This window comes from Limanda limanda, chromosome 10, assembly GCF_963576545.1.
Source record: "Limanda limanda chromosome 10, fLimLim1.1, whole genome shotgun sequence".
Taxonomy (NCBI): Eukaryota; Metazoa; Chordata; class Actinopteri; order Pleuronectiformes; family Pleuronectidae; genus Limanda; species Limanda limanda.
In genome coordinates, this window is record NC_083645.1 from 21158144 (window position 1) to 21302322 (window position 144179).

A 144179-nucleotide genomic window follows, 5' to 3' on the forward strand; every position below is an offset into this window, starting at 1 on the left:
TACTGGAGTTGAGCTTGCTGGGTTGCCATGGAGGAAATGCATGTATTATTTACTGCAGTGTGAGTGTGACTGTAAGGCAGCTTACAGACGCTCAGTCGTTTTTAGATCTGTTCCAGCAGCCAGGATTAAACCTGCTAGTAATCCATGGGAAACGAAATAGTGTGTCTGAGCTGCATGTTTACCTCTGCATGAGAGGCAGGGAGCTGCGGTGCTGTGCGGAGCATGTGATGTAGCAGAGGGCTCGCGATGGAGGGGACGATGCTGACGGAGGGGCAGGAGAAGCCCCAGAAGCGGGTGAGGTTCCGAGTGGCTTCTGGGAACAGCGGCCGGGTGCTGAAGGAGATGTTCAAGGATGAAGGGCCTTCGGATTCCCTAGAGTCAGACTGCACCAGCAGCTCTGACGCCGACAGAGCTAGCACCCCCTCCACAAGTGGAGAGCCGCACGGACACCTGTATGGATACATGGGCTCGGAGCTGGACGACAGCGGGAGCGAGCCCGATGACCTGCTCATGTATGCGGGGGGCACGAAGGACTGGTCGTTCACCACCAAGAGGGTCAACATACTCAGTAAAAATGGGACTGTGAGGGGGGTCAAGCACAAAGTCAGCGCAGGTCAGACGCTGTTTGAAAACCTTCCCAATTGCAACAGTGTGAGTAGACCTCATCCGACTGGAACTCGTCTGATTCAGAATAACCTGTTTCATAAACCACATCTTTTCTTTTTAGCTCCAGTTCCCATCAGTAGGAGTCCCTGTCCTCAAGTCTAGTTACAGGTATGAGCTCCACGTAGGTGTATGACCGGGATAAAAGCTCACAAAAGAGGACAAGGTCGCAGGGCAATTAAAGATTGATGATGCATTTCGTTAAGTGTTTCAAGAGAAACTAATCAGGTTAATGAATTCACTGCACTTCGCTTTCTAGTGTCCCGGCACAAAGAAGTGTTTGTTATTCTGATGTAAGTCTTGGCCGTCCCGTACGCTGATACAGAGGTCATGCAGAAGGTCGTGTGGAAGAAACTGCTGTGTAATGTTACGTGGAGACCGAGTACAGAGCAGATAAAGCTTCTCACCGTGATTAAGAGAGATAATCTTTCTTTAAGGGTGACGTTTAAATGCTTACCAAGGTGAAGCGGTGTGATCCGGGCCTGAAGGAAAATCTAAGTGATGCCGTTGTTTTGTTTAAAAAATCCCTTTGTTTTATTGTCAGCAGTTATATTATAAAACACGAAAACTCTGATTACATTGTGCAATGGTTTTTCTCACTTTTTGGAGGTAGTTATTGGATTTGACATATTGTCTTGATAATGTATCATTGGATGGTAATGCTGTGCAGAGCTTTTAACTCAATTCACATTTTCATCAGCAGTAACATTCAGTAGCTCTGTTGAACGGTCCACCGGCAGTATCTCTCTTTTTTAAAGATATTTTTGGGCATTATACATAAATTGAGAGAGCAGTTTTAAGTGTGGAAGTGGGAGAGAGAGTGAGGAAGACATGCAGCACAGTCGGAACAGAACCTGCGGCCGTTCCAGGAGAACTGAAGCCCAGTAGCTCACCTGGTTGAGTGGGCGCACCAACCTACAATATCTTCAATCATGTTCCAGCCTCTGCACAGTGAATTGATTTCTAAACTCCACCAAAGTAAATGCAGACCAAAGGAAGCTGCCTGCAGGGGAGGACGAACACATTTAAAGTCTTTAAGTCAGTGCTGTACTTTTCTGAAGTGGTTTTAATTCCTGAGAGCCATTCAGATAACGCATAATGTCTTGTAAAGTGTTTTTTTTTTTAAAGTGTGGCACTACTTTCTAATAAGGCAATAGGTCATAACCCAGTAATAACACGTAGTCCCACAAACACAGGCTTGAAAGTGGTATTAATGTATTTGTGATGTCAGTTGGTGGAATCATCGTTGCATTTTGTTTCGATCAGACTTCCGTCCTGAGTGATCTGATCTCAGGTTCAAGTCTGAGTGCAGCAGATGGGACTTGAATGCATCTCAGACCACATTCAGAGGTGGTCTGGGAATAACGTGACCACGTTCTTTTTGCTGTGTGAACTCAAATCCTTCCTGGGCCACAAATACAGAACGGCCGACTCAGCTGATGACCTCTGACCTGCTGCAGTGTCAAAATGACTCAAACATTGTTTCTTATGCTTCTGTGTCCATATGTTTATTTGTTTGAGGCCATAATATCAACACTGACCACCACATAATGATGTGTTTGATTTCTAACAGGACTTCATACTAAATGTGCTTTTGGTTCAGTATCGTCTGACTAATTGTGTCTTTGTTTGCACACTTCAAAGTTTTCTCTGTCCTACACATCCTAACTGTATTCAAACTGATTCCATAGCAGGAAATATTTAATTTTAACCTTGTCAAACATCAGAATCGATACAACTTCTATGTAACAAAGTGTTTTTGATCAGTTTTTGAATCTGCATCTTACTGCCGCCTAGAAAACCTGATGTTATCTTTCCATGTCTCTGAGGGTCAAGTTAAAGTTGCATGTATTAAAGTAAACCTTGTGTTTCCTCCCTTGTAGTTGGAGTTGTTGCTTGAGTTTGGGCGGATTGTCATCTACACGACCAGTTTCCGTGTGGTGAGGACGACCTTCGAGCGCTGCGAGCTGGTCAGAAAGATTTTCCAGAACCACAGGGTGAGGTTTGTGGAGAAGAACATCGCCCTGAACAGCGAGTATGGGAAGGATTTAGAGGAGCGCTGCAAACGTGTGGGAGAACCTCCTTCGTTACCTGTTGTGTTCATTGATGGACACTACCTAGGGGTCAGTACTTCTTCCTAATGATATCTGATATCAAAACGCTCTAAATCCCACACTGAGTTTATAAAATATTGAATCTTGACTTTCTTTTTCTGCAGGGTGCTGAGAAAATACTCGGTATGAATGAATCAGGAGAATTTCAAGATCTTATGATAAAAATCGAGGTTGGTTTGCTTTGAAAATCACACTTTGAATTATTGATGGTGGTTGAATGTACGATCAGCCACTTGGTTTGACACCTGCTGACATGTTGAATAGTTCCTACATTTAGATTTACTGTGCAGCACATGTAATATTAAAGGTGATTATAGAGTCGAGATAATAAGTCAACACTCTGTGTTTGTCCAAATCCACTTAGATGAACACATGCAAACAGGAGCGGTTGTTCCCCATCACTATTCGTGTCATCAATAAAACATGAGCAATGTTAAAGATGCATGGACATCAATAAGAGACCATCAGTAATGGAATGCTTGTTATTGATTGTGCCTCCAACACATTCGTTCAAACACACAAACAGACACGGAGCACATCGCTCCGAGCTGCGAACCCAGATTGTGCAAATCTATTTTTCACGGTGAGCTGCAGCAGCAACGTCGCTCACGCAGCCACTGGCCTTTTCAAAGGCTTTAGCTCTAATCTGGAGTTTAGACTTCATAAGTGAGAGCAGTGTGATGACATTTACGTCACAACTCCCCGCCATGGCAGGCTGTTACTGAAGAATGGCGCTCTGAAAGGTCATGAATTCACTAATTAGTCCTGAGCCAGCAACATGAGGTTATTGTGTGTTTACAGTAGATATCTGCAGCTGTACACCAAAACAACAGTTTGACATTTTGTAAAATACGATTATTGACAGGGGCCGGATGAGAAAGTTGATATCACTCTTCTCTCTGCTAAAATTTAAGCTACAGACAGGAGATGGTTAGCCTAGCTTAGCACAAAGACTGGAAATGGAGGGAAACACCTACCAGCTCACCGAATAGCATATGTTATATCTAATGACTTGTATTTTTAATTCAATGGTTGAAACAATATTTTGTATAAATGTAACTGGCAGCCATTGTAACACATATGTTGACATTTCAAGATGATGTTCCCAAGTAGGAGCTAAGGTTAAAAATATCAGTACCTCAGAGTTAGTAGCTGACCTTCTAAGAAGAAGCTACATTGTCTTTTTAAACTTTGGACAAAGCTTGGATTGTTGTCAGTCATTGTGCTATATTCTTATTTTATAGTAGCAGCATCGTACTTCTCATCTCATTGGTCATTCAGACTATGAAGCTGATTTAAAACCTTGCAAATCCAAGTGTTAAATGTATAATATTAAGTGTTAAATTTCATGTAATCTATCCACTTCCCTACAGCGGGTACAGCATCCCCAGACGTGCCAGTCCTGTGGGGGCTTTGCCTTCATCCCATGCCCAACGTGCCACGGCAGCAAGATGTCCATATTTCGCAACTGCTTCACGGATTCCTTCAAAGCCCTCAAGTGCACTTCCTGCAATGAGAACGGTCTGCAGCCCTGTGAGAGCTGCACCCGATGAGGACATAACGTGCCTGACCCTACGTCCTCACTCACTTCTCTGAGACCTGAGACCGGACCCGGAACTGGACTGAAACACAGGCAGTGACGTGAAACACAGCAGATCTTTTCTTCCATGGCCATTGTTAGTCTAACAAACAAGGAATTTGTAATAAAATCTGTGAATTTGGTATTGATGCTATGAGTGTATTGGATATCCTTGTAATTCCCTTATTTCTTTTTTTATATATATAAAGCAAATAACATCAGTTTTCTCCCATTGGACTTTAAATTCTCTCCCAAAATGTTTCAGTCTGTGTCGGTAGACAGAGATGAACTAGTGTCACCTCAGGCAAATTTAAGCGTGTTAGTTAATTAGAGAGGAGGCTCCTTCATTAAAGATGCTCTCATTACTAATCCCATATCAGACAGAGTTAGGGATAACGGACACTCAGGACAGAGAGGGAAAGTCCAGGGCTCAATTTGCAGCAGCACAAGGCCTGAAACTGGATCATTCAGACGGAACATAATATATAACACTGACACTCACTTACACATTGAATTGTACTTTATATATTTCTGGTTTTTCAACAAACGTACATACAATCATAGACAATTATTTATTTACAAACCCAGAGATGTTGCAGCTATAACACAACCTCACTAATAATAAACTAATATGACTCAATACAAATTACAGATGAAGGGAAACAATTACATTTGTGGTAACTATCTTTGTTTGATCAGGAAACTTCAATTTTGCAATTTGGGAAATGGATTGAAAATCTACTTTAACGTGGAGCAATAATGATATTTTTTATTTCATCTGGATGTTGAAAGAAGATTTATTGCTAAATGGGATGTGTCGCTCTGTGACTCACATGCAACGCTCATACATGCACACAGTGGGACTAATCCAGAAGCAGCACAGCGCACTGTAATTAATTGGTTCAATAATGTATTGGCTGCTAAAGGATGTAGGTTTGCGCTGAATAATTCAGCCCAGAACTTCATGTGCTCCAGTTTTTTTTAACTATATAAAATCACCACCCAAGTCACTCCACTGCTCACAATCCCTGCAGGTCACATGCAATCCTCGTCACTTCGTGGGATTTTAAACGGATGATGTCATTCAGTGTCTTTCCATCCGAGGGGGTCAGGGAGACGCGGCGCCCGAGCAGCTCAGCTCTCTACGCTGTCATAGCCCTGTACAATGCTGCTTGAACATGATAAGACAAGGCAGCACTGTAAAGAGGCTAAAAGCGAAGAGCAGGGAGGTGGTGATGATGGTGCTCATCCGACAAGGGGAGTTTTCCTGCCGTCACATTGTGCCTGGATCGCTCTCGAGGCTCCTGTGATATAACAACCACATCGATCATTTAGAGAAACTATATACAGAGACACACACACACACACACACACACAAACACACACACACACACAAACACACACAAACACACACACACACACACACAGAAACACACACACACATACACTTGCAATAATATCTTTGTGAAGACATTCATTGGCATGGTACATTTCCTAGCCCCTAACCTTAACCATCACAACTACATGCCTAACCACAACCATTCCCTTGGGGGTTAACATAATCCTAAAACAATTAAAAAGGTATTTAACCTGAACCTTGTTGCTTGGCTCGTCTCTGCACTCAAGGTGTCCTCTGTCCCTGACCTAAACCTAAACTCTAATCCTGCCCCTGAGGCCAAGTATTAACCCTCAAACAGCCGATTGAATAATGAGGACCGATCAAAATGTCCTCACTTTGTAAGGTCTGTGCTTGTAAACAGTCTATGGTCCTAACAAAGATGTGAAAATGCACACACTATGGTTTGTGGTGCTTCCTTGTGGGGACCTGGCATTGACTTCCACTCATTGTGGACAGGTGGACTGAATTGTTTTGCCCTACCTGACCTATGACCAATTCATACCAAACCAAAACAATAACATTAACTAGGATCTCAGAAAGGACGTTTTGTCTCTTTAGGACTTGGCTTTTCCCAAGAAGATCAGTGGTTATGCTGAAAAATGTCCTAAAGAGGCAACAGTAACACACACACAAACAAACACACACAGACCTAACCTAACCAATTAACCATTCACCATGACCAATTCATGTCTAATCCTAACCTTAACCAGGACCTTAGAAATTAGGTCTTGCCTCATTAGTTGGTCCCCATGAGGTCTTTATGCTGAATAATTTCCTTAAATGCCAACAACGAGTACACACACAGACACACAACACAGGGAAATGAGGTTATGTTTTTGTGCATGCAAAGGGATGTGATTGCTACACACTGCTACACACACACACACACAAACCGATTATCTTGCTTTGCGCACAGTAGAAGACTAAAGTAACGGGGCTGTGGGTTTTGTAACCACAGGCTGGTGATGGAGGGGGTGTGGGGGGGGGGGGGTGCATGAAAATCTCAGACCCCAACTGTGCAGGTTTACTGCGCCCCCATCTGTAAGATGCTGGAGAGTCCACATTATGAGTGGAAAAACAGGACCAATCGAAAAATCTATATTTAAATAAGACGAACGAGGATTATTATTATTATCATTCTTATTATAAAGCTGTTTCCAGATGCCCCAGATGGAAGGAGCTGGAGGCAGCGACGTGGAGGAGGCTGCAGGAGGACGGAGATGTTTTTCCTCCAGACGCGACTCGACGCACGTTTTCCTTTTCTCCATAATGAACCAAAATCATCTCGTTATTCTTTTGGTTTGCATTCACAATCAACGCGCGCCGCCGCTCGTTCCGTGCGGAGACATGAGGACGCAGGATGGAGATGACGAGACATGACACCGATAAGAAAACATTGAAGGGTGAAAAACCTGCAGTGTGTTGATCCGCGTCGCCTCCTGTCCCCGGGCTCCTCTTCCGTGCAGGGGTCGTAGCGGGGTCCGGCCGCGGTGCTGAGCCTAATGGTTTGAATGGTCGCTCGATGCGCAGACTGGTTGGAAAGGACTGTTTTTATTGACGTCAGCGCACAGGCTGCTGCTGCTGCTGCTGCTGCACCCCCACCCCTCCTCGTCTCTCTCTTCTCCTACAACTGCACCATCTAATGGACTCAGCTTTACATTCCAGTCGAGCAGCTGAGCCTCACACAGGAAAACAGAAACACTCGCATCCACAGAAAAACGGATCCAGATGTGGTCAATGATGTTGTGGGTTTAATCCCATAAAAACCAACCAGGGTCACTTAGTCCTGGGGATGGGCAGCGAGATAATATCAATAATTATTGCAATAGTCTTGTTTTTACTATCGTTAATTTTACACTCATTATTGCAGTGTTTTATTGATGTAATATATTTTGCCGTTATTTGATTGCGGATACATTCAGTATTAATATTAATAATGTACTATTCATTTAATTTACCTTTGTCTAATATTTGATAAAATTTTCTTGTTTTAGCCTCTTTTAAGATTTTCATAAGTTTAAATCGCTCAGTAAGGGTCCAAATTCAAGTAAAATCTGAAATAGCTCTTGCATTATAATAATTGATTGAATCTGTTGACATGACTTCCTCAGACAAATGGTTGAGATCAAAAATGAAATCAAAATTAGCTTCACCTTCATCCAGCTGCAACATTAAGAATGATGTCAACACATTAATATCTACTTTGGCATTTTGGTAAATTAAGTGTTCGAGGTAATGTCTTTAACGTTGGTGCGCTACTTTACTATATTCTAAAGCTTGTGATAGATCAGTTCTCTAAACATGGCTGATATTTAAACATCAAGATCCATGAATTATTCTTATATTAAAATCAATAACAATGTCAATGTCATAATGGTGAAAATTTGAAAAAGGGAATTGGTTCTTCACTGAACCAAGACATCCTTCCACCAAGTTTACATTTATGTGTAATGCTGCTAACAAAGAAAATATGTAAACCACAGCCTTCACTCAGGAGCAAACATAAACCTTTAAACTTAAGGTAATACTAATGACACATTTATCATAATTCATACATCAATAAACCCAAATTCCTCCATAGCAAACCACAGGAACCTCAGAGATCCTGCTCGACCCCAAACATCACAGGAAGTGGATGAGACCTTGTGATGATGTCATCCATGAAATTATCATCACACAGTACGAACAAGATGTTGTTGTGAAAAATAGAGACAAGGAAGAAATTGAAGACCACCACAGAGAAGCAAAGCAAAATATTTTTAATAAATTACTTCACATTTATTCCGTCTCCTTCAGCAGCTGCGATTTCATCGTAACCAAAAGTAAATATTAAATTATTAACACCTTCAAAAAATATATGTCCAATGACTGCGGCCCACCTCCTGAAGCAAAGTTAGATGTTTAGCGGGCAGATGTGACTGAAAACAAACAGTCAGTGTGTGTTGATTTTAAAAGTAGAAACTCAAAGTGGGAGATTATTTACTTTGGTATTTTGGTTTATGAAGTTTTCAGGGCGGGGTCCTAAATGATTAAAACACTGTATTATAATGTCGGGACTGGATTGAAACCCGGGGCCGTTCCATTTGTTTGGTGCTTTTTTTGTTGGGTCATCATCGGCTGCTTATTTACACGAGTGCATCTTCCTCTTCCTCATCTTCACTACAATCAATTATCTGCTGATCAGCTGCCACAACCTCACCAGTCAAAGTAGCCAGAGCTCAAATGAGAACCTGGGCTTTCAGAGTGTGGAGCTGGAGGAAGAAGAGAGATGATTCTGCCTCTAGTATCATGACATGGCGACGTGAAGATGTTCACTCTTAATATTTGACCTTCTGCAAAGATAAACATGTCCAGTAAATAGTTAATCAATATAACTTTCAATTTGTCTTTGTAATGTCACAGGAATATGACATTCTAGTTCTCTTATAGCCATTTTTATGCACAAGCTATTCTATTAATCCTCAGTTCGGTCCTCAGCTCTATCAAATAAATCAAATGAAAACAACTATTTTTACTTTGCAATGCAATTTTCTGTCATGTCAAAAAAATCTATTCATCACGATTTCTGTCGTCACTAGAGAAGCTTTTTGCCTTTGTTAGCTCCTCAGCTTTTAGATTAAAAGAAGAAAAAATATCTAATATTGTCTAGAAATTAAATAAATCTATAGCTTCAATATGTAGCTTTCAGGTTTCCTTGTACTAACGAAAGAAACACTATGACTGTGGTTCAAGCATAACATCAAACTTCAAGTCTATGTAGAGATACTGGTCCTGCTTCTGTTTGTGTGTTTGAAAAATCCAGATAAATTCATGGAGGAATACGAGTTCAAGTAAACAACCACAAGACTAAACTGTCTAATGTGTGTGAACACAACCCAGATTTTAATTTTCTCTGACAACAACACAGTTCAGTTTAGTCTTGAACCAGAAACAGCCACACCTGAATGGGAGTGGATCTGTGGCGGGTTGAACTCTGGGTCTCGCTAACTGAAGCCTGACTGTCGTCCTCGTGTACGTACGCTTCTGGACGACTCTACAGTAAGACTTGATGATTTGTGCAGAGACGGATGCTTGTTGGGAGGTGGTCAGGATGGGAGGCAGATTGAGGAGGTGGACTCAGCCGTCAGTTCACCTTCTCTTCTCCGTACAGCAGGATGTTCCCCCAGCAGACACCGGGAGGTGTTATAGGATCTCCAAGTCCACGTGACGAACCTCTGGGTTACGTTGCTGTGAAGAAACCAAACAGAGTAAGACACAAATCTGTCTGGAAACACTTATAAAACACGTCTGATGAATTCCAATAACCTGAAATGGTAAAATGAGGAGTTTCTAGTAACAATGATGACGACAGTTTGGCCAAAAGTCTCAGTACCTTGAGTTCCTTCTCCAAGCGGTCCACCTCAGCTCCCAGCGTGTCGATGATGTTCTCCCCGTGTTTCAGCATAAAGCTCTCTAGTTCCTCACAAGTCTTCACCTGCTGAATTTCCTGCAAAGACAAAAAGCTCTCTCTTAACTTTACCAGTAAAGATACATGCATAACACCAGGAGGCAAAACAGACAAACAAAACGCTTACATTAAGGATTTGGTCAATGTCTTGTTTTTCCAGATACGACCGCGTCACCACTCGGCCGTCAAAGTCGACTTCAGCCTTGAAGCGAACTTTACTCAGCCCCATGTCAGTGGCCTTCACGTCGTGGATGGCCCTGCTCAGAATGAAACACATCAAGGAAGCTGCAGGGGAGGTCACTTCAAAACAGCATAGTTCTCATGTAAGAAGAAAACCTTTTGAACATTTGAAATTAAAGCATTTAAAAACAGGAAATCTACAGGTCTTATAAAGCCATGATTACAAAAAAAGGCTTATAGAAATATTATTTTAACTTTAATTAACAAGGGTCTTAGATATACTTTTCTTGCATGCCTTGACCAGTAATGAAGTGTATTTGATTCATGTAAAACAAAAACATTATTACAGAGCTCTGGTGTGAAGCTAAATTCTTACTTAGACCTTAAATAAACCAGTGATGTTTTGAAATGGTTTATCCTCAAACCAATTCTTTAAAGTCTTTAAATGAACTAAAGCCTGTAAACAACCTGTACATGGTCCCAGTTTTAAATTCTTTGCCCAGGCTTTTAGCTCAGTCCTTCATGCCGAGGGATTAAAGTGAGTCACTCTGTTAACAGCTGTCTCTAAAGACGTTCACGTGTGAAGACCAGGAAATACCAGCTTGTCTATTTAAAGCCTCCCATTAACAGTGGGACACACACAAAGGCTCTGTTGGATCGAGTGGTCGGGCTCAACTGGTGGTCAGAGGATTTATTTGTATTGACATGAATGATTCCAGACCTGACATTAACACCTGCTTCAGGTTTTATAGCCGTTACCATGTGTGAGTGTGTGTGTGTGTGTTTGTGTGTGTGTTTGTGTGTGTGTTTGTGCACGTGTGTTTTCTGACCTTACAGCAGGGTCGTTCTCTAGGAACTCTGTGAGCTTCTGCACCCGATCAGGCTGAATGGAGCGGCCCAGCAGCGCCTCTGTGTTGGTGTAGATGAGGAAGGTGGAGACGGCGCCCAGCAGCGTGCCCACGCACAGAGAACCACAACTGTCGTATACCGGGTTCCCTGGGACCACACGGGCGGCGGAGAGAGGAATGTCAAGTCAAGTTTATTCATAAGCATATTTTGAAGTATAAAACAAATTAAATTAAATCAACCAAGGGTACCAGTCATACTTTGAGAGACCAAAGTACAAAAACACCAGTGGGAAGGATCATAAATAATAATAAATATACCAACTGAGGACTGATAAATCCAAGTTGAGATATGGAAGATCATATAACAAAGATGTAATAAACTTGGAGCATTTAGATAGACTGAACAAAGACTCTTAGTTTACCTGTGAGTGAGGTGAGTCCCATGCAGCTGGCAGCCATGATGACTCCTATCACAGCAGCAGCGTCCTCCAGCAGAACCACGTTGGTACTGGGGTCTCGACTCTGCATCACTGGACACATTAAACATTCAAGACCACATTTACATCTGGAGTTGTAAGTAATATGTGGCTGTATTAAACAAACATGGGATTCTGTTAAAAATGCATCAGCAGCTACTTGATAACAATCTGATTTCTTACTTATCTTTCAGTATATTGAAATTAACTTGACCTCTGAGCACTACAGGTGCAAGTGGCAACAAAGCACTGACAGATTATTTGTGCACATACCATATTCATAAAATGTCACTCCATGCTTTAGGGCACTCTTCTTTATCTCATTGATGGCGACAAGTAACGTGGCTGAGAAGAGAAACAAAAAGAGGTGTTAAAAAACTGTTCTGTCAAAACATCATCAAAACGTCGATTATAATTTATTTTTTTAATAACGCACCTCCTTCAGACACCAGAGAGCCGGCCAGGATACAGTAAGCCTGGAACACAGACACAAAACATGATGCATCACAGTCATCCTGTATTTTTCTTGTACTATGGACAGGAGCTGAGCCAGCACTCACCCATAACAAGGATTCGATGGGCCCTGGGTGCAGCAGCCCCATGATGCCGTGGTACCAGGAGAGGCCGGCTCCCATCATAAAGATGCCCACGCCGCTGATGAGGGAGGCGATGTAGCGCATGTTGGAGAAGCCATACCTGAAAAACACAAAGAGGCTCAGTAACAGCTGACTTCAAGGGGCTGTCATTATAACCTCTGCCAAAGATGATATATTTTCACCCCTCTGTCGGTTTTTAGGTATATTTGTTAGCAGGATTACATAAAAATGATGCCACTAATTTAAACCTGATGGAGGGGTGTGGCCTGAGAAGAAGCCCTTAAATGCTGCTGCAAATGATTAAAAGGCAGATCCAGGAATTTTAACTTAGCATTACGACAAAGACATTATTTTGGTTATCAGACCACTTATATTTTTGTTTTCATATTTCATATGGTGTTTTGATAAATCAATATCCTTTGGACACCAGCCATTGTCCTTGCAGTAGTTGAATAAGGGGCGGTGCTTACGGGTGCCCGGCGTCGGGGTTGCGGATGGACTGGCTGATTCCCAGGGCGAGCAGACCTTGGTTGCAGGTGTCGGCCAGAGAGTGGATGGCCTCGGAGAACATGCTGGCCGACCCCGTGTAGACCCAGGCCAGGAGCTTGAAGAAGAAATTCAGCCCATTGCTGAGGATAAAGAAAAAAAGTCAATGGTTGTAAAGGAAATAAAAAACACACAACTAGATTGTGGCTCCTAATAGTGTTGACAAACTTTACATATGGTCACATCACAGATGTTATTTTGTGGATTGATGGTTCACACTCATGCTTGTAACTTACATGTAGACAAGTGAATGCAGCCAATTTTGTGTGGAAGCCTTCTGAATTCACAAGAATTTATAAGAAAGTTTCTCTTATTTATAATAATTGTAATTTAATACTGTCATTTTAGTGAATAACAGCTTTTACACCAAAAGTTGGCATCTCCTGTAACGAACAACCAACTAAATGAGTCCCTGGGTGCATGAGTGCATCTTTGTTCAATGAAGGAGTTAATCTGCTGTTCATGTGACTGGCACATGTCCTCTAACACAATCATCCTAATCCAATAGGCAACAGGACCTCATGTGAGACCGGAGCAGTTCCCAAATACAATAAACGCCTTTATCTCTAAGATCTTTACTGGTGAAAAACGTTCAATCTTTTTGGTTAAGTTTCCCAAACACGACACTAATTTATCCGACATGCTTGTAGTAACCCTGCTGAGAACAGACACCCAGTTTCCCTCTTTAATCCAATATCTTCTGCTGTGTGTGTGTGTGTGTGTGTGTGTGTGTGTGTGTGTGTGTGTGTGTGTGTGTGTGTGTGTGTGTGTGTGTGTGTGTGTGTGTGTGTGTGTGTGTCTGTGTGTGTGTGTGCTACAGCATTCAGATAAACTGGTGAGTGTGAAAACGTACATGCAAATAGCGACCATGACCACCTTCCCTGGCCCTTGTAGAAAAGTCCCCCTCTTGCCTGATCGAGGCTTTGATGAAACAGAGAAACCAGAAGAGAAAAGTGAAATTCAGATATTAAGTTGAAAACAGAAATAGGTTTGACCAGTGCCTGAATGGTTCATACAGGTTATGTTCCCAGTGAAAGGGATTCCCTGTCCTGCAGTCAATGTAGTTTGTATAATTGACATTATCTAATGAGTAGAGTTCAGATTATAGACTATGATATAGCAGAGGAATGCAGAACAGTGCAGTATGGTCACTGTTGGAACATCAGCTTGTACAGTAAAGAGGGTCTCTCTCTCTGAATGAAAACAGATAGTGACATTGACATATAAAAGCATTGACATCTGTTAAAGGGACAAAGGTCACACAAACACCACCTGCTGTGATTAGAGAGACTTGGACGTGACTACAGGACGATCCAGCTCACTTTCTCTTACACATGAAGCCTGCCTTTATGTGATATCATCAGACAGAATGACAGGTAATAGTCAAAGAGCTCACCTTCGTGTTTCCCCAGAAGTCTTTGTATTCCTTCAACAACTGTTGGTTCCGAAATACATCTGGAGATCAAGATTAAAAATAAGTCAATGAAAGAAATGCACACAAACCCAAAAAACAAACAATTACAGCAGAGAAACAGTTTGGTAAAGTTATGTGCAGCAGTTCAACATTTTGAGAGTAAATCAAATATTGTCGGAGTTTAACAATACAATAATACACTTTTTTATTTTGTACTTTTCTTTAAGCTACAGTGCTTAACAGAAAGAAAATAGGGAATTCACAACATTTTTACTTGTACAATGAGATAATAAAAACATTGATTGGTGTGACCTTGTGGTTTAGGAAATTGTGATGGGTACTTTTCACAAACAATTAATTGATTAATCAAGAAAATAATTGGAGGATTACGAGATTTTAAAAGTTATCATTATTGGAAGGCCAACAAGTTTTAGCAGATTCAGATGAGAAGATTGATACCGTTATTCCTTCAACATCTGATTAGCTTAGTTTAATAGACTGGACTGACTTCTCCCACTCTCCGTCAGAAGGTAAATAACCGTATTTCTCAAAATGTTGAACTTTTGCTGAAGACAAAATCTTTGTTCTTACTGCATGATCAAAATGGAAACAAAACCTACTCTCTTGATTCTCTCTCTCCACTTCTTTCCTGATATTTTTCTCTCGGGCTAAAGCTTCCTGGCTTCCCCACACGTCCAGTGCTCTGACAGTCACAAAGAGAAATAGGTGAATTGACAGAAGTTGGAGAGCAAGGTGATGAAAACTGGAGATTCAAGCAATGATACTGTGAGCGGATGTAAAGATGGAGGTTGTTGAACTAACTTGGCTTCGACATCTGAGCGCAGGAACACAGTGAACGCCTCTGTGTCGTCGTGGGGGCTGCGTCTCCTGATCTTCCGAAGGTTCTCCACGTCACTGTGAACACATGAGGGGAGGGGGTGAGACAAACATGCAGGAAGTGAAGACCTCTGTTAAATGATGTGAAGCAGCCTTCAATTAGTTAACCACATGTTTAGTGATTAACTCTGAGGAATTGATGTCATGGTTTGGCAGCATCTCAGCCAACACTGAACAGAGGAGGAGAATTTTAATCCTTTCACTCACTTACCTTGGTTTGAGGCAGAACTCATTCATGGCTCTGACTGCCGTGATGAAGTTGTTCTGAGTGTACTTGGCTCCATATTCCCGTTTTTTCAGCACTGCCCGAACTGCACAGGACAATAAAAAGAAATAAAAGATTCAGAGTTTACATTTGAACACATTAGTCTTCAAACTTCTGCCAGACAGAAAATTCTACCCACAGAAACACACGGTTCAGGTTATGAGTACTCTACAAAATGATGTTTAGTTTCAAGGACGTAGAAATATTGTTCTTTACCTTTCACTTGAATGGTCTCAACCGTAGATAGGCTCGGAGGTGAGAAAGCTAAACAGACAGAAATAGACGAGTCAAGAAAATATATTCAGCAAACTGATGATGAAAGTTCGCTGATCAGAACTTTGGTCATAAAGAAGATGAAACTAAGGTTTCTCAGGGTTTGTGTTGACAAAGGATGTAATAAGAGGTTTTCACACCTTTAACAGAGTAAATAGTAAACACAACAGTACACAAAACAAAGACGCACAAACTGACAGACAGACACTGAATTTCTTGCGGTCCATAAAAACATTAGTTTGTTACCTAATAAAGGCGGGGGGACTTTTGCGGCACCTGGACCGGTCGTCTCGTTTGACGGAGCATCACCGGAGGACACTTTGGGAGGACCGTCTTTACTGTCACCGGATGAAGAGTAGTACTGCACCTTCCCCACTCCTAAAGTGGCAATCCGGCCGTCTGGCAGGCCGAACCACAGGCTGTGTGTGCTTCTGCTCTGCCAGCCTGTGCAACACAATGTGTGATGACTGTGAGCTTTGTCAACCCCTGCAATGAAACACAACAAGAGGGTTCAGGAGAAAGAAGACGAGAGCTGCAACTAACTTCTATTACCTCCACCTAGGAAGTTATGTTTTCACCCCTGTACTTCTGTATATCTGTCACACAAAAACACTAACATTAACATTGTGAGATTGGGATAAGGGCTTTTTTTTGGGGGTTAATTTCACAGATTTCCTTTAATCATTTATACAGATCTAGCAGATTTACTTAAAATGTGGTGTCATAAGAGGCCTTGGCAGAGTTAAGTTCTCTACTGAGTGTCTTTGATATTTATCAATCATTTTATCGGTCAAAGAAACAACTTGGTCAATAAAACAGGAAACACGTTCTCAAAACCTTATGTGACATAATTTCGTCAAGTGACGTTTGACGTTTGACAACAGGGAAGTTTGGAAATATATAAGATGCTACAGTGATTTGCTTAAAATGGCTTAAACGAGAAATCACAGTGTGCATCCTATCAAAAGTGACAACGTTGAATAGATCAACTAATAGTGAACTCATATCTTTAAAGCAGAATATAGATCTTCATAGTGTGTGGTAATACATGTGTGTGTGTGTGTGTGTAATGTGAGCGTCCTCACCGGAGCTCAGCAGCGGGAACCCGGGGCTCCGCGGGGCCAGGGACGCCCGGTGCTGCAGGGACACTCTGCAGAGGACAGGCCACGGTCTGTGGGCCAGGCTGGGGATCATCCTCCTGGCTGTGGAGCAGGAACTGGCGGCGGTGGGGTGTCACAGGCGGCCGGTCACTGTGTGGTCAGCTGTCCGCATGTCACTCGGACCCGGCTCGAGTCATCGCCTCCACACATCTGCCTCCGCACGGACACTTAACACCCGAGCAGTCACCTCGGCTGACTCGTCCCTGGATCAGATCCCTGGATCCCTCCGCAGCTCGGCTAGTTAGCAGTGCGGGCTAACTCCGCTAGCAGCGCAGGCTAACCTCGCTAGCAGCGCAGGCTAACTCCGCTAGCCTCTGTAAGTAACGAGCTGGTTCTCGTTCCACTGAGCGTAAAGAGCTTCGACAGTTCACCAGCGGGGAGAGTGAGTCAGTGCCGGTCGGAACCGTCAGTACTTTTCAATGGTTCCACTGGTTCCGCTGGTTCTGGATCCACTTTGAGAATCTATGAGTGACTGGAGAGAAGCGACTGATACAAACACACACAAGTCACCTGTGACGCAGCTGAGCTGTTCTCGCGAGAGCGCCACAGCTTCCGTCAGGTTTCAGCAACTATCGCGATATTATGTAAACCACCGTGGAAACAAGGTCATAACATGTCACAATATGTACTGGTCTTTATAGACAGATTATAAATAAAGTATAAAGTATATGATACAGGTAAGTGTCTTTATAGACCCTATATAAATATAAATACACATTTATGCTAATAGATGGTATTTAAAGATGTATAAATGTGAAGTTATATGAAGTGTCTGTTAAGGCTGCTTATAAAGATATATAAAGTATCTTTATGAAATAGGAATATATATCAAGTCTGTTTATAGACTTAAAGATTGTATATATTGTACACTGACTGTAAAAAAATATTCAAAATATATTGATTCTGTATTTAAACTGTTTATATAAATATGTCTAGTCTATATATGTATACACACTATTAATTTTTATTTCTTAATTGACTGTATATAAAGATGTATAATTTGTCTATATAAGCTATACACTGGTATTGTCTCTTTGATTTTATTTAAAGATGCATATATGAAATCTGTCAGTATATGTACTGGTCTTTATAGACAGATTATGAATAAAGTATAAAGTATATGATACAGGTAAGTGTCTTTATAGACCCTATATAAATATAAATACACATTTGTGCTAATAGATGGTATTTAAAGATGTATAAATGTGAAGTTATATGAAGTGTCTGTTAAGGCTGCTTATAAAGATATATAAAGTATCTTTATGAAATAGGAATATATATCAAGTCTGTTTATAGACTAAAAGATTTTATATATTGTACACTGACTGTAAAAAACACATACAAAATATATTGATTCTGTATTTAAACTGTTTATATAAATATGTCTAGTCTATATATGTATACACACTATTAATTTTTATTTCTTTATTGACTGTATATAAAGATGTATAATTTGTCTATATAAGCTATACAAGGGTATTATCTCTTTGATTTTATTTAAAGATGCAAATATGAAATCTTTTTTATATTAGAAATTAGATTAAAGTATGACATGTCTTTATTGTTTCTATACTAACAGTATATTAAGTCTCTTTGGTGTAGGCAGTATACAAAGATATATATTCTCTTTATATACAGTCTATACTTCTGAATAGTTCTGACTTCACTATTAATTTCCATCCCTTTTCACTCAAGTGTTTTAAGTGAAATGTTGTTCTCACAGTTTGAGCTGTCAGATTCTTTCTTAGGTTTAAGCAGGAACACAGCTCCCTCTGTCAAAATACTTCTTTCACAGCCCAACCCTTGATCAGTGCAAACAGGGACAGGGAAGGGCAGAGAGGTGTAACCACACACCTCCAAAATTTAAATGACAAAAGGCTGAGTCATGAAGAAATGAAAAGAATCACAACACCTAAGAAAAAAGGTTTATTGAATCTTTTAAACAGTACATTAGATAGGCTATGACCTTGCATTGGTAGTAAATATTTTCTTTAAGAAGCAGCAGTAAAATTATTCTGACAAAAGACTGACAAATCAAACACATACACAAGGAGAGAGGTCTTTCGACTTCCCGTGCCATCACTTGACAACAGCACCTGCAGATCCATCACTTCCATTTCACAATCATTCAAATAGAATTCAGAACAGTTGAAAAGGACCATAACTCCATCTTGGTTGATTTAGGATAATTCTAGAAGAGGAAAAACACTGCTCACAAATAAGGTCACTTAAATGAGAGAAAATGGAAGTTTGTAGGTAGTTTTGGAAAGCAAGTCGTCAAGCTGCTGCGAGAGTAGTGCAGAGTGGTGACTCTGTCCTGGTATGCTTGTTTGTATTAACGCATCGTGACAAATTCCTCAGACGAGGTGGGGTGAATGGCAATAGACTTGTCAAAGTCTGCTTTGGTAGCACCCATTTTGATGGCCACAGCGAAGCCCTGCAGCATCTCATCACAGCCCAGGCCCTGCATGTGCAGACCCACCACCTGAGGAAACAACACAATTCAGTACTGGAAGTCACTGCAGTTGTACACAAGAGTCCAAAACAAAGGACAAAGTACAACTCATAAAGGCTTAGTTCCATTTGGTTCCAGATATCAAAGCCTTGAAGAGACTTTCATTGCTGTTTTCTGTATTTGACTTATAGATATATCAAGAAATTAAGCTGCCATCTTGTCCCCATGATGTCATTAACAGCCAGAGTCTGCACAGTATAGCGTTCAGGAAAAAAATGATTTGACCGGTACTTTGACTTTTTACCTATAAACAGCTGATTTTATTTATGTCTTAACATCGATTAGAGAAAAATCTTCTCAATCTCTTTGTTTAATTTATGAAGCACATACAGGAACGTTTTACACAGCTTTCAGATCTTCATTACCAGTGTTACCAACCAGAAGCTTCAGAAATGGCCACAGTAACAGAAAGCAGCAATTTCGATAGATACAAAACTAGTTGTAGAAAGTTTAAGACAAAGGTAAAATGTACAGTTTTTGCTTTGTAAAGATTTAATAATTGAAATCAGACGTCTCCTACCTTCTCCTCTTTGCCCACACACACCAGCTTCATGACGCACTGACTCTTCCTGCTCGTGAGGGCGTGATACATCGGAGTGAAAGAAGTCTTGTAAATCTTCACATTCTCCTTCCCCCAAGATTTAATGGCCTCGTCTGTGACATGAACAAATGTGTTTCCATCAGCTGAAACTTTTATCCAGGCAGTAAATGTGGTGTAAATTTAAATTGCCGGCCTTGCAGGGTATTACACAGACATTGGTAAATGTCACTGTCCTGAAAAGTTAATTTGCTCCCCATCTTGTGCTCACCTTCTGTGAGGCCCACCGTGCCGATGGGTGGGTGGCTGAACACCACTGTGGGAATAGTGGAGTAGTCCAGCTTGGAGTCCTGCTTGCCCTCAAACAGTCTGTGTGCCAGCTTCCTGCCTGCAGCAATGGCAACTACCCCGACACACAACAGAACATCAGTCCAACTTTAAACAAGATTTAATTTGATTTTTTACTTCAAACTCCTCCTTGTTCTGACTGAAACACGACTTTCCCTGAACATCTCACATCACACTGCTATTATTTAATATTACATCTAGAACATGTAGTTTTTGCAGATGTGACTGAAGGAGTATGAGTTATGATCTATGACTGTCAAATGTATTAGAATAACAGTCCTGTGGTTGCATGCCTCTGCCGACCAGTGCAGTTTCAGTCCAAATACGTTTCTTTCCACAGTGACCCCTGTGATATTTGACCACTGAAAAATAATGAGTAAATATTTGAGTCCGATTGACAACTGGTCCAAATTTGGAGAATTTCCCAGAAGGCAGATTTGAATGTTAAGGTTTTATGAGTGCAAAAGTACATTTTGTGAGGCCACAATGACCTGTGACAAAAAAATCGAATCAGTTCATGTTTGTACCAAATATAATATAATAACAGGAAAATATTATTCACAATTTCATTCTCAGGAAACTGCCTCCGTACTCTCATAATGAGCGTCAATGTAGTATTTAACGTTTGTGAAATGATTTGTGAAGTTAATGCAGCCTCCTACCAGGTGTGAGCAGAGCTTTGCCACAAACGTCTCCGACAGCGTAGATCCCGGGTCGACTGGTGTTCTGAAAATCATCCACAATGATGTGGCCTCGCTCGTCTGTGTCCGCACCCTGAAAACACACACATGAACCATTATATCATCATTATTAATTAGCTAAAAACATCATAGTGTGACAGTAAGGTGCAGAAAGGCTTGGTGAGTCTCAAACCAAGCAGATAGTGGAGTTGGTCACAAAACACTCGACAACTGATGTTTAAAAAAGCCTAGTAGTTAACCTGCTGTTTCAGAACTCACTCACATTCTTCATTTTATAGAATATGTGGCATTAGATCGATGCATCTATCCATTCATTTCCCTTCCAATAGACAATCTGAACTTTCACTTCTCTCTGCTGTGACAAACAGAAGGAAGAAACTTCACCCGGACTTAACCTGCCTCCTTAATCCATTATCTGAAGGTTAACTCTGAGCTAACAAACATTTTACATGTGCCAACATCTCACTCATCACCTCTGGCAAACAAGAGACTCTTATGTCACGACTGTCTAATCTTTTCCCCAGATTTTCGCTAATGTTTGATTAATGGTCATCATGCTTGGTTTATTTCAAGGTCTTTTATATAACGTGTTACACATTGAAATAGTCAATCAGGTAATTACAGTGTCTTGTGTAGAGGTTCAGATAAGATGTGTGTTCAGGGAATAATACAAATCTGAGCAGAAGCAGCCAGGATGATGTTGACATAGTTAAATCTGCACAGAGCCAAAAGCTACTTGATTCACTGTGTAGACATGAAGTGTGATAAGCTGGAGTTATCCGGCTGTACCTGTTTTGTTAATGGACGTTACATGTGCTTATCATTTTGTCTGTCGAGGAACATTTGCCTATGTTACCGTCTCGCTGATGTTCAGTCCCAACGTGTTTGGCTGCCTGCCGATGGCCCAGAGAAGACAGTCCACCTCCTGGATGGTGCTGATCTTCTCCTCGTCGTTCTTCTTCTCTGGGTCTTTGGTCATGATCGTCACCTCCAGACCTTGATCCATTTTACGCACAGACTTCAGCTGCGAGTTCTTCCACAGATCTATGCCCGAGTTCTGCAGCTCTTTGGTGCAGTTTGAGCTTATGAGGCTGTCAAAGTTCCTCAAAACCTACAGAGGGAACACGAGAGTTGCACTTAGTTGCAGGCGACTGAGAATCAGAGCAGTGTTTTGGTTTGTGAGGTGGTTACTTACTCCTGTTTGTCGAATCACAAGGGATGTTTTGGAGCCCAGCGTTGATAGGATGCCCGCCATCTCCACTGCAATATAACCAGCGCCCACAATCACAGTGCGCCTGTAGGGGGAAAAACAACAATCTAATCACAGACAAAAAATTTCCAAATGGTTTCCAATAAACAGTTCAGAGATTATTTTATAAACTCACTTTGGCAGAGTTTCGAGGTCAAAAAAGCCATCACTGGTGATGCCAAGACTTGCCCCTGAAATTATCAATAAACATTTTTAACTATTTTGTAATTTATTCTTTGAATAGATGAAATAAAACAGGCACAGTAGTGTTAAACACAGAGATGGTTACTGTTTCCAAGTAAAACACAAGCACAGTCTGACCTGGAACTTCAGCATCACTCACAACAGTAGGCTGCCCTCCAGTGGCGATAAGGATGTGCGGTGCTGTGTACTTCTTCCCGTCGACCTCCACAGTCGGCTCAGGATCATTGGTGAACCTGGCATGACCTTGAATAGTTTGGATTTTAGCCTGGAAAGGAGCAGAGGTCGTTATTTTGGGAGAAAGGACGTTCACAGAGGAGACAGTGAAATAATAATGTGAATTTTAAATTACCTTGTCGAGGTTGTTGCGATAAATGCGATTTAGGTGAGTGACGTAAGCGTCTCGTTTGGCTTTAAGAGTTCTGCAAAGACAAACATAGCAAAGTTGCTGTTTACAACTGTGCATCTGTAGGTGGAAAAGTGATTCCTGCAGTAAAAGAATTTCTTATATTCGTGTAAAAAACAAACATCCAAACATCCAGCCTCAACATAAACAGGTATGATCGGCTGATATCACTGTAATGACACTACTACAGAGCTTTTTGATTAAAAATGATATTGAATATTCCTCTAACTACAGCTGGATGAGACAGTGTATCACTATGTCTGATTTTCAGTTGAAACATGACAACATTTTTATAGTTTAACATTATATTCTGATGGTACTGTATTTTTCACCACAAAGTCATATTTACGTCACAGTGCGGGTGCTGCTTCAATCAACAGGGGACGGACAAAATAACAGAAACTCCTGAGAATACAGTACAATCTTTAAAAGGTTTAACAATTAGATTTTAAAACATTAGTTGTATGCTTAAAGTCAAATTACATTAGGGTTCAGTGACACTGTTTAAGCCTACTGTGTGTTTTAATATAATTTATTTCTGTATTGAATAAACACAATCTTTAAGTGTGTACACAGTTGGACACACCTACATATAAAACCATAATTGTAACCCTGCACAGTACGTTAGTGTTTTGTTCAGTGTTTCCTAAGGTTGCAGACGGCCACTCCTTCCTGGGTCTTATCTTGAAGTGTCACCGTGACTGATTCACAAAGACAGAGCAACAGGCTGAAGTCAAGCAACAGACGCCACAAAGAAACTGAGAAGTTGAGCAGTGAAATAAACACTTCTTTGTTCCAGGAACAACCGAGCGACAGGTTTCAAAAGAGCTCATTGAGTTTGCCAAAAAAAACAAAAAAAAAACAGTCACAGATACTGTTACTTACTCCCAACTGAATCGAACATTTCCAACGTCAAAGCCGTAATCACTGTGGTCGTGGAGATACTCGGCGTGAACTGCTGCATTCCACATCACCTGTGAGGAGAGGTACAGGTACTATGTGATAATATATACAATAAGATACACTTTATCTTGGACTCATTGATGCACAGATACTGGGATTGATCTGGTGTGTTTTAAAGCTTAGTTATACATATTTATATCTCTTAGTTAAACTATGATAATTACAATGGAAGGGACAGTTTACCTTCTTGGGGACACAGCCAACATTTACCTGAAACACAATGAAACAGCAAATTAGTTCAGTGTACGTTTGATCCAAACCATCAACATGTTAAAGATATAAAGAAAAGAGAAGAAAGGGGGGGTCTTGATCATGTACAGTGGTGTTAAATGAAAAACTAAGACATTTGAGGAGGCTGTTGCTGTAGCCAAAGATCTGCTCAATGATTAACCAGCTCCGGTATCTGAGAGGACAGGGATGATAAATGAGAACCCGGTGGTATCACTTCCTTATCGCTCTCTTTAATCCTGACTTCATCCCTTTCCCTATGAAATAAAGTACAACCCAGCGTCCGTGCATCATTACACAAACAACCACAACTTCCTTCTTTGAGGATTAAATACCAAGTCTCAACTATCAAGATTTCAGAGTTTCCTCCTACTTATAATAAACATGTAGACTGAAGCTGGATAATGTGGCTTAAATCAGTATCACAATATTATAACTGTACACTCAATTAAATGCGAAATAATTAAAAAAGATTGCAATGATGAACTGTGCTCCACTGTGTCTGTCACAGCTGAAAACAAAACCTTCAATTCAATATTTTTTTTAATAGCTTTTGATTTTTACTGGCTTTGTTTAACTGCATATTCTCATATCTGACTTTTAACACAATATGACCATATTATGACCTGATACATGTGGAAGTCAAAGAACTATAATAATGACAATATTGAAGATAAGAACTTTATTTAAATGTTTTTAATGTCAGACGGAAGGTTTCATAAATCTATCATGAATTAAATTGTGCTGAATTAGTATTTGCATGGGCAGAAATATTTTACATATGCTAACTTCGGGAAAGTTAGCATATGTTCCTCGGGAAACAGTTACCATGTACATTCTGCTCCACCACCCATACAAATACACTTACTACACATATATTCATATTATTTAATTTAATATTCCCCACTCCTTCACCCGGTGAACACTTATTGCTGCTTCATTTTGCTATGTGCTGCTTCATTTTCCTATGTTGCTGCTTCATTTTGCTATGTTATAGGTTATATGTTATATGTTATATGTTATATGGTATGTCATTTTTTAAATTTTGTAAAAAGCCTGTCTACTGCGTAGATGTTGCCTGCCATGTCATAAGAATTTCACTGCTCCGATGAAGCTGTCATTGGTGCATGTGACAATAAACTTTGATTTGATTTGATTTGATTTAACTTCCCTATTGTGAACGACTGTGAAATCAAAGTGATGAAACATCTTGAACCTTGTGCAACAAATGTGGAGCAACATCTTCTGAAAAGGTCTGAAACTCTACTTATAACACCTACAATAAATAATGCAAACCATAACACTGTAATAGTTAAAACTGAAGCTGTCACTAAAACCTCCTTCAAACACTTCATCTGTCTAATGCAACTTTTTATCATGTAACTTTGTATTATTGTCTGTTCGGTTTTTAACACTGGCTGTAGTCACTGGTTTGCAGCAAACTTGTCACGACCCCACAGTGTGTTTGTTGTGGGCGACAGAACAAGATCCAGAACGGGAGTCTGGAGGCTTCGCTCTGAAGCGGGTATCGAACATGTGTGGTGGTGCAGAGGGCACAGCGGAGCTTACTGTGGTCCGGTCGTGTGTGTGTTTGCTTTTCAAGTTTGTACTCACGCAGGTACCTCCGAGTTTGTGACTCTCGATCACGGCGGTTTTCGCCCCGAGCTCCGACGCCCTCCGAGCCCCGGCCAGACCCCCGGAGCCGCCGCCGATCACCAGGAAGTCGAACCGGGCCGTGGTCGAGTCCGCTTCCGGCGGGTGGGAGGCCATGCTGCGGCTCAAAGACCGGGAGAGAGACTCGATCCAGCGGGGAGGCTGCGTCCTGGAGAGCCGGAGCAGAACTGCCATAACCAGGAAGCTCACAGGCTGTGTGAGGGCATGTGTGTGTGTGGGCGTGCGCGTGCTCGTGTGTGATTGTGTGTTTGTGTGTGTGTGTGTGTGTGTGTGTGTGTGTGTGTGTGTGTGTGTGTGTGTGTGTGTGTGTGTGTGTGTGTGTGTGAGAGAATGGGAGGGTCAAGTGAAAGCCAGTGCTGCGTCATTATGAATTGCAACAATAGTGTGTAAATCCCAGAAACAGTTTTCACAATAGTCATGGTGATGCGGACACGGGCTACAGTGGAGAGGCCACAATAACAGCAGGAAATCAATCCTTATCATATTCTATACTACATATTACAACTATATACATTTATATACATGTGTGTGTATATTTATAAACATAACATATACTACTGGAAAATTATAACGTTATATACATACATTTGTGTATATATTAAGATAAATCTACAGGCAAATTATAAATGGATACATATATTTTTATACACGTTTATACATATATAAACAAAAATCTCTATTTTCATATCATACTGTATACCACTGACAAATTATACCTATGTTCATGTATATACTGCATTACTGCCCTTGATTGTTTTTGCCTGTTTTGATTCTATTTGATCTTATCTTATGATCTTATGTTAAATCAGAGCAATATTTGAATACAGCCCCAGGCTATGAATAAGTGAATAGATGTAAACACCCTGCAGCCAGAGACATGCAGATCGCTTCTGTGTTAGTGATGAACCCAGAGTGTCCCTCACCTCCGGGACACAGGAGGACACAGTCTGCAGATCCTCATCCACACCATGTCTCTGTCTCCTTTAGGACATAGTTCGTCCAAACGTCCCCACAGAGTCCAGGTGTTTGTCCTCCTGTCTGCTCTCAGCTGCAGATCACTTCCTGTGTCACACCGTCAAGGACACGTGTGCAACAGCTGATCGGGTGGAACTCACTTCCTGTCTGCGACTACACAAACAACCGTAAATCTGCCTTTCAGTGAGAATCACGTGTTTAAAACGTGTTGTGCAAAAGGCGGAAGGAGTATGGCAAGCCGAATTGTCATTTATCAACTACGTTTGACTATCCGGAATTAACATTGTAGATATCAACAACTTCTTTCTGACTAGTCGTAATTACATTTTGAATAGTTGGAATTTTCATTCAAGATATCTGTAATGTAATTGTGACTAGTCGAAACGACAGATAAAGATATCTGTAATTCAGTTTTGACTAGGCGAAACTGAATTACAGATATCTGCAATGACGTCACAGAAAACGACATTCAACTCGTCACACATCTTAAATGACAATTGCAGATATCTGTAATTCAGTTTTGACTAGGCAGAATTAAAGTTAAAGATATCTCAAACGTCATTTGAGTGCGAATTATTGGGCATGACGTTTTAGATATCCAGAAATACGTAATTTCCGTTTGCCGCCATAATCAAAGAAGAAGTGGGAATAAGAAAGGAGCAGTCATGGCGTTGGCTGTAATCGAAAAAATCACCAGAAAATGCCATGAAATTGAACGAGCCCTCACACAGGGGATTTGTGGAGAGAGAGAACGTCGTTCGATTGAAAGCTGTGAAAGAAATCTCGGAAGAATTGAAGATTTGCTATCACCAGAGACCAACAACGAACTCAAAAGCAGTTTGGCTGAACTGAAAAATCTAGTAGGCACACATTTCCAGGCTGGGGAAGACCGAAGTTTCTCTGTCGGGCGCATTCGTTCAGGTGTGTCCGTTTATCACTGCATTCATATATTAGGCTATAATATGCATTAGTTCGCTACGTAAAATAGTTGTGGCGACATAGTGGCGATAGTGTTTCCTACGGACATGCAGGTCCACGGTTCAGACCACTTCTGATTGTTTGTGAAAATACAAAAACAAGTTGCATGGGTCAGATAGTCGGGGGCTGGGCACCCCCGACTATCCCCTATCCCATGAGACCCCCTGAAAGCCTCAAAAGCAAAATTTGAGAGGGGTCTCAAATTTCGTATATATGTATATATATATATATATATATATATATATATATATATATATATATATATGTATATATATATATATATATATATATATATATATATATATATATATATGTATATTATTGTCACTAATGGTAATTTCAATGTGTTTAAGCTCACCATGTCCAGTATTCAGAATTTTAAACATTTATTCACAAATATGTTCTATTTTTTGCCAAGCGGAGCCAGCCAATCCTGTGCGCGCGTATGCAAATTAGCCATGTGCGCCAAACAGAAGACGTAATGTTGAGAAGTCACACTAAAGAAATAAAAAACAATTGCTACTGGACAAAAATAACTATCAAAATGGAATTACAGATATCTTCAATTCAGTTGCAGATATCCGTAATTCACATAGTGGATATCCGCAATTGAATTGTAGATATCTGTAATGAGAAACCCCATAGACATGAATGGCAAAAATGACGTCATTTCTCCTAGGAGGAATGTCTTTGTGGATATCTGAAATGACAGTTGTGGATAGGAGGAATGTAGTTGCGGATATCCAAAATGTTCTCTTTGACTAGGCGAAACTGAATTGCAGATATCTGCAACACATATCCAGTCTAGCGAATTTATGTCAAATCGGCTTGCCATAGAAGGAGTCATGTTTGACTACGTGAGTGACGTAGGGACATGAAATTGGTTTCTGGTGTAAACAATTCCAAGAAAGATAATAAAACACGTTACGCCTGCGTTGTTTTCATTCAAGGATAGCAACTACGCTGCGTCCACTTCTTCGTCTACTTTCATTTAATGGTAGTTGCAAACAACTTTGAGACGCATTACCTCCATCTTCTAGATTTTTCTCAATCAATCAATCATTTAAATTCTATTTCTAAATTCTTCACAAATCCCAATGTGTCTAATAGGTCTCAACAAAGTGCGACATCCTCTGTTCTTTGACCCTCAACATGAATGTGGAGAAACTATCAAAAAAAAAACTTTAACAGGGGGGGGGACACATCAACAGAATAACAATATCTACAAGACTGATTAGAAGAAACACTCTCTCCCTCTCTCTCTCTCTCTCTCTCTCTCTCTCTCTCTCTCTCTCTCTCTCTCTGTCATTCTCTCTCTCTCTCTCTCTCTCTCTCTCTCTCTCTCTCTCTCTCTCTCTCAGCTCCCTCTAGTACTCAGTGGCTCAACGACACCATGTCTTTTGTAAAGCTGGAAAAGATCAGATATTCAGTGAAAGGTAGCTCTAACAAATTTTATAATAAGTGGCTTCCCTTTCTTACATTCTTACATTATTTCCAGTCCCTGCCCCTCTTATTGACAGACCCCCCCTCTCTCTTTTCTGTCTTTCTTCTTTCTTTTTATTTATTCATTTACTTATTTTTTTTTTTTTTTTTTTTAATTTTTTTAATTTTTAATTTTATTATTTTTTCTTTTAATTTATTTATATTGTGCAGCTTTAATACTTAATTATTACTTAATATAATTTTCAGTTATCTTTCTATCATTGTTTTTATTATTTTCATTGATTTGTGTAATGTATTGTTAGCATGACCACGTTCATGTGGTCCTTAAAATAAGAAAAACATCCTAGGAGGAAGACTGTATATCTTAATCTTAATCCATCGTGATGCACAGTGTTTTTATGGTGTCAATATCTCTATATATTGTTAATTGTCGTACTGAGATTTTGTGATACCCAATGTAAATTTGACATTGATTCCTGTTCTACTGTGCCATACCTCCTAATAAAAATATTAAAAAAAAAAAAAAAAAGATTGTCGGTTTGACTGTTAGCCAAAAGTGAATCCAACCATCTGGATCGCCACCTGCTGATTAGTAACCCGAACTCTAACACCACTAGTTGCAGTTATATGGTCAATTTATACTTGCATGTTAGATGAATAAATCAGACCTCGGAAGTCTCAACTTAACTTTCACTAAATCTTTGAACTGGGTTGTAATTCTATCAAATTGCCTGAAAGCAATTAGAAAGTATTAATATTTTTCTCACTTTGCTTCAGACTTTGAATGATTGTCAGTTATCCGCACAGAATGGAATGTGTGGCATCATCCCTATGTGATAACTCCATTAAGGTCCTGGGGACATCATTGCAAGTTGACCCATGACTCGTTCCATCTGACTAGTTCACAATGTCAGTCATTTATTTACTCTGTCCGCTTGAAAGCAGTCTGTTTGGGAGAACACCTGCCCTTGTTTTGTTTCACATATACAAAATGGGAGTTGTATTGTTTGAAGATTGGGGTTGAGGTCAACCTGAAGGTCATAAGTCTTCATCCTGGTCCAGTGATGACTGAGGCCAGGTTCAGGAATGTCCACTACAGCCCAGTAATGAAGTGAATGTACTTTTTGACATGTCAACCAGCGTTAAGATGCATTATCACCACCTAGGTGTCACACAATCACTCATAAGGGATGATTGTTTATTCAATGCAGTGTTTATGTAAGTCTGTTATGTCCTAGGCAAACTTACTCGCAAACTTGTTACCTCTGTCTGCGTTGGTTGGTTTGTCTGTTTGTTAAGGATTACACAAAAACAACTTGACAAACTATTCAAGGATAGGTGGAAGCATTTGTTATGGATCAAGGAAGAACCCATTCAATTAGGGTGTAGATCTGGATCAGAAGGGCGGATCCAGGAATTGTGTTATACTCTCTTTACCATTTATTAAAAACAACTTTATGAACATGCAGGAGTTCCTTTCAAAAACATCCTGTATGTGCTTCACAATGAGGAAAAACTAAATCAAGAATACAAAACATCAAAGAAGCAAACTAATACAAGGTCATTTAAAAATAAAAATAATGATCTAGAAGAGAAAATATAAAATCAATGACAGCAGATAAGACAAAAACAATAATTTAGAAGGTATGGCCATGGTCCCAACAGTGAATGTAAATGTCCTCACAGTGTTAAGTATCTTATCTCAACCAGGAGTGGATCTGCCCGGGGTGGGGAAGGGTGGGGACGGGACCCCACCCTTCCATAGATTTATCATACTCAAACATAAGCAATGATAGTGCAAACATAATTTAAATAGTAATAATGTATACTGAACAAATGTTTGCTAATTATAGACACAAACTAAAGGAATTTTAAAAGTTCAACAGATTTTACCCCCCCCCCCCCCCCCCCCCGTCTCCTTGGTTGGCTACATTGCATCAGACATTACAAATCGAGAAAAAAAAAAATCTCTTCCGTCTTCCGGAAAAAAACCTGCGACCACTTCCTGAGCTGTCAAGAACAATAAAACAAAAAATTCAACTTCCGGCCAATTTTTTCTTTCAAAACACTATCCTCTCTCATAATAGCAAAACGTCCAAACATTGTCTTAAAGCACACGACACCATTTGAAAAGTTAGACAGATACCTCAACCTCCCGTTGTTTGCAATATTAACAGAATAAAACCAAGTGGGGGCGTTTTGTTTTTAAATCGCACGCTTTTATTTTGAAGGCAGGAGCGGCTGGTTTCCGGAAATAGCTCGCTAGCTAGCACTGATTGCTAACGCCTAGCTAACATCAGAGCTGCTCGGCTAGCGGTGTGAACAAGCGGCAGCGTCACGTCCGAAAAACAGATTTCAAACCAACCTGTTGACTCTGGATCGTTTACTAAAGAGCCACAGGGACCCCCACGACCCCCAGCCTGGTACGTGTGTGTCTTTTGACTCCGTTATAAACATAAACAGCAGAGAAGCGGGGCCGTCGTCTGTGCGACCCCCCCCCCCCTCTCCTCTTCCTGCATCAGGTACGGCCTCTACCTGGTTTCCAAACAGACATGTATAGACAGGCGACTACACGGTGTTGTTAGCCGGCTGCTTTGTGTCTGTTTGTGTATGCAAAACACATTGTTGGCGTTAGAGGAAGTTGCTGCATGAGCTGTGTGTGTGCGTACGTGTGTGTGTGTGAGGGGGAGGGGTTGATGGGCCTCGTCTGTTGTTTTGTCGGCATGGTGCTCTCCTCTCCTCTCTGATCCTCATTCAGGTATGTGGTTTCTGTCTCCTTTGCTTCTTTCAGGCCACAGACGTCTTGGGTGTCACCTCACTGCCGGGTCGGCCTTCCCTCTGATGAGCCGGCTCCTGACGTCAGGTGGAAGATGGATGTTTCCTCCACCGTGTAGCTGCAGCCTGTGAACCAGGGGGTGGATCCATCGCTGCCACATGAACAGCTCGACCCCTCTGCTCAACATGAAACCCGTCAGCTACCAGAGCATGCCGTCATCCGTGGGCGCCGGACGCCAGGACCTGGCCCTGGACCGCGTGCTGAGCGCCCCCAAGGTGATGTACTGCGAGAAGTGCGGCTTCGCCTCCATGGACGTGGCGGTGTTCAAGAAGCACATGATCGAGCACATGGGCGCCAGGTTTTACTGCTTCTACTGCAACAACGTCTCGTCCAGTGAGGCCGAGTTGAAAGTGCACCTGAAGCAGCACACGTCCAAGTATCCGTTCACGTGTCCCCACTGCGGACAGGGCTACATGCGGAGGCTGTGTCTCGTGAAGCACATTGACCGTCTTCATAGTAAAAGCATCAGCCAAGGACCAGCAAAGCCCGGCACGACTTTAATTTCCCCCGCGCCTGTGTCCAGTGCCTTATCGAGCCTGTCCTCTGCTGATCCAACACCACCCTGGCCAACTGTCCGGGTGACCGTACCTGCTCTGAGTGCACCTGCAACCAGACTGGATAAAGACCAACAGAGAGGGAAAACCGTGGACACTATTATATCAAATGCCTCTAATGGAAACACAGAACTTTTTTCTCCTTTTAATGGACTCATACAGTACAACAGGTCTCTAACTGTTTCTCTCCCGGAGGAAATAACAATCCCTGCAGGCTGCTTGGTTGAACTTGTTGAGGTGAAAACTGTAAATGGGACAAAAGAGCTAAAACTGAGGCTCGTCTCTCAACAAGATAACAAGTCTGTGATCAAAGATGTAAGGCCGACAGTCTGTCAGAGCACCACACAGGGAAAGCCTTTAGCATCCACATTAAACCATCAGTCTTCTACAATGAAGTCTGCAAGCATGGGGATGTGCACAGTAAACAGGACGCAGTGTGAAACAAAGATGGTGAATGTGGAGCGTCCTGCTGCTGTCCCAGTCAGTATTTCCAATAACCTCCCGAATCAAGCGAGCAAAGAAAAGGTTGGATTCAAAAGAAAGTCGCCAGAAATAATCCACCGGGAGTGGAAACCAGTCATTCCAGATAAGATTCCCAAAACTATCCCCAGTCCTATTAGAGAAGGGAATAGTGGGATGAGAGTTGCACAACGAGAACCTCTAAATCTTAAAGCAGCCGCTCCCACTGTTATCTCCCCCAGGGTTGCCAACAGGTTGACTAGCACCCTGCATCCAGACTCCAAGGGGACAAGTGTTTCCCAGAGAGCGGTGGAAGAGAGGATGAATTTAATTCCAGAACCTTCCAATAGCATCCCAGCCCAGAGAGCAAGCGACACAAAAAGCCTTCCTCAAGAGGGGTCGGTGGCGGTGAAGCTGGAACCCGGAGAGATCCGCCTCAGGAACGACACTGTCTCGAAAATAAAGACGGAGACAGTGGGCGTGAACCAGCAACGTGTGACATCCCTGAGCATTGTCATTCCCTCACCTGCCAAAGTGAGACCTCCAGCAGTTTCACCGTGTAAAGATAACTTCGTCCCAAATCAGTCTTTTCCAGCGCACAGGACTCTAAATGGGCGCTCATCAGCCAAAACCTCTGTGCTTTCAAATAATACAACGTCTAAGAACTCAGCCTGGACCCAGGAAGTGAGATCCCGTGAGAGAGCAGGAGAAAGAGACGTGCCAGATCCTGAGAGCTTTCCAATAATTTCCTCTGTGTTTTCGTTAAGTCAACAACCAGGAGAGGTGCAGGGCTCCATCCAGCCGCTGGTGATGGCTCTGCGCGGCATCGTGATGGATAAAAGCAACAGCTCTGGCAGTTCACATCCTCAAGGTCAAGTCAAGATAATAAAAGGAGTCGAGCAGGTGAGAAAAGCGCCGACATCGGGGTTCCGTGCTCAGGTGGCTGCGAAGGAAGGACCCATCATCCTTGACCCTTTACCTACGGAGCGGTGCATTGACTCTGTGAAAGTAGAGGAGCAGAAGGACGTCCAGCATCACCCTGCACTGACCAACCTCCATGTCGAAGTCAAGGAGGAAAAGAATATTACGACCACTCCAACAGACACTCCTCTTGATTCAAAACCCCCGACGGATCCGGGATCTGTTTCTGAGAGTGCAGCATACGTGGACGCGTCCGTGGGTACAGAGACTCTGCAGTTTGTGGAAAAGACCGAGTACGACATCTCCAAGTTCCTCACTGTCTCTCTGAAGAGGGTCCAAGTAGGCGTGTGGAAGAAAAACAGGAAAGGACTGAAACTAAGAATTTCCAAATGTAAGACTCGTTTACCTGTGGTCAGTGTTGCTGATTGTGCAGTTATTTACCCGATGCCGCTGAGGGAGGACCAGCTGGTGAAGAGACCGGGCCCCAACCAGCCCGTGGTGGTACTGAACCACCCGCACCCCCGGGCCCCGGTAACGGGAGCGAGAGCGGACACTATCGCCCACACAGGAGCCTCTGAGGGGGGTCCGAAATGCCAAATCTTAAAAATGCGGCTCAGCAAAGTGATGGGGCAGAAATATGAGGTGATGGGGTGCACTGTCGGAGTCTTTCCATGAGTGTAGAGGACAAAGTATCACTGGAAAGAATTGTACATTTATAAGGAAAGGACAAGTATTACGATGGGAAAATACTGATTTACATTCATGATGTTATATGTTTGTCTGTATAGGCATGGGATATGGATTGTTGAAGTGCAATGCAGTTATGTCTGCTTTGGGGGGATGTTTTTAAATGGACCATCTGCTGTAGTAGATTCTGTCAGTAATACACAGATGTTAGGAGCTGTCTCAGAAGTTTGACAAACCAGTAGATCTGCCGGAGGCCTAAACGCATGCTGTTTATTTAAGATATCTTAATTTATTTTTGCGTAGGTTATATGTCCTGGTTCTTGCGGCCCCTACAGGACTTGGTACATGCAGCACACCTTGGATGAGTCTTTCAGAAAATCATGCCATATCCAGTACAAACAAAGCCACGAGTTGGGGCCATTTTTAATGATGAAAAAAAAAAATCAGTGGACGGCAAAAAGTAATGATCAATTGTTTGTAAGGATAATTAGTGAAATCTTTTGGGGAAAAGTAGCACATGCAGCTCACAAAACTCTGCAGTGATTTGAGGTTTTATTCAAGTATTAATTCCTCTTTTTCTGTTTTCACATTAACAGAGCAGTACAAAAGGAAAACAGAATCCCTTTACAGTCATCACATATCAGCCCTACATAGACAAACGGAGCCCTTCACAAGCCTGTAAAAAGCCCCCGTGTCTGGTCATCACCTGGATGACGACATTTCATTCAAAGTTGCCTGAGAAAGTGGGTTGTCCTTGAGTGTTCTGTGTTTTTTTATGTGAAGCTCTCTGCATATTTGTTTAAATGCCGGGATGGTTTTTTGTTTGATGGTGTGTTCAGGCAACTGTAACATGAGCAATTCATATTTTTTAAACGGTCATCAAGTCCATTTCATGCACAGTGCCCCGTTTTCCAACCAGAACTTTGATGGTCATTCATGATGACAAAGCTGAATGTTTTTGACTTTCCCACGTAGCCAGGAGTCCCTGAATGCAACAGTACCGTTAGTTTCTTTGAGGCCTGAGCCTTAAAGTCCCTTATACACGGGAAAAAGAAAGATGAGCTTCTTAAATGCTTCTTTCTGTTTAAACCATAACTTAAAGCTGGGATTGGTCATCCTGGAAAGAGCAGGCTACCCTCTGAAAAAAGGCAACCTATACCCATCTTCACCCATCAGCCCTCACCTCAAGGCTACGGCCCCAGAACATATGAACGTACACTGGCCATAGTCTCTGCTCCAGCTGTGTATGTTTGCCTGGCTGAAGACTCCAGTCACGTGCGAGCACAGTTTTGCCAAGGCCGCAGACACTAGCTCTCTTTTCTTGTCTTTTTTCCCTCGACTTTATGTATTGATTGCTATCAGGAACAATACGACAGAGTGTTTCAGAAACAACTTGCTAACCCCACCTTTCAAAGGGTAAAAGTCTTAAAGAGTCATTGTAAATGTTTATTTTATTATTCAGTCTCATTTTAACCTGCACTTACTGATACTTATATACTTTTTTTAAACGTTTGCTGTGTGTGTTTTAATGGATCAGAAAATGTAATTATGATAGATTTAAAAACTTGAGCAACAGCCTGAGAAACAAGTGTTAATTCCATGAAACCCTGTTGGTTCACCGTTTCTCACTCTGCAGTACAATTTGCTTTGTAGCCATCAGGCAGAAAAAAACCAGAGGAGCCTGAATCAATGCTTTAAAGGTTGAGTGTGTAGAATTTAATGACATCTAGGGTTGAAGTTGTGTTTTGCCGCTGAACGCCCTCACCTCACCCTCTTCTTCCAAACATGGAGAACCTGTGGAAACCTTCAGTTGTCATTAAAAACTCAAAAGTGTTTAGTTTGTCTAGTCTGGGCTACTGTAAAAAAAGCATGGCAGCCTCCGCAGAGAGGACCCGCTCTGATGTAAATATAAAGTCTTTAAATATAAAGAGCTCATTCGAGGATCAAGAAAACTTCAATTTATTCAATTCAGATGAACACACTCTAGTGAAAACATCACTAGGATTATTCTATAATCAATTTCTGCCAATAGATCCCTTTCACCTAAATCTTAAACACTGAACTGCCTTATGACTAAAGGTATATGTAATGACTTTGGTGATTCTCGGGCGCTCAATCGTTTAAAAACTCATTGCACAAAAACATGAAGAAGGCTGCTGGGGTTGTTCTGTCCTGATACTCTGCGGATCTGCTTCTCTTCTTCACGGCAGCATCACTACAGCCGTGTGTTCCTGTTCATACTGTAGTCATGATGATGTATGATGGGCTGGACCTATGACTGAGTCAATAGGTGTTGGTTGCCCAGAGATTTTATTGTGTATATACTTAATAATATAAACCGTGATGACATGTAAATTGCTCAGTAGGGAGCAGCTAACGTTCCACTGCTTCTTGTGCAACAGCAGTGATGCTGTGATCTACTTTTCTCACATGTCAGCATGTGAAGCTGCCTCTGTCTCTGTTATTATATGTAATTTTTTTCATTTTTCTTTGCTTGGCCTTTTATCCCGTCCTCATTTCTCTGGACATTTCCTCATGTTCCAGATAAAGCAATTTTTCGGTTTTACTACATTCACAGTGTTTATCATCATTGTGTTCTCGTGTTTTTATATATATAAAAAAAAACAATTGTGTAACTCCTCCTTTTTCTATTAAATATAAGTAAATATGATTTCAACTTTGAATGGCTTCCTCCATCTTGTTCAGCTCGAGTGTTTGATCATAATGAAACGTCATTGTTGTCAAACAGGTTTCAAGAGAAGCTCAAACCCACTAACATGACCAACCGCTCCTCTGCAAGTTTAAGCCAAATATCAACAAGTACAGGACACACCTTAGTTTATCGTATACCAGCTGTGCAATTATTACACTTTTATTGAGACAAGCAAATACTTTAGAAATTTGAATACACGGTCAGCATCTGTCCGAACAGACTCAGAATTAACTACAGGGGAAATGTGACTGGATGAGATTCAGCAGGTCATAGGCGTGATGTGTGTTGTCATTGTAGGAGCTGGTCCACATCCTCCCTCGTCACCGCACACGTCAGCACACAGTTCTCTGGGTATTTACTTCCTGGTGTGTTTCTGCCACTGATCAGTATTATTGGGAAGATGGTGTGAAACTTGACGATGTCAGCCACAGAGTCAAACATCTGAGGACAAAACAAAGATGTCAGCTCCAGCACAGATAAAGAATGTACATGTATACATGCTGGAGAGGTAAGTGCTTGTTGGAATTGGCCTCATGAGGTGTTTCCACCACTCACATCTTTTGAATGTTGTCCTGTTCCCAGAGCGAACTTGCTGCTGCTTTCAAAGAACCGGATCTTTACATTGTAAACCTTCTTCTCGTGATACACAGACAACACCAAAGGTTCGCTGCCGGTGTTGAGGGAACAGTCTCGTACCAGAAACGCACCGTTCTAAAGTCCGGAATTACAAAAAGAAGAGAGAGCTTGACTCTGACATTTTGGTTTCTGTACAGCAGTTCTTTCCCTGAAAGATAGTCTTTGCTTCTCAAACAAAAACCTTGACCTGACCTCAAACTTTTCTAAAGGTTAAACTAACAGGCTGTACAACAAGGATGTGCTAATCATTAAGCTTCACAGACTGGTCTGGTTGGCAGAAATGGATAATAAAAGTGATAATGACCTCACGGACGATGAGAGGAAAACAATATTACACTGTAATATCAGATGTATAATCTTTGAATTAATTTGAATTGCAAATATAATGGTATTCAAACTTTTTAAACCACAACAGACATCAAACGTGGCCTAAGGGTTGTTAAAGAAAACAGAAAATCTTTTTTGAGGCATCAAATCCACTTTTATCAACTCTGAAGATTTGATATTGTTACATATCACTTCATACTTTATCTACGTAATGTTCCACACTTCTGAGTCATAGCGGCTGCAAAGAGAAAATACACTGGAATCCATTCAAATCATATTTCACTCAATTGATTTTGATTATCAAAATAATAAAATTAAGAACATTACTCCTTCGCAGCTATTGTCATACTGTTAAAAGAGGCTGTAATAGCCTTATAGATTATAGGTTTGCATTTACATTGCCACTAGAGGTCGCTGCAGCCCCCTTAGTATTTCTACTCCCAGCGTCTCCTCATCAAACCCTCACCAAGGCAGAGAATACGTGTATTTACCAAAAATGTTTAAAGACATTCCCATTAATCTTTCGTTACCTTGTTCACCAGATGTAACGCATGCTCTGCATCTACCCGACTGCAGACCCCGATGTACCAGTCCTCCTCACAATATGTCTGCCAGTAGAATAGAGATCATAATACTTACATCCTCCTTTATTTCACTGAAGATTTATTTTAAAATCATTTCACAGCACTTTTTACCTGTTGAGGTTTTTCCTTTAGAACAAACTCGTGTTGGTCAAGGTCGTCTTTAGTTTGCGGCCACTCATGGTGATGACGTCCTGACATCCCCCTTTCTTTAAGTAGATGTTATGGTTGATTGATGTGAGTCAATAATAAAAGGAACCGAGCAGGTGAGAAAGTCAATATGTGCGTAATGACACTGATGAGCTGAAACATTACTCACCCAGATTCTGTTGTGACCTGAATAAAGGAAGAAAGCACATTTCAGTAAAACATGGTGTCACACAACAAGTAACAACAAGTAACCACATGAATAAATAAATGCATTTAAAAATACAGTGAGCTACAGAAAGAACTATTCCTGTATTTTTAGGTAACCCATATTAATTTATTTATACACAAAATGCCTGACTAAAAGGAAATTAAACTCTTACCTTATTTCTAAATCATTGGTTTCCAAATCCAAAGAATATTTGAGGTTGTTTTTGGGGCCTGAGACAGTTTCGGGACTCTGTCGACCTAAAATCCCAGAATTACAACTGACAATATGTTTTTCTACAAAATTATATTTTCTATTATATTACATTACCTCTTACCTATGGTTTGTGAACCCAATACTACCTGTTAAGAGTAATGAAAAGACAGTTAGATTAAAATAAAATGACAAGATGGTTAAGTGATGTGTAGCCAGATTACAAGTTTTATAATAAAGAATAAAAAGTTTAAGTGTTGATTAACTACATTATTTCATGGTTACAGCTCATAAAGGTCATGCTCCAGGACTTGATATATAAATTGAATAAACAGAAGGATAAAAAATAAGTAGCAGGAACAAAAGCAAGACACAGAATTAACAGCAAAATGACAAAGATCTACATTTCACGATAATTGTGTCGGAAAATAAAGCTGCATTTATGATTACTTACTTTTTTAGTCCCCTTCTGTTGCCTGCTGAAATTAAACACAATTACATAAAATCACATTATGCTTTTTATACAGAAATCCTCCGGGCTTTCCTGTGATTATGATTCTAACCAGCAGATGGTGCGACAGCTGCACAGTGTACGGGCCTCCTCTCGCCTTTCTACCATCCACATGTGGGACAGGGGCCCCATGGGGCTGTGGTGAGCCTCAGGGGAATAAAACAACCACAGTGGAGACGTTTCCCTGGTGAAACTAACGTATCTCTCGACTTGTTCTGCCACACATGAGTCTGAGTGTGAGAATCAAACAGGACTCACTCTCTCCTGCAGGCCTGAGTCCATCCAGGAGGCTGATTCACTAACTGCAGGGAGGAAGATGGAGGTGATGGAGAATACCTGGAAGAGCCAGACATCAGCTGTAAGTCTGTTTATATGCACAGTTGAATATATTGAATAGTATAGAACAGTAAATTACCTTTGGGAGAGCTGAGGAAGGAAAAGAGACAGAGAACAATGGATGCAGTTAATAAACAGTCGTTATGACCCTGGTGTAAATAACTCAGGTGTTTACCTGGTTTCCTGGAGGCACAGGTGTGAATCTCTTATCTGTAAACACAACATTTCAGATCAATATCTGGGATGTGACTGTGAACTGGGTTTCGTTATATATTTGTTCCTGTTACCTAAAACGGTTTTTCGTCTGCCAGGCTTCAGATCTCTATTAACTGCAGGTCCTGTTAATTTAAAAACACAATGCAGAAAACTGAATATCTATTTTCAGGGTTCAGGGTAGAAATTTAAAGATTTTAAAAAACGGACTAAGAATTATATGCATCAAAACCTACTGAATTTCTTTATTTGTGGCATTTATTATAGACACTCGTTTGTATTCACAGTTATTATAAAATGAGTATAAAGTTCTCGTAAAATATAATGAAAGCATCTTTCTGTTCACTTGACAAATATTAAGAAGAGAATTAATCAAAGCTACAGTGGCAAAGAAATATCTTACAGGCAATACTTAATAGTGACTAATGACATAGGAATAGAATATTTTAAAATACTGGAATATAACTCTGAAGATCCACTCTACCCAATGCTGCATTTGGAAAAACAAATATTCTCGCTGAGAGGCTCCGAAGACAAATTCTACCGGATCTGCCACAGGAAAACCCTTGTTATCAAACATTTCTGTTCAACACTGGAAACCCTCAATAAAAACAGTTAAAAAGATGATCGAGGGAGATTTGAGGCACATGATCTCAATTTCACTTTACCTGTCGTCGGTGGGATTTCTCTGTGTGGAAATCTGAGCTGGGAGCTGGAGTGACCCTGATAAGACCAATCATACAATTATTATAATAATGATATAAAAGTTAGAAATGAAATGACAAAACCGAAAGTATAATTCCCACAGAAATCGACTTGGATGCAAACACAGTACATTGTTTGATTAATGTTACATCAGAGATTTACAGGAAAATAATATTAGATTTAAAGGGAAAGTTGCTGATTTCTCTGAAGGTACAAGAGTGTACAAGTATAAGCAGGTATTTATTGTGGTTCAATGGTAATTATGTATATTCACTTGTGAAAGTCAAACAGAAACCTTACAGTGAGGCGTGAGGAGGGGCTCTGAGCTGAATGCAACCATGGAAGGTCCCTGTCTGGAAACCATAAAGAAACAGTGAAACGTTCATCAGGGTCGGTGACGATGTTAGAATCACTGCCAGTTCACAGTTTCACTTTCTTGGAGTTTGTATCGTTCTCGTAACTCAGCAGCACATTGTATTGATTACAGAGGGAGAGAACAACCACAAGTGTGAACACGTTTAAAGGCCACATTCAGTCCATGTAAAGCTACAGACGTGCAGCTGTGAGGCCCCTGGCTGGGGGCCACATCCAAGCAGCCGGGTAAAGGGAGACTGTTCACGCTACACAATTAACGATAATTGTGATCTCCCGCAGTCTGACTCAGCCGACAGATGGCTCTGGAGACCCACTCGCAGATCATGCTCACTCAGCAGGAGCTCCGTCTCTCAGAACCACACAGCTTTCATTGTCATCACAGTCTGTGTGTGTGTGTGTGAGTGTGTGTGTGTGCGCTTCATTGTGATCACATTCTCTAGAACATAGTAAAGAAAAAGTGAAACATACTCCACATCATTGTGTCAACTAGCAAACACAGCAGGTTTTAACAAGTTTGTGACTCACAGCTTATTCTTATGCGCAGGTTATTTTAGGCTATTTCAGAACTATTTAAAAATGATATGTGGTTTGTTTTTTTAAATGGATGGCAGATGGAAATATTAAGGGATCAGACTGCAATGAGATTTCTGTTTTGTACATCTTATATTTTTTTTTTTTGTATCTAAAATACATTTGTTTTATTGGCACTTATGTGTGCTGGACATTTAGTTTTAATTCAATATCATAATTTTTTCGTTATTGCTACAACTGAGTCTCCCAGAAGCACAGAAAGATTTAGATTTAAGAGTCGTATAAATCCTTTAACGTTGTTTTACAATTTAAAAGAAAGAAATAGATAAGAAGAAATGATGAGAGTTAAACAGGAGGAGTGATATACAACCAAAGTCAAAGGTCAGATTTACTTTTAAAAATGGACAGAATTACTTGTTCTTTGTGATTTAATGTTGTTCACTGCACTGCAATAGAAAAATATTGCACACTGATAAAAAACAACAACAAAGCAGCTCTTTCTCAAATGATACTGAAGGAATTTAAAAACTGAACCTCCACCGGTTTACTTTTATGTTTTTGAGTGAAGACAAACTAATGGACTTATCTAGGGTTTCTTTGAAAATTTTAAATTAAATAAAAATTGAAATAAAACTTTAATCAAACTAAACTCATATATATAAGAATAAAAGACTAAGTTGAAAAAACACATGCGTCTCTACCTGCGTACTCCATTTCATCATAAATGGGCCTGGCAGGAAGTATGCACACGCTCATGACTTCCTCCTGGTCATCCACCACGGCGTACTCGGGCTCAGTGATGTCGCTGTAGCTACCGCATATCTGATTTCTGGTGTGATCCTGTGGAGACAAAAGTGCAGCTTCCTCATACTGAAAACACAGAGTGTGCTACAGACAACCTTTAAAAAACCTGCTGCTTAATGAGCACTTGTGTCTGGAGGTCTGAGACTCAGATGTTACATCACTTTTATACAATGCAACACACAAACCTGCAACATTTCAAAAAGGCAAAGAGATTCTCAACACTGAACTCTTTGAACTCAATAAACGACTGCTTTTGATAAAAAATCCTTTTCTGCATTCACTCTCTTACTGGAAAATAAATACTTACTTAAATAATTAACCTTACAGAGGGAATTCAATATAGTCTGTAATGACCTCATATTCAGAGAGGACGTTTTATGTTTAGTTCCTCGACACTCACACAACACCGATAAGCACAGGAGGAGATAATGAGCTGTTGCAACATCCCCCCTCTGCTCGTCTCTCAGGTAATTCTTTATCTTCACAGTTACACAGTTACACCGACACAAAGACGCACACGGTGTTGAAGTGTTACACAACAAACACTGAATGTTTCTGTGGATTTAAGTGCCTGTGGGGAAGCTGCAGAAATAGGTGGGATTAGGATGAATACCTTATCGCTGGGTTCATCAGTCACGGCCAATCAAACCAGCTGCTCTGGGTTTTTAATTTGAAAGCTACATGGATATGAATGTGTTGGTCCTGCTGCTGCACAACAACCATGAAGCATTAGTGCAACGCCGAGGCACAATATTTCACCACAGGAAGGAAATGTTCGCCTCTGTATGCAGGTTTTGTTTTTATGTCGTCCAAATGTTATGAAAGCACAGTTTAAAAAAAAGACAATAATTCATAGAACAGCCACATGTTTAACATTGGTCTGACAAGTTGACAATGTAAATTAGGTTTTGTTAAATTATTCAGAGAGAAATGTGGGTGAAAAAATACACTTTTGCAAAATATGGAAAAATGTATCTACAGATGATGTTCATGATCATAAAACAAAAATGTAATATCTGATTTACAAGCCTGGTGGCTTGTTGCAGTACAGGTCATAAACCCTGCCTCCTCCATGTGAGCCTCTTGGACATGGACAAAACAAAAGGAGTAAAAGTAAACACCAAGTAAAATCTTCTCCACTATGTTTTCTGTCATATTACTTATGTCTTAGTTCTAAGTTTAGTTTTAATGACTTATTTGAAGCTATAAAACAACAACGCGGAGACGCGTGGTCCAATCTTTATCTACTTCTATGTTGTTAACACACATTCATCTGCCGGTTAATTATTCAGTCACGACGTATACTGGCACTGGATCAGATTCTAAATGTTTGTTAAAGTATATTTCATCACATTTCCGAAGACTCCGGATGAAACAGGCACATCCTCTATCTCAGCCTCAAATCAACTAAATATGAGGCTTTTCAAATACGTCCTGGAGGCACAAATATTTAACAACACAGTCAGGAAACCTTAGTCCAACACTTAAACTGTTTATTTCCAACGTCTGTGACTTTTATATTTGTTAAAGAAGTAGAGAATCACAAGGACATGGCACAAAAAGAGCTTCTCTTTGGTTCTGAAGAGGCAAAGTGAGGGTCACCTCAACACTTAGCATTACCTTTAATTGCTCGGTGCGGCTTTTCTGAAAAAGACCGAGAGCTTTTCAAAGAATTCAAAGGGACAAAAATCCCCCTGAATGTAAAAAAAGCAGCTTTTGTACGAACTAAACGAACGCTGATTCATCACAGTCAAATATTCATTATATTCATAAACACAACAAGATGTTAATGTGCACATTTCATCTCCAACAGAAAAAGCTCATACAAATAAAATGAGACTATAACTCTCCCTCACAACGTTGATACATCAACGTTATTTAGTGCGAATTTGAAAGATGATTATTGCATAAATTCATTAAAACAAAACAGAGAGAATAAATGAAGTAGGAATATGAATAAAAGGGATATTAATGCAACGCTGGGAAGAATCAGCGTCGGCACTGTGTTGTTCTCGCTGTGCACTAACAATGACAGATCAGAAACCGGCTCTTTACTCCTTTCTGTGCTGAAAGGTAATTATCATGTGGCTCCGAACTCCCCAAGTTCCCCCCCCGGGAACGTTCATGTGGAACCAGCAGGGAAACGCTGTCGACACGGCCGCTATAACTCACCATTATCACAGCTGACTCATGGCCGGTCCCTCTCACAGCAGCTAGAGACAAAAATGGAAACCATCATTAGTTTGGGCGATACGCTAAAGACTGCAGCCTCTCTGTCCTTTTCTTCCTCAATGAGGTTTTATATAAAGCTACACAGAGCTGTATGTTTTCACGTGTCTAACATGCAGGGGAAAGAAACTGTGTTTGAATTCACTGAGAAATTAAGATTTGAAACGTATTTATTTGTGACAGAATCACCTAAACTGTGAAATGATCCTTGTGCTGCAGACAGAGCAGCAGATGCTGTTTGAACAGCTTAAATAAATGATCCGATTAATGATCGGATTGATTTGGTTCATCTTGAATCAATAAACAACATCCCTCTGAGCTTCATCATTTTTATGTTTTTCTCTAAATTATCTTTTATTTCTTTGTAAAAGCTGTTTGGTGTTGGTTTAACACTACTGCTGCAAAGGCGCAAATTAATACTTTTAAATTATATTTTCTTTAAACAAATTAATTGAATGCCCATCGGTGCCACGTTTAAGGCAGAATAATCCAGACTTTGGGTTGATTTATATAAGTTCCCACTTGTGTTCACATTGATTTATGCCGAGCAAAGGTTGAACAGCTGTGCTTTAATATATAGATACAACCATAAACTTTTAATAACAAGTACAAAATATTGATAACAGAAAAATAGGTTTCAGAGGATTTTACTGAAGAAAGTTTGAGAAAGGTAAATTATCTTTCTATGGGAAAAACATCACAAATTCTTAGGATTTTGTATCAATTTTAGAAATCCTGTTTCCAGGAGTGAAGAGAAGCTCAGGGTCAGAGCTGATGAATCATTTTTTGATTGACAGTTTTTCTTTTCCTTGAAATCTCCTTGGACGTGGAGGGAAGCAAAACAGGAAGCAGGAAGGAAACCTGCCTGAAATAGAAGTTCAGAAAGGCCCAGGGAAAGTGAAAATGCCAGAAGACATTACAAGCTACCAACTCACATCCCAACAGGCAGAGTCAGACTCAGTATTGGATTTGGCAGCGTGGTCCGACACTTAGCGGGGGGGCCTGTCTACTTTGTGGAGCTTAGTTGGCCACGGGAAGTGGTGTTGGATGAAACGAAAAGGCGGAGATTAGATACATGGGAGCTAGTGTCTGAGGTTGAGCAGCTATAGTCCAACAAACTTCTGCCCCATGGAAATTGGGTGCAGAGGATTTGTGGCAACTCAAACCAACGAGCTGCTGAAGGATTTGTGACCCGGCTCCGCTGTGGCATCGAGAAAATATCGAGTGCAGAGCGAGAGAGAGCTCAGGCCGAGGAGAGACGTGATACCAACAGGGTTCATACAAGGAAATACCATTAACCCAGCATTGCTTTTGATTAAATATAATTTAATGTTGTCTAAAATGTTCTAGTTGGTGTTAATAAGAGTATTAAAGTTTATTTATACACTGATTTTAAATCAAGAACCAGGTCTTTGATTACATTTGCTGTATTTTCTTTTAAATCCTAATAAACACCCAGTTCACATCTGCAAATTCCATATGTGATACATATTTTTACATTCAAATATAAATCAAAGACTAAATCATGAATAATAGAGATAATAAACAATTGAACCGCAACTGGATTCCTGTTCTTGAATCTTACTCAAAGTGTTAATCCCCTCTTTGAGACAGAGTGTCCTAAACTTCAAAGACAATCTCTTCTTTAAATTTCTGAGACTTTTCATCTATTTTTAACGTCCGAGCCGCTTCTCTTTCTCTTTACTCCGTCCTCCTCGTTCACATCGACACAAATACCCCCAGTGAAAGCGACCTACCTTTTGGACTGGCATCGGTGAGTGACCGGCAATGTGTTCCAGGAATAGAGAGAACACGGTTTACATGAACTCCTGGTCTGCTTCAAGTCTCTGTGACGGAGGTACGCAGCCCACTGCAGTCACCCAGAATGACTTCCTGTGTGGTGAATAACTGTGTGAGGTCTTCACACTTGTTTTAAACACAAAAGAGGTTTGTTTCTTCCTCTGCATCCATCCTTTGATTTAACAGGTTTTCCAACATATCTCAACATATTTTGAGGCATCAGCTGTGATACATTGTTGTTTAAAAGGCCCGTGGAGCTAATTTCTGCATCGACCTCTTGACATTTAAAAAGGTTTTGATCTCGAGCTGCAGCCTCAAAGTTTCCTGTGCTACCTTTTCTCATACCCAATAAGTGTGTGTACGTGTTTGTGTGTGTGTGTCTGTCTATTCATGAAACCACTGTTCAAAAATCCAAAATATGATTTTGAAAGCCAGGCCCTGAGCGATTGTTCAGTAAATCTTGGCAAAAAGACCCGAATTTATCAGTGCTGCAGGTATTTCTCTACATTTGAGAAAGGGACACGCTGACATTTCAACTTCTGCTCTGTCAAGTGCAAGAGGAAGCAGGGTGACATTTTCTCCTTTAATTAGATCAATCCCCTGGCTTCGTTTATACATCAAACAAGCAGACGAACCCAATTCTAATTTGTGCCAATATTTTGCTCAAGCTTAACCTTTCAAAGTGATATTTTCCCTCAGCTTAATATTTTCATTTTATACCACAAACACTTAAAAAAAGGCACATTTACAGCACTCAGGTGTCACATGGTTTGTATCAGGGGTGGACCAAGGATTTTTTAGGGGCCATAATTTACACAATTACGTGTCCAACATTCAAGCACAATTACTGATACAGTAAGGTGCACATGTCCTTGTTTTATTTAAGCTCTATAGCTTTGATTCAGCACATTTTTCTACTTCAAAAAACATCGTAAAATAAAAATAGATAAATTGTTAGAAAGTGACAATCTGCCCCTGTCTGCATTAATCAGAATGACGGTTGTGTACTATGCTGGGTTACACTCACATAAAGCAAAACCCAGATAATTAGAGGCATTACACTCTGGCTATTAGTCGGCACACAAGAGCTGAAATGAGGCAGAAAATATGCTGAATCATGCTGAGAATATTTTCAGCGTCGGCCATGAAGCTAGGTTTTATTGGTCTGTGCAGCACCGGCAGCAGTTACAGATAAAGAGACGAGCATCACTCACTCTTATTGTAAACCTTGCAGCCAGTGCAGGATATTACAACGGTGATGTTCTGCTTTAAGGCCTTCCCTTTCAAACCTTCACAGATTGTGGCCTCAGACATAAAAGCTCTGCTCACCAGGCACTGCAGGTTATTCCTATGAATTCAAGTATATTGGAAAGTTTTGTTGCTAAACTTGACAAAGGTCAAGAACAACTTTGGTATTTTACATTTACGCTGTTGCCAAACTGATGATCTCAGTGAAGATTGAGACGACACACTCAGTGACTCTCCTCTGGTTTGAGTGGAGCAGTCCTCTGGTGTTACTGTCTGCAGTGCGTTGGAGGCCAGATGCAGCAGAGCACAGGCGCACAAGGTCAGCCTCCCTCCTGTGGTTTCTTCTGCAATGGTATAGCCTGACTTCCTGTGAGAGATTACCATCTAGCCTCTCATATTCTCACTGATGCTTATCTCTTGAGCCGCCAACGCCAGCTCCCCGGTCGTCTCTACACCTTGGCCCCCAGCGACAGCCCCATCAGCCTGTCAATCTGGCAGCTCATCCTGTGTCCTCCTCCCTGGACCTGTCACTGGGAAATAAGATCCAGAGCCACAGCCTGAGGGGTGAGGAACACTGGGGATGAATGTGGGGGGTTTGTGAGAGAAATGTCTGTAGTTTTATAGGTTGATAAAATCCAAGTTCTTCATGCATTCACGGGCGTCTCACTTTGACGTCATGTGATTGTAATCATAAACCACATCAATTAGCCTCTGAACAGCTGCTGCTCCCCCCCCCTATTACACAGAATAACCACAGAGTGAAGGTAAATGTGGCTACGCATTTCCTATGAATACACTTTTTTACTTTCACAAATTACTCTTGAAGATTTTTTTCATATCACAGCTTTGTTTCAGGCTGAAACTGCTGGAAGGGCACAAAAGTTTGTTCAGACAACCGTTTAGGTGTTCCTGTCTCATCCAGCGCCTTTATCTGCTCCAAGATTTGCTGTGTCCAAAACTGACTGACTATTTTAAAACAAATGAATTTCCCATTAACCTTAACCACATAGTGTAGAAGTACATTCTGCCCCGAAGAAGCTGCGCCAGTCACAGGACGTATTTTAAACTTCACTTTTAAACACAAAAACAGTACCCACTCCTGGAGAGACAGTTCATATACAGCACATTTAATATCAATTCAATAGTCAAGTTAACGTAAACTATTCTGCATGAAAAGATGATGCAGATTATTTAAGTCCAATTAAAGCTAGGAAATACGATTTCAGCATTTTCAATCCATAAAATTACAAGTCTTTTTCAAGTAAAGTACTCAAATATCAAACACAGGCTGACACAGGATCCTGATAATAATTATAATATGGGGATAATAATGAAGTTTCAATGAATCCATGAAGCTGCTGCTTTCTTGTAGAAATATTGGTGTCCAAAAGTTACAGAAATTCCTCTGGTAAGCACTTTAGTTGAAGTACATACAACTTATCTAATACCTTCGTATAAACCCTCATTATTGCCATAGAAACATGATAGAGATAATGAACTTAACAAATTTCAGTTTTTTACTGTGACTTTCAGGTGAAACTTAGTTAGAGTCTGCAGGTTTTATTCACTGTGCATTCAGCCTCGTCTACAGCTTATAAGAGAAGGATGAGATGATGCCATAGAGCCAGATACGATCTGGGAGAGGCAGAGGGCAGGTAGTCTTGCCGGTCTGGCTATCTATCTGATGAGAGTGTGATTCAGCAGCGTGAATAATTAAAGCCGGGAGCACTGATAGGAATCTGTAGACGCCAGGCTCAGATAATACTGGACGGATATCGGGGGCCTCCGGTGCAGGGAGGTGGCGGCCGGGACGACATCAGTCACCGTGCCCGTGCCCCAGGCAGCCGCCAGGCCACCGAGCTGAAGGTCAGCAGATGATGGATGGACAGAGACCGGCGGTGGCTCTCCGCTGAAGTTGACTAGAAAACGAATGTCCTGTACATGAAATATTATCCCCACGGAGGAAGATACCTGATCTGATACTGCAGCAGCGTGTCATGGCTTTGTGAACTTTGTGAAAAGCTGCGGTCCATCAGCTTGAAATGCCGTTTGTGACAAGGAGAGGAGGAAAGAAAGAGAATTTATTCCATTAGCAGAGGCAGCGTTTTGTTGATGCTACATCAGAACAATCCTCATCTCAAAATGATTCATCGTAATTACTCCTCGAAGGGTCAAAAGTATTTTTTGCATCGTCTGGATTTTCTTGTTGAAGAGTCAAAGGCATTTTTGTTTGTCTTGCATCGTCATTGATTTTCCCTTTTAGCAGATTTCTCAGACTTCTTTAGTAGCAGCTGAATAGAAATGAACTGAGCCCTGAGCGTTCGGAGGAGGATGTTATTTTTGAGAACCAGTCCTCTGCGATTCTGCTACATCTTCCCACTCAATGACAAAAAATTTAATTCATGTTTGTCTTGCAAAGGATGTCGCACCAAATATAGACAGGTAGTGCGTGCAGAAGTTGAAACAAGCCTCTGTAAGAAACCAACCACTAAAGAGCGTCCTCCTCCCAGCCGAGTATTAGTTTTTTTTTGCACCTCTCTCTTAGTCGCCTCCTTACACTGCTACATTCATTATAATGGTAGCAGTGTGTTTGCAGAGCCTCCGCAACGCCAAGGATCCCCGTATTCAGGTCAACTCACAGCCAGAACTATTCCTTGATTATTCCGTATTTATCAGTCGTTCCCCCACTGTGGTGCGGAGTCTCTGGAAGATGTGCCTGGGTGAGACGAGCCCAGGGCTAATGAGCTGCGTGCTAGCCTGCTGATTGTCGGGCGACGAGCTGCGCCTCGACCCGCTCAGAAGTCACATTCAAATAATCATCTCACTCAGGCCGAGGCAAGCCAGTGATGTGGGAGAGCAATGCTAATGTTGAGGCGTTGGCTGCCTCATCGATAAAACACCCAAAGTGCATCCGAAAAACCCTCACACGCTGCAGATGTGGTTCACGGCTCGAGTGGCAAACATGTGTTTCGCTTGCTGTGTAAGAAATGTGTTTTGAATGGCGGCCATTACACTGAGATTAGAGTTCTGAAGCCTGTGAGGTTGCTCTGTAGTTAAGTGCAAATGTCAACATGTGCTCAGCAGGTTTGTCCTGCTCAGATCGGTAATTTTTCAAATTAACACTGGTTTAATTTTGCAGGTATTTTGTTGTAAAGAAAAATATTTGGACACATTGAAGTGTTGCTCTCATGATGCTGTGAGACAAAAACCGGAGTAAAATTCATCTTAAATGAATATTACCTCAAATTTCATCACAATTCAATAGTTGTCTAGACACTCAAAATCACAAATGTCAACCCAAATCATCTTATACCCACAAATCTCTTAGATTTCACTGTAATTCATCCAGTACGTCAGCCTGGATCAAATTAGTCTTTTGAACTATAACCTTCTCCACACTTTGTAATTTTTCCTTTATGATTCATAAATGGACTCAAATTTAAACAGTGACTCTTAGCCTGTGAAAAACTGTCATGTGTAAGTTTCAGCTTTAAGTTATTAAATTTCGCCGTTTAAAAAGGTGCGCGACTCCCAGTGAAGACACTCAAATCTGAATATAAATATCTTTCTATTTTTCTAAATACAATTTGCTGTAGTGCTACATCAAAGTAGTGAGACAGTGAGAGCACTCTGTGTGTTTGAACAAATAGAAAACACCCCACACCACATATTTACATAGACCAAGATATAATTTCCTGAACATTACGTATTAAACATGCAGCGTTACTGAGAAATGAAAAGTCCGACTGATGAAGAATCTTTTTTTCTGCAGCTCACACGTTAATTTCCTGTTTAATGGTGCACCTGGTAAACACCCGTACAATCTCCTCAGGGCTCCAACTGCCTGTGGCGAGAGACACTGATAGCATCCGCATGTGTTCTCTGTTTAAATAAACAAGTAAACACTGTGATATGTTGAATTACAAAGCATCTGCTGCATCTGAAAGTGTAACGTTGTGTTATCTACACACAGAATAAAGAGAGCTGGAGATTTTTACTGATTTAAATGAGCAATTATCAAAGTTCATAGTTTCTTAATCAATTTTCTGTCACTTCTCAGGTTCAGCTCTGGAGCACTGGTTGGTTCCTGGTTGCCCGGGGCAGCGATGAATTTACCATATACTGTGGAGATCATAAATAGAGATGGCTGACGCATCTCCAAATCTTACTCCGATCCAGAAATGAAGCCAAAATATCACGAAAGCTGCCGTCTTGTGCTTCTAGAGTTAGAGCCTGTGTAGTCAGACTTAGGGACAAGATGAGTCAGAGATTCAGAAAACTTTGCAGAAAGTAGAACAATTATGTACCTTTACCCTGCGGTCAAATTACACCACTTAGAAAAAAGGTCAAAACTCCATGGACTGACTTTTAAAAGGAGCTACACACACACACACACACACACACACACACACACACACACACACACACACACACACACACACATGTGATCAGGAATAATGGATGAGCAGCGCCTTGGTCAAGTCTAATTAAAACAACCTCTTGACCACTGAATCCCGATCCTCACTCTCCTGGACACCTCTTGTCTGCTCACGTGTAGCAGCCTGTCGGGAGAGCAGGCATCAGACCAGCAGGTTCACAGTTCAGCTCCTCTCCCCGGCCTCGGCCTCCAGTAAACGTGGCTCTACATCACCTCGGACACAATCCATCCCCATTAACTGGGAGCTGCAGGAGCCTATTTCATCCTCATTGCCTCTGGTGCCTGAGTCCGACAGCCGCTTCCATTCATGTAATCCAGGAATCTGGATGAGCCGTGTCCCGCCGCCGAGGTTCAAGTGGCTGAGAGGACACGCCGGGGCAGAGAATGAAAGTTAATTGACTGTGCGATGACTGTAACGATTTGAACCAGACAAGAGTGTGAAAACCATCATTAGATCCTCGGCAATTAGCACCCCTGCTAACAGGAAATGTGCCACCCATGCAAATGATGGTTAATATACTGAGGATGCCCACATTACATTTGCCTGTGCAAAATTGATCTATCTGTCTTCCTGTCTTCCTGTCTATCTATCTATCTATCTATCTATCTATCTATCTATCTATCTATCTATCTATCTATCTATCTATCTATCTATCTATCTATCTATCTATCTATCTATCTATCTATCTATCTATCTATCTATCTATCTATCTATCTATCTATCTATCTATCTATCTATCTATCTATCTATCTATCTATCTATCTATCTATCTATCTATCTATCTATCTATCTATCTATCTATCTATCTATCTATCTATCTATCTATCTATCTATCTATCTATCTATCTATCCATCCATCCATCCATCTATCTATCTATCTATCTATCTATCTATCTATCTATCTATCTATCTATCTATCTATCTATCTATCTATCTATCTATCTATCTATCTATCTATCTATCTATCTATCTATCTATCTATCTATCTATCTATCTATCTATCTATCTATCTATCTATCTATCTATCTATCTATCTATCTGTAGCATTTCTGATGCTTTGTCATCTTTGAAGCATGAGGAAACAACCTGTCTTTAATCATCTGACTTTTAATTAGTTGTTGTCCTTGTTTTTGTTTTTTGGATTCATATCTTTGCACTTTGAGCTTCTCTCTGAGTGTGTGTTACTTCCTTCCTCTGATGATATCCTGTCCTGCCTTAATTCGTCTCACCTGAGTCTTGTTAACTTTGTGTATTTAGTCTGGTCATCTCGTCTGTGAATGTTCCAGCGGTTTCATGGTTTCTCTTTGTTTTTATTCCTCATGTATTTGACCAGGTCACATTTTTTTTGCATCTGTATTTGGGTCCTCATCTGTTTCCAGTCTTTCCACCAGTATATAGCACTGCAACAACAGTATGAACAGAGATGTATTTAACTATCTGAGTTGTGGTTTTCTTATATAACACGAGGTGGATGATGATGCTGTGCACAGTGCGTTTTCATGTCTACTCTGCTTATCTGAATTTGTGCATTTCATGGTGTAAACCCGTTCCTTAGACTGATTGAGGTTTGTCGTTCTTTACAGAGGAAATATGAAACCATGCAGACTGAAGTTTTCATGGCGCTGCTCAAAACTTACACAAACTCTCAAGGAAAAATGAAAGCTTGAATAAATGATATATGTCACTCGTGTAAATCTGAATCTCCAGGGTTATTTTTGTCACTTGAAGTGAACTTACAGTGTTACCATCAGTGTGATGACACAGGGAGGTGTTGCATCACTTCATTTGTTGGCAGTCACCACTTGGTGGTGCCAGTCATCCCACATCTCTCATCTCTCTGGTTTCCTCTGTAAATATACTCAGCAACACTTTATTAGAGATTTCATGCAGGATGTCTCGTAAAGAAGATGGTGTCAAGATAAGAAAATATAACAGTCGGATTGATGCGCTAACTGTTAAATCTACAGACGGTTGTAGAATATACTTGTTAAAAATAGTTGTGAAAGTAATACCTTGTGTTTTTACTGTTGTCTCAGTGCGATAAGAAAACAGTGATGGTTCAAAGTGATTCATTAGAAAAAACAATAAAACAAGCATTTAGATTTTTCTACAAAATTTTTCTTTTAATCAAGGGCTATTTCATATTGTGTCTGCATTACTGCTTTTGTAAATTTTAGGAAATTGTCGAGAGGGGATTTGCATCTCTTTAACATCTGTAAATATTGCTTTGATAAATACTCTATAATAACCGTGATGTGCTGCGGTCGATTAGCACCAGAGTGTGGCACAAATGTTTGGAGTAAAAGAAAGAAAGGAAAGGAGAGGATTTATTGAAAGGGTCGTGTGGACGGAGGTGGAATGAGTGAGGAGGTAATTGTCAGAGGCAGAGGGCAGGAGGTGCAGTGAGGAATGGCCGGGCACGGTGGATGTATGAGGGAGGCAGCAGGTGACGGCGGGTTGTGGAGCAAGTTGCCGGGCAGGCGGGTGAGATGTGACCCTGGAGCTCCGGAGGTAACAAATGGGTGAGGAGAGAGCTCATGAAGAACACTAGAGAGGCCGGGAGCGTTAATACCACTGAAATAAGAGTCTGGTGAAAGGGTGAGTGACGAGAGATACTGGAGGATGATGAGTGTAATGGAAGGCAGATGTGTCATCAGCATGAAACATGGAGCCAGGGAAGATACACACACACTCGCACACACGCACACACACACACACACACACACACAGTCTGCATTGTGAACTCAAGCAAAGATACATATAAAGAGGGATGGCACCCTCAGCTAAAAATAGTAGTTGCCACCATAGAACTATTTTAAAAGTCTTTTTAACATTCTAAAAAGTGTTTAGTTATTACTTCCTGTTGAAGTGAAACCTTTGCTGTTATTGGTTCTCCATTCCTGTGTGTGTGTGTGTGTTTGTGATTGTGTGTAATTGTACATATATCTTTGGACTTCTGATCCACTTTCAATGGGCTGCTTGAGACTTGCTTTTAGGCTTAGAACTAGGTTTAGTTTAGGACTGGGGTAACTCGTGGTGGGTAGAGTAAGGGGGCACTGTAGACTTCCAATATCTACTGTATCCTGTTAGATAGGCACGTCCTCATCAGGACTCTGGTTTGTGCTTATGATGGAAAAAGTCCAAAAGATGTAACAAAGAAGAGCACAAACACACACACACACACATACACACACACACACTCACACACACACACACACACACACCCACAGAGACAACGATGGCTGGCCTCGTAGACTCTGGAGCTGGTGCCATATTTCAGGTCTAGTGCCTCTAAATTGGGTACAAGCCCCTCGTGGAACAATTGAACCACTGTGAGCCGAGCATGAAAAAACCTGACTGACCTGACCTGTTTAATTTTAGTATCAGGTCACTGACCACAGCTCTTCATTCAGACTGCTGCTGTGAGAATTTTACTCAGTGCAGGATTTTCTTTTGTAATAAATGTGTCTACGAGGTAACAAATCAGTGAATCGCAGAGATGTTATTTTTTCTCAGATGGAATCAGTGTGCAGGGGCGATATTAATTTTAACCGTGACAGTTTTCAGCCTATCGAGTGTCAGAAGAACAGTGCATCAAGCTTTAGTTAACCGTAGTGACTGAGGCAGGATTGTTGGTGTGAAACCGGCTGGTCCGAGTGTCTCTGAAGCTGCTGATCTCCCCCAACAGTTTCAACAGTCTACTCAGAAGAAAAAACAGAAGCCTTTTTATCAGCAGGCAGAAACACAGACAGAGGTCAGAATAGAACTAACTGACAAGTTCAATGTGACAGAAGGTCTGCGGTGACTCAGCCACTACTCCTACTGCAGAAACAGCAACAACACAAGATTAACTAAGGGACTGAAGCTGCAGTTGCCACAGGCTGCATTTCTGATGTGACTTCAAGATGTTGGGATCTGAATTTGGCATCAACTGCAAAAAATCCATAGACCCAACCTCCCTTGTTTCAACAGTCCAGGCTGGTGCTGGTCCACGGCTGCAGGTCCTGATTTCTGACGCAATTTAAGCCCCTTAATAACCATCAGTCTTTATTTGAAGCCAAATAAACCACACACTGTATCTTTATATTGCTGCTGACAATGTGCCTCCCTTTACGGCCACAATATGTGGCAAGATAGAAGTAATGCACTTTAAGTTAGTCACACTTTAAATAACGTTAACTTAATTATGTGTAATGATGCTGAAATCTGAGGGTAAAAGCTGTGAAATGAAGCCGTAGAGCTATTCAAATATATAAAGTTGAAGTTAAGTACATTCGCTGATAGATTAACGGAGTGTGACGAAGATGTAATGTGAACGAGTTAAACAGTTAAATAGTAAACATCATTCATGTGGTTATAAGTAAGTTGAAATGTTCAAAAGATGTTTGTTTACATTCTCTGTACATAGTTACCAACGTAATCTAACACAACAAAGTAACAACTAATCTATAAATCACAACGTGCTCTAAAATATTGTTTTGTATCGGACTAATTCCTGAGGGAACTTGTTGTGTTTTTCCTCATTCGAGGTAAGCAACTGTTGTGGAAACAATAGCTAAACCCTGTGTGGTTATTTCCCCCCCGTCTTTCAGGTGCGTAACAAAGACCTCATCTTCTAATGGTCAAAGAAAAAGTTTTCTCGAGCTGTTTCATGAACACAAGCATCTCCAGTCACCAGATCTGAATCCAATCAAACACCTTTGTAGAATGTGAGATTGGCAGCGTGAAAGTGACGGATCTGAAGAACTGATGTGATGAAATCATGCCAACGTCTCAAAGGACTGTCTGACAGTTTGAGGACCAAAGAGAGTGTTTGAAAAGTATAAAATGAAACACAATCGAACTAATCGGTATTTTTATTTAACGGAATAATTCAGCTTTTACATTTATATGAGTTAGATCAGAAACCAACAGTCACAGGTTGCTGTGGTGCAATTTCAGGGACAGAAGCTGGACAGGAAACAACCTAGCCCTTTCCAAACTAAAGCAAAAAAATAAAAGTCTACTTCACCTCAAACACATTGTCTTTTTTAAATACAGAAATAAAACCCAAGAGGGAAAATGAGAAGCTGCAGTTGTTGTTTTATTTTCATGTCCGTACAAAGCCAGGCAAAGATATTTCACAAAGCACAGATAGAAACCACTTTATTTCACTGGGGGATTGGTATCGTCTTGAGGTAAATAATACTGGATCAGGAAATAGCTGAGAGAAATGCTTGAGTAAAAAGAGAAGAGGTAGGAGATGACTGTCCACCACAGTCTCTTAAAAAGGAATCAATGTCACATCCAGAGGCAGAAGCACTGTGGGCGCAGCACCTCTCAGAGATGTCTCGACTCGCCAGCTGCCACCTGGTGTTGGCACAATTCAAAAATTGATGGAAAGTTATGGCTGATCAAAATCTTGGGTTTGGGTTTCCAAATGTTAGTGAATGCACCCTGGAGTCTCCTAGGCCCCTCTAATGGGAGCTGTTTAAGACGATATGGTGAACGAATGAGGAAACTGACAAACAGCTCTGACACTCTGTGGAGCTGCGAGAGGACACATGACACAGATTTGTTCAGGGATGCAAATTAATTCAAAACTTGCTACCTGACTGTTTCACCAGATTTTCAAATTGAAGCTCAGAGAAAGTGACTTTTGTTCGTTTTAATCAGAATCACTGGATACACATTTTAGATATTTGGCAAAACCAAGCCACAAAAGTGGAAAATATCTATTTTCTCCCCATGAGCCAGTTATAAACCTTTAAAAAAATGTATTTGCATATTTACTGATAACTATTGTCTCAGGGATCTGGTGGAAACATTGTGGTTGTGCAGGAGGATGGTTTTGGCTATTCCTGGCACAATAATTTGATATTTTGATTGGCACTATCTTCTTTTGAAGGTTTTTTATAGATAGTATTGACGTGTGACATGTGCAATTAAATCAGCATATTTCTGCAACCCCTAAAGTCTTGTCACTTATGAATATTTTTCTTCATCCACCGTCAGTCACATCAGATAATAGAACAATTTTGCATGTCCCTATTTTTGTAAAAATGCTCAAATTAACCAATTGTGAAAACCGATGATTCATACATCTTAAAGTGCTTCCCTCCTGAATTATTACTCTATTGTGTTTCCTAAATGTTCCTCTTGGGACCAAAATGAAATTGCAGCAACCGCACAGTAATAATAAAAAAACAACAAAACCACTTATAATGCTATGATGACTTAATCTGCACACAACGAGCTGAAGAAAGTTTCAGGCCGTCTGCATTGTGAAGTTTCCAAACTCAAAACCTTGTCCCAGATATTTGAAACCGCTCTGAGCAAGGCGATGAAATTATTACATCAAACTGAGACATCATTGAACTGTTGTTCTTATTTCTGCTTGTACCACGATGGAGGGAACTGAAGGAACAACTCAGCATTTAAGGGAAAACATTGTTAGATTGGATGAGAAAACCACATTACTGTCATTTATAGACTATAGTTGAAGCTACAGCTAGCTTAGCATAAGGACACTTATCTTACAAGTGACCTCGAAGCTCACAAATTATTACAGGCCTCAGCTAAGCTAAGCTAATGCAGCAACATGTGTTAAATTATATAGAATCCCCCTTGAAGAGCTAATGTTAGCATCATCAAAAGTTCTTGTTATGCTTGTTTCTCACCTGTGAACCATCAGTAAACCATTTATTAACCAATAAAGCCATTAATTGGAGTTTAAAGCCTTTTGTCAACGGCACATCATCAGAAAACACTTTCTTTTTCTACTTGTTTATGTTTTTCAGCTTTTAGTAACATCTTCTTACTGTGTTAATTTCTGAACACTAGAGATATTGACTTCTTCCTTCGTTATGCTAAGCTAAGCTAGGGGCTGCTAGCGTCAAACTAACATTTTAGAGTATTGATTTTCTCATCAAACTTTCTGTAAACATTTCTCAAATGTTCATGTATTATCTCAGTGATCCTGATCCTGAACTTCAGCAGCCTGCAGCGGGTTGTACATGCCAAGCTGGAGCGTTGCCAGGTCTTAAACCAAAGCGGCCTTCACTCTCAATGAGGCCTCACACATTCTCAGGGTCAAAGGTGAACCCCCCCCCCCCAGCTATTTGCAAGCAAACAGGAATGCATCCAGACCCACAGCAGCTTCCGATGTTACATTTCTCCTCCAAACTGCAGAAGGTTGGAGCAGCAAGTGAAGAGGAAATTGTGTTGCACTACTGAGAGAGAACGAGACCACAAGACTCTGTCTCTGCCCTCCTAATCCCTCCACCCGTCTAATCCCTCCACCCTTCTCTTTTCATCTCTCTCCATCACCGGAATTCCAAATGGGCGCCAGTGTTTTTCCGCCCGCTTCTCCTCAAAGCTGCATATTAACAATTGCATCGCGGCCGCAAATGACATCGGCAAGGTGCAGCGAGCGACCTTCATTCCTCCGCAGAGGGCACGCCAGTAAATCCATTTCTCCAGAGATGCGGTTCACTGAATAACAAATCACGGGGGCAGACACGGCTCTCTCCCCCGTTAAAGAGGCCTATGCTAGAAGCTTCCCCCACAGGGCCTGTAACACCGGGGGTTTATTATGAGCAGAGGGGAGTGGACAAACAGGGGATGTGCTGCCATGGAGAACTTTACCTCCAAACGTGTGAAGCCTGCTCTCCTCTTTACAAATTTCTTTCCTGATAATAGCCTTGTGTGTAATAAATAAATTCTTGCCGTTCACACATCCGCGAACATTACCGACGAGGCCCTCGGTCTCATCAGGGAGAGATGCACGGACCCATTTCTGCACTGGTATCTCTCTGCTCCTGAACATATTCTCGTACCTCATTTCCCCTTCGAACCAAATCAGCCCCGGGGTACATCAGCCCCCCGTCAAAATCTATTAAGGTGGCTCACATTTCACGGAACCCCCTTATCTTGCTTCATGACCGGTGTAACGTTATTTACACGCCGCAAACAAAATGGTTCCGGCATCGTCGTGGCTGATAAGGGCCTTTAGTCATGGAGCGAGGTGACAGCCACCAGATTACAAGTTGGTGATTTACCTTATTCATTCCTGTGACCTAGAAAAAGACGGCCAATTTCACTCCACTCTGCTGTTCGCCTGCAGCTGGCTTCGTTTACTGTCTGAGGTGTTGTATCGAATCTTCCTCCCCAGGATTGTTCAAACAACTTTACTGTGATTTGAGAATAGATTGGTTTGCAGATTGAAGGAGGAGAGATTCTCAGGATTTGTGGGAAACATTATAGGTTTGCAGGGACTTGGATTGTATCTAGTTTCTGTTTTGTTGACATCCAGTTTACTTATGTATATCAACCGGAGTCTTATTCGAATGATGTCGCCGCTTTTGTCCCCCAGGAAAATTTAATTTGACAAAACAACTTACAAAACAACAGAAGTGCTTCAAGCCGCCCTAAAGTTTTCTACTTCAAAGTTCAGTTTTACAAAAACAATTTGTCAAAAGAAGATCTTAATATATTTCCAGTTGCGGAAATGTAATGACTCAGTATACTCTGAAATGAAATCATTGAATAACTATCATTTATTTTTGATGGATTTCTACATTAAACCCAAAATCTAATGTCATATATTAGGCAAATGGAGTTCTTTCCACAATGGCAGTAAAAATATGTTCAAAAAATTCTAACACTATAGACTGTAGATATAGATGGTCGTCATGACAGCTGGCCAAAAAATGAAGCCAAATCCTCTTGGTCGCCCCCTGTTGGCTGATCCTGCCTCCTCCATGATAGTGGATGGGACATGGACCAAACAAAGAAGTAAAATTACACATCAAATACATTTTTCAGTTATTTTCAGGAAGTGCTTGTTTTTCTGACAAGTATAGTTTTAATGAGTGATCGACAGCTGAGACTGACTCATTAACTGGTCGAGTGTATCTATTGTCGGACCTCGATACTGCGGCTCAACTGCATGAGACTCCAAATGGCTCCAACAGCGCAAGATGATGACTGCGGTATAAGCAAAGACAATGTCATACATCTTTCATTTACAGTCTATAGTTTCAACACTGTTTCAGAATTGTGTTGCAGTTGAATGTTGCTTTGCATCTCAAAATGTCTCGAAAGGGTTTCAGCTATCAGATCAAATGTGAGTTATTTTACTTTGAAGGGGAAAACGTATTGATTGCACCATAATTAAACATCTGCCTCTTACACTGATCTATTTGCATTTAGCTACAGTAGCTAATTTAAGTTTTTGTGAATTCTGGTCATTGGACAGTATTAGGAAACATCCACATTTCTTACCTCAGTAACTTTTCTATGGAGGTGATGCAAAGTCACCATGACCCACATCTGTTACATTATTAAAGCGAAACCCGGGTTAAATAAATATTATATTGGAATTTCTCAGTGCAGTCTTTCCTGAACCCATAATCCAACTACCTGAACTTAAATCTGTGACCTTGAAGCTTATCATCTTTGGATTATGAGACTTTCCAGAGAGTAGAAATAATGTTTGTTCTAGTTTCTGTGTTCAGGTGTGAAAACATTGTGTTTCTCTCCACTTGCACTGTCTGTGTGATAACTTAAATTCTTTCTTTTGGCAGCTTCAGGGAAGAGAAAGACAGCGAGGATGTCGATGTGCGGGCTGAGCACACATGGGACACCGAGGTGCTAAGAGCCTTCAGAGCACATGTAGCATCATTCTTACTTCACTTCTCCTCTCGACTCACACAAAGATGTAGCGTGCACACGGTCTTGCGGGGATGCCCACAGCTACAACCTGATAAGTGCATCAAACACACACACATACACCCGAGTAGGAGGCAGGTAGAACACACTCACACACACACAGACACACTAACACACACAGACGGGTGGGAATGGCCCTCGCAGCATCAGCTTATTAAATAAGTGGAAGTCCTACATGGTGAAATGGAGCAGCAAGGAAGAGTTATATGCGCTGCCTGGGCCGTGTGTTGGTGGACCGCCAGCATCACCATAAGCAGTCAGTCAATAGGCTGACTCAACAGTGTGTGAAATTAAGAGGGAAACAGAAGTAGACAGACATTACGCCTCTCTCTCCCACTCCCCCTCAGCCTCAGCGACACCAGGCAGCGGCTAATGCACCGCCCCAGCACACACACACACACACACACACACACACACACACACACACACACACACACACACACACACACACACACACACACACACACACACACACACACACACACACTGCTATCACATGCCAGCAGCTCCACTTCTTCTCAAAGAAAAAAGAACAAAGTGAAAAAAAAAAAGCTCAAGACACAGAAAAGCTTTGCAAACTTCAGTTGACAGCGTTAATGTTAATACAGTTTATATGAGCATCTGTTTATGTGAGTCACTGGTTGAATCCAACCTGCACTGACAGACGAGTAAACACACTCAGGTGGCAGCTTTTTTTGTTTTTGTCGAGTGTTTATCTTCACATATTAAAATTGTGAGGACAAACAATTACAGCTTGTGCCACGCAAATAAAAAGCGGAATGTTTAACACCTTAAAGAGACCAAAAAAGCAACAAAAAGCAGAGAAATAAACGCAATACAAAGTATCTCTATTAGATTAAAACTCACATGTCTGAAATACCACTCCAATAGGAGCAGACATCTGTTGTCAGATCTCCACAGGGAGGATGTTGAGAACATCTCCCCATCTTTCTCTTTCCAGCTCCTTGATATGTTAATTCAGGTCTTGTTTTTGAGTTCGACACAAAATCCTTTCTGCTGAGAGCCTCACTTTGTCAAAGCAGGGAGGAGCCACATTTCCATACCAAATGTCTGGTCTGAATGAAACTACTATTAAAGAAATTCTGAACAGTAGCCCAACGATGAAAAAGGCAGTTGCCAAGGTAATATGCAAATCAGCCTCATTGACTCCGAGACTGAACTATGAGAACCATGCACCTCCAAAATGGAGGCTGGAGAGTTGAACTGAACTCTGCTGTGAGGAAATAAACTACGACTTAAAAGCAAGGATTATTTAAAGAAGACAAACAACCGTCTGCAGTGGACCAGATTGTAAATTGACAGAAAGCTGAAGCCCGTAATGCGTTTAGTTTTCTCAAGTATTTAGAATTTAACCGACTTAACATTTGATTTTTGGTGTTTACACAGAAAATGTATACTTTCGATTTCTCTACATTTACATAACAGTTGTGAGTTATTTTACTATTTCCCAAAAAAAGTAATGATTTTCTTCCTACACATTTCTGCATCAGTATGTTGAATCTCAAAACTGCTCAAACTTTCGATCTTTGAACTTGGACTCAAAGATAAAGTGAATATGTTTCAGTGGTCGAAGGTCAAAGGTCACAGTGCCTTATAAATCTGGGGGGGGTGTAGAAATATGCAGAGGGAAACTGCACCGGTTGGTGAAGGCAAACAGCCGCAGTGCGGTAATTCTAGTTTCTGTTCAAATTGATTGTGATTCTAATTATTCGGTAAACTTTAAATCTTTAATTAAATCACTGTGAGAGACAAGAGGTTAGATAAATCTAAACGTCTCTTCTCTTAAATTAGTTGCTGATTTAATTTATCCTGTGCATGTAAAGCTCATCAAGTGTTGTTTCATTCCTCAACGTTTCCTGTTGCCTTGTCCTCACTGATGAAACAAGTGGCTGAGGACTGAAGAAAGACGACGTTAGTGGAGACTCTCCAGATGGATATTGACCAAAGAGGGAAAAAGCTGATGGAATTCCATTGACCTGTGGCAAACTGCAGCATGTAACACAACCAGATCAATGTCCTCTCTCCCTCCTTCCTCCATTCATCTCTCTCTGGGGCACCTTTAATGCTCAGATTTGTTCTTTTGGGGGAAAGGAGGCACGGAGGAGCCCCTGGAAACACTGACAGATGTGTGGAAGGCTCCTCAGGTCGGCTGGTATAAGTGTGTTTGATCTGCGGGATTGAAGGACGACAAGGTTTCAGCTGCAGTTGCATGTTTCTCCTCCCACTTCAGAGGGAATGTAAGAAATAGAGAGATTCCTGTGATGTGGGAGCTCCTGCACAGATGCCGCTCGATCTGAGAGACATTTTGTATTCATGCAGTTGAGAAGCTGCCTTTATGTTCTGTGACCAAGGTCAACCATAGAAAATATCTGATTAAATCCCTTTGGTTTGTGTGTGATTCAGACGTTTCTGAGGACAAACCTGCCAGGTCAACAGCCCTCACTTAGACCAGACACAACAGGTGGGAAGAAATACTGGCTTTTACTGAGCATTGAGCCATAAAGTAATACTATGTTAGTGAATGTTATGTATTATCATTGTCAGTTTTGTATCTGTGTTTACATGCTAATATGTACAGATTTGTTCTTAATACATAGGAAATTGAAACTTGATTCATTTTACAGCTTGTTCAAATTATAAAAATTCACTTTGGACCAAAAATCCAAAGTGATTTTTAAGCTGAAAATGAAAATCTCTGTTTCACCAATGTCTCGGATTCATCCCTATGGCAAAATCCATCCAGCTGTTGTTTGTATTTCTTTTTCAAATCAGGCGGCCATGAACACAATCAATATGAATATAAGCATATCAAAAAAAGAAGAAAAACATTTGATACAAAAACAAAAACTTTGCGTTTCTTTTCGTCAGTATTAACGTATTTCTTCTTGAAGTTTATGGTTACGAACGGAATAGAGGAAACCAAACTGTTATGCTGTGTAACCAATAGTACGAGCGAGACAACAATAGAACATGAGGAAGACATTTCAACAATTGTCGAACTTTTTGAAGCGAGTGCGTAAGAAACTGCATCTATGTAACTTCGTCGGTGCAAAGGAACAAAGGGTTCAGGGAATTAAATGTTAGTTGGACGATAGCGAAGGAAAAGTGGAAGAGACTGCTGCCCTCTAGTGGATATATTGCTCAAGAACCATGCCCATGGATGTTTATGGGCTGTGATGGTCACATTTTTTAACCGGACATATCCCTGCCCCCTAGTGTTCAGCACATGGATGACAATTCATTTCTTTTACGGATGGATAGATTCGTCATTACAGTCGTGGGAGAAAAGCCAAGTTTGTAAGTTTTGTTAGAATATGTACCAAGAGGAATATTTGGATGAGAAACTGCTGCTTTATGATGCTGGTTGAAGCAAATTGTTTATGTCAACTATATTATTCAACACACATGCTGGAATGTTCGGGATGAAAAATACCCGAGGGGAGGAGCTTGGCAACACATCATAGATCACGGAGGTTGCCATAGGAATGAATACACATCCAGTTGCATCACATGTAGACACAAAGCTCTGTGGAAATGAGGCGTTACCGAGTGTTTAGGTGATCACGATAAAAAAAGAGAAGATGACAAGGGATTCTCAATGGTTGTGTTTCAATTAGTGAAAAGATTACATCACCATTCTCCAGGTGAGAAGTAATACATCAGCCGTGCAGGTCATTGGATTTCCAGACTCACGGGTGAAGGGATTTGGTCAATCATGAAGCAGCCAATTGATTTTCCTTGCTTTATTTGCAGGAGCTGGCACGAGGCAGAGAGAAATCTCCCTCCCTGGGACGGCTGATTGAAAGTAATTTCGTCCTTAGGCAGGGAACACATTCACCACCTGTTTTCGATTATTCTTGGGTCGACATGAGGGGATATGAGTAATGTTTGTGAAATATTACAGAATTTCAAAGCAAACACCGGAAAGGTAGAAGAGAGAAAAGTGATCGGGGGGGGGGGGGAGGGGGGCTTGTAGTTTGTCTGGAGTGCTGTGAGGAGATTATAAGGAGCAAAAATATTTGAAGTATGCCAAGTGTCAAATCAAATCAAACCAAGCCTGTGTGTAAAGCAACGTTTTCTTTAATGCATTCGTGTGCTCATGTAGTTTCACATTCATTCAAACATGCCACTCATGTGTTGACTGGGAGGGTCAGACCGAGGGCCGGCCAATCAGATCCACCGCTGCGACCCTGTCTCCATCATCAACCCTCGTTAAGTTATTCATTATTATCATGAATAGAATCATGCGTTTTGTTTTTCCACTGGCCGATAACAGGAGTGTGAGCAGCAGCATTACAGACCTACAGGGACGGACATACACATGGTTTCAATGTAACCAAGACAACACACACGCACACTCTAAATACATTGTGTTGAAACACTGGGATTTTGTGGTAATGTGATACTTGTGTGTCATTTAGCTTTGATTTGAACCATCTGCAGTAATGTACGCACGGAGCATTTGCTACGTGCCTGGAGAACTAACAGCGTCGTTATGTCTTTTGGACCCGAGAGACAATGTTTTCTTAGAAGTGAGCTTACACTGTAAAATAACACAAGCGCCACAGGAATCCAAATAAGCTCAGCTGTGACGTAAAGGGTTTCTGGGACAGACTCTTGATAAAGATGGATGACTGTCTCCCAAAAGTGAAGCCCAATCATCCTGAACCTGGCTGCAGTACAGGTCGAAATCTGCACATCCTCCATGTTAGTAGAAGGGACATGGACCAAATAAAATAAAATAAAAGTGCAGTACAGCAAGTTAACATTATCCTCATCAACTTGGAATGATTTATATGTGCACCATACTGAGTCGGAAACTGTGGCCCCTTTATGTCCCCTGATTTATAAAAATCCCAGATCCGTCCCTTCTTATTACAAGTTCTCATGTTTCTGAGTTTGTTTTTTTGAATGATGCCATGAAAACGTGGTGAAGAGTCTTGATTGACAGCAGGGACTGACACACGATTGGTCCAGGTTGTGTATTGACAGAACCTCAATACCACAGTTCACCATTATCACCACTGACTCCAAAAGACATCCAGATGTTGGCCCCTGTATTGGGGATAGATTTGCCTCTTTATTGTTCAATGGGAGGAAGTGGAGACATGTCGTCCATCTTGATTTACAGGCTACGGTTTCTGTGTCCTGAGCCTGATGGTGTATTTGAAAATCCTGGCAAAACACATTCACATGTATCTACACACATAGGGAGACAAAATATGAACTGAGTTTAAATGTTGCACACACACACACACACACACACACACACACACGCACACACGCACAAACACACACACACACACACACACACACACACACACACACACACACACACACACACACACACACACACACACACACACACACACAGAGTGCTATCTTCTGGGCCCAGTCATGCCTCACCCATGAAGAGGTGTCCGTTAGCAGTCAGAGTTATCATTGGCCACGGAGGATTATTCCTCCACCATGCCAGGAAATGAGTGATAACAGAGCCTAGCTATGACCGGCTCTCTCAGCGGCAGCACCACGCGCTCACCACAACCCGGCCAAGATGAAAAGACTGATGGGAATATGCACACATGCATCATACAGGGCGGCACGAGCCCTTCCCCCCCTTTTTAGCCTTTCTACTAACAACATGTGTATTTATGTTCCATTAGCTCCGAAACAGGATTGATGAAGCATCTCATTCAGAGGTAAAAGCTCATTTCTCTGATCTAATATTATGAACGTTATTCGTAGTGATGTCGAGCTGCAACAGCAAAGTGCTCATGAGCACGCAGAGAAATTGATGATTTGTGTGATGGCCTGAGAGGGAATCATAACTTTGACTCAGACGCTGTGGTATTTAATTTGGCCGATTCAATTTATTCACCGTAATGTCATCATCTACCAACAAAATAGCTTTCTGTTTGTAGGGGGCTGGGGGGGGAATGGGAAGGGTCTCAAAATCATTCACATTTCTTGACAGCTGAAATTATTTTTTTGTTTTAGGGGAAATGAGTTTCTTTTTTTAATAGAAATGCTGTAAGAACCAATTTAAGTAAATACACAGTGTTAACAGTCCAACAACAACAGCTAATGTTACCAACAAATACTCAAGACTTGAACACACCAGTTTAAACTCCTGTTCTAGTCTTGCAAGTGAGCCTTTATTTAAATATATATATATATGCTGGCGACCTGTCCGAGGTGAACCCTGTCTCTGGTCCAATGTCAGCTGGTAAGGAACAGCCATTTGATTGGATGAGGCTCCTCAAACTCCAAAATCTCTAAATAAATATTTGAACACTTGTCATTTCAGCCGATAAAATCAACCGCTGCCGGCCGGAGGTTAGACGCTCTGTCTGAATTCAAGGTCCCAATACTTCAAAAACAACCAAGAAGGTCGTAATGCAGCGTCATACACCTGTCACCATTATAAACTGGACATGTGCCTTAGAGCAGTGAAACTTAGAGTTACAGCAACTAATAGCATTTGTTAAGGTTTGAAATGTATCCACAGAGGTTATGTTTTCACCCTTTTTTCATCTGAAAAATCCTAGTATTATAAAGTAGTATTATAATAAAAAGTTGTTTTGTGGACTATAACACTTCACCCATCCCTTCATCAGCCTAGTGGTGACGTAGATAATGAGGGAATTTTCCTTTTTGGGTGAATCCCGTTCGTTGGACCTTGGTGGAGGTTTGCAATCTACTGAGTGACCTTCTCCTCTCATTTGGTTTTAAATGGACGACTGTCCTCCATCAGATAAACACATTTCTGCTTGTAAATCTTGTCATGAAGGGAAAAAAAAGCGGTCAGTCAAATCATCTTGTTTATTCTGCCCTTTAATGCTGAATTACAAAAACCTAGATGCTGTTCAACTTTTTTAAAACCATCTCTGCGTGGTTAAAGCAACAACGTCTGTTCAGGCTGCAGATTAAATGTAAAGCTTTCTGAGAATGTTTTTATTCACCTTGTTTATCCTGCTTTCAAGGTTACCTGCATCATAAAGAAGCAACGTTACTGTAACACTGAATAAAAGCTTCCTGCGAACAATGCTGTGAAGTATTATTTTCAGCGTTTCATCTTTTATAGCTGTGGACGACAGCAGGATCGCCAGTCGGTGCACGAGGAGCCGTCCTGTACTAAAGAAAGCAAGAAGCAGTCGTTTATTTATTTGAAAACACAGGAGGAGAGAGGGAAGTATTTTCAGCCCCATGAAAACATGACGTACGATAAAGAATCCAAACAAAATTGAATTATGGATATGTTGTCTGTCTTTGTAGTGCCTACCAGTTTAGCTTCTCTCATGTATAAAGCTGGTGACTTCAGCTTAGGATCAACACAGAGTTTATTCTTGTGTCTGTGTCGCTCGACAATCCAGACTCCACGTCCTGCAGCTCTTTCCAGAAGACAGGTTGTCCAACCGTCCATTTGACACATGGTAAAGGAGGATTTCTCCAAATCTGGCAACCAGAATGTCTACATCACATTAACTAGTGCAGTGGCAGTTCTATACAGGCCCTGTTTGGAATAACAAGTGAAGAGTGGTTGCTGCAGTCCACGGAACCCTAAAGCTGCTGCTGCACAAAGAGCTGTTCACCTGTTTATTCAAAGACTCAGTCGGCAGAACCTCAAACTTGAGAATCAGTCACTTAGTCCCAGCCACTGCTGCTGCAGAGCGCTGGTGGCCTGTTTATTGAAAGTATATCAATGTGGAGAGTATAGCGTCCAAATTCAACACTGCATTTCTTCCTCTGGCCCTTAAGCAGAGATATAGATGCGTTAACGCTGTGACTCAAACTCATGCAAGGTACAAAATGTGGTTCCGCTAACGAGTAGAGGAAAAGAAGAAGAAAAGGAGAGGAAGGGTGGGTGCACGTGTTACTTCTGCTGGGTTTCACACGGCGAGTGGACAAACAATCTATTCCAATTAAAGCGAGCTGAGGCGACTGAGGAAGGGGCCGTGCTCCATCGGATCACATCGTCCTTTGAGACGGCCCCCGAATGGCTGATTGTGATTTGGAGGAAACAGGCCAACTTCAGGAACAACTGGTGTGGGCTGGCAGCAGGGAGGGGGGCGCGAGGGGGGTGGAGGTGTTTGTCGGAGTCCAGAAAGTTCCACGGTTGCAGCGGAGGAGGTGGCTGTGGGAAGGAAGGAGGAGGGCAGGGCCATTAATCCTCGTCTCGGCCCCGGTTTGCCGCCCTCACTGCGTGTGCGTGGAAGAGGAGGCGAATTAATTATGTGGCTGAGATTAATTAGGTGATGTTAAGGGAAATCTGTGACGTCCGAGGGCTGCTCAGCTGACTAGACTAATGGGGCGTTCATGAACTCTTAATAGATGCGACTCTGACGTGGAGCAGAGAAAGGGAGGGAAAGACAGAAATCTGTTAGAGAGAAGGAATCATGAAGCTCATTACTTATTACCCCCCCCCTCGCTTCTTAAAACCGCTGTAATCTATATCTTTATTTAGCTAATGGATCAAATGTTGGGCACTCACACAGAAATACCCACAGACATTCTGCTGCTCCCTCGGTTCTGTGGAGCTTTTCCAATGTCTCGCAGGTCATTGTTTTAGTTTCATGTCCTGCAGCCTCACTGTTGGTTCTCGTTCATTAGTGGTGTTTCCAGCTGCAGCAGGGAACTTTAATATTAAACACAAATATACAAACACTACTAGTGCAGAAAAGTTAGAGCCTGTATTCACATCAAATAAAGAGAATAAAGGCAGGATGTAAATGATGCAAATACTCACTACTGGTAAAATCCAAATCTGCAGAAGTATTATAATAATTAAGTATAATGTCTATTACTGATGCTGTGATCAACTTCTTATATCTACATGTGTAGTTTGATCATTTAACAAATCTGAGTGAAGGGCCCGGTCACACAGACGCAGGCTAATAGCACAGGTCAAAGGTCACTGACAGCTCGGCCGTAACTTCCCTCACCACAGGAAGGGAATGTTATATTCGTCCCCTCGCTCGCACTGACTGGAAATGAGTATGAATGAAATTCAAACTCAAACAGATTTCCACAGAACTTGGTGGGATGATGACACACGGGTCAATAAAGGACCTTTGTTGCACTGTTGCAGATCTGGACAAAGGTTCGCCATTAATAGATTTGCGTGTGTGTGTGGCCTGGCTCTGATTGTAAGAGATGTGAATTCAGGAGGAAGAAGAAGAAGAAGAAGAAGAAGAAGAAGAAGAAGAAGAAGAAGAAGAAGAAGAAGAAGATGATGAAGAAGAAGAAACATGACAAATGGACCCAGACAAGACAGTTTTTTTGTTTAAACAGTCAAGTAGCAGAAAAGGTAAATACTAAAGTCAAGAGCAAATACCTCAGAACTGTACTTAAGTGGAGTAAATATACTGAGTTACTTCAGGCCACAAGAGATACATTTCTGTCCTGGTCAAACTGGTTTGTATGGAAACGGCATCTGTCCTTCTTTGACACTCGGAGCAGAACATGCCACCTCTAGCCGCACCTGCACATCCTGGTCCCCCCCCCCCCCCCCCCCACGTGCAGCTAAACCTGTTCAACCGATAGCCGTTGATAGTCGACACTATCATTTAAAAAACTTCAGGTAGATGTGGGAATAATTCTGCTGCTCTCTGAGGGCATAATAACAATAAAAGAGCTGGATAAGGAGAAATACATTTCTGCTTTGGTTTGCATTTCAGGGGCATTGAGGTTGTGACATCTGCAGAGTCCCACTAAGCCCCTGAGTAAATCTAGGCCACATTCAAATATGAAACCGCTACCGTAGTTTTTTTTTTATTTGGTAGCTTAATATCTTTGAGACGGAGCTGCTGATGTTTTCAAAGCAGCAATAAGATTTGAATAAATAATCCCCTCTCCTCTCTGGGGAAAAAAAATGGAGTATGAAGATCGTACCCTTGGGCATAAACAACTTAACAACTTAGATTTTTTTTGGGGGGGGGAATCAGGCAGATAAGAGTTCCCCTTATCTGCCTGATTCTCTTACACTAATCCTAATTTATGACAGTAAAATTCAATGTGTAAGGACGTTAATGCAACTGATCAAGTTGTTGTTTTTTTGCGTTCACTTCCAAACAGGAAATTCACCACTGCTTAAGATCGATGACAGCCGTGCACTTTAGTCTGAAGTGCACGTGACACAGAGCATGTAATAAACTGTTCAACCCCCGAGTCCATAAATGTGAATCCGCTGAGGAGGATGATGAAATAATCCACAGCTGTAGGTGCAGCCTCGGCACAGACACAAGCTCGTACCTGTCACCGCCGCAGACAAAACCGAAACTTAGGAAAGACAACATCAGACCGGCTAAAAATAAAATACATCTTTATTATGATATTAATTCTGCACTTTAGAAAAAAAACATATTTACAGTACATCGTGGTGATCGGGCAAATCATATCAGTTTTATATGACTGAGTCTTACATGAAGAAACATTTTGAAAAGGACATTGTCAGTGATGTGCCTGAAGGTGACTGAGGAAATCATAGCAGCAGGTAAAAGGTCCTTTAGATCTTTAAATGCTAGTTAGACGTTAATAAAGTCATGTTATACGAAGGGAAACGAGATAAGACAATATTGAACTGCCAGGTACTTCTCCTTATGCAACACATTGACTGGCACTGTCTAAAGTCTGAGGGCCGCCGGCTTTGAAGAGACGAGCCGAGCAGTCGTGAGCGTCTCCGACAGAGAGACGGTAAGAAAACAAAACAGTAACAGAGTCATGAGCTGCAGTTTGCCCTGATATTTGGCTCCATCCTCCTCCTGTAACAAACGCACCTTTTACAAAAATAGATTTAGTTTGAATTCACACTAGCTTCGTCCCGTCGTCTACGCTGTTAGTGGGGAACAGGACAGGTTGAGGACGTTCTCCCCGAGCGACCCTACGCCAAACCAATCAAGTGCTCATTTCCAGTTGAATGTCCGACCCACCAGCTCAAAGAACCTCTTGTTGGGTTCGTGAAAGAACTGGTAGAGTTTCTGCAGGATGACAGGCGTCACGTGAGGGTGAGCTCTGCCTTTGGAGTCGTGTAAACACCTCTCTCGCCCGTGGTCCCTCAAACAGTAGAATCCCTTTGTTTTGTTGAAGTAAAAATTGGAAGCGTTTATCTGCGGCTCCAGCTTAAGGAATCGCTCGACCTTCTTCATCTCGGGAAAGGGATCCCTGATCAACTCGTCCCCGTCCACCACGTGAATGCTCTCCAGCGGGAAGTACTGCAGCCAGTTCTGCATGTGCACGTAGTACAGGCTGCGGTTCAGAGCCTTGTATCCCAGGTTGATCTCGCCATCCTTCACCAGCACCGACTCGATGGGCTGGTAGCGCTTGTGCTTCTGCAGGCGGTTGTAGAAGACCTGGGTGTAGTCCGAGAGCACGCGCTCCGTGGGGTCTCGGAGGATGAGCAGCAGCTTGATGTCAGGGTTCATCTGATGGATGCGCTTGGGCACCACGCTGGAGGTGAAGTAGGCCGGCGTCTTCTCCACCGTCAGCTGCTCGGGGAAGGCGTAGGGCATCTGGCTGAGATACCAGGGCAAGCCCTTCTGGAAGTGGCTCTCCCAGTCAAAGAAGTGCACCTCGTTCTGAGCCGCCGCCACCGCGCTGTGCAGGCTGAGCATCTCGATCAGCGCCCGCGTCCCCCCCTTCCTCACCCCGATGATGATGATCTGAGGAAGCTGCTGGGCGGTGCCGTTCGGGTGGCCGGCGGTCCCGTTGTCGGCGGGCATTGAGGTGGGAGGTGAGGGTGGGCCCTGGTCAGCCATCGGCCTCGAGGGGATGGGGGGAGACTGTATTGCAAAGAGCAGCAGCCCAAGGAGCATGGCTGCCATGACGGAGGTCCTGACCCTGGGGGATTTCAGCCTGGCGAGAGCAGCAAGACTGTATCCCACATTGAAAGAGCAGCTGCCGGAGGACAATGGTCCAAGTGAAAAGCAACAGAGCGGCCTCTTCTCTGCCGGAGCGACTGCAAGAGAAGAGAAACAGCAGAGATTAGAGAGGGATACCTGACGGAAACAAAGAGCTTCTGGAGAGGCTCGTGCATAATCCTGCTCAATCCCAATGACTCAAAGTTTTATGACTCAAGGGCCAAACATTTAAAGAAAGAAACATTTGTAAATTATTCAGGAGGTGAATAAACTTTAAACTCCACGAGGAAAGTAAGAAAAATAAAACCACAAATTACATTTCATGAACGGAATAAGGTGTTTCAATAAAATGTTTGCTTTAATTTCATATTTCTAAACTGAACTGTTTCATTAAGCCATTGCTTTGTTTATGTGTGTGTGTCTGTGTTACCTAGTGGAGTGTTTTTTTATGAAGCAGTGTGTAACATTTTGTTTGTATTAAAAGTGCCATCACGTCTGATTGATTGATTGATTGATAGATTGGTTGATTGATTGATTGATCATATACTTTTAATTCAAGGCATAAAAACACAGAAAAACAAGACAAGGTGTGTGTTTTGTATTTAAAATGTAGACACACTTAGCCAGATATACCGGTTCATCCATTTATCTCTATAAGGTCAAATAAAATGTCCCGCAATGCTAGAATCATCTGCCTTCATCAAACATGCCAATTAGAGGAAAACACTGGAGCTTGTATTTATCAGCAATTATCAATAAATGCAAATGAAAAAGGCTGAAACTGAGGAACGACAGTCAGAACAGGAGCAGCTCGCGTCTCTACACCTGCAGTTTTATTTGATATTGCATTTTATTTGTTTTAGAAGAAGCGTCAGTGCGCACACTTGGCTCCGAGCGGAGGAATCCATCTCTTACCTTCTTCTTGTCCTTTAACTGTCCACTGAGTGCAAGTGTAGCTCCGTGCAGCTTCAGTGTCTCTGATATGTCCCCAGCAGCAGGTGTAAAGACCCAGTGTCCTCAGTGTGTCCCCGTTGTCTCCTCCCGAGTGCAACACAACACAGCTCGTCCTGTGCACCTCTCCACCGGAGCCTCCTCTCCGCTGTGCTCCGCGGACACACACTCCTCCTGCTTTTTGACTGTCAGCTGTTGGTGTGGAAGAACCCGCCCACATTACGCCTGCAGGACCACTCCTCCTCCTCTTCCTCCTCCTCCTGCTCTTCCTCCTTCTCCTCCTCCTCCTCCTCCTCCTCTGTGAGTCACAGTGTTGTTAACGTTGAGGTATTTGACAGAGACACAGCTGCTGGTATGTGAGAGAGCAGCTGATCCATGTGTGAGGCTCCATGACCACACATGTAGAAATGTGGTGACTAAAGAGTGTGAGAAGAGAATTTGACACGGAGGTTATTGTGTTTTTTTTTTGTATGACAGGAAACTAAGGTGGCACTGAAGTACCCAACACAAGTTAAAGCACACAACACGACAATGAACCACAAAGAAACAGAAGGTAAGAAAACGACGACAAACGTGGAAAATCACAAAGCTAACGACAAATGACAGAACACAACTGTGAGCAAATGATAAAACACAATGACAGGTAAGTTACCTGCTACACAAAGGCTCGTCTCTAATTGTCTGGAACAGGAAGAAGATGCTGAAAGAACATGTGTTATTTGTTACTGTTTAGTGCTTAGTTGTTGTGTTTTGTAATGTGACATTGTGGTCAGTTTTATGATTTGCTGTTGTGTTTTATTATTTGCTGTTGTGCTATATTTAATTGATCTGTATTTCTATAGAACTTTTCAAGTCTTGTTGACCACTTGAAAAGCTTCACAAAACAATTTTGCCATCAATAAAGCATAGAGGCCAATATCTCTGCAAATGGAGTGGTGGGAAGACGGGAATCGAACCACAACCAGTGGACATGAGTGGACAATCATGACACTGTGCGATGAAATCTACTTTGCTTTGATTAGTAGCCTAAACTAAACTTTATGCTCCAGGTGAGGGTCGAACTCACAACCTCGGCATCACTCGCAGATTACTGTCTATAAGTACCACGCGCTAACCGATTGCGCCACTGGAGCACGTGTGCACAGACTCACACATGATTTGTCATCTGCCAATATGGCTTTTTGATTTGTAAGACACGACGGATGCAAAAATGAGAAGGCGGTGCCATACAGAAAGAAGACAGCAAAGAAGATGTCAGCAGAATCAATATTTAAGTAGTGCAAGGAAACCTCCAGAGAAACCGAGTTCTCTGGGGTTCCTCTAGAGGCCATGCCTGAAAAACAGCGTGAGAAAAAACTCCCAAAAACATTCAGACCGAGCAGAAATCAAGAGTTAAACATTTGCTTTATATACAAATTAGTGGCCCACACAGAGCACTGGCCTTCTCAGGATTTGGATTTGAAACGTCTATTCATGTGAGCCTCCCGGAGTTCTTCTCCCCTCTCTCTGCTTTCAGGGGAAATCAATGAACGAGACAGACCAGTTATTCATTCCTGACATTCTTCTTCTTCATCCTTTGTCCGCAGTGCATCTGTGGGAAGTCGTCGGCGAGTCCAAGTTGCACAGTCTCACCACCTGTTGAGTGTTTTCTTCTTTTTTCTTTTTTTTTAGGAGACCTTCACATCTTTCTCCTCACAGTTCAGCAACGGTGGCTCCAAAATATATATTTTTGCAGATGTACCGACATCGAATGGCAGCAGCACTGTAGAATTTCACAATTTCCTCTGAGTCACCCTGGCATGTACAGTCAGAGTGAGAAAGTTTGAGTTGATGGGTGACTAAGTGGCACATCATCATCACTCACGTCAGATTCATCACCAGCTCTTGTCACACCCGCCCCGCGAGAGATGAGAGACGTTCACGGATTTATGATGCAGATAAAAAATCTATACGTTGAAGTAAACCCTCTCGATTTCACAGAATTTTAAATCAAATCTTTGCCGGCTGTAATTGGTTCGGCAGAGCAGAGTGTGGCCATGCTGATATTACACATAAACCATGGATGGCTTAAGGGCTTTTTCAACTGAATATGGATGAATCTGATTTTATCCTTGTTTGCGAAAATTTCTGCTGTGTTGGTTATTTAACCGAAGGCTGTTACGGACATTAAAGCAACGTTCTACATATAGCAGAGGGCTGCGAGCCGGGGGTTTGGGGCCACAGCGAGAGGTCAACCCCACTTCTGAAACGCACCCTTTCCTCTGCAGCGATATGCAAACACGTGTGCTTTATTTATTCAGTGTACAAATTATAAATGCTGATATGGCAGAGACTTTCCCCACATTGATTTTTTGATGCACTTCAGTAATCCTCAGATTCTGCCCCCGCTTCGTCTGCAGAAGTGTGAATTTAGCAAAGTCGTCTGATCGGACGATATAATCCTGCTCTGAGATCATCTGAGGCGTCCGAACACGTTAACCTGACAATGGTTCATTCAGAGACCTTAAATACACTGGGTGTGAAATCAGCATATTTTACAACCTAACAGAATGGAAACCTTTCAGTATGAGATACCATTTGTTTATTATTATGATTTAAATATTAAGAGTAAGGGTTATTATGCATTTTAATGTAATTCTTTAATTTGAGCCGGTTGAGGTGGAAACAGTATAATCACTGTTAAATCATATAATCTATAACAAAACAGGCTTTTGCCTGTAAATTAATCTGAGTATAAAAGATCTTTAAATGGAAGTACCTGTGTAAAGTGCAAGTTCCTCCAAATTGTAAACAACTTGACCAGTTGCATTCTATCCCCTTAATAAAAGTAACAGTGCTGCATCTTATTTAAAGTCTTAAAAACCACATTCTAAAGAAATATTGATCCTTAACAGATAGAATAAATAAAGTAACTGTGACTTCTGGTCAGGGTCTGTATCCGATAATCCTCCTCCTCACCTATAAATCCCTTCAGTACCTGTCTGACCTCCTCCACCCGATACTCCACCTCCACCAGAACATATGGGTCCTCAGAGTCGGGTCCCCTGCACCAACCTGAGAACCAGCAGCTCCCATCCTCTGGAACTAGATCCACCAGGCACCATGTCTAAAACAACCTCCTTTGACCACTTTCTCTTCCTCCTGTCAGCATTTCCATTTTTATTTTTCTGTCCTTGGTTTGTTTTTTATCTTTATTTCCAAATTCCGTAAAGTGGCCTAGGGTACCTGGAAAATTACAGATAAATTAAGCATTACATTTCCACCAGACACTTCTGATGTAAGTCAGACTAATCTCCCAGCGTCGCCTCACGATCAACAGGCTTGAAAACACGAGCCTGTGCCAGCAGTAAGAACAGGTTTTATCAGGCTCTGGCAGACTGAGCAGATTCCTCATGGGTGCACTGACTGTTATTAGTAAATATGTGATATGCATGCGACAGGGCTCTGATATCAATCTGTCTTGTGAAAATACTGCAAGGCCTGAAAATATGCAGTGATTTTGAATGTAGATTAAAGTATTTCACACAGCCATGGTGCTATTGTGTGTTCTGCAGAGGATTCTCTAAACAGCTGTATTGTCTGTTCATGAGTCCAGAAGTAGAAACTTTCTCCAGTTAACACAGAACTCTTATCAAATGAAATCTGAACGTTTTGCATGATAACACAATAGAAACAATAAACCTGCATAGAGGAGTTTGTGCATTTCTCTTTAGTAAAGTATCTCTGATGATCGTTTTCATGGAGGCCGTGACTGTTCCTGCAGGCTCTGTAACTGTACTAACAGTTTTACTCCATATTATTGGTTTTCAGATAAATCTCCTACAAACCATTTTTCCTATTATTGCTTTCATGCAACACTCATCTACACCCTCAGGCTACGACTGCTAATATTGTTTGGCTTTTATTCTCCTAATGAATATTCCCAATCGCGAGTCCAGAACGAGAACGTCTTGCAAAGCTCGTTCGGTTATTTTTTTCCCCATTGTTTTATTCATGAAGTGGAAATGTATTCAATCACGGTTCTTTGTCATTTTGAAAACACCTGAGGAGGAACAACAGTTATTTCTGCACTCGACAGCTATTATTTTCCATCAGCCAATTCCGCAGTTAATTATATGCACTGTGAATCATCAGCTGCCACAACAGCCACCCGTGGCACTCGGCAGGTCAACCAGCTCGCTCTGTAGCTGCAGCTATATAATGAAACGGTGCTTTGTTACCGTGGGCTCACTGTGTGGATCATTGATGCGATCATGTTAAGATTTTTTGTTTAAACCTGCCTTATATTTGAGTTTGCATATCTAGAGATTTGTTGAGTTGATCGTGTTAATCGTGTAAATACAGTCAAAGGCATTGTAATGGATAAGAAGTTGAACTGGAGTTTAGGTTGTTATGTCAAACTAATATTTCTCAGGTCAAACTTAAGAACCAACACGAATAAAAGTCATAAAACTATTATAAACTTGAATTACACGCAGTAGAGTGCATAGCTTTACCAAGGCCCAACAGTCCGCTTACATATAAACATTCTATACACACTAATAGATATCACTCCTCGAAGTATATCTGTTTCTTTTCTGCATTATCGATCTAACAGTTCCAGAAATCTCTGTCTGTGGAACGAGATCCATTCATTTTATCCACTTTATACTTCAAATTTTGTGCAATTTGGGCACATGATACGTTTAATATGAATGAACTTTTAATAAGCAGGCGACCAGCGCTCTGTAGCAGGGGCGGAAACATAAACAATGCTGTTGATCACGACTACAGTGCGTTCACAGCGATGTGGATCTCGTAGACGTGGAGGAAAGTAAAGCTGCACCCAGCATCAACACAGGACAAACATTCGAAAAATGCTCCCGGATCCAGGCCTCTTAAAACGTACGAATGTTAATGGTTTCGTTCTTGGACCCACACTCCACTAGTCCACCAAGTTGCAGTAGTTTTTGTGTAATCCTGTTTACAGACAGACAAACAAAACATAAACTCCTCGGTGGATGTAATGACGCCATCCATGTCAACATGTGCATCTCCATAACAACTGCTTTTACGCCGGTGAAAGACGATTTAATGAGGCTGAAAGCACCTGCACAAGTGAATAAGTGGGACTGGTTTGTCAAGTGTATTAATACTTTTATTGATCGTCAACACCGGAGCTAAATATACGGATCTGAGTGAGATGTTGAGAAGCAGAAATGAGCCGTGACTCCAACTGAAGTAAACCATCATAGCAGCTGCAACAGGAGACTGATGGATTTGTCCTTCACAGACACATCAACACAAACCCCTTCTGCTACATGAAGTGTGTGCTGGACAGGCTCAGGGGTCATTAATACTTGTTTACTTCAGACTCAAACAGAAAAAGAGAGAGTGTGGAGAGCTGGTGACGAACTGGATGACTCAGCTCTCAACTAATCATTCACATGTTTATATCTCGGGGTGAGCGTTGGAGCTGAGGAAGAAGTTTTCTTTCTGTTCTTGGTTCTCTATTTGTCAAAGCTTGTGGGCAGTAATGATGACTAAATGACTAAATAACCCTCCTCCTTATTAACCTGTCAATTGTACCGTCCCCTCTCAGCCGTCCCCTCGTCCCCTGTAGCCGGTTTCATGACCTCCAAGGACGTCCAGAGAGTTGGAAACAGATGGTGTCACAGTGTCGAGCAACAAGTCCTATGTTAGGCTGATGTGCTGAACTTCACATTCACCGATAATGTTCAGGACTAAAATTCCCTGTTAGAATTTAGGTTTGCGTTTGATATGAACATCTGATGTGTAGCAGATGTGATTTCTACGTATGTTTTGGATGAGAATTGCATCGGGTTTCCATCTTCGTCTCGTGAAGAAAGGTTTTCCTCGGGACACATGGCTGTGATTGATGCAGCTTCACAGCAGCTACACAGACAAGGACTGAACTCTTTCCAAAGCTGAATGAAAAACAGTCCAAGTGTGTGACTGGCTGCTGTAGGGAGGAGTTGACGGGAGTAAGAATTACAGCCAAACTAATTCAGTGGGTTATTAGGAAAGAGAGTAAATAAGATCACGTAATCGCTTCCCGGCAAGCTGCCAAACCAGTTCCATGCAAACTGAGGAACAAACACTCTGACTAATATCTGACGGATACATTTCCTTATTCACCAAAGAACATTTAAACTGAGAGAACAAGAAGATTAAGCAGCTTTTGTTCTGTGTGATGCCTTTCTGGTTATGATGCATCAGCTCCTGCATCACGGTGAAACGGGAAACCCCGGCTTTAGTACGGTGAGAGAAGGGGGGGGGGTCGAGCGTCATGCCCGGGCATGCTCGTTGACATAAAGTCATGGGAGAGTAACAGTAATGCTACATGGGAACCAGGAAGGTTTTCACAATGACTCATCCAGGTTCCCACATTGACAGGCAGACAACTTTTCCGGTTCATTTCTTTGGGTTCTTCAGAAACCAGAAGTTTGACTCAAGACAAGACAAATTTCCTTGACAGAACAAATACAAACCGGCTGTTTGTATAAACTGTACAGCTGTCCAAGGATGGACAGCTGTACAAAACTGAAGCCAAAGGATCTTGATTGCCACCTTGATTGCCATCTTCTCCATGTTAGTCGATGGGACAGGGACCATCCTGATTTAAAAGTGAAATTACACTTCCCTCAACGATGTATTCTGTCATTTTAGGTCGTTCTTATATTAAAGTGATAATTTGTTCAGTTTTTTTTTTTTTAAACATATATTTATTGGTTTTATAAAGTTTTACATACATACAAGAACCTTCCCCAACCTGAACATATGGCAGCATAAATGGAAATAAATAATACAAAAGTCACAGAAATTGCTAAAATATGATTACAACATAAATTCAAATACAAAAAATTACAATGAAAATACTAATTTAGTTAAAACTAAATTAAAACAAAATTAAATATATATATAAGTCAAATAGAATATAGTCACTAACAAGAAACAGAGCCCAGCACACATTCCTCACACCAGTTTAGTCACGTCACATTTCCAATGCCTCTTCAATGTCATCATTCTTAACAAAGTCCAAAAACATCTCCCAGATACTGTAAAATTGAGAAGCTTTCTTCCTAACTACATATGTTAACTTCTCAAGAGCCAAACTCAATGTTAAGTTTTTTAACCAGTGGCCTAGAGAGGGGCAACGAACATTCCTCCACGTCAGAGCTATTGAGCGCCTGGCCTGTAGAAGACACAGGTATTTGTTCAGTTTTAATTATGTCATGATTGACAGCTGAGACGGACTCGCTCCATCCCTCGGTCGCCTCTGCACAGACTCTGGCTCGACTTGCACGTGGCGGTGTCCCTAAAAGTTATGGAAGAGCAGGTTGTCCTCTTGCCAGAAGGTCGGAGGTTTGTTTGATTTCTGGACAGTTGGAGGAGGTGGAGATGTGTCGTCCATCTTTATTTACAATATATGAACACAATCACAGTTTTCCACTTCTTCACTGTGCTTGTTTTTACAGCAGGTGACGTCTCACGCAAAGATCGGAACAGGTTCCTCTTCGTCTTCGCTCACGTTGCTTTTGTTTATCGGTGTCATTATTTTATCTCCTCTGGCAATTAAACGAGTAGCTCATGAGTTCGATGCACAAAGGCTGCGAGGAAGCGTTTGTTCTGCGACAGTATCGGAATCATTACCAGTCGGGGGCTGAAGTTCTGCGAGTGCTGCATTTTCTGCAGGTTTACAGCCGTGGAAGGAAGATGAGGGATTACTATTTATAACGCCGAGTGAAGGTAAGAGGAATCTGTCTGTATCGGTAATTACTGCAGAATTTGGAGCCTGTGCCAGGTGCAAATCCTTGGAAATGGCCTTCATTATGGGGGAAGCTCGCAGACTGTGGCTAAGAAGTGAGGATAATGACAGTGTGGGATTAACCCCGCTTCCAACTCTCTTCACTGCTCTTCCTCCGAGCCCTCCCTCCGCAGCCGCCACCAGCCAACCCCTTCCCTCCTCATCCCTCGCTCCTCAAAAGAGGCCCTTCTCTCAGACAATGCAAAAGCTTGCCGAAGGGGGTTTTGATCATCCTGTGATGCGGCGCAATGTGACAGGCCTCAGACACAGATATTTAGTTTCCCACTCAGAGAACCTGAACTCAGGAGATTAGTGGGAAAACATCTGACACAGCTGCAGTTGAAATATTTTACTACACTGCAGCAAACCGTTACCTTTATCTCCACCTCAGGAAGCGACCTGGATGCTCGCGTGTGTTTACGTGTGAATGTGAGCGCTGTTTGTCTGTATGGCTTTTTTTTTTTCTCCTCTAAAGTTTTTCATCCCCTCTCATTTTTTCACCGGTACTTACGCTTCCTCCCTCCTCTGAAAGACAGGCCAAGGTTTACTAAGAGGTCTGAATCCGCCGCCTTTCTCCATTTAAAAGTGAGTTTTCAAGCATATGAAAAGAGGGATTAGCGGCTGTTTGGTGCGAAAAATGTTTTGGGAAATTCCACTCGAGTGCACTTTAAAACTCTCCCCAAACACAACAAAAGAAATTCAAGTGGCGGTTCTCGCATCGGGGCATTTCTTGATCTTGGAGGCAGTGAAAGCATTTTTGTATCTAAGGTTTATTGAACCTGTTATGTGTTCATTAAAAATAGAAAAAAATGTTCTGAACTTTGTCACGACAAACAAAATGTAGGGAGCAGACATTCATTCACGGGTTAAAGAGGTCGAAGACATCTGGAAATGTGTTTACAGATGTTTCAGGCTCAGTGTAAATACCTGAAAACATGAACCGACCCGTAAGGTTGAAAGGTGGTTGGTTGTAAAGCGTGTTTTTATAATGTCAGCAGCACCATATGATTATGGTTGCTCTCTGAAAAACCATGTAAACAACATATGAGGATGAGCTCTTCAGGCTGTTAAGATTCCTTTACATTGCACAAGGCACCGTGTAGAACACACTGATTTGTGTACGTGACGAATCAAGAGAAATCCACTGTGTTTAATGGCACTGTACCTTCTGTTCAGTGAAGTGAGTGGATCGGGTTCAGGTGTCTCCAGGCCAGGAGCCTCTTTGATCTATTTTCCACAGTGACACATGAAAACCTTATATAACAGTCACCGAATCGTAAAAGATAGAAACTCAAAACAGACAACCCAGATTTACTCAGTAAAGAAAGATGTGAAGAAATGAAGCATGACTAAAATGTTAACAAAGAAAACATCTGCTGGATAAAGCTGCTATGATTGTATAGTATTACACTGACGTCACAGAGAAGACTCATCTGCTGTAAGTCCTCCAGTTTCACGGTTGTGAGGTTTCTTAAAAACAATCACCTGCATCAGTCCCTCTCTGAGTCACCTCATTGATATCTCACACTTTCTCACAGTGGAACACAACTGTATTGATCTCCATCAGTCTCCACACACACAGACTAATCATCTTCACCTCTGAGCAGAGACACGAAGGTCCTTCAAGGACATGTGGAAAAACACGTGAGCTGTAAAACAAAGGTTTCACAAATCTGAGCATAAAAATAAAAAAAAATCTGTATTTTTAAAGTTGCTGGATTCTGGACATATAGGTTTGAACATTGTGGCTTTTTGCTGTGAAATGTGAAGAAAAGAATTCAGCGTTAAGGCTTAAACTGAAGAATCTGAAAAGTTAAGGTCAGCATCATGGCTTGATGGATGCAGACAATGGATATTCTTATCTTATCTAATATCTATTTGTATATATGTCCCTGTCATACTATATTTACGCCATGTCATGATTTTATACACATTTATCTTTATCTAATTCCTCAAAAGGAAAACTGCATTCAGCTCCTAGACAGTGATGAAGAAAAGCTTTGATGCGTCTCTGAGGTCTTTACTCTGAACTGATAACACGTTCAACATAACTGGATCTTTTTATTATCTGGCTTCACTAATACTGGTCGTCCAGGATTACTTGTGATGTGAAGCTGGTTTATGAACCGTCTCAGTTAACCCTGCTTATCTGGCCACCAGTGTTTACATGTGAAAGAGGCAGAGTTGTTGATTCCAAGCAACATCCTCAGAACGTTTAATACAGTGATTTATATTATATGAGAAAAAACACTTTTATCTGCAGGTGAAATCAGTTCTATGAATGAAATGTTTGCTGAATTGTAAATAACGTGATCATATTTCTCAAATAGAAAAGAAAAGCTTATAAATAACAGGCACTTCTTATAGTCACACTATAATAAATGTGGGAATTTAATTTTCTGTTTTTTACTGATTGAGTATTTTTGCTTTATTGTCTGATGATGAAATAGCTGTTGTGAAAAATGTGATGCCGTTAAAAAGGCGACTTCTGCTGCCAGAGCAGAGGCAAAAAAGAACAGTTCCTTCTTGATGAGGTAAATCTGATTGAAATGTTCATTTATAATCATGGGAAATATTTAACAGAGTTTCATATTTTTCTTTCCTAATAAAGACATCAGAGGATTTTAGTTTTTATCTCCAATTATCGTCACAGAGTCTCCTCGTGTTTATTCTGAGCTGCAGTGTTAGAATAAGAATAAAAACATCATCAATGTCAGCAATCCTGTCGGGATTCAAAGGATCTTTGTTCATCTACAATGAAGCTGCAATCATAATGTGTTTATTCAGTGATAAACTCTAAATTCTCAGTTTGTTAAAATCTCTCTTTTAAAACCAGAGTCGACTCAAATTAAGTCTCAATCTAACTGATCTTTAAAAACATCTGCTGCTCTTTTTGTTTATCACCTTACTGTAAAATCATCTCACTATCTCAGGGACCAAGGTGAAAACTGAAGGGTCTGAGACTTTGTCATAATAATAACAATAAATAATTAATCTGTATTTAAAAAAAATCTTTGTTGTTGTTGGAGGAGGTATGGGCTGTATTCAGTTTGTTCATTTGTTCAATTGTACAGAACTGTTCATTTCATTAATTTGTTCTCTTACTTAGTGTGAACCACTTTGTAACTGTGATTAAAGCACTTTATCAATAAAGTTTATAGTTATCATCAACTCTAGAGTACATGAGGTAAAATCATACAGATGATTTCATCAATTTAATATATAATCTATTCCTAAATCATGTTAATTACAGTCTAGCCTCCAAAGAGAGGACATGAGACAACAATAGTATTGCCTTTAATTTAGTATTCCTGAAAACTGCCACGAACAGAAATGAGACGTCTTTACAGCTTTAAGAAGCTGAGTGAGCACAATGTGGCAGAGATCACTATGTGGCAGAGATCACTTTTCAGCATTGACACCTGTGTCTGATGGGAAGTTAGCTTGCTCTGTGGCAGGCTAGCATTGGTTACCATGGTGATTTGGCGAGACATTAACCAGCTGCGTGGGATTAAACTCAGCTTTAAACCTGAAGTTACGTCGTCAACCACGTGCGCTGCCTCGTCATAGGGAGCCCAGGTGCGTTCAATTAGCATGTGCAGCTCTGTCTCACCTGCTGACGTCACCTTCTGTTGTTTCTGACGTGGAGGAAATTAACGCGTTTTTATTTGGATTGTAACGTCACCTTCCTGCTGCAGAATCCTAATGAAATCACAGAGACTGTTTGTGTTGAGGAAACAGAAACACCAGCTTCACACTCAGGTGAGAAGGTGTTTGATTCTTATGATGCTCATGGACCTCCATGATGTTTCTGTTACATCTACATCATGTTGTATATAGTCCTGTTGTATGTTCTTATGTTGTATGTGTTTGTGTTGTATGTTTTCATGTTCTATGTGCTTGTGTTGTATGTTCTTGTGTTGTATGTTCTCATGTTGTATGTGTTTTGTGTTGTATGTTCTCTTGTTCTATGTGCTTGTGTTGTATGTTTTCATGTTGTATGTGCTTGTGTTGTATGTGTTTTGTGTTGTATGTTCTCTTCTACGTGCTTGTGTTGTATGTTTTCATGTTGTATGTGCTCGTGTTGTATGTGCTCGTGATGTATGTGCTCGTGATGTATGTGCTCGTGATGTATGTGCTCGTGATGTATGTGCTCGTGTTGTATGTGCTTGTGTTCTATGTGCTTGTGTTCTATGTGCTCGCGTTGTAGCTGCTCCTGTTGTATGTTCTCATGTTCTCACTGGAATGAAACTGCTGCCACACATGCAAAGATGCAGATTTAAGACACGTGTGCAGTGGTTTCTTATTTTTTCCAAAGCTATATTTGTAAGTTTAGTCATCTGCTGGATCGTGCCTTTGCCTGCTGCAGTGGGTTGTTGTGTTAAGACGAGACGTCTGAGTCTATTTTGGATGATTCATTTCTGTCATTGTTAAATTTCAGTACTTCTCTTTGTTCACCCACTTGTTTCCTTTTTAAACATCATGACAAAAAAATATCAGGGTTATTTCTTCTCCGTCACAGTTGACAAGTGATGTCTGATCTGTGTTAATCAGGAGGAAAAGTCAAACTTTCACACAGTAAGAGGAGCAGCTCAGTGGGCTTGTTAACTCTGTCAGGCCAATAGTCAGTCGTAATAGGATAAATCTATTCACCTTAAAAGCCAAAGGGAACGCTTAAGGAAACAATCCAAGAGTCCAGAGGCTGATTCAAGTCTCTAATTTGGAAAAATTGCACTTCAAACTGCAGATTTGTGTTTTAAAATAAGGTTGTTATGTGATGTATGTAGGAGAAAGCTGTTTCTGTGCAGAAGAGCCGCGCTGCAGATTGTGCAAAGATTAATTACAGCCTTGGATTGTCAAACATCTGTTAAATGGCATTTTGATTGAAATGCAGGGATTCTGTGAACAGCTGAAGGTGAAGCTGCTTTGAATAATTTAAATGTGAGACACGTGTTGCCGTTTGAAGTGATTCGATGTAGGAAGGAGCCGTTTCTGCCAATTTCTTCGGAAATTACTCAGCCCAGCGTGCAAAGAAACCGTGGGTCAAGGGGCAAAGCGGGAAAAGGAGGAGGAATATTTAATACAGTGTGGATGATGTGTAAAAAGACTCTCACAGGACCAGCGTTTATGCTTTTTTAAAGAGCGCTACTCTACTCCTTGATGCGAAAGGGCCGGGAGCGGGTGTTAAATTGGCCAAACCTTCGAGCAAATAGCGTGGCCGCGGAGGTTAGCTGTTAGGAGTCCGGTGAGGCCACTTGCAAAGGCCAGCTGTCATAGAGAGGTTTGCTGAGAAGAGAGAAAATCAATGGCCATAATTGCTCAATAACAGTCTGACAATGGAGGTGTGGGGAGAGTGGACATGGGTCACAGCAGACATGTGTTCGCTCAGTGTATCAGTGCAGTTTGCATTTATTTCCTGCTTTACCAGTGTCTGACACCTCTCTGCCTTATATGTGCCTGTAAAGGCTGAAACTGGTTTTCCTGCAAACACTCCTGTTCCTACCAGCCTTGCACTTCCAATGTAAAGCTGCAAATTGCTTGTTAATGGGCAGCAACAAAACAATTTTGCTTGATTTCTTGCAAAAACAATGTAAAAAATGCATTGTCTCAAGTTCCAGCTTTATCGAGTCGGAACCCAACAAGACGTCACCCACTGAAGCCTCGAGTTTGATATTTTAAGCCAGAGCCATCTTTGTCTTTTGAAAATAACAATCATCATATTTGGAGAGAGGGCGGTGAGGATTTGATTTTCTTTCTCAAACATTTCACGTTAACTGGAAATCTCTGGGTTTAGTAATGTTTGTCAGACAAAACAAGAAATCTGAAGAAATTACCTTTGACTGTGGAAAAAGCATTTTTCACTCTTTCCTGACATTGTATAGAAAGAAGGAACAATGGAGCAATAATCTACAAAACAGATCAAATGAAAATTATTTCTTAGTTGCAGATATAAACAAGAACTGTACATTCCCCCCCGTTTCTCTTCCACTGAAAGCGCATTTGTTCCCAGTTGCTTGTAGCCAGTCTGAACCGGAGGAACAATAACAACAAGCAAACCGTGTTTTAAATGCATCTGACTGTTCTGAGACGTTTCCTTTTAACTGGAAACAAACTGAACACGCTTTCCCTTTTTTCATCGCGTCCAAAGTTACTTTTGCTTTGTTGCCACAGCTTGTGTTAATTTTTCACAGCCGTCTGTGCCACCAGTCACACTGATTTACTTAGGAGCCAGAAGAACTGGTATCCTAGCAACAGAAGCAGATATCCGCACTTTGTTTGTTCTGTCACACAATGAATGTGTGTTTTTATTATGCGGTTTGAGAATGTGTGTACGTATTTCGACAATGAACGAGTGTATGCGTGTATGCATACATGAGTGTGTTTGTGTGTGTGTGTGTGAGCTTCTCTATAGAAACTTGCCGTTCAAATGCAAGACGACACCTCACTCCTGCCTGTAATGGCTCTGGATTTATCGGCATCTGGGAGAAAGCTGTTTACATTGTGCCCTCCACTGTTACCAATGGCCATGATAATGGTGTCAGACAAGGCTTAGCGAGCCCATTCCTCTGCCTCACCTCACTCGATAATGTTTACACACTGAGTTTTAAATGTGCTCTGCAGTGCTTGCATGCCAATTCCGGTCCAGTCCAACCTGCCCCCAGTTAGGTCGTGGCTGGGAGGACGACTGCCGACCCCTTAGAGAAGATCTCAGTATTCCCAGTTTGAATCCAGAGAGCAAGAATTGCTAAATCTAATTTACAACAACTGGATCTAATAAAGTGCAGAGGAATGGATGGAGGGAATCCAACAGGCCCTGTGAGGGATGCAGTGTGCTTCTCGTTGGGACTAATTGAATTACCTCTTGGAACCTCTTCAGATATCTCAGAACTGCCCTCGTGTTTCATAAGCTCTCTCAAACATGATTAAGATGTGTGGGGCTAATGTTCAACATCACAGGAGATTTTATAAATAGATGCAGCTCAGGGTTTCTACTTAGGGATGTTGATTTAAACTTTCCGAGGGCTGTACACTTAAGACATCATTCCTCAGATGAGATGCTAGAACGCTGCAAGACTGGCTTCTTTGAAGATGGATAATCACCGTTCACGTGGTTACTTCACGTATGCATGAGTCACTCACTTGATGCAAGACATTGAACATGATTAAAATGCAGGGAAACTATGATATAGAAACTTGAGGCAAGGAATAGTTTTTTTTTTTCTTCCAGAACTGCAGACAAAGAAACATCTGTAACAAGCATCTGTCGGCCATGTGACCATATGATTGTGTTTAGCAACCATTCCTCAGCTGGTTGTGGCACAGTCCTGACCACAGGACAAAAAACGACAACAGAACTGAAACCAGAAGAAAACAGGATCACAGGCGTCTGGCCCACAAGAAAGAATAATTGAATTCATTGTTCTTCAAATACCTAAATCAACCTCATTTTACAACTCTGTCAGGAGAAAGACAGAAGTAGCTTGACATTGTTTTGGGGCATCATAGGGACAAGGTGAGATATGATGGGTTTGAATGGGCTGTGGTGGTCAGAGCTAAATGACCATGAGAAGCTGCAGTCAGAGTCTGTTTCTCCACTGGAAAGACTGGGAGTCATGGTGGAACTTGGACAATAAGTAAAAATATATTTTATGGCGCTTTGAGAAAATCACGGTGTGGTAGGTCAACACTATGTTTTCCAGTGTATGTTTCGTTGGAGGAGTGTCCGTACAAAGTTGTGTTACAGTTTGTCAGCCCTAAACATCTGGTTAGAATTTGAATACAGTGGTTCTCTCCAGGTCAGTGCTTGTGTTGTGTTACCGCCACTGCAATGTCTGTACTATGTTGTTTATCGGTTCACTTTGCTAATGCAAACCTGCTAAAGTTTTCAGCATCTATGTTTCAGTAAGTCCGTCAGTGTTCTGCTGTTGCCTTTGATAAAGCTGCCTCGGTGGAGGTCAACGTACAAAATTAAGTTTTTCATGTTTGGTCATAGTGTTGTGGAGTCCAAAGGATTCTGCTCACATACAAGCAAGACATTTGTATTAAATCTTTAACCAAGCAATCATATTAACCTAAAGTATGACCTTGTCCTATACTAAACAGTATGTCTTTGTGGGGTAAATCTAACCATGACGTATTCAAAATCAAAAACCTTTTTACAAGGCGTTGACAAATTATTCTTGCCGACAGCGGATCATGTCGTAAGATAGGTTTGTATCAGTTTAGAGTTAGAAATGCCATTGTGTCGTCTCATTTTGGATGATTTCTATTTTTCGTACATGATACTGAACTGTTTTTTATATATATATATATATATATATATATATATATCTTGCATGTATATATGTATGCATGTATATATCTTGCATGTGGCAACACTGCAGGCATCAGTTGGCGATGCAGCAGCGAAGCAGCTTGTATACAGCTTAAGGGTAATTACTGATTTTATCCAGAATTCTTCCTTTTGCCAAGGACGATAAAAATGGTGCATAACACTAAATTCAAGATCTTTTATGTTATGAAGAGAGGTGTCACGAAATTTGGATACTTATGAAAGTGTGAGGGGAGAAATTACACATTGGCGGCTGCCACATTTTACGTAATCAACAGGTCTATTTCTTAGTGGCATAAACATACGCTTGCAAAAACACATTCGCTTTTTATTTTGCAGAGAATTCTACCATAATAAAAGGTAATGCCTAAGAACTGACAACCTACAGCTGAAGATACCGTGCACCGATGGTTCTCACTTGGTGGAATATTCATCTCCTGTAACTGAGTAATAATGACTTTAATGAGGGATCAGCAGTGGAACACAATCGCTGTTCCTTCTTTAAAAGATGATTTTCAGATAAAGACGTTAACGAAGCTGGGAAACCGCTGGCGGGCATCTCTGCTCCCTTTGACCAATCATGTGTCTCTATCTTCAGCGACTCCAACTCCCCGTCCTCACCACCGAGTTTGTCCTTATAATTGAAACTGTGAAGAAATGCAATTTGTGATAAGATTAATCTTCACTGTGATTAAGATCCCATAATCTCACAGATAGAGGGGATCACATGTTTGATGCCTGCGATAACAGGCTGGGTGCAGATTGAAGCTCAGGTGTTTTTGTTTTCTAGAAACGGCCGCACATACACACAGTTGCAAACATTCATGGTAAGCTCATTGAAAATGTAGCAGGGCACACCTAGTAGGATTGCTAACATCTGTTCTTGCTAAATTGCAAAGAAGTTTTATTGATCTGGTGCTGGGGCCACATTCCTCTGCAATTTACTGCTGCAGGAGGAAAAAGCAGAGGGTGTGTGCTTTTAAAGAGGATCACTAGTTCAGGTAGTTAATGCCCATGCTCTCTTTTTTTTCTTAACATCTACCAGGAGGAGTATGTGAAGGGAATTCAAATGAAATCGGACTCGTCTGTAGTTCCACCCAGCAAGGACGGTGAGCTTTGGGTGATTTAAGGTGGATTGTGCAAGGGGCAAATTGGCTGCAGATGAGTGGGGGGGTCTGGAGCTTCATAACCTCACAACTTATATGTATAGATTATGTGAGGAAAGAGTGTTATAAATTACGCATGGGAGCTTTCTCTGACTCTGACCTGGCAACCCGAACCAGGCCGGTGTAATGGGATAGCCTGCAGCTCCCATGCTTTCAATTAAGGAATGTGGGTCTGGTGATGTCATTCTTCTACCTCAAGGTTCACACCTGATTTCTAACCAGAGGCCTAACGCCTGCTCAGTTTGTCCGTGTGTGTAGTTCATGAGAAAAACATTCTCCAAAGGGAGGTAGCGTTCCACAAGTTTAGATTTCATGGCTGAACATTTTGATGAATAACTATTATTCCGATTAAACTGGAATCACATTCGACCAATCGGGAGTCAGTTTCGTCTCTCAATCATGATGTTTCACCCCCTTTTTATATCTCCATCCCTGATAGTGCGATTAACAACAACCTAAAAGGACATAAACCATCTTTGGTTAAATGTCGGTGCGTACTTTGAGTTTTTAGTTTCGCCCATGTTCCATCTGCTAGATAAAGATGGCTTCACATTTGGAGAGCTGTCATGTCATCCATCTACTGTAAAAAAAATTCAGTTTGACTTGGAAACCAAACGCCATAAAGTATAAAAAACATTCAGGATATCAGTTTATCTTTGTTGTGTTTTCCTCACACCCTGATAAAAAGGACTGTGGAACAACTCGATGAACCTTGAATATTATCGGGGAGTTTGGGAACCGAGCCAGACGACCCATGTTCCAAGTGTGAACCGGACGTAGACAATAAATCAGCTTCTGCCCAGTCGGGTTGCGATCGTGCCAGGAAACAGTTGTTTCCTTACATCATCCTCAGGCTGATACAGAGAGAACAAACTCTCTCTCTCTCTGCCAACAGCTACACTTCTGAACATGGCGGCGCTTTATCGCAAAGATTTAGGCGAAACGAAAATATTTGCTTGAAAGTGATGAAAAGGTTACTGTGAAAGGTTGACACCCAGGCGAGGGGGAAACTGCACAGCAAACCTTCTGCTGGTCATTGCCGCTTTTATTGCAATGTTTTCTATATTGAATTTTCTCGAGGTTAATTCCTAACAGCTTGTTTACTTCTCCACACTTTCTTTCTTTCTTGCCAATACTCAAAGCTTAATTTACCCCTTGTGCGAAAGGAATGTGATGAACTGGTAATAACTTCACTTATTCACTTAATGCCTGCAAACACGTCTCAGGTGAAAATTCATTATGTGGCTACGAAAATACAGTACGAGACAATCTTGTTAGACGAGAGCATATCCAAAGAAAGTGTTTATCGTGGAGGACTGCTCGATCCGAAGTGGAAGTGTTCTCTGTGAGATCAAGGCGTCAGGTTAAAATTGTATCACTTAGACAAATTGCTCCCACTGCCAAGATGTGATCGCTCTGAGCAAACACCTCTTCACACAGCTGAGGTCTGCTGTCTCATTACGGGAGACATGCAAGCTGTCGAGTGTGTGCGCAGCAGTTGAGAGGCGGAGGCATATTCCTACATTCAAGGAAATGTTGTTTCACCAGTAGACGTGTTTTGCACGATTGCTGGAATAACAGGGGGGATAGTGCTTACTCTTAATTTCCAATGCTGCCGTATTTTCATGTTGTTTGTGGTTGGGATTAATGAGTAGGAGTGGAAAAACAAAACTTCAGTGTTCAGGGTTTAGGAGCCAAATCTTGCAGAGCGGTCGGTAACATTGTGTAAAACGCCAGGAGCCATTCATTTTCAACCGCTGAGGTAACTCTGTCTGCACGGAAAAGAACATTGTGGTTTTCTAGGAAATTAAGGAGACAAAGACCACACAGGCGAAAAGAAACTCAAATAATATTGGAATAGTTTCTAACCCTGTTTTGTCAATATGATCAATGCCAGTATGGGACTGATAGAATGGACACAAATGTAAAGACATAAAGTTTGTTTCTTTATTTTCCATTGCATAACACTAGACTGATGTATAATGCCTGATTATGTGTGCATGCATGTGTTTATGAGAGTTATTTGACTCGGTATGTGAACTGTGAGACGTGAGCTGCAGAGTTTGTGATGACTGCATCACGGAGGAATGTACAGACAAGTCCTCAACCTCCCCTTGTCCACAGCCAGAAAATGAAAAGAAAACAAAGCTGCAGAAGTCTTTCAGCGTGCACGTGCACTTGCTTTCTTGGAATGAAACATAACAGAAAAAAACTTAAATCCCAGTGGACCTTCATGTGTGGCTGCAGAAAGTGCCAGATACCCCGGAGTAAGTGTTCCATTAAGGGTTCATGGTTGAACTGCAATAGTGTAACATTACAGAGAATCCAGATTAAGGGCTGTTTCACGCCCTCCTCGCCTGGTCTGGACTTTTAGTCTTTTAAGTTAAGTCTGAACCAAAATGACCAACAGAAAAATGTTTTGTCAGATCAATAGAGGGGATCTGGGCCAATGGTGTGTTCCGTTTTAAGTTAAAACCCTTTTGGAAACACATGAGAGAGGCCAAGGGGAAGTTTATTCAGTATAAGATAATTCATAGATTTTATTTCACCCCCTCAAAACTGCACAGAATGGGCTTAATAGGAAATAATTTATGTTGGAAATGTCAGAAAGATATAGGGACATTTTTGCATGTGATCTGGGGATGTAAGCTAGTGTACCCATTTTTGGAGAAAGTACTGGAACATGTGAGTAAATGGCTGGGGGTGGCGGTACCTGTATCACCAAGACTGTGTTTGTTAGGGGATCAAACAGAAATTCCAAATATATCTAAATATGATCGGGTAGTTTTAAAAGTCGGGATGGTCACAGTGGCACGATTCTTAGAGTATGGAAAAGTACAATTGCCCCAGATGTTAAAAAATGGATGGAAATGATGTCAGAGGTTATATCTTATGAACGCATGTTGGCTAGAATGAACAATGAAGAGGAAGATTTTAGGAGGGCCTGGGACCGTATTTTTTTGTAGATAGGGCATATGGAAAAATTTGTAGGACTTGGTGCTGGATGTACATTCTGGTTGTTTCAAGAAAAAAAAAACAGAAAATATCGATTTGCAGGAGGCCTTTGTATATATGGTTGTATGATGGGTATACTGTCTGTTGATGCTGTTATAAATGTTGTTTTTTGAGTTTGATTGTATGTTTTTATATACATGAATAAATAAAAAACTTTAATGAAAAAACCCTTTTGGAATAGTTGGGATCAATTACAGGAAGTTGAAGTAGCATAATATGGAAGCCGTTGAGAAAAAATGAATGCAAATATGAAAATGAGTTACCCAGACTCTCAGGATTGCTTGTATAAAGTTTGAACGATGCGGATGTTTATTTAGTGCAGCCATCTAGAAACCAATCAATGTCACGTATAGATAGACGCAGCCCACGCAGATGATGATGCCAGGACATGTATATCTCACACAATAATCTTTTCACTGAAATTCAATGCAGAGACTAAACGGATCAAATGTAAACGACGTAACAAAGACATGAAGATTCTGTCCTTCACCGGTCGTGATGATTTTTCTAAGAAGCAGCAGATGTGAGCAGCACTGAGCGTTCAGTTGCTGTTGGGTAATCATTTGAATCTATAGAAACCGAACACACTTTACAAAACTAAATGACCTGCCAGCCAATTGCAATCAGCGTTGAGAAAGTGATCAGTGCTTGATTAGATGTAATGCTCCCTGTATTGATCGGCACCAGGAGAGAGGTGTTCGATCACCGGGCGAGGTTAAGTGTTAGCACAGAGTGAATCGTCGTGGACAACAGGGATGACAGGCAGGAATGAGATAACTGCCTGAGATCTTTGAATAAATCAACATTCACCTGCGGCTGCCAAGGTGCGGCTGATGTGTCCTTCGGAAATGCTGCCAGTTTTTATTCATTTTATTTCAGTGTCAGAATTGATTTTTCTCCTCAAGTGCCTCGCAGACGACTCAGACAGAACGCTCAGTGTTGCTTTCATTCGTCAACAAACTGCAAAAATAGAATCTGCCCAAGAAAAGAGAGAATCTTTTTATTATTTTGTGGACAAAAAAATTTACAGACAATATTTCACTGCTGCTCAGGGATTTATTTCTATTTATTTGTTTTTCTTTTCTCTGGAAACTTGACGTCGCTCTGGCAGGTGTGAGAAAAGTTCACTTTATATATATCAGACTCGAGCTGACATCTTCTCACAGAAAGACATTAATCACACTGTTTATTTTGTGGTTTACAAACAGGTATCTTTTCCTTTTAAATTAAAAAGTTGCTTATGTCAGCCTTAAAACTCGTCTTTATTAACAATTGACAACAATCTTAAATGCAGAGACATCATTTCACTTCTCCAGGGGAACAATGTTTTTCAATATAACCTTCACCAAGAAGTTTATTTTAGCATATTTTTTTTAACAGGCTTACGCACAGAAAGACAGAAAGAATTTATTCAATTTTGCGGCGGATCTGGAAAAATGGGATGTATCCAAGATTTTTTATTTCTACTTTCTCAAACATGGCAAGATAAGACATTTTGGTTTGAAGTGTGAGTGTACAACTTGTTTGAGGTTTGCACATTAGTTGTTTTCTCTGTAAATCATCAGATAATATAAAAAAATAATCAGTTTCCCAGAGCCTCAGATGTCTTGCAGATAATTAAATGACAATGATACGACAAACTTCAGATCTTCATTTTGAAAAACCCAGAACAAGCAAATGTGGCATTTCTGCTTGAAAGATCACTCAAGTGATGAATCATTTGTGACGTAATCGCTTCAGCTCCATTACAAATATGAAATACCTCCAGACAAATATTGCTTGAAACACACTGAGATTAAAACTTAGAGTATTTTTCAACTTTGAGTGTATTCGAGTGTAGAGATGGCAGAATAAACCTTTAGAGGAACTGTCCACTTCTAAGCTGATTCTGTAGAAACTCCTGATGTTGCAGTCCTCAGGACCTCGCTCAGACCTCATCAGCCCGACACGCACCGAGCATGACACCTTCTCCACACGTCCCCTGTGAGGGGCCGCCACCTCATCCCTGAGATTAGAGGAGTCTGCAGCAGTGGAATTGCACTGGAGAGAACGCTCGCTTTTCTCAGTTCGAGGTTGACTCACTGCCGTTTATGGGGTAAAAAATAAATAAATGAAACCCTGTGATGGCGTCTTTTTAGCGTCGTCCACTAGGGAGCCGTTTGATGTGTTCCCATCTTTGCCCTGCACAGGTGGGGCGGGGGGTGGTGCAGAATTTCTTTCTCTGCCTTCCCCCCCCAGGGGAATCTTTAGCTGGCCGGAGTTTGATATGGCAGAGCCCCCCCCCGCTAAATAATCACAGCTCAGACAGAGGGGGTGTGCAAGCCTTCACACCAGCATCCAGGGATTTGGGGGAAACGTTGTCCCGAGGTATGGGGGGGGAGGGAGTGCGACTGATGAGTATCGTTTCATACACTGATACGTTGGAAAAGGATCAAACGGGAGGGTTTGGGCCGAGCGGGGGGGGTTTCACAGCGGTGTACGGCCTCCGTTTCTCAGCAGGTTTTTTTTGTCTTGAATTTTTCTTATCTCTTCTTCAAACTCTTCGTCTTTGTGATGCCTCCTTCAATCCCCTCTTTCCCATCCGAGTTATTGTTCCCTTTCTTTTCACTCCCATTTCCCGTGTGAGAGGCAGCAGTGAGGGGCTTTCAGTCAGCGTCCCCCCGCTGGAGGCTCGTCCCCGGGCTTCAAATCGGCTTTACTCAATTCTGCTGACGGCTCACTCCGAACCGTCAACAGTTGCTTTTCTTCTCGTCCGCCGCCGCGCTCGGTAATTACTCTCATCATCAACCCCACTGTCATCATCATCTTCGCTCTCACCATCATCTTCAATCATTAGTGGTGTTTTGACCATTCAATCTGTCCTTCTTTCAAAGAGCACATTCATTTCCCCAGTGCTGCAGACCGACTCAGTAAATAACTGCACAGAGAAAAGCAGGACGGAATAACACATTTCCAGGTTTCTATTCACTCCCCCCAACAAAATGACAACCAAATAGCTGGTTGTGTACAAATTGCAGTTTTCGCCTGTCTGAACAAACCCTTTTAAACTACTGGCCATTCAACATGTGATGCACCTGTGGAAGCTGTTTACAGGTTTCAAACGAGCAGCCGTCATGACGAGAGGTGACATCACTTGGCGGCGGTGATAAAATGGCATCTGCCTTTTGTTTAGTGCTGCAGTCGGCGGGCAACAGGCAAGAGATAACAACCAGGCAGCCTGTTGGTGCCTCGGGTGTTTTCGCACTCATTTACAGCAAAACTTTGCCTTTACAGCCTGAGCTCGAAGAGAAAACTGCAAGACATCAGTTGCTATTTTAAGACGGAGACTCATCCGTTGCTGAAATGGTTCATAATTGCACAGCGGGGAGTTTTATATACCAAAGAGAGGAGCAGAGGGCTGATCAGAGCCGTTCATCAGATCCACACAGGGACGCTCTGCTGTGCACTGCGGTATCATATTTGTTTTATATGCCATTTGTGTCTACAGCTGTATAGCTGCAACTTAGTTTAATTTTCATCATTAATTTATCTTTCAATAACTTTCTCGGATCAGAATCTTTTTTGTTCGGTAGCCTGGATTGGCTGCTGCTCCTCCACAGCCCTCAGAGGGGAAGTGGTAAGTCACATCACTGAAGTGACTAATGGACTGATCCAAATAGTTGCCACGTAATAACCTAATTAATCAAATAACCATGTCAATTTAAAAGGTAATTGATCAATTCCTGTTCTTAGTAGTAGAAGTTTGACCAAACAGTCGCACCTAAACATTCACTCAATACTTTTTATGACGCTTTCAACCCTCTATCAGTGTTCATCAGTGGATAAAGATAAAATGAAATTTCTATAATATGCTATGATTAAGTTAACAAATCTTAATCAAAACAATATTAAATAGATTATAAATATCCAATACTTTTCATTTGTATCTATTACCCATGTCTATATCAAATAAACTCATTTGAAAGTTTATTAGTTACATATCGCTGCATAACTATAACAGATGTGTAAAAAATCCAACCTTGATTTGTACCTAATAAGCTTGCATCTGGGTGTGTATTCAAGCCGTATACTTTATATAAAGACAGACGAAGCACTCGCACAATCCAGTGCTGAAGCACATGTCTTTGTGAGTCAGAATCTATGCTGTAGCTATCGGAGGATGAAGAGAGGTCCCGCCAGTAGACGTGCTCGACCAATCACGAGTTAGTCTATGCTGTGATGATGTTTTTTCAAGTCAAGTCACTAATTGGAACAAAACTTATGAAAAGTTAACACTTGAAGAAACATTTACTTAAACCAACAGAAACCATCTTTGAGAAAATCATCTACCCACATGTGTTTTGACTTCTTGGTTTGGTCCATGTCCCATCCACTATCATGGAGGAGGCAAAGTGTTTACCAACCGCCAAAGCGCCATTTAGAGGCAATCGAAACGAAAATAACAAAAACAACTCTTTCATTTCGATGTTCCACCTGCTCACAGAAGAGATCAAATCAGTTTCTGTGAATGAACAAGATGAAAAGCGTCTGACGTGAGCTGCGTCTGTTCTCTGAGCGACAACAAAGACGTCTGAAATCACCAAACACTCCGTGAGAGGAGGGAGAAAAAACGGGCTGGAGAGTAACCAGGGAACTGAGCAGCAATTCACTGCTCTCTGTGGAGGTAGCCATTTTCTCACTTGGAAGATAAAGGGATGATAGATCATTTGATATGGCCGTTTTTTTAGATAGATGTGGCTACACAAACAGGAGGGAGTCATTTTCCGCACAGTGGGAGCAGGCTCTCGCTGCAGAGATACCAGCGGTAACACTATGAATAATACCCAGCTGCCCTCACGTCTTCATTAGCTGATATATATCTGGGCCGGCCGGTCGTTTGTGTTTACATCGGGGCATGTCAGGGATGAATGGTGGCCGGCTTTAAAATCAGGCCTTTTATAAATATTGCAGCAGTGTGATGCTATGTCTGTTTACTGTGGATGCTGATATAAAACAACTGCTTTTATGCACAGGAGGGCACGCCGCCTTTTTTTTTACGAGCTGCCCCGCTTGTGCCTGTGATTAAGGATCTGTTCGACTATAAACTTTTACAGCGCAGGAATAATGGCTGGCTGTTTTCACCAATATGACATCTCTCCGAAGGGATCTGAGGAGTAAACTTTGCGAGGAGGGAATAAACCTGCAGCAAACACTGTCCTGCCCTTGTGATTGTTTGCTGCAGAATCCTGGCGTAAATCACACAGCACATTAAAAACCTGTGTAAAGAGCCTGAAAGGGTTTAACGACTCGCTGTTTATTGCACTTTATATCATTTTCACTGTAATTGCTGGTAATTGACAGAAGAGTCTGTTTTGTCTTCTTTCATAATCCTCTTCAACAAGATGCATCACAGAGACATCTGACACAGAGATCTGTTTAGTCTGCTCCGCAAAACACTGACGCTGGTCAACAAGTGACGCTCGTCTGTCACAGCATCGAACGAAAACCACTCAAGAGTCTCAGCTCCTCTGATGACTAAGATGAAAAACATCACAAATTGCATGTAATCCTTAAATCCCCAGTACTCCGCTCTGTTTGCTCGTTATCCACTTTCAACTTTCGTCTCACAGAATGTTCTCCAGTCTGATCTGTGTTTACGCCGTGCATGTTCAACAAACACAGAAACAATCATCAGGTTCAAAACTAAATATTTGCTCTTTGAATCCTTTGGATCCTTTGAGCATTTTAAACTAAACCTTTCACCGCATTCTGAAAATGTTTTGACTGTAGAAGAAACCCAGATCATTTCTTGCATAAACAAACTCTGTCCTGCATGAATGTTTAAATCGGGATGGAAAAAACACATCAATTCAGCTGCTTCAGTGTTGACGTCATTTATCTGCAGTCCACAGGCTACAACTTCAAAGTGTTCCATCCCGACTCCTCCTTGATGTGATGATCACATGTTACAGGAATAATGAAACCAGTTAAATACAGTATGTTGGTGAACATCGTGAGGAAAGTCAGGATTTAGTGTTTCACTGTAACAGTCACCTGAAGAATCTGACCCGGACCCAATTCCACACAGGGAACTGTCAAGACTTAGTTTTTTAAATATTTAATTTTTCTTATGTCTTAAAATATTGCTATTCCTTGTTTTTACTGTCAACTGGTAGTTACCACAGTAACAGTGGCAATAATGAGCTTTATAGCTGTTTGCCAACCAATATTTAACAGGAGGAGAAGAATGAGAAAAAGAGGGGGAGGAAGAAGAAGAGAAGAGAGGAGCCGAAGGAGGAAGGAGAAAGGGGACTAGTAAAAAAAGATAAGGTTGTCAGATGAGAAGAAATAAGAAGGAGCAAAGGGAAAGCGGATGAGAGGAAGATGAATAAGAGAAGAAAAACAACGAGGATGAAACTGAAACTGAGAGACTGAACTTTTTTATAATTTTTTCCGTTGAATTTCAGTTCAGTGTTGCTGCTTTATGTAATGTTATGAAATGAATAATAAAGAGAAAAGAAGAGTTTGAAGACGACACTAAGAGTTGAAAGCTGAATCGTACGCTTCAGGCTGTTTTAATCAAACAAAGATCTTAAAGCTCTTTACATTGAACATTTAAGACATTTTATTTCTTGCGGACATCAATTCAACAGAGTGGTTTCAAATATTTTATGTTGTATTTGTTATAATGGATCAAACAAAAACGCTTCGAACCTGGGATGTTGACGTTCACGTCAACATATAAAACTGAAAATGTGTTCACCTGAATATTTAAGTGGTAAACATATGATAATGACAAACTGACTTATGGAATATCTTTTTATATGTAGCAACCAAAGAGTATATAAAGATGGACGGCATTACTTCTCTCCATGGTGAAGGTAGCTGGCTGCTTTACAGGTCATCATCCCCCCGTCTTCATGTGACCATGAGACCAAAATAAAAAATAAAGGTACACGTTAAATAAATTTTGTATTCTTCATTGTGTATCATTACCATAATGATGGATTCTTACCTTTTAGTAGGTAGTTCCTATCATACTGATGATTGTCCAAATCTATATATACCCAGGAACTTTGGTTTTAATAAGTAATTTAATGCTATTAAAATGGAATAAACATCAGCTTCAAATATTATTTATTATTATTTTCAATTCATTTCTAGATAGTTGAGAGAAGTGGAGACGTGTCTTTATATAAAGTCTATGGCCCTGACTGAGACACTAACAAAGTAAAAGTAAACTCTCAGGGAACAAACAGGCATCAGTAGAAAAGTGCATAAAGAACTCAAGGGGCAAAATTAATGATTGAAATGAAAATGTATTAAATAATGTTTTTTTCTTTAAGTGAATAGAAGGAGACTATTGAGGATTTTGTCAGTTTAGTCTGATTACGCCGCTCAGACAATATTCATCTCAGTGACTAAAGAAGCTCAATTCATTTATTTTTTTGTAAACACTTTGTCGTCAATGAGGAAAAAAATGTTGACAACTAAACAGATTGAGAACAAAGCCACTGTAATATATTAATTTAAATTCCGTCGCTGAAATGTACCTTATTTAAGACGTTAAACGGACCAGTTGTGTTTCACACTCAACACAATGAACGCGTCCCAGCGCCGCATGAAGAATATTACATGACACATGCTCATTTGTCTCCCTATAGAGACGCCACTGAGCAGGTTGCAGACGAGCAGCGGTACGTACTGCAGCGCATCGCCTGGGAAGCTGCCATCTGTTTGTGCACACAAGCCTTGTGTCTCTCCGCTCGAAGACAAACAACTGCTGGCGACACTTTGTTATAATCCGTACACACCTTAACAATAGAAAGTGAGGAGAAACTTTTTTTCTTCACTGAACCAGCCGTAAATCCAGCGACTGTCAGACTTCATTGTCAAAACACTGCAGAAATAACTCAGCGGGTGTGTTTACTTAAGATTAAATTGTGCAGCCCCAGCAGTGCTTCAGTGCACCAGAATATGGATTTAATATGCTTTGATGCTGCGCTCACCTGACCTCATTACACACACATGGGCTTCATCATAACCTCTGTTGTGTTTGTGCTAATACGACCTCACACTCAAGGCGCATGACCAGACAGTCCCCGGTGGATTCACCTGTAATTAAAGTGTCAGAAGGTCACAAGCGGCAGAAACACACAACGTTAAAGTCACATTTTTGTTCGGCTCTGAGATCATAGACATTAAAGCATTTCACAAGCTTTTTTTTAAACCTACCTAACTTCGGCTGCGAGGAGGAGTTGTTGTATTTACAAGCTTTGCCAATAAAAATCTACCTGATGCAACTCAAATCATGTTTGCGGATGATTTGATGTATGAAAGTGTTATTTATGTTATGTAGCAAACGGCAATGAATCTATTACAAGCGTCCAATAAAAATACAAAGTTCGACAAAGCCAAAATTAAACAGCCTGTTACTTTGAATAAGTTTGGAGATTTCTCTGGGATTTAAAATTGTTGAAAAGATTTTGGATGATTTACACAAACAAGTTAACAAGCTATATAACATGGATTAAGTCGTTTTTATATTGTATTCTATCATTAAGTCTTACTTTTAGGGGCAACAAGCATTTTGCTTTCGTCTTCCACTGCTCATTGCTGGGAGATTTCACTTTTCTTTTTTAAATGTGTAGGTGTAACTTTAATTTATCAAATCTCTGTCCCTCTGAGTCTAGTATAATTACTTTTTAGATTTCAGTAATTACAGTTCCCACCTCTTTCTCAAAAAAGACCATTCTATAAAAAGCCACCTGTAATATCCATCTGCTGTCATGAAGTCGGAGAATGAATGTTCTTTAATTCATCACCGGTTTGGACCTTTTCTATCAGAGATCTGACTTTAGGCTACGAGGTTCGAAGTGGCGACGCATCGTCCACCTTTTATACAGTCCACAATTTCAGTGTTGTATTTATGATGATAATAATATAGGGAGTTATTGTGTTGTTCACTTGTTGCATAGTCAGTCAGATTTTATTTCCTCCTTTTTAATATGAGATAAATGAAATTCGAAGCTTGGCTGCTGGACTTGCATTGAGCACTTGGCTTAAAAATGTAAGTGTATTCTGAGGGTTTTTAGTTCATTGTCATTTGTTTACCTTTTTGCATCCTGTGCTGCTTTGTACTGCTTCAACTCGAACTCAAACAAACTGATATGATGCATACAACTGTGTTATATTAGATTGAAGGCTGAACCCTCTGACTTGTGGTCTGCAGCATATTTCAGCTGCAGTCTGAGTGGATTGTGTACAATATAAACCTGTGGTACAGATCCATTAGTATTTGCTATATATAAACTTGATGAAACACAAATACTCCCGACTTGATGAGTTATAATCAGGTCAGAAATAAGTTTATATCTAAAAACGTTCTTCTAAAATCTTCACATCACCTTCTCTGTGATCTTTTTATAGTAAAGAGGTCGACCAAACAACGCCTGCAGTAATTACTGAGCTTGTATCAAACAGGAAAGTGCGGAACACGGCCGTTTCGTCCTCATTAATGAAAGGCCAGAGTGAGGGAAGGTGGACATGAAGTGTTGAAAATAAGGGAATAGTTTCTAAAGCAGAGGGATGTTCTTTCAGCATCGCTCCTCTACGCCCACTAATGATTCGAAGAAAGATCCCTCAAACCAGAGAAGGCTCCTTTTTTCATTTGAAAGATTCCTGAGATTCTTCAAGTTGAAGCAGCAGATATCTCAGTGTGATAATTCATCATGATGGAAAGGTCTTTTTTTATGATCTTTAATAAAAGGCCAGAATGCAACACCTTCTTTTAAAGATGTCGTTTTATAATCTCTGTCATTAACGACGAAACAAAATTGTTTTAACTGCACCACAATCTGTAGACTGTGGTTATTGACTGAAACCAAATTATATGAGAAACACAAGACAAAGTAGCTAAAAAGAAATAATTGCATAAAATGAGGAAACAAAGGAAACCCAAAATATAACATCAAGGAGTTGGCAAGTTGAGTAAGGAATTTTTCTTCCTGTCTTTCTTTACATATAGTTTAGAAATTGAGACAAAACTTTGGTGATTATCAGTCGTCACAGTTTAGAGACAACATGAATCTCTGTGCCACTACAAGTTGGCGAACGCCCGGTTGTTTCTCGATAGTTCCGTTTCCCTTGTTTGGCTGGATTCCACCAGAGGATGTCAAAGAGGTGAACTCCTATCCTGTGCAAAGCTCTGCTTCCTCTCATTTATTCCACATAATGCATTTTTAAACCAACATTTTTTGCCTTTTATTTCTTTTCATACAAGCCAAATCCCGCCTCAGACCTCTCACGGGCACAATTAGGAGGATATTTGCTTTGCTATATCCTCTCTCTACCCGTCTCCACTGCTGCGACTTTGAGATGTTTCTTTAAAAAGTCCTTTTAGTTGTTTATTCTGTTCAGAACTGTTCATCCACGGAGGTGAAATCTTGCACCGAGCTTAAGGAGCGTGCAGGCTGCGAGAGTGATGGCTCTCCCCTTTGTTTCAGATCTATTTGAGCGATTGCATTATATCTCTCTCGGTGTCCTTTTGATGCAGGGTCACGATGCGGCACAGACGAGTCCGGCGTCTTGCCTTTTCAAAGAAAGAGGGATCAGCGTATCGAGCTTTTCACCACAGATGCATCTTGACTAATGGAAACACCTCTGGCACATTATTGTATCTCATATCACCATGGTGGCAGACTGTAAACCATTAAATAAAAGTCGCCGTGTTATTTATACTCTGAGCACTAAGAACAAAAGCAGGGGAGGGAGAGAATGTTTTCAAGGTGTCCTTAATGTCCTCGACAAGTAACTTTCAAGCCTTTGGAGTCAAGTTCTGCTGATTAGTTTTCTTACACCTACAGCTGAAAAACAAGTCAATCAGTGGACTCTCAGTTTACCTCTCGCCTGAACGCCTTTCCTCTGCAAAAGGCAGTAAAGAGAATGTGCTCATATCGTCTCTGAGCACATGAATATTTTCCAGCAAGATTTGTTATTCATTATAAGGAATAAAGATCTAAATGGCGCTGGTGTTTGATCGTTGGCAGTGTCTCAGTGTTTTTCCCCATAATGTTGCTTCAGCATTTCCTGTCTGGTCTAATCTACTTCACCAGCTATTGACTTAACAGGAGCTCAAATTGTGTTTTCCAATAATTCTCAGAATTGCTTTTAGCTTATTCAGAATAGCAAGTGAAGTTACCGATTCCGCTCATGAAAGAAAATTGAGAAGCTATTAAAAAAGTTAATTAAATTCTTTCTCTTGAAGTGAACCTCAACCTCCTGATACTTTAACCTGGTGTTTTGTTGATGAAACACCATTAAACAGCTTCTCTGAACAGGAACAAGTTGTTTTGATTTTTCTCTCTGTCCTTGATTTGAAGATGTGAACTGAACAAAATATTTAAAGTTAATAACTTGTGCACTTCAGATTTAGATGAAAGTGACAATCTTTTAAACTGCAGTTTTACTTTTAATAAACCCCATCAACAGAAGTCAAGCGGTAGCAGGAAGTTTTGATTAATAATTGACAGAAAATAGTTTAGAAATAATTCCCTGTGGTTAATAACATAATATATTTATTTAGCCATGTGACCATACGGGATGGTTTGTCAATCTGGAGCAGACTGAACTATACTGAACAGCCATTCAAATTTTGAGCAAATGTTCACGGTCCTGAAGATAACAGTCCTGCTTAGTTTGGGTGAACCCAGATTTTGCTGAAAGTGTTTAAGGCCAAAGAAGATTAATCCTTACCCAAAGAAATTTGGTGATTGAAGGGAAAAAAATATTGGAAAAACGGCTTTACCAACACATAAAAACTGAAATGTTGAGCATCGTAAATATATCTTTTAATAAAATTCTGAGTGCGAACACTTTCATTGTAGCTGTTGTCTCTAACTCTTCTTTTTAGCCTCTGATAAAACCAGAGATCTGAAGGCAAATCTGTCAGATCTTTGAACCTTTGACAGACATGTCTTATGTATCTTCTCAGACTATATACACCATAACAATAAATGTATCAATACCAATAAAACATACAAACCAACATTAGATGAATTCAAAATGAAACTTGCATTTTAAGTCCAAATCCTGAGTATAGTCATCAAATTGGTGCCAGTTCCACAGCCAGACTGTCTGTGACGTGCAGTGTCACACAGTTAAGTTGTTATCCATGCCCAGTTCACCTCTAAAGAGCTTTTAAACTTAAAGAGACGAATTGAATAATAATTCCCTAGAATTTAAAACTGTCAGTTCATGGCCAATTTGTCTGGTTGTCGGATCAGATCGAGAATTACTGTGAATTTGACCTGCGGCTGATAATGGCTCTGCTGGCAAGTAAACCTGTGTGATGAGTGTTTATGCCTTATGAATGAGCTGAACCTGCGTATTATGTTCAGACGCTTAGGTGCAGCACAAACAACGCTGCTTTTTGGAGATGTTTCCTGTAAATGAGGATGATTAATCTTATCCGAAAGCAGGAATGAAAGCTTTGAGAGCGGAGATCCTGTTGTGCACTAATCCTGCCTCGAGGGCCGAGGAAGGAATCAAAGCACCTTTGCCAAAAAAAAAAACTAGGTTCAACCAAATCATCTGAGGAACTACAATCAAACCTCCACTCTGCCCCAGAGGAGATGGTAACATTTTCATATTTTAACAGTTAAGCCTTCAGAACCAGTTGCAGCCCTCGACAGAATTTTCGTTGTGCTTCTTGTGTTGTTGTTGTGTGGCTTGTCTCACAAGGCTCCGTGCTTTCAAAGTTACTGAAAGCACAAAATTGGAAGATGTTCAAGGACTGTTTCAAGCACTCAAAGAATTCCTTTTTAATGCACCATTGAAAGCATTTAGGGTAAAAATAAATTACTTTTTACTTCAATAATGTGCATTTTGACTCATTTAAGAAAGCTTGTGCTTGAATTTACTCACCATATTTAAAATCTACAGGCAATGCCAGTACATGCTGCGTGAATAGTGTGATCTCCTCTTTTAGTTGCCTGCCAGAAAGCTTTGACATCTCATTTGCAATTCTCACTCAGCAGAATAGTGGTTGGGGATATGTTTTATGTTGAATCACAGCAGGAGTGTAAATGGACTGTGAATCCTCACTTTCCTCTTAACCTTTTACATTTCATGTTAAGATGACGTTCAATGTGGAGTAAGGATATCAGCTGGAGCAGCTGTGGAATGTATGGGTGCGTTTGTTTAGTTGATGTTGGCATGCCTGTGTGCCTGTCCATGTGTTCTTGTGTGTGTCTATCTGTCAGAAGTGCTTTGCAGGCTGGTGGGAGTGAACTGCTGGAACCTTTCAACACAAGCTTATCAGAGACACACACATGCGCAGCAGGTCCAATGAGACTCTTCAATCTGCGGGTTCTCCGATTAAAATCCTCTGCTAACGTCTGTTTGTTACTGCTGCTCTATCTCTGTTCTCACTGCTTCTTAATCAAAGTTCATAACATTAACATAAAAGATGGTCGACGCGACTCCACTACCTTCAGCTATCCAGAAAGGAAGCCAAAATATCACTGATAGGAACGCTGCCATCTTTTGCCGAGGAAGCTCGTAGATACCAGTCTATGGTAGATACACGCCGGACCAATCACGAGTCAGTCTTAGCTGTCGATCATTACGTGTTTTACCTTGTTCTTTAGCAACCATAAATATGTATTCTGATGTTTTTGTTTTGTCTATGTCCCATCCGCTAACTTGCAGGAGGTGCGGATTATGGCCTATACTGCAGCTAGCCACCAGGAGGCAATTGAGTCTCTTTTGGTCTCACTTTTAGGGAGCTGTCATGTCGTCCATCTTTTTATACAAATTATCAGATTTAAAGAGTCACTTTTTTCCCTATTTAACAAATAAAATGCAGCACTTGAGTTCTTGGTGATGAAATAATCTGGATGATGAGATTTGAATAACGTCTGGTGCAGAAGTTTTGAAAATAACTGATTATTTATCAGTCAGTTTATTGCTTCCTCTCAACAGGCAAAATGAATTTTAAATTTGTCATCCTTTGTACTTCATCGCTAAAGAAAAAAATAAGCAACTCCTTTTTAAAAAAGCACTAAAACAAACTCCCTCATCTCGCTTTCAGCACTTTAGCATCTATAGTTTCATTTCCAGTGCAAACTGAGCTGCATGAGGAAAGTTCACTTGATGGTCAAGTGAATGTTCTTGCTGAGCTTCAGTGGGAGTGAGACGCCTCTGTGTGATTAATGTAAATCACACTTGTTATAGAATTTAACACCGAGTTAAAGAGGGAATGTATTTACAAGAGACCTGCTCATGGAAGTAATCACCTCAGGGAGGATCTGTTGTTGGCACAGCAGCTGTTTACAGAGCAGCGAGTGGCTAATGCAGAGCTGCAGCCATTTCAGAATGTAACGATGCTTTAACATTTTTTCTTCATGTTTGCTCGCCAGTCTTAGAAAACAACACATTCCCCGGATAACATAAAAGTTGAATCAGCACTTGAACAAACCTGAGACTCAACCAGTCATTTGTGATTTCTTACCCAGAGTCAGAGCACTGTTTTCTATGGTTTCTCAATGATTGTTCCCTAAACATGATCATATGTGTTAATGTAATGAACTATTGCAAATGAAAGAGTTTTCACATTGAGTCACTGGATGTTAATGATGTGCAAAAGCCTACACTTAAAAAATGTCATGTTTAATGTTTCAGCACAGATTTATTTTGCCTGCACAACCAACTCAACCTTGAAACCTTGTCTGTACATTAATGTTGTTTGGGAAATTAAATCTGGATTTTTAGATGTGTCTGAAGGACTGGCTCATTAACTTCATATGATCTATTACTATTCAAGTTCAGTTACAATTTTCCACAGTGGAACATATAATTCTTCAATAGCATTTAATATTATAGCTTTCTGGGTGTACAGAGTCCTTCAGGTGTTGACAGCTCCCATGAATTGATGCACATGACAAGGTCAACACCATTGACCCTATCTTTGACAATTCTAAGGTCATTTAAAGCTATACAGTATATAGGGATCTAGTGATGCATGCTCATGGACACACAGTTTTTGATTAAGTTTATAGAAGGAATAGATTTCCATCTCCGTTTCTCCGAGTTCTAGACGACATCTTCATATATATAATTCTACCAATAGTCATAGACCCATGAATATTCAATTTACAGATAAATTAAACAAAGAAAATTACTTTTATATATTCAAAAGTCTGAAAACATATTTTAGCAAGTTGCTTGAAATATTGACCTAGATTAATTTGTTTTGAAAAGGTTTTGGATTATTTTTCTTATCATTGCAGCTCCGTAAACTAAGATTAAAAAAAGGTCACCTAACCTTATTGAAACAATTTCTTCACCATGTCTGGGCCTAAATCTAACCAAACCTCAACCAGAGCTATGTCAGATCAGAAAACTTTATTTTAGCAGCAGTAATTTGTAAGAGCTTTAGAAGTCGGGGATTAATAATGTGGTTCTGCTGATAGAGCCGTCAGATCAGAACATGCTTTAATGTTCCGTTCTGAAGTGAAACTACAAACGATTTTTCTTTTTGGCAAGGTTTCTGTGATTTTCTGCAGATTTCCTCTGAGTGACATGTTGCATGAAAGAGGTGACGTTGATACTTTGCTTGAGGAAGATGTTAACATACTAATGTAGAATGAAAACCTGCAAATCTTCCAGCAGGACTCTAAATCCTGTCTGGGCAGGTTCTCAGTAGATGCATTTGTGGAAATGACAGATTGGTGATAAGGTTTGTAGTTCTGCCTGAAACCCTCCCAGGCTGTAATCTCGTCTGTTGCAGGCCCTGTCGTCACTACTCCTAAACACACATCCTGAACTGTTTCACTATTGGGCAGCTGACCACTCAGCACGGACTGGAGATTGATCCCAGCCTCTGACTGCTCCTCATTCGATTTCTATCTGCCAGCGCTTTGATCCCAGCATCCTGGGCTCGTGTAATCCGCTCATGTCAGGCAATAATAGCTGCTGTCAACTTTAAAGTCTTCCTCAGCAGGGTATTTTTAATTTTTCCTCTTAGATGAACTATAGAGGAGCAGTCTCATGAGGCTGTAAGAAAACATTTTTCACTTAGCACCTTTTAAGGACTCCCAGGTTCTATTGAGAAACATCAGATGAAGTCAGTCACAGGGCTCCAACAGGAAAATGTTACAAACCAGTGATTTGACAGTATGAAAATACTCTTCACCTCACAAACAGGACATTTCTCTGACAGTGTCTCAGCCATGGACAAAATATTATCTGACATCTTGTCGGGTGAAAAGAAAAACTTGATCTGAATTGGACTTGATGGTTTCCTTTTTGACCAAATGTCACATTTGAGACCAGGTAGGTCTTTGTGAAGGTTTTGCATTAGGGAAAATCTTCAATAATGCAACTTGTGCTCATTGTCAAACCTCCTTGATTGAGAATCTCCTCTTCAATCCCTTCAGAATCAATTTGCAGATCAGTTGGTCGAGGCACTAAGTTGATAACGTTGCTTTTTAAATGATAAATATCAGGCTGGTGTCCAGACTTGATGGATGGCAGTAACTGTGTTAGGGGCCGCCTCCTTCAGAGGACGTGGTCTGTATGGTCCACATAGGAAGCTGAATCAAACCAGCACGTGATGAATCCAGGGAATGGGTTGGCCTGTCAGTCAGCAGATCTCTTTGGTCCAGGGTGTCCTAGCAGCGATGGAATGGATCACTGTAAATTCCTGCACCAAGTGGATGAACCATGTTGAAGTCAATTTCATTGTTTCCTCATCTGCACGGCTGTGAGGATGCTAGTGAGCCATCTGTGTGCAGCTCAGAGTTCTGATTGCAAGCAACAGACCAGATACACAAAGACAAATGTGTGGAAACACAGTCGTGTATACAGACACCAGATGTGCCGATATGCATTTTTGGACCATATCCACCTTTTGAATAGCAGTTGACTTGCACGGGCATTATTACCCACTGCTGTGTAATATGTTAATGATATTCAGCATCATGATGACCATGTACTTTCTGTGCTTTTCTTGTTGTTTACTGCTGATTACTTTCTGCAAAGAAGAAAAGTGGCTGTAAATGAGAAGTGATGAGTTATATGAATTGATCTCTTAAGTCAATTCTTATTTGTTCAGTATATGACGCGTGTCAATATGTCACGGCAGAATAGCACATTTATATTCAAAAACCCATGTACAAACCTTTTTGTGAATGATGAATTTACAAAGTAAATGCGTGATAGTTACAATATGCATGTTAAACTGTATAATTTAAAGATAAAACATGATTAGGCTTCAGTTGAATGATCAATGACATCAATGAATCAAGAATTTCTGGCGGATTATAAAACTTTTTAATCGAAAGTGCAGATTTTCTTAAATTTATTATATTACTGAGATAAATGTGTAAACTAGGTTTTTGTAAATAATATATTTTCAGCAAAGAAACATGAATAATGCTGTGAATTAAATATTTACTGAGCCTGTAAAAAAATACATTTTTCAAAGAAACAGAAACAAAATAGAAATTCTTGTAATGGGTTGTATCATTATATTAAATGTACATGACATGAAAATGCTCGACTTGAGGAATCTCAGTCATCTGACATACTGTCGTGGCACATTAACAGACGGAGAGGACATTTTGTTCCTCACAAAGTAACTGTTGGGCTTCAGTGAATCTGTGGACCCAGCTGGACTTGAACAGATGTACATGAGAGATGCTGGGACTTTGGACCTGAGTGGCTTTACACTATTTTCCCTCAGTGTTTGAGCCTCAGTCAGTTAAACTGCAGCTGGGCTCGTCTGTCCAGAGCTATGTTTACACTGCAAATCATCAGGCACATATATGACCAAAACTCAAGTTCCTGCCTTTTTTATCTGAACTGCTAAGATTTAGGTAAATATTCTTAAATAAACTAGAACAGTCCCTGTTAAATACCCAGTGACTGTGACCTTTCTGTGAACTTTTCCTCCTGCTCAACACAAACAAGTGGCCTGAATGTTTCATGTCAACAAATCAAGTTGCTTCAGACCATCAAAGGAAAGTACATGACATTTTTCATCGTGTAGTCTGGGATTATTGTATATTTAGTATGACTGTGAGGATTACTAGCATAAGAAATTGGGTTTTAACTCTGGAGAGAGAATTAGTGGCAAATTCAATGTAAAAGGCGGATTTGGAAAAAAGCAAAGACTGTTGCTGCGGATATGCAGGTTTTCAATACTTTATGTTAATATTAAAGTTTTAATAAGAACTATCACCCTTAGGAGGCGCTAAATAGTTTGTGCTCTTGTACATGTTTTATGGCAAAAAATGCGAAATTTAAGCTTCCTTCTTTTGCCCTCAAAACATGTTGCTAATTCTCAGACACAAGTTTCTCTGTCACGGCTGCTGTACAGGAGATCAAGGAAGATCTTCTGCCTTGAACAGACATGGGGTCATGACGTGTGATGCTGCAGACAGTGAAGACTTCCATTTGAGTTACAGTTTTACTCTTCATCTTCTCAGTTGCTTACTGAAAGGTCACAAGGATGAAGGTCGACCTTTTTTTTGATTTGTTTGTTTTTTGGGAGGGGGGCACTTTGTCCTTTGTTGTCCTTTGTTGTCCTTTCTTATGTCTGTATACTGTTGGTATACTGATGTTTGTTTGTACACATCACATATGAAACTGAAAATAAAATATTATTATTCTATTCAAAAAAAAGGATGAAGGTCAAGCTGAGATCACGGCACTTCACACGAAACATGAGAGTTGGACGGAAAAACGTTTTTTTGCTTCATCCTCTTCAACTGTGAGGAGCAAGAAAACCAGTTCAAGCCCGTTTCAAAACAAGAGTTCACCTCAAAATCAACTGCTATCAGCCACTCAAATTCTGGTCTGCACTCGGAGGAGAAAGGTAATCTTGAGCTCCATCAACCTCCCAACAAAACAGAGAAACCTCTTATCACCAGGTAGTGGTGGGGAGTTTATAAAATCTGTCTGGTCCGAAGCGCCAATTGCACAGAATCTGTCAGCAAACAGCTCAGTGGATCGATGAGGAGCCACCATTAGTGCAAATGGAGTGGGTCAGATTGCTCTCTGCATATCTGTGTTATAGGGCTGTAATCTGCTTAATCAGCATGCAACTTAACTCAGTATTGTGGGAAACAAAGCTTCTCTTGTGGTTACAAGTAGGGTTGAGTGATACGATAATAAACTGTGAACCAGATGATATGTTCATTTATTAAATATCTGAATTTTTGCAGTGCATTCACTATGCCTATAATTTGTCTGGGTATAAAGCCATTGTATACAATGTGCAAAGCAATAAGATGAATTAATTGAAATGTTGGGTTTTGATAAGATTCTTTTCATCAATATGAATATTCAAACCGTCAAATTTCATTATTGATAGTTTTATAATCATAATAGAACAAATTATGTTCTAAGGAATGCAAAGCTGTCTTTAATCAGTTTGAGACTGTTTCACTGTGCACCTCAAAGAATACAATTGACTGAATTGAATCTAAAAAAAGTTCGAAGGTCTTACATTTGTTAAGTACGTTGGTGTTACCCAAGGTTCTTTCCATGGGCTTGTTTTTTTTTCTTCTAATTATTTGCATGCGAATGTAGAAACACTCTTTACAATTGTCAAGTGAGTTCACAAGTATTTAACCAGCATTTAACAACTTTGTGTGTCTTCACTTTTTTCATTTATACGTTTTTTATGTATCCATTCAGTATCAAATGATTTTTTTAAAACCCTGCAAGGAAAACCAGCAGAATGCAAGTGTGTGATACTGGTACTGTGACACCACCTCCTACTCAGCAAACTTCACTCTGTGTTCACCCAGGGTTATTGATCTGTAGCTGACCTTTGACCTGCATGTGTCAATGGAGAAGGTAAATAAGCACGGATTCTGTCTTTTCAGAGATTAGCAGAGTATCACTCATACTGGTGTGAATGTTTGGAGCAGAATGGGTATGAAGCCTGGTGCTTCTGGCATGGAGCCAAATGATTTCTAAATAATTCCATGTCTTGCATTGTCTTCTCTCTGACCCAGAATGTGTGTCAGCCAGGTCAAACGTGTGGATCGAGTCCCTTATGACCACTGACACACTAAGTGCTTTTAATTATTTAGCTGCCAGGTGGATCACAATCCTATTGTAGACATGATGCACATAAAAAATTCTCCCCTTCTCATGTTACAGCCTGATAGTTTCCCACAAATCTAATCTGACAGGGATCTCCAGGGTTTGGCATTGAGCAGTGGCTGTGGTTTATTGCCACAGGTTCACAAAGAGCTGATCATACAGGCCAGCAGCTAAAGGTGAACATATATTTCATTTCATGAGTCAGGGCCGGTCTAGTCTAAAATGTCGATGTAAAGGATACATTGGAATTACTGTTGAGATGTTAAATAATGTATTGTAGTGGGTTCCAAGCTAAATAAATCATGAGGAATTTCCACGATATGTGTGCAAAATAATGCACGGCATATCTACTAGTTGTGATATAAAGGTGCACCCATTAATAATATATTTAAGTACTGCTCACAATTCTTGTCTACATTTCTTGAGTTTCAAAAATGTATAAATTAAACTGATGACATGACTTGACAGATGAAACTGATGTTTTGATCCCATAGAAAAGGGTTTGGTTTGTTTCTGAACAGGAAGCTAACAGTCACTGCAGGTCAATGTACCATACATTTATTGATGTGTTTGTACAATTATGCCAACTTGTCAAGTTTCAAGTTTTCATGCTGCCCATTGCACCACACATGGCTTCCAAATCGCCTCTTTCACACAGATTTTAAGGATGAGTAGAGGGAAACTTCAGCCCTCCAGTGCACTAGAGCAGTGGATCCCAAATCTTTTCAATTATCCTTAGCTTTGGGTCTGGTTTGGTCATTTTTTTTTATTATCCTGTCTGGTATGGTTCATTTTCTCTTGGGCTAGGTCGGGTTCAGATAGAAAATAGTGGCCTAATGAAAATACAATAGAAACACAGATTTCTGAGTTGAGCTATACATTGAATTTAAAACTGCTGAACTGACGTTTAAGGTGAATATGGGATGATTGTTAGTTTTGACTATAGGGAAGCTTTAGAGTAGGAATTGCAGCACATGTAGATTATTGATGGAGCCGGTGAAATAAGCTTCCTCGGTGCCACTTGACACTAATGCAGCATGTGTGTTGGTGTCTGTTCTGAGGCTCATCCTCTGAGTCTGTGCAGCAGATGCACAGCTGTGAGCCCGTCACACCTGGGTCTCATATCCATGGTGCAGCTCTCTGAATGACTCAGGGTGAAATGGGAGAGAAAAGCATTGGGCATCTGAGATCAGCAGTGTTGTAGCCACGAGAGAGGCTGAAAAAGAAATGTCCCAGATCTAGATGAAGCAAAAAAAGGTACAAAGAAATAACCTGAGAATAAGTATCCTTCTAAACTGTGAGACATTGAAAAATACAATTTCTACTTACAGTTCATCCTCACGGGTTAAAGAATGGTGTCATAATTTTCTTACTGAGAACCTAGTTCATGATTCTTACGGGTCTGAACCCAATGTGACGAGGGATATTTATCGAAAAAAGCAACGTTTAGAGAATTTTTTTACAGCTTTCTTATCCCTTCAACCATCCTACGGAATAATTGATATCTGCTCCCTTTTTTAACTTGATTTTGAGGGCGTCAAGTCCAATTTTTCAAATAGCTTAATTTTATTATAACCATTTCCATATTTATCTTTACTCTGTAGCACTGTGTCCTGACCTACTTTGCTTTATAATGAACAACATGCAGAACAAAAGTTCAAGTAGTATAATACTAAAGGTATTTTAGTGTGTACATTTCAACATTAATCTTCTGTAAAATAGCTTTGTTGTCAGCTGCCAACTCACTTGTAGTGATTGTTTTGCTTCCAGTGATTAGTTGATCGTACTCTGCCTCCAAAAATGTTTCTCCTTGAAGTTAAACTCCGAGTCAGGATGCTATTAAAGTGACTCAGGTATGACATGAAAAATGTATTTTAAAAAGACAAGATCAGCACAACAAAGTGGAGAGAGTCAATTAACATGATGAATGGCTAAACAGAAACGCGCCTTAAACAAAAGCCAAAACATTTTAGGGTGCCATTTCTATTTCATACATCAAGGAGCGAGCCATAATGAGCATCCACACACAAAGCCACCATCTTGAGCCTGCGGTGAACGCGCCAGAGTGTGATTAATTGAGTTTGTCACTCCGCCTTGTTCCTCTTGTGCTCAGAGTTGCTCTGAAGTGATGACAGTCTATCCATTAAACCCAGTTTTCTAAATGGCAATAATTTCCTCAAAGAAGCATCTGCTTTGGTGCCTCATAATGGCAGCGATAATGAGATTCTCCTTCATGAGAAACTCCTTTTGCGGCGGAGATGCACAGACACAGCAGCTTTTTAATCACATAAGCTGAGTGTTAACGCCTGCGATGTGACTCCCACAACATTTTGTGTCACAAAGCTTTTAAGATCTTACATGCTGGATGTACGTATCTTTTATTATTCATGTCCCTCTCAGGAGTGAAGCTCGTCACGGTTGCTTCATGTAAAAACCCTCAGACCAGCAGTTTCCTCAACGAAATATACATGTTTTTTTAAATATTTCAAAATGTTTTGAAACACTTGGTTTCACTCTGTAGCCTCACAAACACTACAGGGAGCGCTCACACTCAAGTGTGTGCTCTGTTAACAGTTCAACCTCCCACTAATTTGCAACTTAAATGAGAGTAACGTTTTGTGGCTAAACTCATAAAACCTTAAATACACAGATCACAGTTTCCAAAACAGAGTCCATGTGAGTTTTGTGGTTAATGTGTTTAAATCTGTATAGATTATTAATGGGGCTGGGTGCTTTATGTTAAATGCTAACTTTAGTTTAGTTATAAATTCCAACATGCATGCGTGAAGCAGGCGCAACGTTTTGTTCAGTATGGCGAAGTTTAAATCTTTCCCTTGTTGTAGGTGGATCAGTGGTTTTTGGTATCTTGAGTTGATCTTCACCAGTACAGAAGAATTCTCCAATTTTCCCCCCTCTTATTGTGTTAAATAGAAAACAAAGAATCACCAAAGTCACCAGAATTTATCATTTCGGAACACATATCTTCCTCGAATTCTGTAGGAAAACATCCAGGACATTAAACTCCTCTAAAGATATCCGTCTCATAAAGGTGTTATATCAATCTATCAAATAGGTGTTGAGAGATTTCAGTCTGGAACAACATGGGCGCCCAACATCTCCATTTTCCAGCTAGATTCATCACCATTGAAGAGTAAAAATATCAGTCAAAACAAATATTAAGTGTTGTTCCCAAATGTTTTATGAAATTCAAACAAATAAATAGCCGGTATTTTGGTTGCCATTGTAGCTGCTCAAACTGTCCCACTTGTGTGCAGAGTGAACCAGTCAGGATTTAATTTGAGGATTGCTCTGCTGCAACACTTAGTGGCACAGGTGCCTTATCATGGGCGACAGGCACGTTGGCTGAGCACATCAGCCGTCATTTAATCAGCCCGCCGGCGCATCTGCACTCGGGTTTTTAAATAGATCATGTAATGAGGTGAAGAGTACTCCTTTCTTCATGCCATCCATTCACAGCAGGCCACGACAACATGCCACACTGTATGCATGAGTTACAGGTGCATGCAGAATTCAGTTGGGATCCTGGGATGAAGGTCGTGGCCAACTAACACCGAGAAAAAGACAGTTTACCAGATTGCAGCTTGAATAAATGAGGAACTGAATAACCTCGTGCAAAGACTTTCGTAGGAAGAAGTTGGTTCCTCCTCGGGTTACTTTGACCTCAGAGCCGTGTCAGTGCAAGAGTCACGATGGCCTGAACGAAGGGGGGGGGGGGGGGATGGCGGCTCGTTCGCAGAGATTAGTCTCTTTTCTTCAGACAAATAACGTCCAATAGAACAGGTGCTGTAATTCATTCATGGCTGAGTTTTGCCTCCAGGGTTTTTTGACAGCTGGTACAGACACTGTTCAGTCTGCGGAAGACAAATGCTGTCAAACTATCTCAGGAGGGCCACATCCTCAACTCTGTTTTTCAAGGGAACTTTTCTGTATTTAAATATTAAAATAGGTGAAATGAAAGAGATAATTCCTGAGATTTTGGTTCATTTAGTTGAGGATCATTATTAACAGGAGAAGACTGAATACAACTGAATAAGACAAAATGCAAGAAAAAAAAACTGTTTTAAAGTTGAAATTGCAACTCTGTAACTTTAACCTTTGTTTTTGAACTTGAAAGGACCCTTGTGCATAATCAGCAGCTGATTTGTGTTTTATTACTTCCTCCCTCTGCTTTTGATTAACATAAAATTATTGAAAGAGAACTTTCTTTACTTAAAACTTATGTGAACAGAAAATCTTGCAGCACAAAACCAAATTTTTCCTGCTCCAAGACAGTGAGTGCACTTTAATATTGAGGATAAAAAGCAAATTGAACTAATTTGTTTTTTTTTAATAGTTTTAACGCAAATTATATAATGTGTCTCATATTAAAGCAACGGCTCCAATATCATATATTGGAGCCGTTGCTTTCATCCTGTTCAAAGGGAACAAAAATAAGATTGAATGTTTTTGAAGGTTGGCTGCTAGTGCAGATTCTACAGTGCTAGGACACCAAGATGCCATTATGTCGTCTTCCAAATAAAACGTGTTCTTTCTGTGCGTTGGTCCGTTCATACTTTACAATGAGAGATGAGGTATAATGTTCACTTTGAATAGAGATGAATGGGCGACTGCCGGGCGAGCACCGAGCTCAGATGTTCCGTCCTTCTGGCGATAATTAACTTTGACTGCAGGAATTTAAGTGCGTGACACAGAGACCTCTGGTTCTCTGATGTGCTAAAAAAGATGCTTATATATAAAAAAAGATTCACATTAATATGCTGTATGTGCATTTTCGGATCAAAGAACATAAAATTCATTACCCGACATTTTTAAAAGCCACTGAACAGGTTATTTTAATTCTCTAAAAAGCATGAAATGGTGACAAACCTTAATATTTAACTGTCTTTCATTTTAAAAGTATTGTTAATTCTTACTCCTACTTTCTTATAAATAAAGGACTAACTAAATGTGTAGCAGAAAGCTTTGCAGTGTCACTCGGGTCAGATGGACTTCCTGGTGTCCAGTCAACGACCTCTAACTTAATGTGTCTTATGAAAGGGTTAGAGGAGATTTATGAGGTCCTTCACAAGACTGTCCTGTCGGAGAACATCATAGATCAGGTGTCAAGGAGAGAGCGCATTATGAAAACAGATACATCGCCACGGAGACACATATATCCAATATTTCATCATGGAGGCCTTGAGTCTGTGTGTGTGCACACAGCAAACCTCCGCCATCTCTTGACCCTAAATTCTCGGGACACCTCGATTATAACAGTGTAATCATCAGGCGCCGCAGACCTGTGTGGAAATGTGCTTTCAAATTATGATGAAAGGGAAAGAAAACCCAAAAGCACATCTTCTAGTGCTACTTAATCTTCAGCATGTGTTCCGCCAGACCCATTTCGCCAAAGTGTGTCTGTTTTGAGAGAAATGCCAGTACCTGAATTATATGCCCTCGTATTTGATGTAATCATGCGGTTTGGATTCACAATCCCCATTTGGAACAAAACATGATGTAGCTGATGCGTGTGTGTTTATGGTCGACTGTATGTGCGTGTGTGTGTGAGTGTGTGTGGGAGAGTGTTCACCTGCTGAAATCTCCAAAGCGAGAGCTGGGGAGCGAGAGGGAATCTATCAAATTCATTTAACTGCCTAGATCTCACATGGGGATCATCTTAACATGCTTGTTACTCTGCCTCATTTGCTTTTTCAAGGGATATTAGCTCAGCGCCTGGAAACATTTTCATATATTGTACAGCACATTAGCTTCTGCCTGCTGTCTGAATTTAACCTCTATTTCAAAGGTTAAATCTGGGATTCTTTTCCCCATAAATACATGTAATGTCACATGAAATCATGGTTGTGCACTTTTTGAGCTTTGTCTGCTGCATAATACTTTATCATCAGTGTTTTATTATGAGCATGCTGGCCTTTAAAGAACGCTTTTTCTTGTTATTTCAAATAATCTAGCATGAATATGAAAAAATACCAGTTTAATAATATGACAACTAGTGCTTTTGTTTTGTCTGTCCTAAAAATGATGGCATGGCTTTCATAGTATAAACAAAAGTCTCATCATTAAAAACGAATTCACAAGAGTAAAAAGCTTACTTTTAAATCTGAATTAAACATTTCTGTCTGTGTTTGATTTAACAAAGATCTGACGAAGTAATGGCTGATAAACCAGACACATGGAAACAATCCTCACTCTCTTCGAACAGGGCGAACGGCCTTGTGGTTGTGTTGCTTCACTTCTCTTGTGTTGCTTGTGGTTGCACCAGCTTGTGGAATACAGATGCTGTCAGACAGAAATCATCAGAATGGAGGAAAGATTGATTTACAAGTGGGGGATGGAGACAAAAATAATAAAAAAAGATAAGATATCTTATATGGGTCGATATTTATAAATTAACATCAAGACATTGATAATTTCTACTCGAACAAATGAGTGTGAAAATACATAAATCTAAGCTTGGAGAGCACAGGTCCACTCACCTTTTTCTTTTATGAATGCTTGCAAGAAAAAGTATTAGATTCATCCAGAGATGCTTGTAAACCAGATTAATGTCTGATATTCAATCTGAAGCCAAGGATTAAATAATCTGTGACAAGATGTATAGGGATTAGTGAGTCAACCAAAATGACATGTTGCTTGTTTTGAGGATAAATAGGTTTAAAAGGTTTGAGCAAATTAATGTTGTTGGTTTTTTTAAGTTAAAGCTGAGGACCTTCGACCTGTAGTTTTATTCTGGAGGCTTCTGTTGTACCCAACCTCTTTGATTCCTCCAGTCTATTGCTCCTGCAGTTCATGCCTCGATTCACTTCTCTCCTGACTGATTCAAGCCAACAATCCTTTCAACCATCAAATCCCAAATCACAGGTTAGTTTACTTCAGTCAAACAACCACCCACTCACAGAGTCCATCTGTCGCCCGCTGACGTGTGTGTGTGTGTGTGTGTGTGTGTGTGTGTGTGTGTGTGTGTGTGTGTGTGTGTGTGTGTGTGTGTGTGTGTGTGTGTGTGTGTGTGTGTGTGTGTGTGTGTGTGTGTGTGTGTGTGTGTGTGTGTGTGTGTGTGTGTGTGTGTGTGTGTGTGTGTGTGTGTGTGTGTGTGTGTGTGTGTGTGTGTGTGTGTGTGTGTGTGTGTGTGTCAATGCTAAATTGATATTCTGCAGCACAAAGGACAGTTTTGTGTATCTGAGGTTAGAACTTTGAGGAGTTTCTGTGATTGCAGTTCTGAACCCGCATTTTTTAACTTGAAGGTTACTCAGTCTTCAGTTGCTTTACTAAATTAGAACAGAAGTACTTTGTTCAACAGGCCATGAACTATTTCAATTCATTTGAGACAAAAATCCTCCATGAAAAAAGTTTGAAGAATGTCACTCATTCCAAATAGGAGGCTTTGTTTTGTTCCCCAATCATTGGTTGGTCGGTTTAGCAGCAGGGATTTGACTGGAATTTCCCAGAACTTCAGTGCATCGGTTTTTTTTTACATTATCACTGATTTCCCAAGAAATTATTCATGGGACTCGATGAAAACAATCAGGCCTATTCAGGGAAAGGATGCCTGAGTGTCTGTAATTTCATGCAGATCCCCAAAATCCAGATATAGTGTATTTAAATGTTGTTTCATGAGGGGACTGTTAGTGCAGTCTGGGGAGAATGTGCTGATGGAAGTGATGTGAACAGAACAACTGAAGCTGAAAATCATCTCAGTTGGAGACCTTCCCAGCCTTTCTGAACTTTTACTTTCATGCCCATTAAAGCCGAGCAGACACTGTACAGATTAAGCTCGTCTGGGCGCCCCTGACTAATTTTAGAACCGGTCTCTCTGCAAGTTCTGTTGTTGTTTGACGTTAGAATGGGTCAAGACATCTGATTAATTGACTAAATGATCAACGAGCTGATTCTCAGACAATTGATTCAGTTTCTGGCACGCCACAAATTTTAGTCTTTGTAGCAACTTGAGCAGTTGCACAGTCTGATATACTTAAATCTGAGATATTACAAAATAATGTAAATCAATACACAAATTCAACCACATCCAGCCAATACGCGTCTACTGTAATTACCATCTTGTAATGCAAACTATTGATAGTGATACCGGTGATATTCCTGGACATCAGATGAAAGCTTATGCTAAACTCTGCTGATACAGACAAAGCGCTTTCTGTACTAAAATAAATCCGTTAAAAAAGAAGTGAAGAGAAACATTTGGTTGAAAAGTCGGCCACTCAGCAAATCATTGCTCAAATGCGGTTTCATATATATTTTATGAGAGACGGTTTGTAATCATTATGACGATGGCCACAGCCAAACGGAATGATAAATGACAAGCTCTCACAGTGGCCAGTGGCCAGGACAGGACACCTTCGGCCTCTGGGAAGACACTTCCTATTAACTTGCCTCAGCGTTTTCTCAGGACAAAGGCCACAAGAGCCCCCACATCCACAGAAACAATGCAGAGGTGGCACTTTGCGTCGCCTTTTTTCTCCTTCAAAGTGGATTACATGAAAGAACAAAACTCACCCAGTGGACAAAGCTAATCTGCAGGTTATGTGTGAAAATGATGAACTGTGCGGAAAGTGAATCCTGAGCAGAAAAAAGGGAAAATCTTGTCTTTTATTAGATGTCATTATGACTGAAGTTTAGACTAAAGCAAACGTAAGGTCATTGCTTTATAGTGAAGTGTTTTATCAGTTAGAGGTGAAAACTCTGAGCACTGCAGTTTCTTTGCAGGTTTTCGGGAACCAGCATGAACAGCTGGAAGCACTTGCATGATAAAACATTCTGACTACCTTGCTTCCTGCCACCCAGTACTGTTCATAATTGCTTGTATTGTATCATCGGTTACTGGTTGCAAGCCAAACTCGAGCCGCAGTGAGTAAACTGTCATCTGCCCTCAGTGCAGTTGTCTGACAGCAGTTTGACAGCCTTTGAGAAGATGCCAAATTCAATTATCTTTGGATTATGCTTGCCAGCCTTCAGCAACAAAATCCTCAGCTGATCACAAATCAAATCTAATTTGTCTTCCTGAAGGCACTGACCCAAGTATGAAGTCTGGCTGCGACCTGACAGATAAACCCAGATCTTACTTTATTTGCTCCAATAAACATTCAGGATAGACCTTTTAAATCCCTTATCAAAGCGAGCAGGTCTAACCCTGCACTGCTCAGTGCTATCAAAGTTCTGAGGCGTCCTGCTGCTGTTCATTAAGGACACGATGTGACCATCTCTCTCCTGGCTTCCGTCTGTCCCCGCAGGCGCAGGAGCCCATCATGCAATTACCCACCTCAGGCCGACAATGGTCTCTGAACAATCAATAACTACAGTTCACTGGACGAGGCTTCCAGCAGGTTTTATAGTTCTGACAGTAAGTACTGCAGCAGGTTACAGAGGTGGACTGGAATCAGATGGGGGCTGAATTCTTGTCAGGAAAAGCAGATACCTTCAGATGCCAGAGGCCACTGTAGCATGATGTGACACTGTCAGACAGATATCTGTGTTTATTTCAGCCACAGTTGTGACGTTTAAGATTACATTTGGGTTTTCTTGTATTCAGCAGCTCTTCTTTAGGTTTTCAGCGATGGACGCACCTAAGACGAACCAGCAAAGTGTGAACAACAGTCTCATATGAATTGAATTAAGTAAGAAAAATCCTCTACTACCCATGCAGCGCTTTGCCTGTTTGACAGCTTATATTACATCTCCATAACGATTGTTTCTTAATGTATATACTGTCTTATTGTATATATTGTTGTTTTGTTTTTTATGTACAGTGCACCGACCACACCATGGCAATTTACAATATATGCAAATGTATGTGGCAATAAAAATTATTCTGATTCTGAAAATATGGTCTGATAGAAGGCGAGTGAGAACAGAATCGTTTGGCTTATTGTTGCATCTTTAATTAATTAATTGTATCATTGAGAGGTGAGGAAAATTGTTGGTGGAAGGGGTTACGAAGCACACAACTGTCGAATCAAAGACTGGCTGTTTGCATCCTCAGTCCTGTCTGTTGTCAGGTTTTGCTTTTAACCCGTTGATACACAAGCTATGCAAATCCCCTCTAAGGCACAACATGGGTCAAAAATGACCCGTATTGACTTACAATGTTATTTCATGCACGGCTGAGTGTTTCTTTGCTATATTTTTGGAAATCTAATTATTTCATCATTTAATATTCAAAGTATTCATAAAATATCTTTATCATTATTATTTTCATTTTATCTTTCATAATTTATTAACTAAAATAGTTTTTGTATTTTTAAATCAAGTTTACACACATGGGTCAAAAATGACCCGATGGACTTTAAATTGTAAATATCTTTGCAATAAATTTATTTCATCATTCAGAATTTCAGGAATTCCTCAATTAACTTGGTTTTGTATTACCTCATCACGTTTAGTGTGAATTTGATAGGAACCTTTGATTTGTAAATGTTTGTAGTTAGGAACATGTTTACTGTGGACAACTTTTCACATGCCACACTTGTCAGAACTACTTGTCAGAACTAAATCATGTTGACCTAGCTATCGTTAGCTAGAATTTACCTAGCTTACATAAGCTAACATTAGCTAGCTAAAAGAGAATATGTTAACAGCTATCTAATAATATTGGACATATTTATCTTTCCCACCAGTAGAGCGAAATAATGGTCAAATGTTATGTGCAGTTATCTTTTCACAAGATATCAAATATTTTCTTAGGTAAAACAATTGTAAAATAAGACTTACATGAATCAGATGTGCAAAAGCAGCCCGTTTAGTTCTGAGAAGTAGTTCTGACAACTGTGGCATATGAAAAGTTGTCCACAGTAAACATGTTCCTAACTACAAACATTTACAAATCAAAGGTTCCTATCAAATTTACACTTGCATACATGGGTAATTTTTGACCCATGTGTGTAAACTTGATGTAGTAATACAAAAAACATTTTAGTTCAGAAATTAAGACAGAGAAAATGAAAATAATGATTTGTGGTAATCAAAAACAAGATATTTTAATTAATACTTCGTAATATTAAATGATTAAATAAATAGATTTTATAAGATATAGCAAAGAAGCACAGCCATGCATGAAATAACATGTGAAATGAATACGGGTCATTTTTGACCCATGTTGTGTCTTAAAAGGGTAGTGATACAAAAATGTTTTTTATTAAAAAAGTAAATAAGGACAAATAAAAATAAGAATGTGTAATGATCAAAAACAAGTTAATTGAGGAATTCCTGGAATTCTGAATGATGAAATACATTTATTGCAAAGATATTTATAATTAAAACTCCATCGGGTCACTTTTGACCCATGTTGTGTATCAAAGGGTTAAAAAAGCTTTGGTTGAGGTCAGGGACATAGTTTTTTTACGTTAAATATTATAATAATTATGTGTCAACCAGACCATGACCATGATTTCCCTAACATACAGAGTACTCACCCAACCGCCTTGGAGGCTTTAACAGAAACACTGCTCATCCACCTTGATTGTGGTGACAACGTGCATTGATAAACTGAATTGTGGTTTGATAACCCTAACCCTCGGAGAAAGCACCGGCCAATCGGATCACGTTTAGGTTAAGATGGAGAAGAGATTGATACAGTATGTGAGGGGGGGGGGTCACCCTGTTCTTTAAAATCAGAAATGATTTACAATCCAGAGAAAGGCGGCCTGGAGAGAGGTGTCTGAGGCAGTCGGTGAACACGGGTGACCTTGATATAAAGTTGGCTGTGAAAGACGATGCTGTGGTAGCTTTTCGAAAGGCTTGTGATGTTGGGTGTCTCAGTTGGGAAACTGTGATCGGTTGTTGTTGTTAGGATTGTGATGCAAGCACCAAGCGACCAGTGCCACACCCGTCTGCTGAGAGCCTTCACATGACCAGTAATAGTTTCACTGTTAGTGGACACTGTACCGCAAAAGCCGGGGAGGAAAACAAATATGTTGTCTGAACATTTTCTGGATGTGTTCAAATATGTAAATTTACAACATATTAACAAGAAACATTCTGCTCATTTATGTTTTAAATATATCTGATTTGGTTTTGCAGTTCCTTTATAAAGAAATGTCATTTTTAGGAAACTAAGTTGATGTATTTTGTATTAGAGTTGTGGAATATACAACCAAAACACATGAAAACCTTCTGGATATTATTGTGTGATGACCAATCAGTCGGCTCAGTGGAGAAAAATACAGAACATGGCCAAAATACAGAAAAACAGAAACTGTGACACAACAAAGTGAAGTTAAAGTGTCTGAGGTCATTATTTTTTAACGTCCAAAAGCTGTCATTGCTTTCAGAGTCGCCTTTACAAGGGTGGCGACCGCTGCAGATTAACAACAAGGCTGCGATCATCGTTTCCATCGGGTCACTCCGGGTGGCGTGCGCCTCCTCCCTGGGCACACGGCCCCTGAATGCTAACACGCTAACAGAGCGGGACACAGATGACACAGACTGAACTGTTCCGGTCATGTGTAACAAATCACTCTCCCACATGGGTTTTCTGCAGTCACAGCACAGATGTGGCTCCTGATTATTGTCCGGTTCACGACACACACATTTATCACCGGGATGCTCACAGTTGAACGGAGCACAATTGAAAATGATGGGAAAAAAATATCAATAATACTTTAGAATTATATTTTACTAAATTTGGACTTATTAATATGCTACAACTGTGGAGTAGGTATTTATACTTTCAGCAAGTGGTTTTCTTAGATAATATATAGAATTTTACCTTCATCAGTAACATTTGCACAGTAACCTGTTTCCTCACACACCTTCTCCTCCGTCTCATTTCGCTTCCTTCACTCCGCCACACGTAACATCTATTCTTATCTCCTCCTGCAGATGTGTGTTTATAATAACAGACCTCTTTTAAATCCTTAATATTTCCTCGAGATCTTCTCAGGACCCAGGGGAGAGATGAAGTAGTTTTTATTCCATAAAGGCCTCTCACCCATTATTATCATGAGAAATACATGCAGTTTAATTAGCATGAAAGCTAGCACAGCACGCAGCAGCACCACAGGCAGGATGTGGAAAATCATTCTCTTTATCCTGCAGGTTTTATACTCCCCTGTCTCCGTCTCCAAACATCTGTCCCAAATCCAAAGAACCCGGTTTATACCTCTCTTTCTTTTTAGGTGTGTGTAGCAATCCGTGGTGAGACTCTCCTGATAATTCAGGTGAAGCACGGCTTAAAAGGCCTCATGCTGTGCCCTAGTTAGAGCAGCACTCACAGAAACTCATAGAAATAGGGGACACCTTATACCTTGTCCTTTAACAGCTCTGACATGAAAAGAAACTAGGCCAGAGAAGTATTATTATATTTTAAACCTGCAATCACAATTTCAGTGCTTTTTATATATAGATTTATAACTTTTAAGTTGGCAAACTTGTGAACATTTAGCTGCTAATGTACACAGCCCCCAGTAAGATGTGATGATTCTCTGAATACAATCTGATCTTCTCACATTATTTTCACATTATCTTACTAAATAAAAAATATTGAATATATTAGGTTGTGTTGTGTCAACCAAAGTCTTAGTGGATTTTCTTAAATAATAAAGTTAGACCAACAGTGATAACAGCCCCCCACTAATACTTGTAATAATCATCATAATTAAGTTTATAAGAATGATAATATTCGTTGAGTAATATTTGTCAGATCTGGACCCTTCAGCTCTGGATGCACCTGCAGAACGAGAGGAAACAATCTGATTCTTACATTCACATCTGTTGTTAGTGAATATTTAAACCAGGCGACAGGTTGCTCTTGTGTAACTAACTGATGAAGCCGCTGTGTGGTCGACATATCTGACTACAGATAGTGTTGAGATCTGCACTTTGCTTTCATGCAGCTTTTGTAAACTTTGACAGACACACATTGAGCCAGTAACCGCTGCACAGGAGAGATATGGTTTCCTCTGCAGTAGGGTTCATTCAGACTGCATCATTAAAAGAGACTACCCTCATTACAAGGCATTATTCACCCCAAAAGAAAATGCTATTTCATGTGACCTTTTGTCACCATTATCACCAAAAAACTGCCAAATTCTCACAGATGCACTGTATTTCCAGTGATTTCAATGTTTGATATCTAACATTATTGTATAATATCTAACATCACACACACAAACACACATTCCTGTAGATTTAAACTCAAAATATCAAAGTGTGCAACCTACCCAAACCCAACCGTTACCATTACCAGAGCCCTAAACAGCCCTGAACAGACCAGCAGGCTCTTCCTGTATAAGATTTGAAAGATAGATAGATAGAACACACACACACACACACACACACACACACACACACACACACACACACACACACACACACACACACACACACACACACACACACACACACAGAAAGAATAGTACATCAGAAGCGACACAAACCTCAGGAAGCAATTGTCTTTCAGCCTGTGAGAATAAATTAGCTCATTCGGTGGCAGAAGCCTTCAGAGTCTGAGGAGAAAAGCACTTAAATGACTGAGCGTCTGCATCCTTGTTCCATCAAGTCTCTGCCATTTTCACACAGAGAGAAAATTGAATTATCTCTTGTTTACCAAGGTTTGATACTTGACTTGGGCACTGCATTAACAAGCCATCATTCCTGAAAAAAATAAAAAAAATAAATTACACATAAATCAAAGCTGTGCAGATGAGAGTATCTCACGATGACCTCAGCTGCTCATATTTGACCATAATAGTAACTGAAATCTTAAAAATAAATTTACAAATCAAGTCAATTGATCAATACAAACTGAATCTTGCAGCTATTTTGTTATTCGATTGATAATTTTGATTATTTTTTGATAAAAACTTTGATTCTGCCAATTTTCTCTATCTTTTATAATTGTAAACTGAAAATCGATGCGTTTTACATTGTAGGTTAAACTGGATTATAAGAGAAGCTCTATGGCATTTATCTCTGTTTGTTTTTTCAAAGGTTTAATCTCAGCCAGCCCAAAAAACAATGCTGACAATCAATACTTTCTCGTCGGGTTAGTTAGTAGCATACACCGGCTAAAATACGTTAAATAATTTCGTAATTTGAAATGAACTGCTATCGCATCAGTCTCAGTATTGCGCAATACGCAAAGTCCAGGTTTCAGAATACGAAATGGATAAACGGTATCGGAACACCTAACATTTTCTTGACTTTAAAATAATTTCCTCACAATTTATTATATTGAAACATTACCGTTTTTACTTTAAATACATTTTTTCACTCAACCACAATGAACAGCTAACTGGTATGCTACAAATGCAGATGACTGTGGAACAGTGGGATGTTTAAGAGGAGGAACCATTTACAGCAGTGTGATATAAATGTGTGTCTTACTGTCTGCTGGAATATCTTCATTTATAATCCTCCGTCCCCTGACTGACTCCCCCCCCCCAACCCCACCCCCCCGAGTAGACCTGTTATGCTCCGTGTCACCATCAGGGCAGATGAATTATTTGTCTCCTCCTTCCATTAGTGGGGCGGTGATAATGAGACATGGCAACCGAGGGTTCAACACAGTGGCGTAGACATCGCCTTGAATCAGGAGGACTGTTAATCATCAGCACATGTCTGCTGCTGGAGATTCTCTAACTGACTGTACATGACTTCTAAATGCCTCTTTAGACCCATTATCAGTAAGTGGGGCAAACGGCGTCATTGGGGTATTTATCATTTTTTCGAATCAATTTGAATTGTTATGTTTATGTTTTTACTAAAAGCGACAAACAGAAGAAAGGATCATTTCACTACAGACAGGCTGATAATTGACATTTAACTGCACTGAGTGAATCCTGATTCGATGAGTTTGAATCGCTGCCAGAAACACATTCACACGGCTTCACTGTTTAGTCATTTGTTATTTGTTAGCTGTGAAAACAAGTGCAAAAAATTTAAAAATTTAAAGGTATTTAGTCACCACACCAGCTGTCAGGTAATCCATGTTTATCAGTTGTAGTGTAATATGTGTTTGGTCACTGTTTTCACATGTACATTTACATCTTGTTACAATTTAATGTTTGCTTTACAACAAAAGAGAAAAGGAAATGCAGCTCAATTTGGTTCTTTCACTTCAACTCTTTATGACAGTTCGCCTTCAAATATATAACCTCGGCCACTAGGGGTCTCAATCAATCAAAACAATAGCAAAAGACCACATTTGATGACACCTAGAAGCAATGTGGGATCATGGGAGTTGTTGTCTTCACCACCATTTCTTTTACCATAATCTTCTTGGGTTGCTTTGTGTACGTTTGCTGTTCAGTGGGAGAACTTTGGCAGAGAGAGCAGCAAATGCAATAAACAACCGTGATTCATTACAAGTGACCAAACACCTGATAGGCAGAGCAACAGCGCTATTAAAATGAAAAATCCCATTACCTTGAATACAATTGTAAACTTCTGTGGGTTTGAATATTGATGGGAACATCTAAGATAATGTAACTAGTCAACCAAATATGTTACACAGGTCTAATAAGATTCCGACACAACATTCAAATGTAGAATTGTTCCATATTATATCTTAACATCTTTAACATGACGCCAACACGCTCTTGTCCAGTGTTTCCATCCTCCGGTGGCGTGCTCAGCTATAGGTGGGGGAAATGGGAATTGAATCCGCTTCCGTCACATTAAGTGGAGACGGTGGGAAAACAAATCCACTTGCCTAGTTGTCGCAAACACAACACGCACTCCATCAAACAGGTCCAGTTGGGGCACAATTTAGGAAGGTAGAGGACACATCTTGTGCAAATCAAGATTGATACTGCTGGGTGTTTCCACTGTTAGACGTTGATTGCCAATGTGTTTTGTAAGAATTGAGAGTAGTGGCTGCAAAGTGTTCAATTTCATGCACTAAACCTGCTTTGCATACAGCCTGCAACCTGTTTGTTGTATTGTCCCCAAACTCGTCCTCAGAATTAAGGATTGTGGACATTTGAAAAACGTTGAGAGAATTTTTGTTGAATCTGATTATTGAGACATAGATTTAATAATATATCGGTTTACATTAAAGAACAAATGTTGGAATGATTCTGAAAGATGTCGTTATGAAAACCTAATGACAAAGAAATTGAATTTACTGTTTAACCATAAACATTATAATATACAGCAAAACAATTTTTTACATAAAGCATCCAAGTAAATACACATCTTTTGTGCATTGATTATTCTGTAAAATAAACATTATATATCTTTCAAATGGTCTTAATGGGGTTATTTCAACTGATAAATCGGTCGGGCTCTAGAACTAAATCTTATAATGCACAGATATTATAGGAATAAAGAACTGATAGTCACGTTGTTCTTTGGCGTCGGAACTGGATCAGTGATAAAACAAAGGGAACCAGACGAGAGTCATCATCAGTGCTGGTGGAGCATTAAGCTCGTTACGCCTTGCAAACCAAAGCAGCGTCTGATCCGAGCCCTTTTGTGGTTTCCATGCCTCTCAGTGCCTGTATCTGTGCGTGTAAAGCATAAGAATATATATAAGCATATTACATTTGCTTCCTTTCCTGCATTTGCCCGCCTCCCTCTTATTTTCTTTGTATTATCCGCCCTCACTTCCCACCTAGTCACAGGCCCAATATACACATTATTCCCAGAGATACTGAGCTCTATGCTACTTATTAGGAAACTACCGAGTGGAAGAAGGAGTCTGTAATTGCCAGACTTTCAAAACTAACTTTTTTTTTTTTTTTTTTAAATCACTTGTGCTGACAGTGTTTCTTACTGGGCCGACATCTTTTACTGTGCAAGTTAAATGGACCAGTGCAGCCTCATATGGAGCAGAAGTGTGGCAACTCTGTGGCGCCTCTTAGTCTTGGTACAGTGTGCTCCATTAATACTTTGTCAACAGTGTCACAGTCGCATAAATAACCTCAATGTGAGCGGTGCACTTAAAATACAATTTCAGTTCATTCTGGGCAGAACTGCCAGCACCATTACAGTCTCTCCTGACTCACTGATGGATTCAGCTCGCCACCGTGGTTGAGGAGGACTGACGAGTGTGACAAGACCAGGCTCTTGACAATTATTTTATTCCTCTCCAGAATCCAGTGTAAAGACATCGTGGGAATAAGATGTGAAGGCATTACGTGGATAAAAATAAGAATTTCCCTGTAATCATTTCCTTCCCTCTTCTGGCAAATGAGCAATTTCATCTGAAAACATTTTCCCCTCCTTCTCATTTTCTCCAATTAGTGGGATAAGAGGGAGCGTTTCACAGAGAAGAGCGGAGTTCTGCTACACATTCAGGCAGCCTACAGTCAGAATAATGTATTCATCTTTGCACAGGATTCACATTCAGCATGGGTTTCTCCAACTTCTCCAAGTGCAAAGCAGCATTACTGAGCCACTTCCAGCATTAAATTAGATAATTTAGAGCGTTTAACCCAAAACATTATTGGGTTTTTACCAGTCACAGTGTTCAGGGGCGAGATTTGAAAGGGTAATTTTTTATATTTAACTTCCAAACACTGTCCTTGCTTTTCTTTTTCTTATCGTTGCTCTCATATAAATTAGAAGCAGTTTCTGTGCCTAAGTCGGCTGAAATATTGCTGTGACAGTAATGTTATGTGGTAACATGGTGAAATGCAAAGGTATGTACTACAATATAAAGCATGACTGAAACACTCACATTGAAACACACTTTCAAAAGCCATATCTGATATATTTCTTTCACTTATATTAACATTTAGCAGGTTTTAGGTGAAAAGATTTCAAGTAAATTTAATGTAAATCTCTTCAAGGACACATTCTGCTCATAGTCAGTTTCATAATTTTAGTTATTTTTTGAACAGGTTGATGTGTTATGTTCAGAAAACTCATTACTCTCTTTATACCGTCAATTGCTGCAGCTCCTCTTTTCAGCCTCTGTCTGAAACGCCTGGTTTTAGCTCTTGTCTCGTTAAGACCCCCCCTTCCAATAAAGCCCAGTATGCTATGATTGGCCAGCTGGCATGCTCTGTCGTGATATGCCACCCACTTCCGCGTATAGGAAATGTGGGCCTGAGCTTTTGCTTACCTGGCTGTGTATTTACGCAAATTTACAAACGTGACATCACCATTGACAGGAAGTATTAGCAGGACAAAAGTGTTTCAGGAGATTCTGTGTTTCCTGTGGGGGAGAGGATCTGCCTTCACCGTGGACTTTTTAACTTTACAAACTTTTACAAACAAAACACACCAGAGGAAAGAAAAACTGAAGTCCTCATTTGTCCTTTAAAAGTATTCCAAAAATCTTTACAAAATATTCTAAGCCTTAAAGAGATGATAACAATACTTCCATTATCATGCTAACTAATCCACACACATCTAACCTTTAAAGAGGGCAGTCAGGCTGAATGACACGACGTGAGCTCATCCTTTCACCTCGTTCTTTGAGTGAAGGTGAACTTTTGTGTCATGCACATAAATATCTGATCCGACCAAATAGCGATGCATCTATTCAACCCCCAGAATGGATTCATCTGCCCCTTTGGGGAATCAGTGGGGACACATTCAATAGCTGCAACTGCACAATAAATAGCTAAAATAAAGGGGAAGCAATTTCAACTACACCCACCGGAAAAAAGCAATTGGATCTTTGGCAAATGACATTTATAAAAAAACGTCGGCTGTACAGTCACAAAGCACACGTTAGATAATTAGATCATTCAACTTCAGATAATTAAATGCCTCATATTGTTATTATAGCAAGGCAGACAATGAATGACTGACAATGCTGAGAGTCTGGGAGATGGGAAGGATTAAAAAAAAAGAAAGGCGGGGATGGGACATTTTGCTTGTATTGTTGCTCTCAGGTCTGTGTTAGCGGCTGCTGAAATAATAGCTGTGGTGCAGCCGAGCGTTGTTGAGAACTGCAGAGTACAAAGCCAGCTTTAAACCGGGCCCTGAGAGAAACTCATTTAGATCTAAGTGACGAACATAATGTTAGAAAATGAAAAGCCTGTGGATTTAAACAAAATTTGCATTTCTATAACATCCCCTGTCTCAGATACCTGAGGATGTTTGTGTAAAACGTATTTACTTTGGAAACGGAGGCAGTTAGTCATAGCACGAATCTGTAAAGCTCTTTCAACTACTTTAGTATTTGGGGAAAGTGCTTTGGTGAATTTTCTGGCTCTGGAGTAGTAAACCTCTTCCACCGCCTAATAAGAACTTCAGTTTCATTAGAGGTTTATAATTATAAGCTGTTGGTTTATTCGTAATCCTCTTTATTCCACACCTGATAGGTTTACTCTCTTGACGGTTTCAGCTCTACTTTCCTGTGCCTGTTGAAATGAATGAGGAATCTAACAGCGGGCTGATTGATGGATTCTGAGATTGAGTTGGCATCACTGAACAGTATCAGTACGTAGACACAGTGTTTCTATTAAAAGCTTTCTGGTAGAATCTACTAAAATGTATCTGAATAATTGCCTAATTATTGTCGATTTGATCTTTGATGCCAGACGGTCCATTGATGAAGAAGTTGATATTGTGATATTTTATTGTCGCGTGGGTTTTACTGGAGTTTATTATTCTGAAATGAGATGAACTATGATCTTTTCTTCATTACTGTTGGGTTTAACAAGCTGTTGTGGGAGGGAGAAGTTGTGCTTATTCTGTTGCTCTTTACATGTGGAGTCTGTTTCCTGTGCCCAGAATAAATACATTCATTTCAGAGAATGGAGACGGAGCAGAGACTGATTTTCTTTGTTGTTGCTTTACATGGAGAGCACTGCTACAGTGGCTCATTAAAGATGACTTCTTGAAATGTCTTCCAGTAGTTTGACCAACGGTTCAAAATCTTAGAATAACCCAAGTAGGCATTGCATTTGTAATGATACCAAGCAGAGAAAAATAGCTAATCTTCACAATACAGAAGCTGGAAACTATATTTGACTTTTCTGATAAATTACTCAGGGTTCTCTCTCACTGACCTCGTTTGGTCCAGATCTTGAGACTTTTCAGTTTAGGCGGTACCTTGGAACTCGGTTCGGACCAACAGACATAATGTAAGAACGACCATCAGTGGTGGTTTTGGTCTGAATCAATCTGAGCCAAAGTTTATCTTGTTAACGAAATGACAACTCTTTATCGGGATGGTTCTGACTTTCAGAACAATTGAAGGAAGTTGAGGCAGCAACTAAACAATAGGAGAAGGAAATAAAGAGGAAAGCGCTCTCATTGCTTGTAGTCATCACCTTTGACAGTAAAATGACTAGAACCTTCATTTGACACATTCTAAGTTTGGAGTACTGCAACTGAAGTTGGTGATGTTGGTAGTTAAACCGTCATGATACTCCAAACATAGCCCACATAGGCAATGATGACGGGACACAATTTTTTAGTTTGCTCCATTAACTATGATGTAAACCCAACAAACTCGATCATATGTTTACAATGTAACAAAGACATGGACCTTGCTTTAGACTTTCAGGAATTAATCAATCATCCAAATATTAAAATAAATGTTCTGTCAATCGACTAAATTAGTAATTTCAACACTGATCTTAATGTAGATTAATATAAATCTTAAAGAAAAAAGTGAATATAGAGATTATGTTGACATCTCAAATTGTTAAATAGTTTTAGGTGCGGGTCATTTGAGAAAGATACTTGTTGTTGTGACTAACGTTTTGTGTGAGTGATCTACATGGAGTGTTTACTTTGTGTATTGCTGTTTGTAGGATGGAGAAGATCATTTTCCTCATATATTGTTTTGTGGAATTCCCTTCAAACTTTTTCGTTTGTTCAATGTAGGAAAGTGCCAGACTAAAGAGGATTTTTTTAATTTTTAAGTAGCCTCACAACCATATTTCCCTGTATAATTTATTAAAATAAACGTGGAATGCACAAGAGAATTTGGTGGCTTTTGACATCCCAATTAAAAAGGGTTAGTCTCTTTAGAAAGAGAGGAACCACAGCGACCACATTTATAAACATCAGCACCGTGGGCTGTGGGCTCTGGACCTCAGACTTCAGTCTCCCACTTCCCCTCCTCTTTGATGAGGAGTTTGAGGTCATCCACCATCTTTACTTTCAGCAATGAGCTCCAGATTTTCTCACAACCGATTCGTCCTACCACCAACACCAACTGGCAATTTCGATTGAATAAAGAGTAAAGTCAGCTCTGATCTTTCTGTGAATCTGCTTCCAGATGTGCACTGAATTTAGGACATTTTCCTGAGATTATGTGAGAACAAAAATGTCCATGTCAGTTGCTCTGGGCATTTTCTGAAACTTTTCCTGACATCTCCTAGTTAAATGTCTGTAAAATGTGGGATTGAGCCCATCTGAGAAAACAGTAGGAACATTTCTGGAAAATTCACAATGAGCAGGTGAACTTGCTGATGAAATCTTTAAACAACGATGGAAGCAAAATTGAAAAAGTAAAAAATAACAAATCACATGAAAAAAAAAACTGCCATACACAATAAAGATGCAGATGAAGATGTCCACTCGATAAGACAGGAGAATTTCAGAGTGTTTGGCGATAAAGGCCAACATTTTCATTTGCTGTAAAAAAAATTATTTAATTCACCAAGGCTGTCATAAGCAGTTTTAACAAAGGGAACGTCAAAGACACATTAAACATTGAGACTTTTTTTTGTGACCTTCCTGTTTTGTTTAGTTGCCCCCGGTGCTGCTTGGAGATTAATGCCTTCATCTAGAGCAGCTCTATGAATGATAAGGTAAACTGAGGCAAACGCAGCCTCTGCACCACAGAGGGAAACGCGTCTGACTGCTCGAGCTGAAGAATTGAACTCTGTTTTGCCCTCTATCACAGCAAGGTTTGTACTCTCATCACCGCTAAGAGAAAAGAGAAACTGAGACACATCCACTGAGACAAAAAATATCACTTTTGACCTTTTGGAAATGGCATCTGAGAGTAAATATTTGAATAAATGCCTCCACAAGCTGCCTTTTGATGAATACCACAATCTAAAATGACGGGTAATTTTGTTTCCACAGGTCACATGGGAGGGGGCCAAATGGAAGTGTGCATAATGCACTTTGTTGCCCTTTCAAACTGCTGACCTCAATATAACCTCACGTATCCCGTTAAAGCCCAGTGAAAGCACAGGGTGCTCTTTCACCATTTAATCACACTTTGACAGAAGTCAGCATAGACTGCATCTGACCAAGTGGGGTTCTATTGTGAATACAATGAGTGCAAGTCATTTCAAGAGGGTTGTGTTTATGACACACACTATAACCGCCACACTGCGGAAATACCATTTATCAGTATGATGAACGTTTTATCACCGAGCTCCAACAGACCCGACCTGTCCAAGAACACAAACGTTTGGTTTCTGAACCCTTATGAGGAGAACTCATCATGTAGAAACATGTTTACATGTGGAAATTCAATCTATGAATGAGTTTTCATTGGTTTTTATTTTCACTGATTTAATTTCCCTGTCTTCGAAGGTCAGGTACATTCACACCAGTCTTATCTCTTGGAAATTAAGTTTCCTCACAACTGAAGTGCCAAAGCAAATATGTTGTGTAGGAAATGTGATCACTGAGTGGATTATGTTCAGGGTCACAGGTTAGTTTTAGGAAACAATGACCTTAAGATCTGAGATGAGGGAAGGATGGTGGTCATTGTGTATGAAGGGCTGTAAGTCCCTAGACATAACCAGGAAAGGTGTAATGTTCTTATAATTAGATATTGTTTTGCAGGATTGGATATTTTGGCAATAAAACAATTGTCAGGCCATTGTGTTTTCTTGATATTTTGCGATGAACCCCAGAACTTGTCCAGGAACTAGGTACAGGCCTAGTCACCTGCTGTAAAGTTTCCAATGCTCCTGCTGTATTCTGGGCTCACCTGGATATTTTCCCGACTCGCTCAGTCATTTACATTTTCACAAAATTTTTCTTTTTATTAGTTTAAAAATTGAAAAAGTCCTGAAACTGTACAAAGTCACCTATGCACTGAAAACTTTTGAGAACTGTTGTTTTGTCGTTCTTCACCAACACACCCTGACAAACTTCCCTGTGCCTCCTGCTGTGAGGAGGCTCGTTGCCTCCTCTCTGTTTCATCTGCCATCGTGGCAGCGTGTCTCTCTTCTTCTCGCTTATTAAAGATGAATAAGCTGTGATCATGTGAATTTTGTTTTATTAATAAAGAACCCATCCCGTCCCAGTGTCCTTAGAAATACTGTGTAGAGCAGTGAAATCTACAGTCACGGATAGAACTGGAAGCGCATTTTCATATTTCCCTACTGCTCTATTGTGCTGCTGTTGTAATGCTGTGATATTTTCAGTAGTGAAACAGCAGCTGCACTTTAATCGGAAAGTAACAGAGTCTTACTCTTGCGTTTGCTCCCCCTGTTTTTCCTTTTAATAAAGGGAAGGAATAGCTGTGGGTGTTTAATACATTCATGTCCCCTGTATATTGACTTTTAATATATACAAAATTAGAGTGGAACCATCAATAATTGAAAGAAGCATTAGGCAAACAACACACACATGAGATCAAGATGGGAAATGTCTCGGTGAGACACAAAGAAACAATTAAGGATGCAGGGAAGCGGCTGCTTTGAAGGAGAGATGAAAACTAAAGTCAACAAACAGCAGAAATGTCTTGAGTGGAGGAAAGGCTGAAGTGGTAAATCCTCCCTTGCTGCTTCTGTTGTTTTAAATATACATTTTATCGAGTTAATTCATTACGTGCCTTATGTATGCAGAGCACATTTTATATTCTGAATGTGTGAAAAAGCCTTTTGTTCTTTGCCTTTTAACTTACGTCACTTAAATGGACTCTTACCTTTGTTGCCTTTTTACACTTTTTTTGGATAAGGTTAAATTGGTATTAATAAGGTATTGACACTCTAAAATGCAAGACAGACCCACCAGGAGTAAAAACAAACAATTATTTCACTCTCATAATATTTAGTGAAAACTTCAACCAATAAAATTCTTCGGACCGAAGGACCTTATTGGCCGACAGACCTGTCTGTTTGCTGCATGGACATGCAGGTTTTCCGTCTGCTTCTTGTGGCGCATTCGGGCCCGTCATCATATGTGAATGTAAATGTGTATAACTTACCGGTGCTTCTGAATCCGAATCCATTGCTTTGGTAAACAAAAACTCACGTGCGTGCGCGGAGGCAGTAGGCAGTAAGTCTGCTTGTAAATAAAGTTTCTTCAAAAAAACAACGCGGATGGGAACGAGGGGGTGGGGCATTGGAGGAAGGCGGGATGATTTGAATGTGCTGTAATTCTCAAATGCAACAAAGGTAAGAGTCCCTTTAAGAATCATTGGTTTTAGTTGTGTTGTAGTGTTTTTTGCAGTTCTCAATTTGTTAGATGGACAAAATGATTGCGTATACGTTGTGCACTGTTGTTGCTGATGTTGCACTATGAGTGAGCCTGGTGTGGATTGCACTGCAAGAGGTTTTTTATGCCTCTGTGAAGAGTTGTTGTGTTTCAGGATGTCCATCTGCCCCTTTCTGGTGAAGGATGACCGAATTAGAAATTGATGGTCAAAGGTCAAAGTCACTGTGACCTTACAAAACTTGTGAATGCAACATCTCTGGAAAACTTTAAGGGAATGTCTTCAGATTTGGTTCAAATATTCAACTGAACCCAAAGACGAATTAATCAGATTTTGGTGTTCGAGGGTCAAAGGTCAAGGACACTGTGACCTTGTGTTTTTGTGAACGTGATATATCAGGAACGCCTTAAGATAATTTTATTACATGTGGCACAGACATTCACTTGGACTCGAGGATGATGGTTGGCAGAGCCATCAGCCGCAGGGCAGTTATAATGGTTGATACCTTTTCCAGTCATCCACAAAATATGGGAAGCGCTTAGACTTATACAAGGCAAGTGCCATTGATAGCAAAAACCTAATTGACTTGTACAGTAAGTTGTAATACTCTATGTCCTTTCTGGCATACCATTATTTTCTGAACATTGTTACTGGTAAAATGAAATGAATTGCAACCTCTGTGATATTAAAAAGCTTTTAAAAAGTCAGAAATGTAATTGATTGAACACCTGCTGCTCTTTGTGTGAGATGTTTGAAGCCATTCAATTAGCCAAACCATTAAAATCCGGCCAATTTCACACTTGAGGCCACAGTTCAATGTGCGTGGTTTCAGAGGAAGTCTTTGGTGCAACTGTGTCTTATTGTGTTAGAATTGAAAAGGCAAATTACCTCTATTACTTAAGGCTGGGTTAGAAGGGTCACTAAGTGGAAAGCTGAGCTAAGAGAAAACCTTAGGCAAATTTTTCAACATTCACCAAAAACTTTTATTCTTGATGAAATGTATAAATGTGTGTTCAATACTATAACTAATAAAAACTGGTGCATTTACCAACATTTTCAGTTTGTTGAAATTGTATTAATAGACGGTTTATTAATGTTTATGAGCAAACAATAAAATCCAAAGGTCTTATATCTCAAATGTTTTTTTATTTTATGGTTTTAGCTGCTGCAACTGTTAGGTTCAAGGTGATTGCAGGTTGCGGTGCTACTAGCTCCTCCTCCTCCTCCTCCTCTTCCTCCTCCTTCTCCTCCTCCTCCTCCTCCTCCTCCTCCTCCTCCTCCTCCTCCTCCTCCTCCTCCTCCTCCTCCTCCTAAACAACATCTCTCAGCTTCGTCCTTGGTTGGCAGCTCAGCCGGCACGTTGAAGTCGGTCTGAATCTGTTGTTACTGCTTCACTCTGCTTCAGAGTCCCTTCATGTCGTCAGCGGTTAATCTGACCAGTGACTTGAAAGAACTTTTTTTGCTGGCTCATAACAACAAAAAAACTTAAATAGAATTAAATCATATAAAGCACACAAACGTCTTTACTGTCCCCTGCGAAAAACTTGCTTCTTCTGAATATAATTCATCCAGCGAACTCATTGCCAGCACAAGATAATTAGGACAATCATGTAGTATTATATAAATAGAATTTCTTGGCGACAGTAACAGCTGAATCTAGCTGCTGCTCTTTTATGTGACAACTGCGTGTTGTCATAATTCTTTACTGTCTCTGCAGGTTTTAGAAAACTATTTGATGTCCATCTTATTAAACCATTTAAAATCTTAATTGAACAAATGATCTGAGTCCATAAAAGGATATTGTGCAGACATGAGCTTTTTACCAATCAGCTGTTTCCCGTGGTAAAGCTGCTTTCACTGCATATTTGCTCCACTATACGTCTTCCCACTTCCTCAGTTCCATTGACTGGATCTGACAGCCAGTGAGAAACTCCTGACGTGTCGGACCACTGTCAGTCCTCATCAGCTTCGTCTGACCGGTGAAGTCAGTGATCTCACGTTACAGTTTGCCGATGCACGATTGACAGGCGCGTTGATGTGTTCGTGCAGACGACCTCTGGGGTGACACACATTTTGTTTGTGTCTACTTTTACACTAATTTAAAAAGACTGACGGATGCTTATTAAGTAGCATCTAGAGAGACAATTAAGTGCAGGAGCTACTGTAGCAAGTCCTGCACCTATTGGGAATCAATGACCCTCACGCAACGATTTCAGTCAGTTGTAACAAACTGTATTGATTCTTGACGTCCAGCAGCCTTCATTGCTTTATTATAAGGATTTTTTTGTGTGTTTCCTTAACACGTAAAGAGAGAAATATTCTGAGCGTGAGACAATGGCTGTCGATGCACAAAAATATGTTTTTTCAGTGCAAGTTTTGTTGGAGGTCAAGAAAACATAATAAAACCCCAGAAAAGTAACTCAGCAGTTTGTGTGAACTCGAGTCCACCGCACCTCGAGCAGCTTCAGCAGAAAGAACAGCGGCGACAATGACGGATATGTTGAAATTCAATCAGCTCAAAAGAGGCTTTTTAAACTGCGCTGCCATTCATTCACAACTACATATAAATGCTATTGATTTGATTTAGTAGAAAGAAGCATTGCAGGGAAACTCTCTCCAACGTGTATTCAACACAGCTCTGTGGAATATTTATTTGTTTACATTTACCTGTGACAGAGCAATTATGAAAAGCGCAGCGGTTTGACTGAAGGCAAATTTTTTCATCACCCTTCCTCCAATACAAGAGTTTCTGTCAGGCAGGCACGAAGACGGTAGTGGGTCCCATGTAGGTAGACTGTCTCATGTTACAGAGTCCTGGAATCAGACTCGTGTGAAATTAAGTAACTGCTCAAATCAGACTAGTTTATTATTTACATACACAAAGAACCTTGCTGGAAACAAGCAAAATAAGCTAGTAGTAGGAAATTAGGAATTACCCATCTACATTTCAAACCATGAACGGGAAAAGTGGATTCATAGAGTGAATCATTTTGAGACTAGTTTTTCATCGATGTGTTTGTTTACTACAGCACTTCACAGGTTGAGGTGACAGACTAGCATTGGTTTTTATGCATTTTGTCCCGTACTGGATACCATGTTTGTTTAGTATCTTTGTTATTCCTAACAGTTTGTTCTAATGTACTCTGCAGTTAACTCATAGATTCATTCCAAGGCTAGTTGTCCACTGCGTCATGTACTGCTAGGTAATCAATGTATTTTCAGACACCATCTACTTTAGTGGCAACAAGGGGATTTGCTTTAAATCACGAGCAAAAAAGAGAAAACCGCAGCTTGCTTTAACGAGTTTTCTCATGTGAGCTATCGAGCCCTGTTTGAATGCAGTTAAAGGAGTTTTTGTTACAAAAGAAACAATAAATGTTTTAGTTG

The 144179-nt window shown here is 40.6% G+C and overlaps 6 protein-coding genes and 1 non-coding gene across 8 annotated transcripts; 2 read left to right on the top strand and 5 right to left on the bottom strand.

Moving 5' to 3' along the window:
* The first annotated feature begins 246 nt into the window (after window positions 1-246).
* Window positions 247-4330, top strand: grxcr1a (glutaredoxin and cysteine rich domain containing 1 a). The gene is made up of 4 exons (XM_061080298.1): window positions 247-651; window positions 2547-2786; window positions 2882-2947; window positions 4151-4330. Exons 1-4 carry the CDS (start codon window positions 247-249, stop codon window positions 4328-4330), a joined length of 891 nt encoding a protein of 296 aa, XP_060936281.1.
* Window positions 4331-8499: 4169 nt separating this feature from the next.
* On the bottom strand, window positions 8500-17362 carry slc30a9 (solute carrier family 30 member 9). Its single transcript, XM_061079102.1, has 17 exons — window positions 16783-17362; window positions 15944-16183; window positions 15641-15688; window positions 15371-15470; window positions 15085-15177; window positions 14883-14965; window positions 14245-14303; window positions 13702-13769; window positions 12773-12931; window positions 12267-12402; window positions 12143-12182; window positions 11980-12051; window positions 11653-11760; window positions 11213-11378; window positions 10330-10459; window positions 10128-10241; window positions 8500-9982 (listed from the first exon to the last, which is right to left on the bottom strand). The coding sequence occupies exons 1-17, from the start codon at window positions 16889-16891 to the stop codon at window positions 9938-9940; spliced, it is 1770 nt and encodes a 589-aa protein (XP_060935085.1). The 5' UTR covers window positions 16892-17362; the 3' UTR covers window positions 8500-9937.
* A 1408-nt stretch (window positions 17363-18770) lies between these two features.
* Window positions 18771-26749, bottom strand: gsr (glutathione reductase). 2 transcript variants are annotated; one of them, XM_061079661.1, is made up of 13 exons: window positions 26604-26749; window positions 25621-25828; window positions 23962-23988; window positions 23701-23789; window positions 22762-22831; window positions 22530-22677; window positions 22345-22399; window positions 22155-22254; window positions 21816-22070; window positions 20921-21032; window positions 20182-20313; window positions 19893-20026; window positions 18771-19342 (listed from the first exon to the last, which is right to left on the bottom strand). In XM_061079661.1, exons 1-13 carry the CDS (start codon window positions 26648-26650, stop codon window positions 19193-19195), a joined length of 1527 nt encoding a protein of 508 aa, XP_060935644.1. In that variant the 5' UTR covers window positions 26651-26749; the 3' UTR covers window positions 18771-19192. The 2 variants fall into 2 exon arrangements, with proteins under 2 accessions (XP_060935644.1, XP_060935645.1); XM_061079662.1 differs by lacking the exon at window positions 26604-26749 and having other exon boundaries at window positions 25629-25665.
* A 4627-nt stretch (window positions 26750-31376) lies between these two features.
* Window positions 31377-37104, top strand: LOC133011665 (uncharacterized). Its single transcript, XM_061079482.1, has 2 exons — window positions 31377-31499; window positions 31868-37104. Exon 2 carries the CDS (start codon window positions 32011-32013, stop codon window positions 34519-34521), a length of 2511 nt encoding a protein of 836 aa, XP_060935465.1. The 5' UTR covers window positions 31377-31499; window positions 31868-32010; the 3' UTR covers window positions 34522-37104.
* Window positions 37105-37387: 283 nt separating this feature from the next.
* On the bottom strand, window positions 37388-46878 carry LOC133012027 (cytokine-dependent hematopoietic cell linker). The gene is made up of 17 exons (XM_061079991.1): window positions 46820-46878; window positions 45006-45046; window positions 42731-42869; window positions 41424-41476; window positions 41087-41141; window positions 40493-40543; window positions 40381-40415; window positions 40285-40295; window positions 40128-40205; window positions 39813-39837; window positions 39483-39507; window positions 39321-39405; window positions 39110-39126; window positions 38905-38999; window positions 38740-38817; window positions 37802-37957; window positions 37388-37687 (listed from the first exon to the last, which is right to left on the bottom strand). The coding sequence occupies exons 2-17, from the start codon at window positions 45006-45008 to the stop codon at window positions 37535-37537; spliced, it is 1059 nt and encodes a 352-aa protein (XP_060935974.1). The 5' UTR covers window positions 45009-45046; window positions 46820-46878; the 3' UTR covers window positions 37388-37534.
* A 25707-nt stretch (window positions 46879-72585) lies between these two features.
* Window positions 72586-75223, bottom strand: hs3st1 (heparan sulfate (glucosamine) 3-O-sulfotransferase 1). The gene is made up of 2 exons (XM_061079812.1): window positions 75052-75223; window positions 72586-74234 (listed from the first exon to the last, which is right to left on the bottom strand). The coding sequence occupies exon 2, from the start codon at window positions 74098-74100 to the stop codon at window positions 73183-73185; it is 918 nt and encodes a 305-aa protein (XP_060935795.1). The 5' UTR covers window positions 74101-74234; window positions 75052-75223; the 3' UTR covers window positions 72586-73182.
* Window positions 75224-76128: 905 nt separating this feature from the next.
* Window positions 76129-76220, bottom strand: trnai-uau (transfer RNA isoleucine (anticodon UAU)). Its single transcript is given in 2 exon segments — window positions 76129-76164; window positions 76183-76220. It is a non-coding gene; the product is annotated as a tRNA-Ile (tRNA).
* Window positions 76221-144179: the final 67959 nt, after the last annotated feature.

What these genes read in the sequence shown, in the direction of transcription:
- LOC133011665 (XM_061079482.1), top strand. Translation starts at nt 32,011, where the DNA reads ATGAACAGCTCGACCCCTCTGCTCAACATGAAACCCGTCAGCTACCAG.
- LOC133012027 (XM_061079991.1), bottom strand. An exon ending in AGAAATCCCACCGACGACAG is followed by an intron (nt 40,544 to 41,086) that starts GTAAAGTGAAAT and finishes TTAAATTAACAG; the next exon opens with GACCTGCAGTTAATAGAGAT. An exon ending in AACAGAAGGGGACTAAAAAA is followed by an intron (nt 39,508 to 39,812) that starts GTAAGTAATCAT and finishes TACTCTTAACAG; the next exon opens with GTAGTATTGGGTTCACAAAC.
- gsr (XM_061079661.1), bottom strand. Translation starts at nt 26,650, where the DNA reads ATGGTGTGGATGAGGATCTGCAGACTGTGTCCTCCTGTGTCCCGGAG. An exon ending in CACGGTGGGCCTCACAGAAG is followed by an intron (nt 20,027 to 20,181) that starts GTGAGCACAAGA and finishes TTCATGTCACAG; the next exon opens with ACGAGGCCATTAAATCTTGG. An exon ending in GTGTGGGCAAAGAGGAGAAG is followed by an intron (nt 19,343 to 19,892) that starts GTAGGAGACGTC and finishes TTGTTTCCTCAG; the next exon opens with GTGGTGGGTCTGCACATGCA.
- grxcr1a (XM_061080298.1), top strand. Translation starts at nt 247, where the DNA reads ATGGAGGGGACGATGCTGACGGAGGGGCAGGAGAAGCCCCAGAAGCGG. An exon ending in TTGATGGACACTACCTAGGG is followed by an intron (nt 2,787 to 2,881) that starts GTCAGTACTTCT and finishes CTTTTTCTGCAG; the next exon opens with GGTGCTGAGAAAATACTCGG. An exon ending in ATCTTATGATAAAAATCGAG is followed by an intron (nt 2,948 to 4,150) that starts GTTGGTTTGCTT and finishes ACTTCCCTACAG; the next exon opens with CGGGTACAGCATCCCCAGAC.
- hs3st1 (XM_061079812.1), bottom strand. Translation starts at nt 74,100, where the DNA reads ATGGCAGCCATGCTCCTTGGGCTGCTGCTCTTTGCAATACAGTCTCCC.
- slc30a9 (XM_061079102.1), bottom strand. Translation starts at nt 16,891, where the DNA reads ATGATCCCCAGCCTGGCCCACAGACCGTGGCCTGTCCTCTGCAGAGTG. An exon ending in GAGTTCTGCCTCAAACCAAG is followed by an intron (nt 15,178 to 15,370) that starts GTAAGTGAGTGA and finishes ATGTGTTCACAG; the next exon opens with TGACGTGGAGAACCTTCGGA. An exon ending in ACTTCTGGGGAAACACGAAG is followed by an intron (nt 13,770 to 14,244) that starts GTGAGCTCTTTG and finishes GTTTCATCAAAG; the next exon opens with CCTCGATCAGGCAAGAGGGG.